A 144,179-nucleotide genomic window follows, 5' to 3' on the forward strand; every position below is an offset into this window, starting at 1 on the left:
CTGACCCCCCTGTACAAAGGGAAGAGAGAAAAAAAGCAGAAAAAGTTAATACCAGACAAAACAATGCAGCCAAGGTCAAGCAGAAGCAAGTTAGTATCTCCCAGGCCGAAGCAAGAAGAGAAGAGGAAAAATTGTTTGGGGAACCAAATCTTACGGGAGATATCCGTTATGGGAGATATCCCTCTAATGGAATTGTTTAGAATAATCATTATTTTCCTTTTACACCTAATAGTGATTTATTTATATTTTTACTATTTTCTGCTCGAAATATGTGAAAAATTTTAAAGGCATAGTCTAAAGCTACCACACCACTGAAAGTACTTTGGGAGTATAGAAGCAGAATCCGAAGCAGAATTCCCACTATCCTGAGTCAATTAGAAGCTTTAGCTAAAACATCTGTAGACCTAACTGCCATAAGCTGGAACCATCCTAGGGGAGTCAAACAGCTGATAAAGACTACACAAATATAATCCATATATACAGTAGGGTTAATAACAATGACCTTATTGCAAAGATTAATTAATGCTTATAAAATTTTTAATCTCTAAAGTGCTATTATATTAGCCAGGCCATAGCATCTCTGTGACCAAAAGTATGTGCAACTGTGACACCTAGGTAGTGCTTTACTGAAAAAAAACTGCCTCAGGAAACATCCTTAGTGACATTGGGACCAGCTGTATAATGACCCTGAAGTCCATATCCACTGACCATCTGCCCTGAAAGCCTCTTAGCTTCTCCCTTGGTAACAAGTCTCTCTAGGACTGGAAGTGCTTCTTCAGCTCCAGATCTCACTTAGGGCTGGCCTCTCCCACTTTTCATATTTGTGTGTGAAGAACTCACCTAGGTGTGGCACAGCTCACAACAACACTGTCAGCCAGTGCCAGTCCCAGGACCCCCTGCTCTAGAGTTTTGTTCTTTGGTACTCAGTTTCTTCTCTGTATTTCCTAAGAGCAAAAAGGCCATGGGGAGAAGCGCGTGGCTTAGATGACCTCCTCCTGGTATGTAAGCAACAGACAGAAGTAAAATTTTACCTAGAGTTTTACTATCTCTTTTCTGAAATTTAATTTTTCAAATAATTCTAAGCTCTTAAGGTGTTGTGTAAAAGATTCTTGAACTGCAAGTAGCACTTCAAAATTCAGATCTCCTTAGTAATGTTTATAAAATTGTTCACGTATTGTGGCACTGTTTTAATAGAATACATTAGATTGACATCAGATTACACATAACATGCATTTGACTGACATGGGTATTTATTATACATTGATGTGACATATGCCAAGTATAACAACAGCTCTGAGTGACAACACAGCAAAAAAGGACTTGTGTTATCCATGTTCAATTCAGAACATTTCCATCCTTCCCTATTTACTGGTAATAATTGTGCTGTTCGTATGAGAAGATATTTTTGGAGTAATACAGCACTGCGAATTGGCCCAAGTGGCACTTAAGTCCACAGCAGAAAGATCAAGAGGTCTTTTTAGTCTCTAAGCATTTATAAAAGATAACATAACTAGGGCTCCAATGAATCGGTGTTGTCAAAATTCACACCTAAGAGGAAGGGGGTGTTGGGCCTGTTGCCAGGAAACAGCATCTGGTATCACATTTCTAATATGCACTAATATGCATATGCATATGAATGCCAAGTGGGAGCTGCAACATGATAAATCCACCACAGAAACTGCACCTCCTCAGCTCTGCATTGTGGCACCCAACCACGCAAACTTCCTTGCCCTCATTCTTTAACAATACTGCACTCAGCAGCCAAAGACCTATAGGCAATTATGTGCATGACTAGTTACAGGTTTATCTTCATAGTATGGCCAGTGTGACCATGTCCAGGGCCAGAAAGTAAGCTCGAACACTATTCATACCATTATCTGCCTGTGCAGTACTTGCTTCCTGGCTCATTTTTGAGGCCACGCATGGAAATGGTTTGAGGCACATGGAAGGAGCCACTCCCACAAGGCTGTGTACAGGACTGCACTAAGTTTTCCTCCTGGTGTTCTCCAGTCCTCTAGCACTCTAAGCAGCCTTTTAACCTCTCATATTTTCTGTGCCCTGATGCCATGCTCCATGGTACCGCAAATGACTCTGACATTGTTTCAGGTACTGTGACCAAAGATGTGCATGCACAAGGATAATTCTGTTGTATAGGCATGAGGATCTCACACAGATCTCAGAGGTGACCCAGGGTCAAGTGGTGTGCTGTGGTCATGGCCAGCTAATCCCCTTTCCCCTTAGGGGTAGAAGTCATATCTGTCCCTGCTTTATTCTGGGGGAATAGATACAGACCTAGATGATGGAAGAGAATAGAAGGGAATAGCGTTGGAAGTATTACCCATGATCTACAGCATTGAAATAGGTTGGCACTGGAGATTAGAAATATTCACTCTAAGTTTTCTAAGATTGCTGAGTTTCTTTGAAGGATAGAAATCTTGAGAACATATTCTGGTAGAGATAGGCAAAATCTTTACTGGAAATTCCAGTTCTGGAGCAGGCTTTCCACTCCTAAGGATGGTGTGAGCAGGCAACCAAGGACTGTGGGAACATTTGGTGTCTTGACAAAGTTCCCAGGACTGTTTTATGATGCAATGCTATAATTATAATAATTAATATTGAATGGACAGTATATTACTGAGTTTTTGAGACACAACAGTAACTTGCCAAACTCATAAAATTATGAAACGCCCATATTCAAGAAGCAAAACCTAAATAAGTAACGGGATATTATTCTAGACATCCATTGTACCAGTTACGTCAACATAGTTTTCACAGATTCTCTACACATCCAGTGCAGGTCCAACTTCAGAGCTTTTTTTAAATGAAGATGTTGGTGGTGTTACTTTTTTTCTTTCTTTTTTTTTTTTTCAATAATTCCAGCAATATCTGTATTTGTTCTAAAGTTTAGGTGCTTTTCCCAGTCAGATTATACTTCTTAGGTATGTAAATTTGTAAAAATTAAACTACCTGACATCATTTAAATGTAGGTGGAAAAGGAGATTTGGGAACTGACAATGTAAAGGCTCTTTCCTGAAGAAGGAAAGAATTATTATTTTTTTAAAACATGGTGTCTCCCCCGCTTCCCCACTTAAGAGAATAGCTGTTGTATGGAAAAGGAGTTTTAATTGCCCAGGTAGGTGTGGTTGAGGGAGATACACAATAAGTTAATGTTCCCACAAATTATTTCTTGCCTTGTATTCAAAAGTTCTTTTATTTCAGATGGCCTTTGGCACTGTAACTGCTCTATGGATAAGTAGCTAATTCATTTTATAGAATGTCATTCCTGTGTCTCAACATGACTGTTATGTTCATTTTTAAGTAAGGCCTTGCATACCATTTTAGCTTATTTATGGCTGTATTCCTAATTTTAATTACATTAACCTTGCCTATTTGTAGTCTTTTAAACTGTGTTTTGTAATAAAGCACCTGGGTACTTTTGGGCAGCAGGTTGTGTACAGGCACATTTTCTGGAGAATCCATCATATATTGTGATTATTTACATCACACCTGAAGTTTATTAGAATATTAGACTCTTTGTGGTCTTATTTACATGAGTATTCTTCAAAATGAAAGGATCTTTGAGTGAAGAATCATTGCTTTATGTTAGACTCTATGAATTGAACAGGACAGTATTGCATTCCAGGCTGGAAGGCATTGCTTCCTCTAGGTTCATCACTGCTAATATATGTGTTTCATGATAGTAATTACCATACCAATGATGGTGTTTTCTAGTTTTATGCAAGTAAAAACAATTTACAAATAGCAGCAGTGTTGCTACTGTGACAGAACACTATGTCATAACTTGCAAAGTTCTTGAATATGGTAAAATGAATACTATTCCTGCCATTTACATGACTGTTAAAGAACAGGTAAGCAGGCAAATAATTATTTGGGGCAACAAAATCTAACTGTAAAGACTATTTCAATTTCTACAGAGGAAAGCAAAATAACATATGTCAGTATTTTTGAAAAGAGAAATTTCAGCCAATAGTAAAAAGACAGCAAATACATTTTTATGGTATGATTTTGGTTCTTCCCTGCAGTAGTCTTCTAATCTCTTGGACAAGAAAATTTCATCTAGTACAAATCTAATGCATTCAAAGAGGCTATAGACACTAATCAATTCTGGTTTAATTTTTCAGTGTTCTCAAGATAACTTTGTTATAAAGAATAGGTAATGTGCATTAAAAGAACACCTTTGGATGTGTTTCTGAGGGCTTATTCTGTTCCACTGAAGTCAGTTAATAGTTTTTTTGGGTGATTTTTGGACATAGATGTTTATACTGAATTATACAGAAGGTTGTTAAATATTTTTTTCACATTTAAACTACAGAAGCGAAGTAATTTATTTTCTTTGTACTGATGTTCAACTGTTTCAGTATTCAATCCTGTAAGGACTGACTTCTTTGAATCGTGCTTTCTGTGTTGCTCATTACTTTCTAGGATCAGCTGTCTTAGTAGAATATTCATAACACTGATTTGAGAATGCTCTTAATATCAAAATCTGAAAGGAAATTTATTGTAGAATTTACCTCTTCAGTGCAATGCATGTGTATTGCAATGATAAGAAGTGTGCAGTGTTTAGTTCACATAATGCATTTAATAAAATAGAAGTAATCAGTAACTGAGACTTTTTTTTAATATATTGCTTTCTTGCTAATTGTCAGCAGTGATCCCTATCATATTACTAAGAAGTAGGCTGACTCATTTTTACTGCATATGAATATTGTCATTTAGAACTGGGAGCGTATCAAGAAGTTTCATGTGTTTAGAGTGAGCAAATAAATTTCCTTGTAGATCTGTTCAGTGTAAAATAGTGGAGAGTAGTTTACATATCTCATTCCATGCAGGTATTTTTATAGCTTGTTCTGACGTTTTTTAAGTTGGGCTTACAATAATATAATTTGCTGAGGTACTTTTAATTACTTAGAACCATTCAAATTAATTATGAACATTTTCTAACCAGGCTTTATTTTCTCTTACACGTCTTGCTTTACACTTTCTGAGATTCAAGCTCTATATGGACAAGCCGTATTTCCAGGTCTTTGCTCTGTGTTATTTGGGCTGATTTTGTCTGACATGGTTAAAGATATCAGATGCAATATCCACTCAGTCCATTAGTTTGGTAACTGCACAGAAGACCGCCGTTTGAGCAGCAGAGACAACGTATTCCCATAGAATGAGGAGATAAGATTTATGATGGCCTTTTGCATGGCTTGGTGAAGGTAACAGAAAGCTCGTGTAGCATACCTGCACTCTGTATGCTGGTGTATACAGTGGGAGTATGGCATCCTCAAAAGAAAATACTTGTGATGGTTTTAAGACACTGTAACACTACTGGTCTTCACATAAAGCATTTCCAGCATCTAGATGTTTCAGGGAAGTGGGGTAAAAAGTGTTTCTTGGAGAAGGTTAGAAGTGTAGCTTCTAGAGGGTAGAGAAGAGCTTCAAATTCCAGAGGGAATGAGATAATAGGAAGTAGAAATATCCTAAAATGGATAAAGCAGTGTGCTAAATCCCACTATCTCCCTCAGCTCTCATACCAGCACAACTACAAGTATATGGGCATGCTATGATTTTTATATCAATATGGTGCCCATTAAAATGAGTGATTAGCAACAGTGTGACATGATGACACCCTCAAATTAGCATCATGTTTGAAGAGGTATTTTTGTGCCATGTGTAGACTACCTTTTAAGTTTAGGTCACTCTGAAAAATCAAATATGTATTTATTCAGATTAATTAATACTGAAAATTTGTGCATAAAATGACAAATTTTTTGAGTTTCTATTGCACAAGAGAAATTTAAGATCTAAACTTCGTCTCCTGCTATCCTGCAAGATGTGGCTGCCTTGATCAAGTACCAGAAAGGGGACACATATTGACAAAACACAGACTGGTACTACTTTGGCTTCTGCAGTCTGAAAGGCAGAATATTATTTAAAGTCTGCAGCAAAGTTGTGTCCATTTGTAAAGCTCATAAGATCCCATTTTGTTCTGCCTGCAAACACAAAAAAAAATGGCGTATTATGTGGAGATTCACTGTGGTTGTGATGTGTGTCCAAATGGGGACTCATTAGGCAAACAGAGTTAATCTAATGTATAACTTCAGTTAGAGCTTAGTTTTTATGTTTTATTCCTGGAAATTCTAGTTACTCTAACCTCTATGTCTTAGTCAGATACAGCCACAGACTCCATGTAGCATGCCAGAATCACTGCCCTATGCTTGGTACTGTCAAATAAATTCAGTCATTTGGAAAAGAGTGTTCAGAAAGGTGAAAAACTTTCCCAATAGCAAAGAATTATTTAGGTTAGTCAGTACTACAGAATACTGCAAAGATGTTCAATGAGACCTACTAAGCCTGCCCAATGGCAGCCACATTCAGCATTAACAAATACGAAAATACATATTGGAAGGAACAGATTGAATTGTTCATGCACATTGCTGGGTTCTAAATTAACTGTAACAACTTGGGAAAAAGACCTGGGGGTCACTGCGGGCAGCTCAATTAAGCATCTGATCAATGAGAAGTGGAGGTTAAAAAAGCAAACAAAATGTGAGAATGTAAAAAGCATGGGATGGAAAACAATGACAATATTGTAATTGTGCAATTATATACATTGCTGGCACACTTTCCTTGAATACAGTATTCATTTCTGGTCAGGCCATAACATAGGACAAATAGAAAGAGCTCAAAGTTAGGCAACAGAAGGGAACAGAGACAAGGAGAAACTTCCATATTAAGAGAGATTTTAAAGATGAGAACTGTTCAGTTAGAAGAGGAAATTAATAAATGGGGATGTGATAGAGAGATATAAAATAATTAATGGTATGGAGAAGGTCAATTGAGTGCTCCTATTTACCCTTCCTCATAATGTAAGAACAAAGTGACATCCATTAAACTGAAAAGAAACAAATTTAAAACTGATAAAAAGAAGTACTTTTTTACACAATGCATAATTAGCCTGTTGAACTCACTGCAACCAGCTATCATTATGCCCAAGAGCTTAGTAGGATTCAAAAAGGATTATACACTTATTTGGATAATGAGAGCACCCAGGGATACCTTAGATAGGATAAAAATGGTTGGGGTGGAGATGTATGAACCCTCATGCTTCGGGGCATAAACCAATCATTAGCTGTCTGGGATTAGGAAGAAACTTCCCCATATGAGCAAATTATTCAATAATTGTCCATTATGGGTTTTCTTCCACTGAACCAGCTAGTCCTGGCCACTTACTGTAGAGACAGGGCATTGGGCCGCTGATGTGATCCACTATGGTACCTCCTATTTACATTGCCCAAACTGCATATGCATTTGCCATGAGCTTAGGAAAGCTACCTCTGTACCAAAAGGGATAGTTCTGCTGTTCAGTGACCTCCTTGCTGCATGGCAATTATCAATATTGAATATTAACTTATGTATTTGTGATATAGGCAGGACAGGATGAAGTTTCATCTTTCATAAGGGACAGATTTTTCATTTTAAATGCACACATGGCTTGCACAGCACTGTCTAATGCTAACATGATAGCATTTTATCGTTCAACATTTTGGAAAGCCTTTTGTGAGATTCACTGATAGTCAAAAAAAGCAGTTGATTTTACTGAAGTATTAAATCTATTTTGTTTTTTATTTTGTTTGTTTTGATAGTTCATTTGACAGATACTTCTCTTTTCCCACTTTCTCCACAAGTGGGAAATACATCCTGATGCAAAGTCTTAAGGAAATGGTATTCCACTCTTCCATTGTAGTAGTCCAATAGCAATCTAGCTTAGATTCTTCAATAAAAGCATATCAACTTATCTGTCCTAGAAAATTAGTGAGATATTCAAAGTTACTTTCTGTGGGTGTTTTGGCCATACCAAAGTCAAGCAAAGCCTGCCAATTTTTCCTGCTGTGTAATATATTAAACATAGGTGCCATCAAGATGCTTTTGGATCTAATTTCATTTTATGGTTTGTTCTCTGACATCCCTTTACCCTGTTTTTAATGCATTGACTGCATCTCATGATCAAATTTTACTATTCCTATTACTATTACCATCTAGTTTTTTTTACTATCACTTTTTTGTCTACTACTACTATTTACTACTTGAATACTACTATATGGTATTACTATTACTATCAAATTTTACTATACTATTTTACTACATGAAATTCTGCAACAAAGATTGGGTCAGATGAAAATATAATTTCTACTTTAAACCAGTCAAAACAGCATGCAGATACACAATGCAGAACTGGTACAATTATTCTGGAATACACCTTTCACACACTTGTGACTTGCCACCCAAGTCACAGATGTGCCTGACTGTCTTCTACACATTTGTTTAGCTACATATAATGCTGATAAGATCCCCTAGGTTCAAATAATCACCAAATGCTACCTAAAGTGTTATTGTTTAGTATATTTAGTTGTCAGGATACATAATCTCATTATTAATTCTTAGAGTACTGTCATCTGATAATGTTGAAAGCAAAAGATTAACAATGCTTCTAAGAAAAACTATGGAGAAAGGAGTCAACGGTGCAGAAAATAAAACAAGATAGATTAATTTCAGGGAGTAAATTCTTAAGCTCAGTGAAAAAAACAACTCTAAAACATGCAATTGTTTCATTCTGCTACACAAAAATCATCTTTAAAACAGAAAATTATAATACTATTTTTCACTCAAGAACTACGTAAATGTATTTAAATCAAGCTTATGGAAAACAGATACAACAACTCCTTCTAATGTCAGAATAGCTTTTATGTTTTAATGTTTAAAAGTGCTTAGAGTTTTGAAAATTTGGAATAAGGTTTTCATACAAAAAAAAATGTCTTCCTCATATATAACTTCTTAGTTTGGACTACATGTATGTATTTTAATGATACATTTTCCTTAAATAGTAACAGCAACCAATCCCATTTCGAAAATTCTGGAGCCCTGAGGAGATATATCCAGTGTTTATCAATCTACAAGTAGCAGATACAATTACAGATGAAATATAACAGAGAAAATGAATGATGAAGTTAAATGCAAGGATCAGTGCTTCCAGAAAGCCTCATGAATAATAGCAACCAGATTGGAAGCATAGTTTTAGAATACTATATTCAGGGAGACCAGTGGACTGAGTTAAGAAGTAGTTTACAAGATTAATGCTAGAAACTTTATATGTCTTCAGTTTGAATTCAACCAAATTAAGCAGTGAACAAAAGGAGTTATTACATAACAACTCAGTGGCCTAGATGAAGTGAGTTTTCTGGTGCTGGTCCAATTCTTGCCACACAACAATGTTCACACTACAGAAATTACCATTCTAAGTGATACTAGTTAGCATCCTTGTTGGCAAGTCTCAAATAGTTATGGACTGACTGTGCACGGAGAATGAACAATGATGTCAGCCTAAAGTGGGATTCTTCTGGGTCATGCTTCTGCTTTGCAGAAGCAAACATAGCTGCTGCCTTATCAGTTTACAGATAAATGGAGTTCATCAGCCTCTAGGGATGCCAATCAGCCCCTTTTCTGTGTGTAGATTTCACATTTACAGCTATGTTTCATGGCTTCTAAAAGCCCTAAACTATTGGAGGACTTCAGGTAGTCAAATGAGCAAAATATTGCAGAGAATATGAAATAAGTGAACTTTTCCTATACATTTGTTTGAAAAAGGCTTTGTATCACTATTGAATATCCTTTGTTGAACTTGCTGAAGCATTAGTCAATATGGTCCTCAAAGAGGCTTCTGCTGTAAAAGTCATAGGTCTTTGTCTGTTACGGGGTACAAATGGTGCTGATACTGAGACTGCTTTTACAGCAAGAATGCACTAAGTGAATGTCATTCCAGTGTAGTTTCAGAACAGTGTTTTTAACACTTCCACTAGGAAATTCATCCTTCAGATGAGGCCTGCATAAGTTCAGGCCCTTCTTTAATGCACACTTGCCACAGCTACTGATTTTGTTGGCATTGGCATTGGATAAGATTTTTCTTGAAAGACAGTCTGCCCTCTGATTATCACTTATGCATCCCTGAAAGCTCTCCTGTGACAGCTGAGAATCAGGGTCATTGTCTGGTGGTGGTGGTTTTAGGTTCTTTCCCAAGAGCTTTCATATCAAACGTAAATGTACAATCAAAAGTATTAGAATAGATACTGAAAGAGAACTGTATATAAGGGACCTGAAAATGCATTGTATATGACTATATTAAAGAAGTAGTCACATAAAAACTCATTGCTACAGCATATGTTCTTCATTATTTCTGCCTGATTGTATGTGAAACTATATTAGTATAATGAAGTGATAAATAATAGAATATTGGATATTATATTTCCTGCCTAGCAGTTATTGAGAATTTAGCTCAAGGCAAGAGAAAATGCAGCCTTTCTGCCCTGAAGAATAAACAAAAACCTGTTACAGAAATAAAAGTGTCAGTAAGAAATCAGGTGGTCTCTCCACATGCATCAGCGCACTTCTTACCATAGCTTTTTAGAGAACTGCTTAGGGTTTAGTTTGGTTTGGTTTGGTTTGCTTAGAAATACTCATAAGTCTTACTCCATAATATGTATTTATGTGTATCTTTCCTCTTTATAAAAAAATGGAGACATTTGGGGTGTTGAATAGTCAAGCTGCATTTGTAAAACTCGAATGCCAAAGGACTGGTGCACTGCAAAGATCCCTGCTTCAAGATTTCATGTCCTCTAGATCCCAATTTTAAAAAATTAATGATTTCTTTTCCTTTTTTTTTTTTTTTAAATCCCACATGCTTTATTTTCCTTATCCTGTATGTAAGATTCTGATGTTTCCAAAATTGCTGGTTTGCTTTCCCTTATCTCTTCTCTACATTCTCTTTGGTATGCCATTAGTCAGTTTTTGAAGAAATAATTCTTCTTCCTTCATGCAAATAGTAAATTCTTCACAATATTTTTTGTCAGCTATTTTGCTTGCTGAAGTCAACAAAGAAAGATTATGCTTTCAGCAAGAGGAGAATCCTAAAGCTACAGATGCCAATATTTGCATTTTTCAGTAGAAAGATACAGGTTTTGCAACCTTAAACTTAAGCCCATTTTATGGTAAGTGAACTAGATGTCACTTACGGAGGTTTCTGTATTTCCTGATTATTAGTGTTCTAGTCTTACAGGGGAAAAATAGCAGTTTAGTTAAAAGGACTTTATAATTGTTAGAAAATAGACTTATTCAAGCACCTGGAGTTCTACACAGAGCTGCTGATTTATGATATAGTACACAGGCAAAGCTATATGGAGTAAATGGAACTCTTCAGAAAGAGAGTGTATGGTATAACAATATAAATATATGTACACTTCTATTATGCGTATATGGCATGAGATAGAACATCACAGACATCATAATAGCCATTCACCTATATTATAATCAAGAGGAACCAAACTGCTGAATTACTAATTGCACAATTCCAGAGAACTGCATACTAAGAAAAAGGAAAGTTACAAAATAGCAGACGAACAGTGTTGCTGGGATGAACCTGAGTGGAAAGCAGTCCTACTTTTACCAAAGACATATTGCATTCTTTTTACATAAGCTATTTTTGATTTATAGCACCAGTCTAAACTACGTACAACAGACTTATTCACTTAATAGTTCAGGTCAGAGAGTTACTGTGTTTCAGCAGCTGGTGTTCAGAGACTTTTTAATTTATGTAGCTTATTAATTTACCAGGTATATGTTGAAAGTGTCACTTTTCCCTTTATCGGACTTTAGCAATAAATCCAAAATATATTCTCAAAACAGTGGACCTTCACAGAACTTTCCACATTATTATGCAAAAAGTCCATAAAATTACAAAATATCTAAAAATGTAGTGATCCAAAAAGTGGATCTTAAAAGAAAAATCGTGCTATTTCCCTGAAAATAGTGAAAAGAGAAACATGAGTGGAAGACAGGGAGGGGGTGGGGAGTCTTGGGGGGCTGTGGGGAGAGTGGGGGAACAGAAGTTTGAAAGAACGTATGACCTAACACATTGTGTAAACTGGCAGGAAGCAACAATTAAGAGATAAGTGCAGCTGCATTGCAATATGCCTACTTGATCTTTTGGAATGAGTTGCTCCTGGTCTTATGCAAAAAAGGTATTGTAAAAGGCTGATACCGAAATAGCCCTTAAGGGAAGTATATCCTGAAGGAGGCAGGATGAGTTAATAGTTTCAGTAGGGACTCTACATCTCATGCATTGGCCTTGGAGACAAGCCTCATGCACTCCTTAAAAAGGTGTGACTCCCGTTAGCTTAGCAAGCACAATGTTTCTCATTATAAGGATCCTCACTTTCCACTTGCACCCCTCAAGACAAAGCAGCTCTGTGTTGTACCAGAGGACAGGGCTGTTTCTCTCAGGAAGGATCTAACACCTCTTCTGTAGCCTTGTAACGAAGCCTGATGCTGATCAGAACATCAATGCTCTTTGTTGTAACCTTCCTTTCAGGTGAGACCATTGTGCATTGCTTCCAAAGTCAGAAGCTGACTCAGAAGTCAGCAAGACAAGAAGACCATATCAGAGATTGTAGTTAGGTGATTTTATGCCAAAAAGAGGTTGGAAACTACAAAGAATCAGGAGTGCTTCTGTAATGTTGCTTTTCCTCTGCCATTTCTTCTACTGAAGTAATACCAAGATACTGTCGTTGAAAGACTTCCCACTTACTGCTGCTTGAGGACTTTTGTGCTAATAGAGAAAAAGAAAATTACCATGATAAAGGATAGGTTCGAGCCCTGCATGTCTAACTTCATTAATTCATATTAAAACAGTTCCATATTTTTTTTACGAACTACCATGAATTGTCATGTCACCCTGTTAGAGTTTCCTCTATATTATGGCAGAGCTAGTAGTTACTTCACTGTTGGATCTATCACATGCTATTCTTTGGTGAATTTACAAGTTACAAAATCACTTTGGTTTACCTTACAGCCCAAACAAAATCACTTTTAGCAAAATTCCCCAGTGCACATACCAGTCTACTTTATTTTAAAATTCTGTCCAAGGGAAGATACTACTTCAACAATTGTCACCAAACTATATGCTTTGCATATAGCTCAGAAAGCAAACTTAGCCTAGGGGTCAGAGGATCAGTTTTACTCGAAAAAGCAATTTAGCCTTCAGCTAAGGCTTTCTTTTCTATTTAGAGCTCTACTGTGAACCGTGTTTTCTTTCTGATAACTTTTCAAATTGTTTTCTATGACATTTCTATATTTCCTTCCTAACACAGAATTATTTAATAATTCTATCTTTGTTTCAGGGATAAGGGTAGTAATATATTCTCATGTTTGCCACACAGCAAGAACAGATTCATCTAAAATATGACAACCAGCAGGCTTTCTGATTTACAAAGAGGGTCACTGGTTGTTTTTAAGAATATGGTGCAAATGATTGTACCAGTATATTGGTAATGCTTAAATCTACATTTCTGTGTAACATTAATTTTCTCTTTTGTCTGTAGTTGCAAGTTGGAACACTTTCCTGATATGCACAATAAAATGTTAATAGCAAAATTTAGTGTGACTTTATGACTGTGGTGTCATTTTTCTCAGCTTGATCAGCTCTTTCAAATGGCATCATTATGATCAAAGTTGTTTACAGTAATAAAGCAAGAATAGTTCCAATAAAATAGTAGGTGCCTTTACAGTTAAAGTGTAACTGGCATTTAAGAGCGCAGCAGCTACTCATTCTGTGGGTGCAAAATCATATAAGACCACAATATAATAGAGTTAATGCATGTAATTATGAGTTTGCCCCCCTCAGGTTTTCAGGGCATTGAAAGAGACAACAGGAAATACATTATGAATCTGAAGGGGGGGAAAGTAGCAAAATTGCATATATGGCAAATATAAGGAGAAATAGCTATGCATTGAAGCTTCGAAGTATCCAAAGTTCTGTATTATTCTAATGCAACATCATTCTTTACCAGTAATTTGTCACTGGTTATTGACTTAGGAGAATAAAATGGTGACATTTTAAATTAAGGTACACTTATAAATATTTTACTAATGTTACATGATTAATAGAAATCACTTTAAATTGATGTAGGTGTGATTTAACATGTGTGAACACATATGGATGATGTTTCAAAAGATTTTTAATAAATATTGTTCTAACTACCAGCTGTAAACATTAATACTTGAAGACATATGAAATAATTTATAAACCATAGGTCTCTATAAAATCTTTAAAGAAACTTTAGGGCAGTAAGAAAATAATCAGTGATTTATATCTGCTTTACCCCATGTAAAGCATAAAGCTGAAGTCTAGGAAAGCAGAACTCAAGGAATGTAACAAGTGAGATTCACAGGATCGATCACTAACTGGGAATATGGTTACAGTAATACATTAGGTGAAATTCCAGGTCAACAGTTGCAGTGAGTAAGATAATGAAGAAAATAATGAAAAATTGTTCCATAGAGGGAAGAAAAAAGATCGATGATTCTTTAGTGAGGTACTGTCTAGTACTTCAGAAGACATGGGATTAATGCTTCCCTCTGCCACTTCTGACTTCTGTGACCTATACCTGATTGTAGAAAACATCTGGTACCATTCCTGTAACACATCAGTTTTAAGCACTGACTTCAAACAGATTCAAGCATAGGCTTAAAAGATGCACAAAATCAAGACCTGCAACTCCAGGATTCAGGGTTCAGCCTGTAAATTGAGATTAATGCTACTTTCTCTTCTGCTTCTTTTGTTTACCTCTTGTCAAGGTGTTGTGTATACCAACAATCTCTAGAAGCAATTTCCCCCATGTCCAAAGTCAGCTTTCATGCGGTGCAGCAGTGTAACCTTGCATCTTACTGCTAGGAAAACAGTTGTTGTGAGAAAAGGCTGCAACAAACATCACAGAGAGCCTCTGTCCCTTGGCTTGTGAAGTTCATTTAAGCTTTGACCATCTCACTTGCTCCTCCTTCAATTTGAAAGCTGCCTCAGAACAGTAATAATAAGTGGTATTTGCTTGGTTAACAGTGATAACTGGCAATGTCTGTGTCAAAGTAAGTGAAAACTCACTTCAAAGGTTTATATCCATTGGTAATAATTTATTAGGAAATGTTTTACCTGGGACAGTAACAAGTAAATCCTAGACTGATCATTGCTTTCCTACAGTGAAACCTAGTAACAGGATAGATTCCATCTGAAGGCTGTACTTCAAGGTTGCAGGTCCCTGACAGAGACAGAGGATGTGATTGATTTATGTGATACTGTTTTAACTGAGAACACCATGAAATAATTCAGAACCAGTTTGATATCTTGGAAGACAACCTTATATTAAGAACCTTCAAGACTGTAGAGCACAGGAGAAGCCCATCATATATTTTTTTCAATGAATACCAGAAGTGGTGGGCATACATACCTATAAAACTCCTGAACAATGTTCTGTAGCACACTGTATCCTTGGAAAGGCCAATCAAGTAGCACATTATATGGTACTTGTGAAATGTTGCAAGTCTTCAAATGAGGAACAGAAATTTGAAACAGGCATATAAATCCAAGTCACACTGTTACGGTTGAAGAAGTTTCCTTTATATGGATTACCCTGCTGCTTTTATTTGACGTGGAAAGGTGTTTATAACTATTAAACTGGGAATGAAAAATATAAGCCAAGATAATGCAGTGCCACATTCACACAGAAAGAAGGCTCACTGAGGAAATTAAAGTTATCTTTGACTCAGGGGATAAGAGGAGGAGACCTCTGCCTGGACAGGGGCAAGTTCCTGTGTTTTCTCAGGAAGAACAGCCTTTCAAAAATGACTGCCTCATGTTTTCTGTTGGTAAACTACATCCTTACTACATAATTTACTTTTTTTTTTAAATGTAAAATTTAAAAATGCACATTTTTTTTAAAATTTACATTATCATCAGACTTACAGAAGTCTGATGACTTTCTCTGCCTTTTAAAGCAATTTTAATCACTAGAGACTCATGTCCGCAGAGTACATGTATATATAAACAGTGTTTATATCACACAATGCCTAGACAAGCATACCATTATTTCTGCTTCATCCTTCCTATGCAAAGACAGAATTAATTCAATTCTGAACCTTTAGATGCTCATTATCAGACAGATTTGTACAACTGATGATCTGTACACATGGTTTTCAGTCCTGCTGAAATCAAGAGTGTTGCGATACAGGAAATTAAATATGTGCATAAAGCTTTGCAAGATTCAGGTCACAGTAACAAATGGGCTCAGTCTCTATGCAATCAGTGTAGTGTTTGCTCATTTGCCCTCATCTCAAAGGGACAGTGCATTCAGAGAGAGATCTATATTTTAAAAACTGTTTCTAAGTATCATTTATTATACCTTAAATTGGTAACACTACTTTTTTTTTTTTTTAATTGTAATTATTTCCTGTCTCTCTTTTGGTATTTTTTCCAATTCAACCTGTCCAAAGTATGATCATACAATAACATCCACTTTACAGTCCAGGCAGTGTGAAGAATTTTTGTGTCCCTAGGATACCCAAGGGCTTCTGAAATGGCGCTAAATGAGTATGTTTAAATATCTAGTCCCAAGGTGGCAGACAGTTATGACTATGCATTTTCTTATGGAAGAGATCTTGTTCCTGTCCAAAGGTTTACTGAAGTCAGTGAGGAAAATCTAGATTAATTTAGACTCTAGAAGAATCTAGAAAAATTAGAAGAATTTTCTGCACAGAAAAAACCCCAACCATTTCATCCAGTCTTTGCCTGCGAACATATCTATACTTCCCTCATTTAGCATTATTTAGAATTGTATTATGGTACATTATAGCTGTAGATGCATTAAATGCCTTTGCCTTTCCCTCTAAAAACCAGCAGGTAAATAATATCTCTCTACACATTGTCCTGATGCCCTTCTGCATCAGTCTGAAATGTCAGCTCTCTGTCTCATTGCTAGCATCTGGCAGCCAAATGCTTTCTGCCTTGTCACAGAACATGCAGGATGAATTGAAACATTTTCCTCTTAAGAGACACAGGAAGTGTGCAGAACTGAATGTTTCTTACAGCAGCTCTTTTCCTATTGCTGTTGTCCTGCTCCATGTCTATATTCTTTTTACCTTTGGTATGGTAGACTTCTCGGCTGGGACCTGATGTAGTTACACAGGGCAGTGAGAAACATACAAATTGAAGAGCCAGTTTTCCTTTCTCTTTGCCCTGCTGTGTTCTCTCTCTTTTTTTTTTCTTTTCTTTTTTTTCCTTTTCCTTTTCTTCCGTCTTACACATGGGTGGAGCAAAGGGGTGTATCTGATTAATTCTTTTCAGACTGGAAGGGTTTGCAGTTTTATTACAGGACAGAATTATTATTAACAGCTCAAGCTCAAAATACTCTTTGATACAGAGAAATGTATTTGAAGGTTTGCCTGCAGTGCCTGGTAAAACCAGAGCTGGAATATTTGAATAAGTGCTTTGAAGCTTGCAGTTGCCTGAGTTCATTGCTGTCCAGAGCTATAGTCCAAGATGACTGGAGCTGCTCCAGGCTTCGCAAACTTATTACAAGCATAGGTGAGTTGCTCTCATCAAACTGGAGTGTCCATTAAAACTTCAAAGGAGAAGTTTGATCTAAGTTTTCCTTATCATAATGTGTAATACTTATTACAGAGAGATTTATGAAGCTTTTATAGGTTGAATCTAGTGGAGGGTCATGGAATATATTAAAGGTTTTGACCAACAGTAAAGAGCTGAAATTCTCATATTTTGCTATTCATGACCTTGGGACTACCTAAAATGGCAGCCATGAATGCAATTGTGCCTAAGCACATCTGTACTTTAGCTCTAGTGTTGTTTCCATGATGTTTCAAGAGAAAAAAACATGAGAAGATGAATGTTAAGCAGATTTAGGAGGCATTTTAAAAGACTGGAACTATGCTATGCCAGAAATGGGGGACCCTGCCATGTAAAATAGTCTTACATTCAGGTGGTTATGCTGTAAATTGAGAAAAAAAAATACGTATTTTAGTAAATTAAGTTTGAGTGCTCTGTTCTGAACTAAGTCTGTATCACTGCTGCACATTAAAGACCCATACTGTGTGCCTGAAAAACCAGTGTTAAAACAGCGAGGCTTCAGACATACTTTACTATTGCATTCCTATCTACTGTGAGTGAAATTACCAATTGGCACAGCACAGCTAATAATATAATTTTTTTCCTAACATCATTGAGCAGAACCACAATTCAGATGAGAAAAGTGTTTATATTGCGTATGCTGGTGTAAATATATAGTAGCTTGTGGATACAAACGAAGTTTGGAAGGGCTGCGTTTTCCAGATGTTCCTTTATTTCTTTTAGCTCTGGTTTTGCAGACTTGAGGGTAGGCTTCACCTGTCTGAGAGGAGCTCTGACATCACCTAGGCTCTCTTTGCATAGTTAGCCCAGGCTTAGTTTGTTTCACCTTGAAGTAGACTGTTATTCTCTGTTGACCTGGGCCCAACTTTTGCCTGCTCTTTCTTTTATCATTGATGTATTTGAAAAAGAGAACAAGAAGAGTTTTTTCAGATATGCCAATGATAAAAGGAAGAGCAGGAAAACAGTAGGCCCACTACTGAATGATATGAGAGATATGGTAACTGATGATGCAGAGATAGCAGAGTTGCTGAATGCCTTCTTTGCCTCAGTCTTTACTCCTAAGACCAGCCCTCGGGAACCTCAGTCTCTAGAAGCAAGGGAGCAGAACTGGAGGGATGCGGGCACTCCGCTGGTCAGTCAGGACCAGGTTAGATCTCTTATACTCTAAAGACACACAAATCCATGGGCCCCAATGGGGTGCATCCATGAGTGCTGAGAGAGCTGGCTGATACTATTGCTGAACCTCTCTCCATTGTAGAGAACAGTAGAGGTGCCTGATGACTAGAAGAAAGCAAATGTCACTCCAGTCTTCAAAATAAGGCGAGAAGGAGGACCCAGGCAACTACAGACCAGTCAGCCTCACCCCCATCCCTGGAAAGATGATGGAGCAGCTCATCATGGAGATCATCTCTAACCACATGGAAGACAAGAAGATTATCAGGAGTAGTCAATAAGGATTAACCAAGGGGAGATCCTGCCTGACTAATCAGATAGCCTTCTATGAAACCATGACCAAATGGGTAGATGAGGGAAGAACAGTGGATGTCATATACCTTGACTTCAGTAAGGCTTTTGATACTGTCTCCCATAACATCCTCATAGAAAAACTCAAGAAATGCAGCACAGATGGTTGGTCAGTGAGGTGGATTGAAAACTGGCTTGACAACAGAGTTCAGAGGGTTGTCATCAGTGGCACAGAGTCAACTTGGAGGCCTGTGGCAGTGGTGTTCCCAAGGGATCAGTATTGGATCCAGTTCTGTTCAGTGTCTTTATCAATGACCTAGATGAGGGGATTGAGAGTATCCTCATTAAGTTTGCTGATGATACAAAACTGGGGGGGCTGGCTAACACCCCATCAGGTGCAGCCATCTTCAATATGAGGAGAAACTTCTTTACAGTGAGGGTAATGGAGCACTGGAACAGGCTGCACAGAGAGGTTGTGGAGTTTCCTTCTCTGGAAACTTTCAAAACCCACCTGGATGCATTCCTGTGTGGACTACCCTAAGTGATCCTGCTTTGGCAGAGGGGTTGGACTCAATGATCTTTTGAGGTCCCTTCCAACCTCCAATGTACTGTGATATTGTGACCTAAAAGAGAGCTTTGTGTGCAGTGGTGAACTCACTGAAGATCTTCATCAGGTATTTGTGAGACAAATACCTTCACTGCATTGAATTTTCAGAATTTCTAGTACTCACTTTCATAATTTTCATCCAATATTTCAGAAAAATGTTCCAAAATGAAGTGGGGAAACAGGAAAACAAACCAAAGAACAACTGGATTTCTCTCCTTGGATTCTTTATGGCACCTAACAAATCCCAATAAGAAAGTTGTTTCTGCTTAAAAAAAGCAAAGACATTTTCAATGGTTGCAGACTCAGGTTTATCAGACAACCCTTCCATTTGTCTTGGGCAACTACACTCAGAGCAATTCTTACTATACATAAGATCCTGCTTTTACCTCATATAATTTAGGATAATTATTTTATAAACTAAGCTAAATTATCTTGAAGGGTATCATTGGAGTTATTCTGCATTTACAGTAACGTAACCACAAACAGAGTCTGAGCATGAATTTGTGTCTTACTCCATTTTTATATGCAGTTCTCACAATTTTGTTTTTAGATAATTTGCTACGCTGGGAGGGTCAATGGTATTTATGTGGCAGGTGACAGGGAAGTATTCATTCCTCCTGATATTTGACAGTACGAAGAGAATGCTGTCCACAAGATTTCTATATAATCCATGTAGAAAGAAAGACTCCTCCAGAGTATCTGAGAGCAGCTGAATTGTGCTTCTGCTTGGGACCACTCTGCAGAGGTTCCCTTCACTTTCTTCATACACAGGAAGATTGCCTTCCCCCAATATACACTGGGTGCCTAAACTTACATGAAGGTGAAGAACCTCCCTAGAGATTCTATTTTATGCATGGATTTTTGTGCATAGAGTACATGACTAGTGGGAGAACGTTTTTTATTTTGGGTGGGTTAATTTGGATTGCTGTAGAACTGTATTTAAATCTGTTTGCAAAGACAACCTTTTGCCTACTGTCCTAAAGAATTTATTTGTTTTCACGAGTTTTTCTCAACATTCAAGTTATTGTAACAGTTTTGTGTATTTAATATACAGTGTGTGTTAATATCAGAGACAGTTTTATAACAGCATTATAACATACACCATTCCCTCCAGCTTTTTATGGTCATCTACGGTTCTGCATTAAAATACTGTAGCTTGTGGAATTTACAGTGGAAATCAAGAATGAAGACTAATGAAAAGCCTTTTAAATCGTGTTGTATACATCCATTGCATCCATCTTGCAAAAGGACTAAAATGAAGAGAACTCTTAAGTGATAATTTCTAGCATTGTATCTTAGCAAGAGCACAGGATTACCATTCTTCTAGACAAACCATAAAGGAAGAAAGGTTGTAGCACAGGAGGAAGGCTAACTTCATCTTTTTATTTGAAGTTTAATTGTTTATGTTTTTGAGGAAAATGAAAATAAAACAGGAACTATGCATTCTTAGTTTAACAGATGTCTCACTTTAGATTCTGCTGCACTAAAATGCAACTAATATATCCTAACCAGAAAAATAAGAGCAGAAAAGATGCAGTAGGTAGATGGATAGATAGACAGATAGAAAGATAGACAGGTAGGTAGATAGATAGATAGATAGATAGATAGATAGATAGATAGATAGATAGATAGATAGATAGATAGATGATAGATAGATAGATAGAGAAACAGACAGATAAATACTTCTCTGCCTACTTCTGCAAAAAACAGACCTAAATTATGAGGAAGCATATAATTACAAAGCAGTCTATTTACTGTACTCTGAAGATATATTCACTCTGAATTTGAGAATTTCTACATAATTTTTAAGGTAAGCTCTATGCAAGCGATGGAAGTTCTCATTATATTAACAACCAAAAAGACACAAAAAAAAAAAAAGAAAAAAAGGTAGTCTGTTTTTTACCTTAGAAGTGCTCTGAGTTTCTACTGAAAAATATAACAAATGGCACAAGTTATACTTCACATTATAGTATATACTACCATAACCTCACCATGAGGCAACACAGGTTGTCATATCTATTTACTACTTTCTTAGGAAATAAATGACTTTTGGTTATCATGGGCTGATGTGACATGACAGTGTAAAATCATATTTCAGTCTGTGATGAGCTAGATGATAACATATGTCATCACTTCACTAAACCTGTGAAAATCCCTTGGAATTTCTATTTATGTTCACCACACTGTACAGTATATGACTTCTTCACTGGTTACAGTAAAGCACTGTTTATTGTTAATTGCCATGGTGTATTCAATTTCAATGGCAATCAGCCTTAAACAAACCAGTGAAATCTTGCCTTATAGGAGTACTACAAGTATTTTTCAAAAGTACTAGTATGCTTCCAAATTACTTCAAGGACGGCTCTTCAGCAATCTGCATCACCTGCTTGCAGTCTACTAATTCATCTAAATGTACTTCACAATTAAAGAACAGCTGACCCATATTAAAAGTGCATTATCTGCATTTGGGTTCTATTTACATAATAGTTTTTATCTTCTTTATCACTCTCAAGTTTTCTCTTGTTTATCTTACTACATATGTTCTTCATGGGGAATTATCATCCTGAAGAAATACTTCATGGAAAATTAAGATCAGAAGTCTGTATATTATAGACAGAAGAAATTCCTGTAGAACTGTCTTTGCAAATCAAATCAGAAACTAAATTCTAAAATTTACCTCCAGGGTTTAAGACCTGTGTGTTCATATGAATGTCCAATTGCCCTTTGGATTTAGCCAAATTACTATCCACAGCAACAAGCTCCACATTGTGTAAGAAGCATGTCTTCTGCTTTAAATTTTACTGTGTGTTCTTATCACACATTAGAAGATCCCAACCACGTATATCAAGACATTATTTTGGTAGCTTTTTATCATATCTATCATGTAGCCCTTTTGTGAACATGGTGATGCCAATTGTTTCAGTCTTTTCTGCTTATCCTCTGTCATGCTTGCCAGATTAAGCTGAGCCGCTTCTGATTTTGAAAAGCTTCTGTTTGCAGTGGGTGACCAGGATTGTACATGGTGTTTGAAATGCATAAGTTAACTGATTTAATGACTTTAAAGATTCTTTTGTATCATCCTTCCTGTACCAAAACTTTCTACTATAGTTGCATGCCAAGTGGAGGACTCTGCTGAAGTCTTGACAATATTACCTAAGTCCTTTTCCTTTGATACAATTTATTTAGAACTCATTAGGGTGTAAAAATAGATTTTAAAAAATCCTTGTAAAGTGCATTAATTTGCATATATCAACATTGAATTTAACCTGCCATCAGGTTGATCTTTCACCTAACTTGTTTATTTTCTTCTGAAGTTTCTTATTACCCTCTCTGGTAATAAGAAGGGACTTGATTAACCTGAATAATTTTGTGTCACCTGCAAATTTCATCACTTCAGTGCTCATCGCTTTTTCCAGTTCATTAAAAAATATATTAAACTATGCCACTCCTGGTGCAGAATACCATGCACTTGGACGTCAAATTCAAATATAGTGAAAACTGAGAGTTTGTTTCTGTCTTCTTTTTATATCACTAGTTGGATTGATCGACAAAAAAACAAGTGAAATCTGTAAGTGAAAGCTAGAGGAGCCTTGTTGCACACAGATTTTCTATCTTTGTCTCCAGTTTTGTGACTACTTCATTTCTTTAAACTTCCTGAGGGTTTAAAGGCTAGACTTAAATGATGAAGCAGTTTATCCACATTTTTGTGCCATATTCAATGAGTTCTAAAGGATAAATTGGCATGTGAGTGTCCTGTTGCATGCAGAAAATTAGAAAAGGTTTTGCTTACCAGATCAGGTTTATTTAAAAGTAGTATTCATGTTACACTAATGCTAGGGTGTATTTTTCTGAACATATTGGACATTTAAACATGTCCTTAATAATAATATTTGTCTGAAGAAATTAATTGAATTCCTTCAGAATGTGCCACTCCCCACATTTGTCATTTATGTTTGAGAGGACGCTTAGCACACTTGGAGCCTCTGTTAGCCCTACAAGGTTTCATTTTCAGAAGCAAACAAGCAATGTGTTTTCCCACCTGACATGTAATTACTTCCTAGGATAATCTACCAAGGAAAATCATTGCCAGTACTGAGAGGCTAAGTTTCTTTTTCCTGTGAAGAAGCATTTGCAGTTGTTAGTTCAAACACAAATGTTCTCTGTATTTCTAATTGGCATATTTCCTCAGTCCCTTGAAAGCAAGTCATCAGTTCAATGAAGGCCAAAGAATGGGCCATACTGCTACTTTGAAAGTAACCAGACTAGGCAAGTATGTCAGAGCTACCTCTCTTCCCTGTGAAAGATGAGCACCTGCTCTGCTGCCATCCTCTGCCTGATGATGAAAGGGAAATTAGCAACATTGGAGCCTCCCACTGTCTGAAACGAGGATTTTTCTGAAGACCAGTGATACTTTGGAAGCTGGAAAATGGAATGAACAACAGAGGATGGAGGGGAATTTTTTAATCCACTTGCTGACCTCCCTAATGTATTTTGGAAAAGTTTATTGAGTTTGCTAAAGATTTAGGAGAGGGAGATGAGTAGAAGCTATAGAAGTTTCACTAATGTTTCCTTAAAATTGGAAAATAATCCTCTAAATTATATTAATATTTAACTTCACACCTTGGTCCTCTGTAATTCCTGTAAGGGAATCTATACTATTATTTTTTCCAGAAACATGAGTTACAATATATTGTACACAGGATTTATGTATTTCTCTGGCAAATATGTAACTTGCTTGTAACCCATGTTACACAATTCCTTTTGATGCATCAGATTTTTGGAGTATTTTGAACACCTGAGAGATCAATCTGCAGAACAGAAACAGTTTTACGCAAAGGAGTCCTAGTACACTAAGGAGTCCCTACCTCTTTGCTGCATTATCTGTTGTATACAAAATAACTGCTAGGAAAATTTCTAGTGAAAGGGGGGAACACGTCATTTTTTTTCCTAAATTCCTCAGAAGTTTATATCGCATTGCGCAATCCGTGTCCATGTATAAGATGATTTTTTTTTTTATTTTAATGTAAACTCATGATTTAAGATCATCTCTTCATATAAGGAGAGGCTCAGAGACCTGGGACTGCAGCCTGGAAAAGGCTGATGGTGCATCTTGTCAACATGAACAAATACCTGATCAGAGGGAATAAAGAACAAGGAGATGGACTCTTCTCTGTACTGCCCACTGACAGGACAAAAGATGACAGACACGGAAAGTGGAAAATTCAGTTGGAACACAAGAAAACTTTGTTACTGTGAGGATGGTCAATCATCAGAAAAGGCTGCCCAGAGATGTTGTGGAGTCCAGTTGTGGAGCTACTCAAAGCTCAACTGAACACAGTCCTGGGCAACCAGCTCCAGCTGACTCTGCTTGAGACAAGAGGTTGGATTACATGATCCAAGAGGCTCCTTCCAATCTAAACAATTCTGTGTAAATGTATACAGAATATGAATGATTAGTATTTATAATTATTTAATGTTGGATATCTATTAATAGACAGTTTGGACACAGGAACCAATTAATAAGTCAAACAGAATCTAAAATGAAGTGAGTCATTCAAAACTTCTGAGATGCTTCGATACATTTATAAAATTTATGTCTAATTCCTTTTCTTTGTATATAGATTTAGTGCAATTATAAAGGTCTAGCAATGAATACAAACTGCCAGAAGTTCAAAACATAATAAAGTCTGCACACCTATCTCATGAAGAAGTGAAAAATCCACCCTTTACTGATTCAGCCACTAACAATCTATTTCCTTGTGTCAGTGTAGCTAAATCACCCAGACATGATTTTATAGGTGAGAATGTGAGAATGTTTTAATAAAAAATAATGCTTCAATATTTTTCCCCTAAATCCATAAAATAGAATTCTAATTAAATTACTAAACTGTTACACTTTTGTAAAGACTACCTTTTTCCATAATACAAATTATTAAAACGTTTCAACAATGGTACTTGAAATATTTCAGAAGGAATATTTATCTTACTATTGCACATAAGACATGTTTTATGATATGTTGGTCTGTAGAGTAAGATGACTTCTCACTTCTTCCAAAGCAACATAATGGACATCTTGAAAACAGGACACAAGAGACAGGAAATATTTATGAGTTAGAGGAGCATGTGCTACCAGAGCCAACTTAAATAAGAGGTATCAAATGTTTCTGGTGATGAAAATCTTTGTGTAACGTGAAATGGGATATGTTCTGTTCTTTTATTCCAAAGATGAGATGGATTTGAAAAACCTACCTGGCTCCTTGATGCAAGGACTCGCCACATGAGATAATCTCCAGCACATTAATATTGGAAAGCAGATCTTTCACCCTTTTTTCTCCATGCCTTACAGAAAATATTAAATCAGTTTGGTGTCCACAAAAACTTTTGATCCTAGGAATAGCCTAGGGTACTATCATTATCTTCAGGAGAACCATTTGTAGATCTTCAGTAGGTAGCACTAATTTAATTTCTTTGCTAGAGAAAAAGTGGCTGATTTTCTAGATCAATATTTGATTGAATATGTTTGAAATTTCAGCAGATAAAGGCCCCTTTTTCTGGCCCAAAGAGTTTTTGAACCACAGAGGTATACTGTTCTAGCTCCCCTGGGATCTGACTGCAAGGAGGTCTCAAAGATCTGTTAGAAACTTTCCTGCTGTTCCTTGTGTTCTTCCAGCAAGACTTTCTAAAGGTTGAGATAAGAAGAAAGAAGATCAAGAACCAAAATGTCTTTATATCCATTTTTTAATCTTTCCTGGTGCTTCTCTTAACTAAAAATAATCGTTTATAACACCAGTTTACAAAAAAAAAAAAAAAAAAACTCCTAATAGGATCATGTGAAAGAATGAGAAAAAAAAAATTAAAAAGTGAAGACCAGTTCTTCAGATTTGCTTTAAGAAGATGCTCCAAAAACTTTTGCAAGCCATTGACATTTGAAGGGCTTTTTCTCTTTCATTACACTAATTAAAGCAGAATATCAATGTATCATCATCTTGAAAGTGATCTGTTAAAGAGATATGCCCAAGGCTTAGAAACCAGGGCAATGGACATATGTTTTAGAACATCAGAAGAAAAGTTGCCCAGTTATGTTAGATGACTACAGAAAAGCATAAAAGTGAAAAGATATTCTTAAACAATAAGAGGTGCTGTTGAAAAAAATTGCATGATGTGAGACCCTGCATATTCCATATAAATTCATGCCAAACACAGGCATGCACAAACGTCCCCCTCCCTCAGCTCCATACAGAACACTGCTCATCCTTGTGCTGTTCAAATGGAGAGGTTTCTTTAAATCTTTAGGACCTGGACATACATTACTTAAAATGAGACAATGAAATACTATGGATGGAAACTTGTAAAATTGAGATAAGAAATGCATCTGAAGAGTAAAACACATTGCCTATCTTGACTACATGTATAGTTTGATGTTACATGATTTAGACTAAATACTCTTCTACATAGTAAGATCCATTCATCTTAATGTTAAGATGTAATTTAAATATGAGAAAATTTATGGTGATTTGCTTTATATTATACATAGAACTTTGATTTTATTTTTAAAACTAAGTATGTTGAACTTGATGATGATGTATGTGCACGCTTTTTCATTACACAAATTAGAAAGAAAACTGTGTCAAAGATAATGAAAGCATGTGGTACCCAATCAGTTCAGATAGGGCTTATTACTCGTCTACTGCAGGGTCTAATGTCAGTTTTCTGCCACCTTTATAAATACTGTAGTATTTGCAGGGATCCAAACTCCTCTGCTTTAAAAATGCCTTTCCAATTAGCCAGTATTTGAACAACATAGTATCCTGCTTTAATTTATTTCTTTGTGAAGTAAAAAATATCTCTATAAGCCAAAACTATGAAACATACAGCAGTAGCTGGTTTAGTATGCCATTTCAGTGATCCTGGGAAACACTTTCACTCTTTTTGTTTCTTTTACAAGCAGAAAAAATGTGCCAACATTTCTGTTAATCTCTTGGGGAATACAGAAAAAAAAAATCACTACCACTCTTGTATCTACCAAGTAATTTAGAAAGGTATGCTAGTAACTCCAGTGCCTTTTATGTAAATAGAAAGTTGGTTGCTCATTACTTCCTTTAAAAAAAAAAAATAGCAGCTTTGCCACCCACTATTTCTGCATCATACCTAAATGACTAGTTTATATCAAAAACACCTCATCCAGTTGCTGTACCAGGTTCTGCTAACCGAAACCATAAGCCTCCAGCAGTGAAGTCAGATACTCAGTAGTCTCTGCATGGATCAAAGTAAGCCAAACAAAATCTGTTTTGTACCTGCTCCCAATACATTTGGGAAGCACTGTTAATGAAAAATGAGGTTGATGTACCTATTGCACACTTTTGGATTATTGTTCACCACCATCAATCTGAAACCTAATGAAACAGAGACCACCTACAGTGGAGGGATATTGTGTCCACCTGACAAACTGCATCCAATTTACTAACTGATGGGATGGCATAAGCTGCCACTGGTCATATGATTTTCAGCTTTTGATTGGTCGTACATTAAGCATTAGTAATGGGGCAATGCCATTTCCACTGTCATTCTCTGGCAAGAGTGAAAGTATCACATAGTACACTATAATTCTCTGATAACGATAGCATGTGCTGTGTAGTTTTCTCCCCACTGCAGGCACAGAAAAAAATTGTAGGAGACTTGGCTTCTCCAGACTGTCTTTATAGAATTAACAAAGAAATATGCTTGCCATGACATATATTGAACCTTTTCAGTTAATTTCTGGGTAACTTTATGGGCGCATGTGTTGTGTATGTAACAACCAAACTCTGCAGGAAGAGATAAAATAGTGCACACATCACACAATGGGTATAAACAATGGGCAACCTAGGTTCCAACCTGCACAGTATACAATGAGTTCTTCACAAAGAAAAATGCTGACTTTCTAAATGGAAGATGCTTTTGTTTCTGCACCTGTTCTGTTCAGTATCTTGTTAGGCTGCTTCTGCTATATGTCATACTAATAGGGAGAAGCAAAACAGGGAGAAATTATGATGGATATTAGTTTATCCCCTTGTTATTGCTAGATGTGATTATTGCGTTTTCCTGCTTGGGCTCCCTCGGTGTACTCCTAACAGAGTGCAGCTTATTAAAAAGCACTGCTGTTTAAGTTTTACTAGCATAATAACAAGTTCTCTCTTTATGGTTGTTCTGAAGTCGATTCACTGCCCACCTGTCAGTTTGTGAAATAAATGTTAGGCTTTCCTAATAACTATTAAGGTTTTTTAATGGATTTTTCTCCCATCGCATCTCTCTGAACTTGTCCAGTACCTGTGTTCATGCTTGTGATTTATGCTTAGCAGGTGTTTGTTTGCTATGGGTTTCTAAATGCTGGCTTCCTACTGTAAGAAAGGAATGGGAAGGTGGGAATGGGTTTATTGTATTCTCTATACGGTTCCACAACTACGAAATGGATTTCCAGCTGACATTCTATGTGCTGTTATGTATTAAGCCACAAAACCCAGCAATATACCAACTAATGCAAGGGAATTCACAGTTAAGACTGAAACTCCATTATTACTCGCTATGTTGTGCCTAGGTATTGCTGTACATATTGTTTTGATATATACCAAGAACACTGCAATAGGTAAACAAAGGCAAGTAAGCCCACAACACAACTTCAGTGTTCTCTATGAGATTCTGTGCCTGGCTGTTTTGACCAGACCTTTTATATTCTTTTTATTTTATCTTTTGCTTTTTAATGTTTTTTAAAACTTTAGAATGTTGGTTAAGGCCATGTGATCCAGTGAAAAATACCATCAGAGATCTCTTGTGTAAATATATAAAATGTTTCACTAATTTAAGAGACATTATGCAGATAACGGTTTGGATCTACAAAGCCAAAACGCACTGCAATTAGCTAGATTAGATCAACCTAATTTTACATTAATTATTGCTCACCTGATAAAACTCAGTCATTACAGTGTTTGTTATAAATACTTTTTGCCCCTAATTCTCACAAACATTATTCACTTCAGAAAGGACAAATGCTGCTGTGAAGTTGTTGATTTCTAAGCATTTTCTAACAGCACTGAGATTGTTTTCAGTGCTGAACATATGAGTGATCTGCAGGATCATTATCCAAAGCCTCCCAAGTCAGCAGAAAAAGAATAAAACATTGCCTTCAGTGAGCTTTGGATTAGTCTACATTTTAATATACCTTTCAAAGATGGGATATATACATGCAGAGCTCCTCTTTTTCTCCCAAAATAGATCCTACTTAGCCTACAAGTCATGATTTATTTATGTCCTTGAGGGGCTCTATTGCATTTTGTTCACCTTTTTCCTCAAGTTAGGCCTTTTTTTTTCCAATGCTGCTGACTGAGATTGATTTGGGGCTTCCTTGTATTACTACATTCTCATCTTCTCACTCATGTTACCCAGGTAGTCACCGGCATGATCTGTAATTTACTCTTACAGTTCTATACAGTTCTGACTTTTTTCCTGACGACTTATCATGGCACTGGTATGCACTAAAGGGGAAAGAAGATATAGCTCAGCTTTCTGGAAAAGATATGAACCAACTCAATACAAGATAGTGCAAAAACTTGCAACTTGGTTATACTTGGTACTGTGTTCTGGCTTTGACTCACTTTAAAAATCATAATTACAGAGGTTTAAATCAGCATTTCACTTGAGATTAGAGCCTACTGTAAAGAATTAAATCCTTGAGAACAAACTCACTACAATTCATGGTGTTTGTAGGATTCTACCAAAATTTATATTTAAACTAAAACAACCTTGAATGTGTGCTTTGTAGGAATTTAGTTACTGGGTTTTACTCTTCAGCCATTTTGTGTGTTTGGGAAGTTGCAATGCATACAATTTTATTTATCTATAACTTTCCTTCATATCATTGAGATATACACTAGAGCTAAGACTGGCTGTCATTTGCCAACAAAAGGTTGCTGTTTTTGTTGTTAAGTGTCTGCGTGCTATTTGACAACAACTCTTCTGTTTCTTGTCATGTCTGCTTAAATTTCATAGCAGATATAGATAATTTATAAGGTCTTCTGAACACTGCTACTTATCAATATCTGTTAGCTCCATCTTGCAACTCTCATTTGAGGAAGGTGTCCTTTGATTTATTTCTTTGGGATTTTTTTACTACTTTATAACAAGAGTAACCAGTCAGCGCTCTAGGCCCTACTGAAAAGCTTTTTAAAAGATCCACATAAATAAATAGAATTTTCAGTTGTCACAAGGTCCAGAGAGTCCAGCAGCAAAGTAGAAATAATAAAAACAATTCATCCCTACAAAGTGAATGATAATTCCAGTGACTGGAACCGAAGCTGTGTATCATTACCATAGTACCATAATGACATCACCAAACCTATCTACCTGTATTCTTATGGGATAGGGAGAAAGAACAGGCCAAATATGAAAAAAACATATGATTTTATAAAATGAGGGAAGGCACCTTTGTAACAGTTCTAAGAGGTATGTTTCTAATATCCATAAGACAACTCAACAGAAAGGAATCTGGATGTAAGTGATCCTGATTATAATAATTTAATCATTAGTCTTAATCTGGTGTGTGAATTTCTGTGGATTTTCCCATCATTTTATTGATTTACAAGGAGCACAGCCTAGTTTGTAATAGGCCTAGTTAGCATTATAAGGATACTGAAACTAAGTACATGCCAAGCAAGATCACCTATACATGTGTGCTTTTGTAAAATCTGAATTCCAGTATGGTACCGCAGTGGAATCCTATTTTTCTCACAAAGTTTGTAACAGTGATGCATTACTCTTGAGAGAAAAACTATTTTATATAGTGATTGAATCACCTTTTTTAAAAACACTAAAAAGTATTAAATTAGTGTTGTCCCTCAAAGTGCATGAGAATAATTGTCAGTAATTGAACACAGTTTGAGGGCTAATTATATAAAATTTTACATTAAAAGAATACTACAGGATTGGTTGAGTTTTGCAGTTAATTTTTAGTTTTCAAATCACTACAGTTGAAAGGCTGTGGTAAGAAACAATAAAAATCCATTCAAAGCTGCTAAAGCGAATCAAGGTTTACTGGTCCTTTGAAAGACAAATGATCCAAGTGAGGTAACGTAGGGAGGATACTAAAAATGTTCTTGCCATTTACCATACATTTTCAGCAAGATTTGGACAGACTGGAAAGACAGTCAAAGAGTAACCAAATGAGGTTCAACAAGGATAAGTGCAGAGTGCTGCATCTGGGAAGGAATAATAAACTGCACCAGTACAGGTTAGGAGGCAATTTGCTAGAGAGCAGCCCGTGGAGAAAGACCTGGGAGTCCTGGTGGATAACAAGTTATCCATGGGACAGCAATGTGCCCTTGTGGCCAAGAAAGCCAATGGGATCCTGCGGTGCATTAAGAGGAGTATGTCCAGCAGATCGAGGGAGGTTCTTTCCCCTCTACTCTGCCCCGGTGAGACCTCCCCTGGAATATTGTGTCCAGTTTTGGGCTCCCCAGTTCAAGAGGGACAAGGATCTACTCAAGAGAGTCCAACGGAGGGCTATGAGGGTGATTAAGGGACTGGAGCACATGCCCTGTGAGGAGAGGCTGAGAGCCCTGGGGCTTTTTAGTCTGGAGAAGAGAAGACTGAGAGGGGATTTAAATAAATGTTTATAAATATCTTGAGGGCTGGGTGTCAAGGGGGAAGGGACAGGCTCTTCTCCATTGCACCCTGTGATAGGACTAGGGGCAATGGATGTAAACTACAGCACAGGAGGTTCCACCTCAGCATGAGGAGGAACTTCTCCACTGTGAGGGTCACAGAGTGCTGGAACAGGCTGCCCAGAGAGGTTGTGGAGTCTCCTTCTCTGGAGGCTTTCAAGACCCATCTGGATGCATTCCTGTGTGACCTGTGCTAGATTGTATGGTCCTACTGTGGCACAGGGTTTGGATTAGATGATCTTCAAAGGTCCCTTCCATCCCCTGTGATCCTGTGATTTAGAATATCAGGTGTTTTAGGATGCTGTATGTTGAACACATTTCATTTTTGCACTGAATTTCTGTTTAAATGGTTAGGATTTCTGTTTTGGTTTGTCTTTAAAAAGACAACGTGGTGGCAGAAATGTCTTCTTCAGATGTATCAACTCCAGAATTTTATTTGGGATCCATTAGAGAGATATAAAAGGAGCATAGCTTGTCATGACCTTGATCTACGCTTTTGAATGAGAGCAGGAAATGAGTTTTGGGGGAGAATTTCTAACCACCACTTGTTCTAATTATATAGTGTCAGAAATAAATGGGATCTTGACAAAAGTAGAGCAAATGAACTTAACACTGTTCTTCATGCTGGAAGGAATTTTGCAACCCTAAAGCACTCAAAGCATGCCAAATGTATCTCGAAGAAGAACTGTAGAAAAGAAAGAAGAAAGATAGAACAGAGTAATATCATGTAGACAGTTGCATGTCATAGGCCTAGAGGGTTTCAATACATATTCTATATTTCTTTGCAACCATAATTAGCTGGAAATGGCTGAACAATTAAGGGGGAAAATAAAAGTAAAATAAACTCTGAAATGTTATTTTCCTATAAAAATGTCCTTCCCTCTTTATCAAAATATCTAGAGAAGGTTTCTAAGAATGGGCACTGATATTTTTCTCTTAGTGAAAAATTGTAACTCTAGAAAGAAAAGTATCACAATAAAATTTAAAATAAATACAGTGTCACTAAGTATAGATACATATTCCTGAGAAATATTTTTTTAAATGTTATAAATTTCAGTTTCCATGCAATTGGGTTGGGGGGTGAAAAACCTGCTATATGTAGTTATCATTTTACAGGATTGTTTCAAGTAATTTGGATGTTATAAAAACAGTGACTATTTACATCAATAAAAAATATTTCTAAATGAGACAGCAAATTTTGAAAAAATAACTGACATGTATGTGAATAAAAAAAAATCCGTTTCACTCAATAAAGACAAAGTTCAAGGCTAAACTTTAAAAATAATAATCCAAAGATAAGAAAAGTAATCACAGCAGAATGAAGAGATATGAGGAAAGACTGCATAATACTTGCAATCTCTAAATGATCATAAATAAAGGAATCAGCCTCTGATGAATCGTAAGATTATCATTAATGTTCTTGCTTTAAGGAAAAAAGATTTTTCTTCTATTTTACTGCTGATATAGAGAGCACAGAGTTTGTGCTTCCAAGCCTTCAGTAATAGTTTGTGACACTAGAAATAAAGGCAACATGCAATAGTTTTGTAATAGTGGTAATCATATGCAGAAAAACTAACAGACACCCAATGTTCAAATTCTGAATTACTAAATATGATTCAGTACTGAGCAATTAAACTGTTAGGAGATGAAGCCAAACTGTTCTTTCTGCAGAGATGTCACTGGCTGCAGTTAGAATCAGTGGAAGAGGCAACATGCTTAGATATAACAGCCAGCTGTAAATATGATCAAACAGATTTGTCTACTGAAAAGATGTACAAATTACAGACAATGAATCTGATTTCAGTTTTTGATGGATTGGAATGCATTCAATCTGTAATATATAGGCCACAATGTACTTTTTGGAGTAGATGTATTACATAAAACCTGATTAGCTCTCAGAGACAAACACAAGCTGAACTTCATTAGATGGCTCAATCAGTTGGAGTTAATCGGACACCACTGACTGGATTAATAGTAAGGTCAATAAAAGTTATGAAAACTTTAGAGGTAAGAAAGACCTGAATAAAGCAATCAACCTAAATTATTTCCCCAGCAGAGTGCATTTAGACTTCAAAATGCAAAAGAACTTTAAGTTTGGCATGTCAGCCAAGGATCCTGGCAAGTCTAACTCTATAAAGCATTTGTTCCTTCAACTCTTCAGAACTGGTTTGCAAGGATGAATATGTTTCACAATTCCATCAGCACCTGAATTTTAGGACTATCCTGTTGTGGATTATGAAGGGTATGGACTGCTTTGAATCAAGTAATGACTACTGACCTGCTGGGAAGTGAAAAAGATCAGCTGACAAATCAGAATGTTTAATTTCTATGAAGGAGAAAGAGCATTAGTCTGAACAGAAAGATACTTCTTGCTCAGCCTGGAAGAATTCGGGTTTGTAGAACAAAATACTGACAAAGAACCAGACTTCACCCTGGAAAAATTGATTTAAATGTATGAATGGAATATCCTAGAACAAGGGTGTCTGGCCTATATTCATGGGATTGTTCCCATACTCAAACACGTTCACTGATAACTTTTTATGGTCAAATACTTTTTTCAAACAACACACACTGACAGTAGGTTGACTGATGCTATTCTGCAAGTATTGGAGTGTTCTGAGATTAAACAATACCTGCAATCTCAATTGTGTTATAGACTATTATAATTTTTATCAACATGTGCTTCCAACCCTATAAAACAAAACAGAATGCTTATACTTCCATTAGTTCAGAAATTGTCTCTTGGATAACAGCTATAGAAATAAGGTTTCTTTTAAAATAAAATCATCCCATATGCAAATGAGTGTTTTCATAAATCCTGCTGTCCTTGCTGAAGCCTTATTTCATACAAATATCCTTGTTTTGAAAAATTGGTGAATTATTTTACTACTTCTATCACTGCCATCTTAAAATGTGCTGAGATTTGAATGTGACATAATTAGCAGGAATCTGCTGTAAATGTTATGTAAACGTACCTTCTCTTTAGCTGCCTTAGAAGTATGAGAACAAGATCAATCTAAAAACAGATTTTTCTTAAGAATAATCCTTCTTTACAAATAGTTTACGTATATTCCTGAGTAGAACATAACCGTAACATTGCCTAGTTTCACCAGAAAAAATCTTTCACATTTTCAATGGTTTCAAGGCCATGCAGTTTGAAGAAGGAAACTTCAATGATCAGTCTCAAGTCCTAGTCCTTTTATGTGACAGTACTCCTTACAAAGCCCCTCCCTATTTTCTTTGTCATCTTTCCTGAGTCAGTTAGAAACATCTTTAAAATGCCTTTTTTTTTTACTATAGTATTATAACATCTGCATTTTCAGCAGTATGCTATTTAATCACATTGGGTGATTATTCTTAGTGAATTGGGTGATTATTCTTAGTGAAATTCTTAGTACTTGGTGTAATATCTTGTATAACCCATGCATTTGGTCTTTTAGTATCCCTGACTCATCATCTTGTACTCTTTCATCAACATTTTAATAGCCAGTCTTAAAATGTAATTTGATGGATAGTTCTCTAAACATGTTTCAGTTGGGTTTTTGGTTTTTATTTTTGTTTTGCTTGTTTTAAAGTTTTGTCTTTGCAAATGTTTTATTTCTGTGATTACTGCACCTGAAACTAATTCCAAGCACTCATACCCACAGGCCAGGGTATGTGTAAAAGCCAGGGCCAGCACAAATTCAGAAACTGATGCTATTGTATGTTATGTAAGGTTCTGATTCCCAGGAAAGAAAATTTTGTCTGTGTAAATAATTTCTCCTTTAGGTTTAATTGAAAAATGTTTGGTTATTTATTATATATTTAGTGGAAGGTATGCACTGTAGTTTGAGTTTACACACCTAGATTTTGTTTTATCCCCGTATTCAGTCCCCAGGTGCTTTATTTGATCTAGCACTTGCTGTCTGCAGTTACTTATATGTTCCAATGTGATTTAGTCAGTGACTCTGAAAATCAATTTATCTGCAGCTATTTTGCAGCATACTAACCAGGTAGAGCATTTATTCACTTATTTCATAGAATCACAGAATCAGTCAGGGTTGGAAGGGACCACAAGGATCATCTAGTTCCAACCACCCTGCCATGGGCAGGGACACCTCACACTAGATCAGGCTGGCCAGAGCCTCATCCAGCCTGGCCATAAACACCTCCAGGGATGGGGCCTCAACCACCTCCCTGGACAACCCATTCCAGGCTCTCACTACTCTTACAGTGAAGAAATTCTTCCTCGTGTCCAGCCTGAATATCCCCACTTCCAGCTTCATTCCATTTCCCCTAGTCCTATCACTACCTGATAGCCTAAAAAATCCCTCCCCAGCTTTCTTTCAGGCTCCCTTCAGATACTGGAAGGCCACAATAAGGTCACCTCGGAGCCTTCTCTTCTCCAGACTGAATAGCCTCCAACTCTCTGTCTGTCCTTATAGGAGAGGTGCTCCAGCCCTCTGATCATCCTGGTGGCCCTTCTCTGGACACGTTCCAGCATGTCCATATCCCTCTTGTAATAGGGGCTCTAGAACTGGATGCAGTACTCCAGGTGGGGTCTCACCAGAGCTGAGTAGAGGGGGAGAGTCACCTCCCTTGACCTGCTGGCCACACTTCTCTTGACGTAGCCCAGGATCTGGTTGGCTTTCTGGGCTGCAAGTGCACATTGACAGCTCACGTTGAGCTTCTCGTCCACTAGTACCCCCAAGTTCCTCTCCTCAGGGCTGCTTTCCAGCCAGTCACTGCCCAGCCTGTATTTGTGCTTGGACTTTTCTTGTTAGTATGACAAAACCAAAACTTCATACAGTAAAGTGAGATACCAAAGAATTTCAGGGAATTTTGGATGAAAGCTTCCCTGAGGATAGCACCTACTTAAAACCATATTTGATCTGGACAGCTCTGAAATAGATATTTATGTTAAATATTCACTTAATTGTTTTTCTGAATGACCTCTTTCTTGAATATGGAGAGTGAATAATTGTGCCTATTTCAACTGAACTATTTAACATAGGCAAGTTACTTATGAAAGTTATCTGTTCCTGTCTTCTCTGGCAATTCACAAATAGCAAAACAAAACCCCAAAATAAACAAAAATCTTTAAGATATCTGCCACTGTTAAGAAAATGCCAGAAAGTTAAATAACTTGAAAAACAGAGGTGGGAAAAAAAATGTAGAAACTAAATATCTGATGGGAAGTCTTCATCTAGAACCTGAGAAACATACTTTAAGTTGTGGTTTCAAAACTTACTCTGCAGAACTGATGCTCACTTTTTCAAGAGTTGTGTGTTCTATAGAATTCTGTGTGACTTGTTGGGTTTTTAAACCACATCCTGAAGTGTGCAAAAAAATGAGACTGTATTTTCTTCTTATGTGTTTTAAAAATACATCGACCAACTTGTATACAAGTTTCTACTACATATTCAATTACACACCCAGAAAAGTTATGTTTTTATAGGAATATGGGAATATACGAAGAAAAATAACCTAAATTTTGTCTACAGAGATATGCCTCTCTAAACTGCATTAGTTATTACAGACAGCAAGACATCTCTGTGCAGTAATACGGAGCAAAAGCCTGGTTTTAACTGAGCACTGAACTCTAGAGTGATATCTCTATTTCCAATCTGGATATTGAAAATAATCAGTGTGCAGAAACATGGCCTTTACAAGTTCTGCATAGTGTGAGAGAATTGGAGAATTCCACCAAACCTTGTAAATGGAAGCCCATAAAAATTCTTAATACTTCTACAGCTTGCACACATAAAGAAAATTAACCTCTTTAGTCACTTCGGATAAACAAAATCTCTTTTGTGTTTACATATGTATGTGTTACACCAGGTGACCAGTCCTTATTTCCAGGCAGTGTTGATGAAGTCCCTGTTTCCTTATGCCCACTTCTCACTTTCTAAAGTAAAATCTCTAAAGCACTTTGGTCCTCGAAGCATCATTGCTTCTGACCCACAAGTGATAATTATGAAGCCTTGTTTCAGAGGTGGAAGGACTCTGTATTGTAACTTACATTGCTAGTTAATTCTTAAAGTAGTCTGAAATCAATTTCATTACACATGAGCAAATCTGGAACAAAGCTACTCCAATCAAGTTAAAGTCAATGAACTATATCACATTTATATTGGCTCAACTAAGATCAGAAATTGGTCCTGTAATTGGACTTTTAGTTTTAAACATAACATTTGCAATTGGTTGATCTGTTCAAGGAAGAGAGTACTGTATCTTGACAGAGTTCTAAGCCTTTTGGAATTCATTTGGAGAGGGTGACTACACGATGAACATCTAATTCCATAAAACCAAGATAAGGAAAACTAGAAATAAAGAGGTGCCAAATTTGAAGTAGATTATCCTTAAATTTGCATCTGCATTAGGAGGTGTGTTTAAAAAATCAAAATAGGTGGTGATGAGGATGTGATATCCATGTCACACTCTTTTTAATTTAAAAAAAGCTGTAGCTGGGATCAATTGACTAAATGCCCATTTACAGCTGGAGTGCATTAAATGCATCCCATCATTTTCCACTCCAGCTTAATCCAAAAGGAATTCAGTTCAGGTACTTCAATACCACATCATGACGTGAATCAAAGCACAGAACATTGAGACAGAGATTCACTTCAAAAGAGCATTGCTCTTTTGAACTAAAATGACGCTAAGAAGGACTCATAGACACAGAAAGCTATTTATAGGCTTTGCTGAAAATTGTTTATACACATAGTGGAAATTGTCTTATAAAAAATCCCTGAGCAAATCCTTTCTATGTTCTTTGCTGAAGTAGGAAGACAGGGCAACAAGGCCTGTGAATGAATTGTTTCTTAAATAATGACATTAAATGATCTTGTCAAGATCAAAATATGCTTGCTGGATTTTAGGCAGCTAAAACTAATAATGTAATAGAAGAATAGTATGTAAGACGTCTCTTAGGACTGAATTGTTCCTAAAAGAAGCTACTTGGAAAGGAACAAGGACTTATTAAGATAATGCTGATTCTTCTGCTGACCTTTAAGAGGAAACATCAATTGCAGTGTAGATCCTTTTTAGCCCAAACCAGCTAACCTGACTCACTTAACGGCTAAAATACAGGCTTGTTGCCTTATATGTAACATCTTCATTTTTTAGTGCAGTTGAAAGCCTTAATGCGTTGATTAAGTCCCTTTATATTCTTTCCACATCTCAATCTCATGGGCCAACAAGGTGTCTTGCAAGTCAGCTTGCAGAAGAATTCTATGTTACTTGACAATAGTTGTGTTCAGGGAAAAGCAGAAGCCGTGTGGAATCCTTCAGACAAATAAAGCTTGATAGTGAGGATACTCAGAGGGTGACTAGATTGTCTTGCTTATGCATCTACAGCAGCAGTCTTGGCTCTGGATTTCTGCTTCCCAAGCTTTTCAGGAAAAGGCAACATAATCTGCTTCAACTGTCTTCATCAAATATTTAAATCAACCTGTATGGATTTGCTAGAAGCAGGAGGATCTATTGTGTTCCTTCACTAGTACTGATTGGCTGAAGAAGCACTTTTTGGCACAGAAGGAAGACTCACATCATTAGTGTCTTCAGCATCTTCAAGAGGCACAGCTATTGATGAAAGGACTGTCTGTCCATGCCCTGACACTGGGGTACAAATCAGCAAGTTAACTGCACACTGGCAGACATGCCTAAATGTAGTTAGTTCTTTTGTTTAAGAATAAACCGACTCTAACCACATATTGGGCATCTGGATCCTTCAAGACAAAAGGCAAATAACTCAATTATATTTAGAAAAGTGGCCTTAATGAACAAGAAAACGTCATTTAATCTTCTGGTGCATCCTGCATTTTATGAGTAAATTCCACGAGAAACTGTGTAAATGGAACATAATTATTTTTAAAATAGAATCCTTTGTTATTAGCTCCATAACTGTCATGTGCACATAAAGCACCCTGCTGCACTGACAAAAGACTGGAAAAGTTTCCTGGAGAGTTTCTGCTGTTGAAAGAATAAAAATTGATGCAGTAGGGTGAACTTTTGGTTCACAGACTCAAATACTGGATGTTAAACCTGGCTGAGAGAAAATCACTTTATTATGATAACCGGATTACTTAGAACAAAAATAGAGAAAATTAAGAACTGAAGAGCAGAAAATTAAGGTGGAATGCAATTTAAAGAATAAGTAGATGATGTAGGTTTTCATTTTCATCCCCTGCAGTGTCCAGCTAATTAAAATTACAATCAAAACGAAAGTCTAAACTTGTAAATATCTTTAGCTAATGACTTTGTCTTTTTAATCATCTTCACATTCAAAGACTTTATTTTATTCATTTAGAGCATTACAATAAAATGAAATTGTTTTTCCTCTAGTAAAATCCTTTTAATTTTTGTTATCTGTTTCTTTTAACATCATACATCACATATTTTTCTTTATTCTTTCTAATTTCTCTACTTTTATAGCCTGTGTTCCTCTTACACATTTATTTAAAACTATTACAAAGTTAAAAGTAATAAAGTGCTACAATATAAAAACTTTTTGCTTAACATAAAGTCACTGGAATTGCATCTACTGCCTTAAACTAATCTAGATAAACACTGGCTTTCTTGCTAAGGTGCATGTGCATATTTAATGCATTTTTAAGACACTGATCACATACAGCTTTAAATTTAGACAGAAAAATAAGTATTCATCTTTGTTTCTAAGACAAAGAATGGGTTTGCCCCAGTCTATTGACTGCTGCCCATGCATAATGGCTGTTTTTCCTGTCAGTTTTGAGGCTACTTAAATGGTTTGAATTAGTTCAAGAACTAAAAGTAATTAAAGACATTTTTATTGTACTGGGCAGCACTGACACATCTTCCTGAGCTTAGTGTTCTAAAAACTGGTGTTTGCTGTGATTGCACTTCCCAACAGTCTGGCAATAGGGAGCAATTTAGTCATTTAAAAATGCACGCAAACTTGGATCTTTTGTTTTACATGCTACGCCACTGTTAGATTTATTAAACATTTAGTTTAGCTTCAGAATTTGTTAAGTTTTCTAAACTGCTGTGAAGAAACCTTGAGAATGCAGAAAAAAATATGCTAGGTGATACAGTCCTGTCTTAATGACTTCCCTCATTTTGGCCAATACAGGCAGTTGATTTTATTTTGCTAGATATTATTGACTTACAGTGAGCACTAGAATGGAACTTATCCAGTCAAAACAAATATATTTTAACACCACATAAATATAACATTTAAAAACCTAGTTCAATTCAACCTCAGGGTTACTTGCATGATCCAGCTACACTGTGAAATACGAGAATTCTGAACTGGATTACTGGAGTCAGACTGGATTCTGAATTATACTTAAGAGATGGTTTTATATTTCTAGAGTATTTGGGAAATACCACAAAAAGGCAGTGCTAACACCCAAGTGAAGTAAGATAGGTTCAAAATACTTGGATTTGTTGGCTGTCTGATGGACAAAAATTCAGTATGAACACATCTAAAGGTACTAAGCCATTTACAGAAAGACGCTTCTCACATTTCACAGCTGTATTGGCCACTGGGGATGCCACAGCTGTGTACAAGAGCTCCTACTCACATGGAAACACAGAGCTTGGGTGCATTTTCAAATTCCATCAGTTTTCAACTTACCAGGGAAGAGTTACACTGCCAGTCGTCACTGGTATCTGTATTATGTCCAGGTAAAACCTATTAGCAGCACAAAACCCCCTCAAAGCTATTATGAAGTGTCTGACAAATGTTTTGGGGGCATAAGACTTCTAGTTGGAGCATGACAATATTTCCAGTTGTTTCTCTTCACTTTTATTTTCTTGGGAATCAACAGGAAAGAAGCTGTTAGCATTATACTCTATCTTGCAAGATAATGATCTCCAATGAAATAGTCTTATTTAACATTGGTAAAAGCAAGGCCAGATTTTGGCCCAGCATCTTTTGGAATCTCTAGCGACACACATTCCCTAATTCTGAAAGGCAACTTTCATCTGGCTGCTTGGAAGATCTCCAAGAGTTGGTGCTTTGCAAGGTTTGAAAGGAATTAACTGCATACTCCTTTGCCTTTAGAATCAATATAATGTATGGATTGGCCTCATCTTCTTGACTGCAAAGGGAGTATTTGTCCAATTCAGGAAGATGTAATTGGCGCTAAAGCCTCTGTTTTTTATGTACAGCAGTTAATTTATGTGAATGCATTAATGTTCATACATCAGTCATTTCACTGGGTCATCTGCCAAATGGAGTGCCAAGATTTGGCCTATATGTACAAAGATGAACATGAGCTACGAGATCTCTCTAGACCTAAGACATTTTAAAATATCCAATGCTTACTTAATCATTTTATACTGTTAATAGATCAGTCAGTGTTCTTGGTTTGACACTAGCATGTGTTTTCCTTCTTAAATACATAAGAACAAATGACTTCACAATCATCAGAACAAAAGCATTTCCTGCTTGAGACATTTTTAGCAACTGCACTGCTTTGTACTGAGGTAGTATAACAGAAATGTCCAGTCTCCATCTAAGTGTTTGAACCATTAATGATGCAAAACAGTTTTAAAAAAGACACAAATAAAAGTACTGTATAAAACAACTCTGCAAATCACTAGAAGGATTTTGTAGCAAAAATGTCTCAGGTAAAACAAAGGAAGGCATATAGGTGAAAACTGTACCACTAACAGAGTAGCCTAGGAGGACTGTGGTAGAAGGGCAAACCTGGTGGTGCTCACCTGCATGTTCTTCCAGCAGCTGAACTAACATCTTGGCTTCTGCATGTGCCCTCCTGATGCCTTCTTCTTGTGTCACAGCCTCAGTGAGCTAGGCCAGCCTAAAATTAATTTACAAAAAAAAGCAATTAGGCTTTGGTGAACAAAGTGTCCCAGCATACAAGGGATCAGTCAGGAACCAGAGTTGGCATATTTGAGAAGAAAGGGATGCATGGCCAGGAATGGGGCAAAGGGAAGAGCATGACTGTCTCGCAGCGAGTTCCTTCAGTGGAAGAAGTAGTACAATAAAACCTCTTTCAGATGACAGCCTTGGCCTGCTGCTTTAGTCACAGAAAACTCTATCTAGAACCAATGGCTGTTAAGTGTGTCTGAGAAGTACTTTCAAACAGGGAAAGATTGAAGTTCTAAATACAGAAACTACTTAATTAGCTGAGGACAATGTTTAAGTGTTAGTTTTTGCCTAGGACTTCAGTAAATTTTACTGGTTTTCATCTTTGGTGTAGCTTTTAGGCATAAGTATGCAATCTAGTGGAGAACAACTGCATACGTTCAAAGTATTGTTTTGCTATATTTCATAATGAGTCCTTTCATAAGCTTTTATCTTTAAGAATTCATTAGGTCTCCAATTCTTAAATTGTGGGTCTATGGTGAATTTTGTAGAGGTCTGTGAAGTAGTTCTCTTGGTTCTGGTCTGCTTAAGACAACTAAAATATACTAAATGTTCTTTTCTAGTGTGGCTTTTCTTTACAAACAACTACCGCTTTTAACACATTTTTGTGATTGCTGGGTAGATGGGGAATCACCTCAGAAGGGAGGTGCTCTCTGAAATAAAGACATTTTGTATTAAAACATAACCTAAACCATGAAAGTTTAAGATGACTTGATGAATGGTTTTGCACTCTTGGTAACATTGACCTTCAATGGTTTGAAATACTATTGTAATTTTTCAATTTGCTATTATAAAATCCAGGTTTCATAAACATATTATTATCTTTCCATTATGATTACTTATTCCTTCGAAGGTCTACAGTGCTTTTCTGTAACATCTAAATGGAAATGGGATTAGGATGAGATTCTGTCACTCAAGGGATCTGCGGAAAAAGGTGGGGATATGCACAGGAAAGGTCATTTCTTCAGGGCAAGATGAATAAAATGACACTGAGTTATGAAGAAGGACAGCAACAACAGTATTATCCATTTTATATGACTAAGTTTGATTGGTTTATGTTGGAGAACAATGCACTAGTATTTTCTTGCCTTTCATAATATCCTTGAATAAATAAAACCAAGCTCTTAAGAAAATCTATATAAAACGATTATTATTTCATTAGGTTATTGAGTGCAAATTCTGTTGTCTGTGAACATACTTGCTGTCTGACAGCTACTGGGATAATTTTACTAAAAAAATATAGCCTAGAAATAGTCACTTTAAAGTGTTTGGTTTGCATACTATTTTTGTCACTTGAATTTTTGATTACTTAACTGGCTGAATGTGATACGAATGGACAAATAATTAATAACAAACTCAATTATGATTCTGCTTGCAAACAATTATTGCAATTAAATTAGTGAAGGTGGCCTGTCACTGAAAGATCAGATCAGGGCTCCTTTGCCTTATGAAGTGCACTTGTCAAGCCTGTTTCTTGCTTTTATTTTGTTATTTTCTTGATTTAAAAATGCTGAAGTCTGTGCCAGATCAAAATAACATGATGCCCCAAGTAACTGCATTTTTTTTAAGTTCAAAAGTTTGCAGTATATACAGTGTAAGATAATGAATAATGTTGTCTGGGCTCCAGTATTTAAATGTTTTATGGTTATCATATTACAGTATTTTTATTTAGATACATGACTGTATAACTGAAAGGGACTTGGCATTTCTTTTAAAGTCAGAAACTAAGATAAACATGGCCAAAAGAAGAAGAAAAACTACCTTCATTTTTGCATTTGATGCAATTAAGAAATAATGTAATGGAAGTCTGGAAATCACCAGTGACACTTGTAAGGTGTTCAAAACCACATTAACCATCACTGAGTATATATTTTTATTAGCACATATTCCTGAAAAATCTTATTTTGGCTGAATTTAAATGGAAAATCTTGGCACTATTTCAACTCTTCAGACTCTTAGTGTGTGGCATAGAGCATGGACTCCAGTCGGTGTCTCCAGGAGGAGAGAGAGAAACTTGACACCGTGTATACCAGATGCTTGGGCAAACCTTTGGCAGAATTTGGATACAGGATGGAGGAACTTTGGCAGCATACAAAAATAACATGAGATATTTTAACATCTAGCTTAAAGGAGCAAACAAGGCTTCATGTTCATGCTGTCACATAGGAGCTGTATTTCTTATAGCCACTACAACAACAGAAAACCGCAAAGGTTTTGACTCCTTTTTACTCCTGTTTACATACAATCCCCAAGCTAAGGAAACAAGATTCAGCTGCAGATCTAAGCATATTTATTGTTTTCTTTGCTTCTCTTTCAGTCCTGTCTCACAGGTATGGAGCTGTCCCCAGCAGAGGCAATGTTTCTCTGACTGCCCTAAAAACTTGCAGAAAGAACTTGTAGCCATTTTCAGGTTCCCTAGCCTGGAACACTTGAGCTTCTGCTAATATTGCCTTTTCTACATTTTACTGAGCCACCTTTAGTCATTTCCATAGTGAGAAACACAGGTTTAAAGATATGAATAACTCAACATGTGTTGGGAGAAATAACCTCCTCTATCACTGGAGATTAATAACTGGAAAAGCTGACAAGATGTTTTGGTTATGCATACCATATTCAACAGTGGAGGCCTTATCAGCTGGTCTGTAAATATATGACCTTCTACAAAGTTTAATAATATTTTGCATACTAATCAAATTAATATTTGCATTTGTTCACAATGATTGCTACTTCACAGATTCTCAAGGTTCAGTTGGTAGTTCTGCAAACACACTTCTTAGGTAAGTTACTTACCCCTTTGTAAAACTCTCTTCTCTTTCTCAAACATGTCTATTTAGGCAGAAACTGCTCATGTTTTGTGTGTTGCCCAGCTTTAGTGATATGCAAAGACTTAAGGCCTCCTCAAACAATAAGCCTGAAAGTTCTCTTTCCTCAAGCCTTCCAAAACACAGTAACAGTCAGGTCCTAGTGGCAGCCCCCTCAGAAAAATGAGGTTTCAAGCAAGCATCAGAGTGCAGAAATTATCACCCTAAACTGCGTTGCAGCTAGAAACAACAAATAACTCTGAGAAGACTATCAAGCCAAGCACAACCTTTTACCTTGCTTGCATGGTGTAGCTGGCTACATATTAAGAGCCTTACTCGAAGATTCACCTGGCTATAGGACATTTACCCCCTCAAGGCAACTAAAGCGGGAGAAAACCCTGGGTCTGGACCGCAGCTCATCCTGCCTCAGAAACGGAGTTTCTCAAGAGTTCTAGAAAGCGCACCGCGAGAGTCCACACAGGACCATCACCCCCCTCAGGCAACAACTCGTACAATTCCCCCCACCCAGACAACAGCCAGCGCGCGCCCTCTTTAACGGCCGCGCCGCGCGCCCTTCCCGCCCCCTCAGGCGCGTGCGACGCCCGGGGCGGGGCCTCACGCAGCAGCGCGTCGGATTTGAACGGCTGTGCCGCAGCGAAGAGGAATGGCGCTTTCGGGAGCTCTGCTCCGCCAGTGCCCGCTGCTGCTGCCTCAGAATCGGGAGGGGACGGCCTACGAGGGCTTCATCGCCGCGCAGGTACCCGGTCGGCGGCCGTTACTCCGTGACAAGCTCTTCTGTCTCTGAGGCCTGCACTGGCAGGCAGCCTTGGGACCTGGTCTGTGTGAGGGGGGGCGCTTCCCGCTTCTCTGGTGCTGGCAGCTTCCTGGTCGACCGCGGAGACACCAGGCTTGTGAAGCAGGAAATACTGGTGAGGGCGGAGGGCTCGTGGTGCCCTCCTAAAGCTGCATCCTGGCCGTGTGCTGTGAGGGTGCTCTGGAGAGGTGCTCGCGTCACGGTCCCGTGAGTTAGCACTGTTTGTTTATCGGTGGCGTGGCCTCGCTAATGGTTTGTGGGTGGGATTTTTGTGCTGGCAAATGTGGTTTTGCAACAGGTGAAACGTGCCCACGCTCAGGGCCTAGGGTAAAGGTTGACGCAAATGACTAAGCATAGGTATTAGTGTTTGTTACAGCTTAGGTAGCTGTATGGTCCCTCCGAGCATCTGTATTTTTCAGTGCGGGGAGAACAGCACCTAAGACAGGTTGAGAGTGGATGCTCTTAAGCCAGCTTTGACATCGGAGGCCTTATGCATTGATGCTACAGCTCTGGCTCATTAAAATATCACACAATGCTTGTGCACACAGACCACAGGGACAGTTCTTAATAGTGTGTTTTCAGTTAGAAAAAACATAGGATTTTCTTTCTGTAAAAGTAAAAAAATATCATGGAATCATAAAATTGCTTAGGTTGAAAGGGATCTTAGATCTACGAAGGGAGATCTACTCCAAACTCTCCCCTAGGGGTAGGGACACCTCTCAACTAGACTCAGCTACTTAAGGCCTCATCCAGCCTGGCCTTGAACGCCCCCAGGGAGGAGGTGTTCACAATCTCCCTGGGCAGTCTATTTCACGGTCCCACCGCCCTCGTAATGAAGAACTTCCTAAGATCCAGTCAAAATCTACTATACCCTCAGTTTAAAACTGTTCCCTCTTGTCCTATCACTAGACACCCTTATGAAAAGTCCTTCTCCAGTCTTCCTGTAGATTATAGTCTGGGTCATGCTTGTGTTTTCAAAAGTGTAGTTCTGCAGTCAAAATTCAGGAGTCCAGTATTCAACTTTGACATGACACTTGCAAGTGTGTGTTTTTATTTGTATTACTGTAATAGATGCAATTCTTCAAATGGTCCATGTGTTAGAATGCACCCTGGATTTATCAAGGAGATTAAGATGTGGGTATGAGCACCTTTTTTCAACTGTGATTTTTTTTTTTTCTTTTTAATTAGGGCTAAGGCTGTAATGTCCAAAGTTTGAGGTTATGTGTTTAATTTCAGCAGTTAGTAAGCATCAACTTTAGAGCAGATAGAAGCAACTGATGTGCCAGTAGTCTTTATTCATCTGTGAAACAGGTATTGTTTTTTTGCTTGTGGGCATCACAGAAACACTGAGATTAAAAGGAACCTCTGGAGGAGGTCGTCTAGCAGGATCAGCTGGAGCAGGTTGCTCAAGACCATGCCCAGTCATGTCTTCAATATCTCTAAGCATGGAGACTGTTCTATCAGGCAGTCTATTCTAGTGCTTGACCAACCTCACTGCTACTGAGGGTTTTTTTGTTGCATGTAGGTGAAATTTCCTGCATTTTAACTTGTAGCCATTGTTTCTCATCCTGTTAGCGTGTCAGTTGGAGTCTGGTCACACCGTTCTTTAGTGTTCTTCCATCAGCTATTTGAAAGGAAAAATTTAAAAGACAGTTTCAAACCATCACAGTACACTGGCAAGATCCTTCTTGAGCCTTCTTTTCTCAAGGCTAACCATTTCGATCTCTTTCAGTTTCTCCTCCTGAGACATGCTTCAAGCTCTTAATCATCTTCTTAGCTCTTCACTGGCCTAAATTCAGTATGTCAATGCCTTTCTTGTACTGAGGACCCAGCAATCCAGGTGTACTTCATAAACACCAACCTGGGGGAAGGATCACCCCTTCGACCTTTTGGAAATGTGCAGACCCATGCAGTACAGAAAGCTTTGTATGCTTCAAGGGTTCATTGCTAGCTCAGGGTCAACTGCATGTCCATGAGTACCACCAGGTCCTTTACTACAAAGTTGCCCTCTAGCTGGTCAGCCACCAGCATGTGCTGGTACATGGGGTGAATCCTTTCCCAGTGCAGGACTTCACACTTTCCTAGGTTCCTGGGGTTCCTATCAGACCATTTTCTCAGCCTGCCGAAGTTGCACTGAGTGGTAGCAAAATCATACTGTCAATCAGTCATTCCTTCCAGTTTTGTATATTATGCCAATTTGCTAAGTGAGGTGCATCCTGTCCCATCATCTGGGTCATTAATGAAGGTCACTGTCAGCCCCAGGACTGGAGCCTAGTGTGTGCCTGTAGTTGGGGGGCCTCTGCTGGACTTCTTGCTGATCACAGCCCCTTGAGCCCTTTGTAATTCACCTCACTGTCAGTTTATCTAGTTCATCCTCCAGTTTGTCTATTGGGATGTTATGGCAACAGTATTGAAAGACTTTCTGAAATTGAGATTGTGGTAGTTCCAGGCTGTGCCTGGAAAATTTTCAACCCACCACAGAGATAAAATATCTACTCGATTAGGTATCTAATCCCAGGAGGAAATCTGGTTTTGTTCATGGACATAATTCAGGGTGGAATAGAGATGGAATAGAATCTAGATAAAAGTTTTTAGATGAATTAACTGTCCTCTTTCCTTTAGAGAGGAGTTAAACCTACTCACAAGCCTTTATGTCAGCTTTATTTTGTTCCTCACATACAAAGTAGGAGGATCACAAATAGGGACAATTACTGAAGATGTGAGTAGGTGGCATTTAGGAACTGTCCCACGTGGATTCACTATCGGGGCATTTCTTGGAACTCTGCCTACAATTTCCAAAACCTTGCTGATGTGCCTTGTGGATCAGTGCCAAAGTTCCATTTTAGTATAGTACTTTTATGAGAAGAGTCTGGTTTGACTTTATTTGAGTTGAAGGCAGTCTTTCATGTACTTCAGCATAACTTGGATTAAATTGTAGTTTTTAGGTTTGTTCAGATTTGGATAATCTTTTTTTTTTTTTATCTTAACTGTGTTAGTTTTGCTTTATGAAATGTGATGCACTGATGAGTTTTTACTGAATACTGTGATCAAGAGTATTTCAACTTCAGAATTAAAATCAGCATTATTTCTATCTGTCACTCATGCTGCTTTTTTCCTAAATAAAGAAGTTCTGAATAATAGTCCTGAAAGATAAGACAGACTTTCTTTCTTAGTAGCTTATCTTCTGGGCAATACTTCCTACAACAGTCTCAATATTTTAATTTGTTGATTTTCACATTAACTACATGTTTGTTTTCAAGGGTAGAGAATTCCATATCAGGATACTGCTACCTCTGGATTTTCAGCTGAAAAATGCAAGGTAATATAGTTTTATGAAAGCAATTTGTAAGTATGTAAAAAAAGGTTTATTTTTATAAAAGCAATGATGGATGTGCATATTAATAATTCTTATTTTTTCCAATATCAGTGTTGGTAATTAATTCTTACTAGTTTCAGCTTAACCTTGCAATAAAATTGTACGGCATTAGTGTTAATAAGTGCTGACAATAAACATTGCCTATATGAAAATATTTCGTTGTTAATTAACTTTGAAATCTGTGGTAATTAATTGGTTGTATTTATATATAAATCAGTATCCCTGGGAAAAAAAAATGTTCATTTAAATTGGGTTATTTGTATGTCATTATTTGAGAAACAGAAAATTCGGTGCAAAGTTGTAAACTTAAGCAATCATGTGCATAGCTAACAATTTGTTCTTTCTGTATTAATTTTAATTACCCAACTTTTCTTTAAGAGCTCTGTTCTTATTACTGTGAATGTTTGTCATGGTAATCTGTAGGGGGCTGTGTGTATGCAACATACATGGGTTAGTTACATTCCTCTGCCTAGGCCAGCCTGCCCTGAGCTGTGAACTTCATTTTAGGTCAGATACTTAAAACCACATTACAGGTAACTTTGACATTTTCAGGATATAACTTTTAAATATTGGTATATTTTGTGAAGTTATACTAGCTTGCAAGAATGATGCTGTTGTTTTCAGCAAGGAACAGGCTTTTGTTGAATTTTTAATGGACTTTGGGATAGTGACATTTGAAATTTTTAAATAACGTATATGGAACTCAAAGACATTTTTGAAGCATTGCTTACTTTGGGTTTTTGTTTTTTGAGAAAAATATTTTGTGCTGTTGTGTAGCAGACTTTCTGCTCTGTCTTAAAAGTCATGTACTGTGAATTTAAAATTCATACCAAATCCTGTTTGTCTAGGATAGAGTGTAGCTGGCACCTAAAGAAGATACTGCATGGATATCGGCATATCTTAAAACAGGTATACAGCTTTTAAAACCGTTTCTGTTAAATGTATAACAATTCTGAGGAGCTTATATTCACATACCTATTCTGAAAGTGGTAAAGAACTCTTCTGTCATTATATAGCCAAACTTATTTTGAAATGCTTGAGGATTTGCAGGTCAGTCTAGAGACAGATAAAATTTAGTAAATATTTTTATTCAAGCTTTATTTTTTTGAAGAAAGGACAGTTTTTAATAAAATGACTACTAAAATTTTACTGAAGTTTTTATTTACTCTCTTTGGAAACAGTGTTTGTTTTTCCTTTTATACATATTTAATTTAGTTTTTAAAAAACAGTTCCTCATGGAAAGAATTCATATTAATTATTGCTAGATCTAGCTCATTCTGTATTGTAAACAGTTAAACCTCTATCCAGAGGAAACTTTGGTGCAGTGATACCACAGCCTTGCGGTCATGGAAGTATATTTTGTTTCTGAGGAGGTACCCTTGCCACACTGCTAGTTGAAAGAGTGTCCCATGGACTTCCTGCATTGTTGTGAATTGTGAGTAACCAAATGTCAGAGCTGAGGAAATGAAGTGTAAATACGTACTGCATCAGAAGATAGAGATCCTTAATCATGTACATCATCTAAAAGCAGATCAGTCTGGAGAGTTCTTACGGAGAAATTAACCAACTAAGAAACATTTTTGAGTGATTCTAAAGTTTCTGTTCTCATTGGTGAAGACTAAAGTCTTCATAAAAACATAAACTGTGAAGTCTCCATAAATAAGTAATGTGACATGTTGTGATGCAGGTGATAGTTAATTTTCAGTACAGTTTCCTGTACTCTGGGAGATTTGTTCTGAAATTGAAATATTTAAACATGATAAATGGTTGGGATTTTAAAACTGGCTAGTTTGACAATACTAGAAAAATAACCAGTTAGGCTGAAGTTATTTCCCACTGAAAGTTGTGAGCTGGAGAAAATGAACTGATACTGTGTTCCCTCCAGAGGTTGCACAGATGTCCAGATCTTGTCAGTTTTATGGTGGAGCTGCAAACTGTTTTGGTAAGTTACAATAAATACATGTGAGATGGGGTGTTCTTATAGCTTTGGCTTTTACTTGCAGTGTTATGGTTTACTGCTTAGCAGATGGATTTATGTATTTAAGAAGTGGCTTTGTATGTGTGCTGTTCATGTAATATTTGTATAAATATCCTTTAGTATTTTAACTGACTGTACTTTTTTGAAATTGGAATGTTATAGAAAAACTAAAATCCTAGCAAGGATTATACTAGCAAACTGGATTACAGTAAACCAGGCAAGGGTGCTTGAAAGAGGGCTGAATAAAACTCTCTATATGTGGCTGTTCTGGAATATTTCACAGTAGTTACTCTGAACTATTTGCCTGAATTCAGAAGCATTCAGAAAATGAGAACACAGTAAAATTTATTAAAAATTGTAAAATAGAGACCCTCAGTGCAGATAGTAAGAACAACAGAAGACACTATGGGAGAACTCGCAGGAATTATTGTTGTGTTGCTTTTATTAATCTAGTATTTATTTTCTTTAAAATTGTTAATAATTTATTTGTCTCATAAGCATAATTCTAACTTAAGTAAACTTTTAAAAGACAAGCAGCAATACACAAATGTGAAACATGATTTGGGTTTTGATTTTGTTTTTTTCTTAACATGGCATTGCCTTTTGATAAAAATTTCTCTTTCAGGCATATCAATATACTTTATGAGTGTCTGTACCAAAACTTAACTCTCTAGTATCCTATGATTCTTAAAATTCAGAAACAGGTTTTTTTTTGTGTTGAGGGGGGTAGGGGGTGGGCTGTTCTTTCAATATTTTTTTAATTGCTATATAAAGTCTTATCTAGGTACTGAAAAAATAATATGGAGGGGTTCATACATGTGTGGTCTTTTGTAGCTTTCGAGCCCAGGAGACAGCTGTGGGCTTAATAGAGCATTTCAAAAGAAAGTTCTTTTAGTCAAGATGCTTGACTTCAGATTTATTAGCTGAAAAAGAAGCATGTTTGATATTTGCATCTAAAGACTATGTTGTCAACATCTGTAGGTTTTTTTAAGTTGCAGATGTTTTCATTACTGCTATCCGAAGTAATTTACCAAACAGCTTCTTTGTCTGCTTTAGCTGGAGGCTATAACAAAACAAATGCAGCATACAGTTAATTTCACATAAGCTTAATGTTTTTGAATGAATTGTGAAAATCGCATGACTAAATAGATACAAAAATACTGAAATCTCTTAATTATGTTTTTCCATGTTCTTTTAAATAGGAAATTGCTCTAAAAAATACAGAAGACCTGCATATACCATGGCCACCAGAATACTACTCCTGCCTTGTCAGAGAGATAGAAATATTGGGTTGGAATAAGTATGTTTATTTTTTAACAGTTGTTATATTTAGAATGTCTGATCTGCTTTTCTATTTTTGATTTGAACATATCAAATGTACTTGTTCTGTTATTTTATCTTGTTCAGAAACTCGTTTTTCTTTAAAAACTCTTCTGCTTTGTTTCTAATTTAAAAAAGGCAGCACAACAAACTTGTATCAACTGCAGGTATATTTTTGAGTCTCAACTGAGCTGAAAGGTGAGATGCTACGACTAAGAAATCGATTTTTCTCTGACTTGTGAACTGTTGGCATAGTAAACTTAATGCTGCTTTCATAGTTCTTTTCCTTCTTTTTCCCTACTTTGTACAGCTTTTTATGACTATTTCCATATGCTGTGGTTCATTATTATGTACCTTTATGCTTTTATGAAACAACAATCTACCATTTTCTGGAACTAGAATACTTATTTTTAAACAACAATTCTATCTTGCTCTATACCACATGGATCTCCTTAGACAAAGGAATAACATAGTTAATCTACAGAAAGGAAATAAATGTGATTAGAGGGGGAAAGCTGTAAATCCAAAACTTCAAAGCAGCCAGCTATTTGTGACACCCACAAGAAATTCAGATATTTTGGGAGTTTTTGCTATCCATGTGGATTCCAATAGAGATGGGGCATTCCTTACTCTCTAAAAACTATGCCAGCACACCATGTTTGGGGAATCAGAGGAATGTTTCCAGTTAACTATTGCAAAGTATGAACTATGTCACCTGGGGCTGGGGCTCAGTGCATCCAAAACCATAATTCTGTGTATATACTGTACATATAGTATCAATACAGATACTGAGTCTCTGGAAAAAGAAGTTACAGTTCAGATCTTCTCAGGGAAATGCACAGATAGCTGCCCTCTGAGTGCCTTCTCGTTAGGGTCATGAATTAATGCAAACATTGCATTATGCACAGTCCCATAAACTCTCAGATGAGCTCCCAGAATAAATTTAATTTCATTGTCCTACAGAGTAAAACAAGATTGTTCTCATTGTACTTCCTATCTGAAGCAACACACGTGATGGAACACTCAAGGTCTGTGTGGAAACTTCAGAAACCAGTAAAACTTGTTTTGCAGACTTTTACTTGAAAGGCTTTAACTGCCATCATTTTTGCCACCACTGGCAATTGCCATGCAGTGCCATCATTGAGTCGTCTACTTCTCCAGCAGAGAGCTTGGAATGTGGTGATTTCTGTCCTTTATTCTAGAACCTCCAGGAGACCTCTCTGGGGTTGAAAGAGAGAGTGTTTCTATGTAGGAAGGCATTAAGGGAATACATTTTAAGGCTGTCTTTAATAATATGCAATTAATCTTACAGGGCCTTCTTTCAAGGAGTTAAGGCAAAAGATTGTGTAGGATGTTGGAGGAGTTTTGCATGACAGGCTGCCCTGTTTCAAACATGAAAGTTAAGAAAGTATTTGCAATTTTCAGCAAACCAAATCTACCTTAGTCTTGGATGACAGGTTAACTTTAAAAAGTGTTTGGGGTTTTTTTTTTGGTAGTGTTTTTTTTTTTTTTTTATAAATAAAGAAGCCTTGAGTTGAAAAAGGTTTTTTGTTTTCTCACCTGATTTCTGTATAAATAAATAACAGGTGATTAAGTAGGAATTTGTTTTGAAGGCACATCAGCTGAAGGTTTTCTCAGTGATTTTGATTATTAAATATATAGTTGTGCCAGCTGATGACATGCTCCAATTTCTCAAACTCAGGTCTGAGAATATTAAGATTTTGCAAACACATGGGAAGTAAATTTTGAGTCTTGTCTGCTCTCCCAAGATAAAAAACAAACCAAAACAAAAAAAAAAAAAACACTTCCAAAAGCTGATGGCAGCAAAACAGTCACTGACAGATGGTAGATACGCTTTAAATATAAAAATATATAAAATGTATTATAGTATAAAGGTAAGTATGCTATAAGTACACTTTGAAAATACAATTTAATATCTTATTTCAAACCTGATATTTCTGTACGCCAAAACTTAAAGCAGTTTATTATTAAAAAGCTTTATCAGTGTTTTATTAGAGGGCATCCTCCTAGGGCAGATTTTTGACCTGATTTTGAGGCAAGATGGTCTTCATGTAGGCACACTTTATGTTGTACTTTTGACCAGTGTAGTCACATAATCTTGACTGACTTACATTACAGATAAAGTCTCTTATTTGATTGGGATTTTTTGACTGGGGAAGTCAATCATTAATCAAAGGGTTAGGCTGTGCATGGAGGATCTGATCTGGCTTACTGTGTATAATGTGGGTGATTTTAAGTACATTACACCTCTAATTGTAGTGTGCTTTTAACCTGGAGTGATTTTGAGTTGCAGGTGATGAGTATTTGCATGTTAGTTAAATACATCCTGGTATGGTCTTTAAGCAGAAAAATAAGCCTACATTCATTACCAGCAGTAAGGTCAATCACTGCCAACAACTTGAGAAACCTCCAGCTTTATCAGAATTTTTCTTAAGAAAGGACTGACTTCTTGTGGACCCTAGATGTAGTTTAACCTAATGAGTTTTGGGTCATGGTGGAAGCTGACTGTATCCATATCCAATGGAAAAAATGAAGGATATTTTGTTTGAAGGATATTCAAAGCAACAAGCTCTGGTTACTTTACCTCAGAAGTGAATTAAGAATCTCTCAGATATGGCACAAATCTAGGATGTTCTAATGGCTTTCACAGAAGGAATATGTGAAGTTTCTCTGAAACAAATTGAAGAGATTATCTGCAATGATCTTGCACTTCTTTCCTGCTTCACCACTGGAAGTACAAGCAGTAATGATTGTAAATTGATAGGCATCTGCAATTAGATATAATCATTTTCTCTGATACAGAAAACTTGATTTTTTTTGACCTAATTTAGGTCAAATACACTTTCATATTCAAATACCTTGTACACAAAAGTCACAATTCAACATGTTTATAAAATTGTACTAAATTTCCAGCACCAAGTGTGTCCAAAAAGCTGAGGATTCAAGCTCTTTCATATTAAGAACATGGAAAAATACTAGCACAAATCTAGTCAGCTGAGGTGGGAGAAGAGTACTCATGGTAATATTAAATAATAAGAAAAGCTCTTCTACTGTTGTCTCAATCTCTGTAGTTGATTCAGTGGCAGTGTCTTGGGAAGGTAAATTATTTGCTGTAAAATGTTTGTAGGATTCTTATCACCCTGATGTTTCATGCCAGTTAATTCTGGGCATTCTTCAGCCTTGTATCACTTTGTCTGGGGAGGTTTTTATTCCTTGGTGTTCCTGTTTGTGGAAAAGCTTGAAAGGGAAGAAACTTTAACCAGAAAACCTCTTAAATAAGTGGTGTGTAATCAATAATACTTGAACGGTGTTGTGTTGTGTAGCTTGAATAGTGGTCTTCTACTAGTGGCTAGTTAGTGAAGTCACAATTAAGTAGAAGTCGTAAGACTTTCCACATTGGTCTGGGTTGTAGTGGTGCTCCTTGTACCAAGGAGCCATTGGTGCCAAGCATATCCAGCATAAGGAACAGGTTGTTCTTGGGCTGCTCGGTGATGATCTGGCAATGATCAGGGCTTTTTTTTTTATTCCTTTTTATCATGTTATCTCTAAGCTCAGAGAAATCGCATTTCAAACTAGTTTTAAAATATACCTTATATATTAATTCTAAAACTATGTAAAAAAAATACCCCTGACTAATGGTGTTCTTAATACTGCTCCCAAATCCTTACTTTTAGAGTTCATTTAATTTGCACTCAGGAAAACTGAATGTGAGGGTTCCTTACAAGTACAATTGAACGCAATCATTGTCACTATATATGGTGTGCATATGTTTACATTTTAAATATATAAATAGGCGCACACACACTTATATACATTTATCTTAGAGCTGGTTAGGTTAAACTAATTGGAAAAGTATCAAACCCTTAAGGATTTCAAAAATCAATTTTTAAGATAATTGTCTATTGCTATCTAAGAAATAAAAAATAATTTTTCAATCTTGATCACTCCCACCCAATACAGAGTAAGGAACTGCAAAAAATGTTTGGTTTTAAGCTAAAATGATTTGTACATTCTGAAACCTAAAAAGGGATCTAAACAAGATGACTGTCATAATTTTAAATCCTAAATATCTTGACAGCATCCCTTTTACTTTTTTTCTCTTTTTTGATATCTAACCTCACAGTGCATTGATGCAAGCACCCATTGTGCTTTGTTTTGGACTCTGCTATGTATTTTATTGCAGTAGCCATTCTGTGCCTTAGCTGCTGATTTGGGATTTCCCTGCCCTAGGCAACAGTAAATGGAGAGGTGGGATATAGGTAGTTTCTTATCTTCATAAAACTGATTTGATTTTGAGGTAAAGTTGGAACGAAGGAGTAATGTTTTGGATTTGCTCTTTTTTTTTTCCAGTTAGAGGAAGGATGCTCTAATTTTTTTTTCTAAATAAATGAAGTGTAATTGACTACTGTTGAATTATGCTTTTATCAAGATTTGTATTTCTCTTAACTGTCATGGAGAAAAGGAATGTCAAAATTCTCCCAGGAATCTGTAGAACTATTTAATACTGCATTAAAGATAATCGACATTAAACATGAAATAATACATCTCTTTCCCCAGCCAGTACTACTTTTTCCATCTGTGTTTCAATTCCCTGATATTGAGGCTATGTCATTTATGCAGATAATTTTATTTTCCTTTTTTCACTTCCCTCCAATGAATGTGCCTACCCTTTTGGTGTATGTCTGCCTTTTCATACACAGGCTTCTACAACTGTTGACAATTTCGGTTGAAAGAGAAGCATTTTTTTCCCAGTGTGTCAGGTTACATCTAGCCCTGGAGGGGGGTGGACTGAAAAGAACCTAGCCCCCAGCTGGACAAAGAAACCTGAGAGTTTCTTTGGGGAGAGAGACTTGGTTCTCTCTCCCAGGGGAGGGGTCCCTGCATCAAAGTGTATTCCACTTCCCTGTCCACCAAGCCATTTTCCTGGCTCTGTCTCTTGGCTCCTGCTCCTCACCTGCCTGAGAGGCTGCTCCTGCTAGCATGTGGTAGGGCCTGCTCCATGCTGCATCCAAACTCCTAAGAACTGCATCTCAAGAGAATCCACGTTTGCATCAAGAGAATCCTTTGCCAGCTGTGACTAGTTTTGTATATATTTTTATTTACCTTTTTTTCTTATACCTTTGTAAAGTTCTTTTTACTCAAATGCCGTTTATATTTTTTAAACTTACGTTTTTACTTCCAAATTGATTCAAGACTCTTTCTTTTGTGATTTTTGCCTCTCTTTTCTCCTGCCTAATTTGCTTTCCCCTACTGGGAAAAAAGGGAGAGGGGAGGCAGTCTAAATCTGCTCCATTTGGGCTTTTGGGTTCTGGGAAAGCTTAAATCACAGCACCCGGCATGACCGTCATCCTCTAGGTCCAGTGATGGGGCTAGTATGTCATGGTTAAAAAAAAAAACCCAAAACAAACAACAACAAAAAAAACCTGTTAGTTAGGCCAGCAAGCACATGCTTTCTTTGAACTTTGATAGGCCTTGCCATCAGTCTAGGTGTAAGTTGTACAGTAATCTTGGACTGCTTTTTATCTTCACACAACAATGGCATAGTAAAAATGTCATAATATCTGTGTACCCAGTTCACTGGTAAATAAATGGAGAAATCTGAACCTTTTTGGCAGTTGTTGAAGCTACTCAGCAGAACGTATTTCTAGACAGCAATGTATTTTACAATTGTATTCATCTTCGTTGTGTGAAGCACAAATCAGTGACACCTTAAGGAAAGAGTCAGGGGCTCTCAGAAGTTTTAAAACTTATTTACATTTAATATATACTTGCTAGTTGGTTGAATGCATGTATACTGTGTAAAACTGTCATCAAACAAAGGCAGATCATCATAAATAACTCATTTTGTACCTGTTTGGGTAGCATTTTCTGCAGAAAATCAATTTCAGAATATGAACCAATATCCACTGAATTTTCTATAATAATAGTATTGATAATAAAAGAGAACTTCATTGAAGAGAAAAGCAAATCAAGAGCATAAAAGTCTCATACAGTAAGAAAGCACAGAAATGTATCAAAGATTTGACAGGAAGTTTAATGTGTACATAAGTAGAGGCTGACAGGAACATGCTGTGTATGTCAAAGGTTCCTGTGATGGAAAACTGAAATGGAGTGATCACTGACCACAGCATGAGCCTTGACACGTGTTGTAAATAACCCAAGGATATATGACTGCATTAAGCAGTGGGCTGGTGCATTAACAGCAGTAAATCTAGAACAGCAGAATTCGTTGGCATATAGGACTTCTGGTTAATATTTGTAACAGGCTAATCAGAGTACTGCAGACATTTCAAACTGTACTTCTTACAATGCTGTTAGAGTTTTGTTTTCTTTTTCAGAGTTACATATGTGGATACTGGTCTTACCACAATAAAGTTAAAAGCTGAAGACTCTTGTGGTCGACGGCATCTCATCACTCTGAAGTTAAATGCAAAGGTGAACTTATATGGGAGGTTTTAAGGCTTCCTTGAAATAAATGGATTTTTCTTCATAAGGATTTTAGAGAGTTGGTTTGTTGGTATGTCTGTTTTGCAAGATGGTGGTGGTTGTGTTTTGAGATTTATTCTTAATATAGAGTATTTGGATTTCAATATTGCATTAATTAATTGCATTAAGAGTCTTTTCATATGATACTGTGTATCACATAAACACTGATACTGCAATTATTTAACTGAATTATTGACAAAGCCATCTGGGATACACTCCTTTATCACTCTATCCAGAAACTATGACTATAATGAGAATTAGAGTATGTTGGGTTGTTTCTTTACCAAGTCTTAGTGTTACATCTAGAGATACAAAGGTTTATGAAAAACTGACTACGAAGTGACTTCCTTATTAAAAAAAGTCACTAAAAAGAAGTATTAAAAATATTTAAATTAAATAATTGACTGATTTTGACAGTGTTTGCAGAGCAAATCTATGATGTCTACCTGTACTTGGAACTGAACTGAATTTGCAATGTTTCTTGATAAAATTTCTCATTTCAAGCATAAATCTCATATTGTAAATTATGAATATTGAGGCTGAATGATGAAAATTGTATGGTCGATAGCTGTTGTCTTCAGAACATCAGTCTAGGGGAAAAAGTGGATCCAAAAGTGTCTAAATGTTGTTGAGACTATCCTTGGTCCGTTGTCTGAACTAATAATCTTGTAGGGGTGAGATACAGTATTGTAAGATTACATTTCACCTTCACAGTCATCCTGTATTCCTTTATATACAAGTCATTTTTTAGTTTTATAAGACAAGCTAATTTTACCTTAGAGGGCAGAATGGGAGCCTGTGGAAAAAGAGCTATTTGGGAACTGAGATTACTAAAGTGGATTTTTTAAAGAGAGTAGAACTATCCTACGTGTACAGAGTAATGAATACATAATTTGCTAGTCAGTCCGTTATTTAATACATTGGTGGAAAAAATAAACCAGGAAATATAATTATGGTCTGTTTAACGTGCAAGCAGAGTTATATTATTGTTCATAAGGAGCTGCTGTCCCATAGTTAGAATCTGACACTAGAAACTCAATGCAGCCTGTTACCCTTTCATTTTAGTTTCTTGATTTTATGATGACTGAAGTAAAGTGTTTTAACCATTTGGAAGTATAAAAGTGCAGCTGCCTTGGTCAATCTTTATTACACTTAAGCATTGTCTGGTTCTGGTAATCTTATCACTGTACCATAAGGGGATCTGAGATAACAGTTTTCTGTTCCTAAATAGCCTATTTTCTCTATATTAATAAGATACCTGAAGTTGATACTCGTAATAGCTGAAGAAAGCACTGCCTGACGATTAAGGATATAGTGTTATAAAGAAGCTAGATTATCCAATGTTTCTGTTATAACAAATAATCATCAAATTTACTTACTTATTTTATAAATTAATGCTATGATGATCATAGGATGTCAGGGGTTGGAAGGTACCTTCGAAGATCATCAAGTCCAACCCCCTTGCCAGGGCACAACCATAGAATCTAGCACAGGAACACATCCAGATAGGTCCTGAAAGTCTCCAGAGAAGGAGACTCCACAACCTCTTTGGGCAGCCTGTTCCAGTGCTCTGTGACCCTCACAGTGAAGAAGTTCCTCCTCATGCTGAGGTGGAACCTCCTGTGCTATAGTGTGTATCCATTACTCCTAGGTACACACAGGGTGCAATGGAGAAGAGCTTGTCCCCTCCCTCTTGACACCCAGCCCTCAAGATATTTATAAACATTTATTAAATCCCCTCTCAGTCTTCTCTCCTCCAGACTAAAAAAGCCCCAGGGCTGCCAGCCTCTCCTCCTCTCCTCGTAGGGCACATGCTCCGGTCCCTTAATCATCCTGATAGCTCTCTATTGGACTCTCTCCAGCAGATCCTTGTCCCTCTTGAACTGGGGAGCCCAAAACCCCATGCCAGCTTGTATTGCAGGCTCATGTCTGTGTTCTCACAAATGGATTTATTTAGCCTTGTCTTCATAGATGCCATACAACAAAATTCCTGCTGACAATGTTCACAGGAAAAAAACTTCAGTAATTAGCAAATTCTTTTTCATAAGGTTATCATGTGTATTGAGATAATCTCCTAATTATTCCTTTGCTCTCATTCTTGACAATTTATATGTGTTTCAAGGACTTGCCTTTAATGCATTGTCACAGTGTTCCAACTGTTAATCCTTGTCTTAATGTGCTGCAAGTTAGGAATTGTCTTTTCAAACCCCTTGATCTCTATAAACTGTATTTTAAAAGTGTTTAGGAAACGTAGGGTTGTCAATTTAAACATGGAAGAATTGAGAAAGGTCATGTCATAGGTATATTAGCCAAGTCATTTGAACTTTGTAAATGATTAGACTTAAAACTCAGGATGTATTTTTTAATGCTCAGATTACATCTTGTGAAATAGATTTCTGATTTATTTGACTGCAAATATGCTTTTTTTGTTTAATAGTTGCTTAAATTATTCTAAAGAATAACATGATGCTTTCTGACATGCATTTGAGTGTAAATGTAGTAACATGATGTCAGTGATAAGCTCTGGTGTAGTATTTTAAAATACTGTCTCCTGGAGAATCACTTACCTTATTTTATACAGGATTTCCCTCTGCAAGGTCTGTAATAATTCTGTACATATGTACAGAACCATCACTGCATCGTTCTTGGCAGTTATCTGGCACACAGTATAATATTGTGCTTCTAAAGAAGATTTGACTAAAAATGCAGGGGAAAAGTGCTGTAGGTATTTTGTTTTGGGTTGTTTTAATATAACTTAAAGGTAGTAGAATCTGTTTGCAAGCACTTGTTCAAAAGCACTGCATAAAAGCCTGCATAAAATGAATTTATTAACCTAGAAACTGGCTAGTGCTGCTGGGATTTAAATGAGGGAGTCCTAAAACCAATCCCACAGTAAAATTGTTCTGACTTTGTTGTAGGCATACTTTTATACATTGAAAACAAGTTCATTTCTATGCAAGCAATAAAGTAGTTCATAAAAATAATACCTACAATGTGAGAGAAGTATCACTGCAATAAAAGAAACTGTAACAGCTTTTGTGGGCTATAGATTTCTAAGCTGTAACCACCTCCTGTCCAAAGTAGATGTTCCATTTCTCTTGCTCTGTCACTGTTATTTAACTTGTCTGCTGCTGATTTGATAAAACAGTGAAGCACAAGATACTCAAGCAGTTGGAGCTGTCTTCAGAAAGTGGACACCCAGCAGAAAACGCAAATGAAAGCTAATTAGAAAGCAAGTTTAAATAAATTTCTGTGAAATCCATAAACGCACCAGATGATTATTAAAATCAGAGCAATGAAGAATGAATGCTTTAGGGAAGTCTTTTTTGGTGTTTGCCATAGAAAACAATTTGAAACTGATTACTGTAGGACTACATTTTATACAACATAAAGGAACATTGAAAAAAATTCTGGTAAATTGCCAGATGCCTGATAAATAAGGACAATATCTATGGTCTAGAGGCTTGCTTTGGATAGAGAATGGCTATGGGAAGCAGCAAAGTTCACCTTCATTTTAATTCTGTTTAACTCTGTGATGAAACTGGGATATTTTTTTTCTTCTGTTTCCCCAAATAACATTCTCTAATATTTTCATGTGTTGGCAGTTGATGCACCATTAAAACAATTTCCATAAAACTGCTGTGTTCAAAGGAGGCAACTTTTCAGGTGAATAAAATTTTGGATAGGTGCCCTTAGAAAAGGCACCTTTTATTGGTAATTTGGTGTTTCTTTTCCACTCTATTTTTCAGAAAATAGCAGGGTTTTTCCCCAGATTTCATACTGGATGCGTAACAGGAGGAGATTTACTAGTGTAATGAATAGTAATGACTATTTTTGGAGTTATTAAACCTTCTGTAGCTTCAGTTCTCTTAATCCAGCCATTTTTTTCCTTATTGAAATCTTTTCATTTAAGGTGAGAGTTGAGGAGTTGTTGTGGTTTTGGATATGTGTTCATTCGTCTCTTTCTAAATAGTTATATACCTCACATACCTTGATTGCTTTCAGTTTCAAATCAAAAATTATTGCCAAGCAGTGCAAATATTGTAGTTTAAGTGAAAATTAGTTCTTGACCCATGAGAGAGTAGGTTTGTTTTCTTAACTTTTCTGTCCAGTATAGGTAATTGAGGAGATGTTTTAAAGGAAAAATAAAAAAAGATGCTTTTGTCTCTTTTTTTAATGTGTTATTGCGACCACTGAACAAAGAAAACTGTGATTCTACTGCCTTTATTGGAAACTGATATATAAAAACATGTAGATTTACATGTAGATTTCTTAATAATTAACATGCAGACCCATTTCTGAAAGTGCTTTACATATTCTTTCCTCCAAGAGCTGAGTTCTCAAAATGCTTGAAGTATACATATTCTGTTATCAAATTTAGCAGCTCAGTACCAATCTGACTTTACATCACTTGAAAGAAAAAAATAAGAAAAGAAAAACTGATTTATTTTCTTCCCTCAGTATCCAACAGAACCACCAATTTGCCTTGTGGATTTTCCTGTTCACTTCACTGTTTCCTGGACACCACAGGTAAACTAATGTACTCAGCATTTTTTTTTTTTAAATAACTGAGATTTATATGCAATATGTAACTAGTAATGATGGATTGGACTTTGGTTTGGTTTTTGTTTTGTTAACGCCAGCTTTTTTCTCTCTGAACGTTTTCCTTTTATACATGCTTTTGTAAATGTAAGAATGCTAAACTCCATAGTCGTTGCTACACAGATATACCTTGGATATTACAGTCTTTGCAGTCAGACTGGCTCTTTTTTTGAATCTGTTCATATGGCTGAAATTTCTTTAGGAATGATACTGGGAAAAGATATGCACGAGAAACAACTGATTTAGAGAGAAGGAGCACCCTCTAAAACTGACAAAAAAACAGGCAGTCCCTGTGTTATCCTGTATAGTTTTCAGAACCTAATAAAACTTTTTCAGTTACAATCTAAAGAACAGGAAATTACTCAACAGAATTCATATTTCATAGTTAAGCTGATATTTTTAATATAAAGAACCAAGAGCCATTGTCTTTCTTTAGTCTCTCTTGCATTATTTCATGTAGCTTTTGTCCCTAATAGAGCATATGTACTTGGCTAAATGGATTTAAATGTGACCACTTAGATGTAAGTTAATTTGAATCTAGCAAATAGTTGATGCTTAGTTTTATTTAATTCAAGAGAATAGACTTTTACATAAATCATCTCATTTCTTAATTCTAACTCTCATGAAGATTTCTATCCATCAATAAAGCCTATCTTCATGGTACTGAATTTACATAGGAACTAAACTTACATAGGGAACACAGCTGAAAGGTGGCATCAGAATGATATCAAGATGGGCATGTAATTTTGACTGCAGAGCTCAAGCTCTTGTGTGTCACCTCAGATCATCTAATATGAGAACTTGAGGAAATAACTGCAAAAATGAACCATTATAAATGAAACATATAGTTTGATATGTACTTTTAGGTTTTGATTCTCTGGTGTGGTTTGGAACAATTAAAAGACATACTAATTTTCCTTTAAATTTTACAGAATTCCATATACTATAGGTAGGATTTCACCTCCTGTTTCTAACCTTGAACATTACCCATACTTCTAATAGTATTCTATTCATTTTACAGCCTTGCAATTTATTTTGCTTCAAATTAACATTTCTGATCTCCTTGATAGTTATTGCTTCTCTGTGTTTTTATTGTTAGTAATTTTAAAGCTACTAACTGGACTTGTGTTTTAATAAAATCTCCTTGGAAAACATTGTATGAAGCAACCTTCTTAGGTTAAAATGAGAGCAAGTAGATTAACATTTAATATTTATAACATTATATATTAAAATACGTATCAACACCACAACCAAATAAAAATCTAATGTTAAAAATTACACTCTAAATGCTTGAGATCTTAAAATCTTTTCCAGTTAGAATTACCTATGGACTATTTGAAAACATGAACAGTCTATGTTTGTATGTAAATGAAGACCCTGTTTTGAAATCGTAAGATGTCAATTCTAGCTGCAGGTATCCTGCTCTAATACCAAACCAAATACTAGCAACATTTGCATTCTGCTGATGGAAATGCTTTAGTTGTAAATGCTTTCTTGAGAATTGCCTGTATCTGTGTGGGTGCCATGAACTTAACACTTCCGGAAAAAAAGTGTGGGTGGTAATTGTATAAATGGTGTTTATTTTCAAAAGGCCGTAGAAATCATTGCTGTGAGCAGTCTTCACATTGTAGTAAAATAAGGGTTAAGCATAGATAATGCTGAGGCACCACTGATAGCAGAATTTAGCATATCCTCAAGTGGTTGGAAATTTTGGTTCCTAGAAGGGAAAAAGAACACGCTGTACCTATTTTCTAGTAAAATTACTTTTTATGCTGATAGATCTTATATTTTAATATTTATTGGTTGTATTTAATGTAAAAACTTCCAAGGCTTAACTAAAATTATACAATTGCAGTTAGGAGTATGTAAACTCAAATGGGAAAAAAAATAAATTAGCTGAAATCTATTTATAAATTTTTTTTCCCTACCCATAGGACTTTAAACTTGAGGGGTTGTTGGGTGGTTTGTCGTTTTGTTTTGGTTTGGTTTTTTTCCATTTTTTTTCTTCCTTTTTTACCCTCCCTTTCCCCCCCTTATAATAATAGACATGGCTTTATGGCATCCATATTAAAAATGGGTAATTTTCCTTATGGTCCCTGTCTTCCTGCTGTGTTGATAATGTTTTGATGTATTTTTCTTTTGCTGTGATGAGAGGTCTGCTGCTGCTGCTCTGACATATTCATTTGGATGAATAATTATAACTTGCACAATGTCAAGCTGAAGATGGTAGGGTTTTGTGCGTCATGACAAGCCTAGTAGCCAGTGCAGGTGTCTCACAGCATGACCAGCAACAGCCAGTGTATTCTGGCTCAGAGGAGACATTTTAGGGCAGTAAGAAATCAGCACCAAGGGCAATGCTGCTGCTGCTACTGTTGTAAGTGCCAAGTAAATGCAGAGTGCTTCTCAATGACAAGTGCAAGAACATCTACTTATTTCAGTTAAATTTTTCTAAACAACCAGACAAATATGCTGTTTCCACACTTCAGCATACACTGTGAGCATGGTTCTGCAGTTTTTGTGTATCTACATTCTGCTGCGCTCACATTAGGGTGTCCTTTCTTTACTGACCACTGCCCACCTGGCTGGCTACATGAAGGTCATGAGCATGGAAGTTAATGACTAATGAGGTCATGCAGCCAGCCGACAATGAAACAGTACTACAAAATTCAGAAGGTAGAGAGTATTATGCGGTTATGCTCATGAAAACTATAAAATGCATCATAATTGTGCTTTTTCTTAGCAAAGTAACTTCACAGACACCAGCTTTTTAGACATCTATAAATACAAAAAATGGGGATGGCTGAGAAGATGCTTTATAAAGATTTCAGAGTGTTGTGTCTCAGTTTGGTTTGTACTAGGGAGGGTGGAAATTGTTACACTACTGTTTGTGAGAAATAAGCAGTTTCCAAACAAACCTAAAGAATGCTAAATTATTTAGATGGCTGGAAAAGGGATCATCTTTACCAATGACTTCACTTTATTAAATTGTATTCTATCCATGAATTTATAAAGCACATGCAGGTAACAACACCTACAGTTCAGGCTACTATCCTTTTTCCATTACGAGGCTTTGCAGTTCTCATTTTGGATAAGCAGATTTTGTTGGGAAGAATTTTTAGCAAAAAATTTCAGAACAAAGACTATTTAAAATAATTTTTTTGCAGAGGTTGTAATAAATTGTCTTGTATTTAATTAGAACATTCATCCTATCATTTGATTAATGCTTATTTCACCCAGGATTTGGAGCAGGTGTTTGAAATTTGGCATATGGCAATTCTTTAGTTACTGAAAGGCTTCCTCTTTATTCTTCCCAGCCTTTATGGCTCTAGAAATAAGAACCAAAATTAGAGTTAGTTCTTATTCCTTTAATTGAAGGAAACAGTGTATGGGCAATAGCGGTGAACGTGGTAAAGTGTTTGAATTAGAATAAAGAAACAAACTAAGGGAAGAATTGGTGTAAGAATCTACAAGTGATGACATGGAGATGAGAATGCAATCTAGAAATGGAAACAATGTTGTGAAACTACAGGAAACTCTTTCCTAGTAGAAAAGAAAGCTTGCTCCCCTCAGAAGTACCTGACATTTGCTGACCACAGTAAGTGGGTTTTTTTGCCCCGATGTTGGAATCAGTGGAGGAAATACAGTCTGAGTGCACAAAGTTTTCTAACACTGCTGGGCTATCAACAAAGTTGGTATGTTTACATGTCTGTTTTCTTGTAAAATAATCAATTTAAGCCAGTCTCTACAATCAGCTCATTTCAGATGTTAAGATTGGTCTAAACAGCAATGTTAGTTTGGAGGGCCAAGATTCTGCAAAGGACTGTATTGGTATAGCTTGATCAGGATGAATCAGATTTTTGCCTCGGAGCTCTGCATAACTAGGACTTTGAGGCTGAATATATGGTTTGTTGAGAGAGAAAATGGTCTGTGCTGAAAGTCACTTACAGTGACTTTTTGCAAGTCATCTCTAATTGCATTCTTTGTTTTCCGTGTTCAGAACTTGAAAGCTGAAAAATCTGGGTAAGTGTTAAGTGTTTAAAGCTACAGCTATGGTCTCTAAACATCACCATCTTAAAGCCAGATGAAGGGATCTCAAGATGAGTGTTCCAAACTAATATTTTCTCAAATCTTATTTTTATTTTTCTCACTGAAGCCATCTAATCTGAAAATAGGTTTTGATGATGAGCTTGATAATGTCTTTGGTCTGCTCTGTTGCTGTTTCGGTCATTGCAGAGAGCTGAAGGGAATGGGATCATAAATCATTTGGTCTGTCTCTGTCAAAAACTTACCATGTGCCCTTTGGAAATTAAGGTGTCCTGGGACTGTAAGTCCTGAGAAAGCCTTCAGTGCTGTAATGGAGGGGAAGCTAGCTGCTGGTTTTGTATGAATTCATGTTTGTTGGGTCCTTCAACCAGCCTTAGTGGCAGTTAATTATCACATCTGCTCTTAATGCTGTTTTACTATTCCAAACCAGTAAAACGTTTTGACCTTCTCTAGTGGTGGGCTCTCTGTTCCTCATCTTGGAAACCTTTTTGCCTCAGCTATGGTTGGGGCTTTACTTGAGGTGTGGTCAGAATTAGGTGCAGTGTTCCAACTTGGACCACACCCTTTCGAGTGCCTTCTGCACCCATTTTAGTAATTCCTTGTCAGCCTAGGGATCCAGGAGCACTGCTGCAGACAGATCACTTGCAGACAGATCACTTTCTAGCTACTGTGTTGAAGGTCAGTGATCCCGTAGAGGGGAGAAAAACCCTGAAGTACTGTGTGATCGAGTTAGAACAGACTGTGCTATCTACTTGTGCACAAAAACCTGCATTAAGGTGTTGTGACTATTCCAGTATGAGTATTTCTTCACCTCTGCTAGCTAGTCACTGCTGCTTGTATGGCAGTTAGACATAAAATGCAAGGCTTATACTCTGCATTAGGAATATCTTCATTTTGATTTGAATTGCTCTGAAAGATTAAACTTCTTTGTTTTTATAGTGGATATTTTGCCTGATAAGCTGGGAAATGTACAGGTACGGAGGAAGGAGTAGCTGGTTTGGCTTTGTTAGTGCTATTTAGGCAGCCAGTGATGATTATTTTGAATTCTGATGTCAAATATTCTTTGGAAAATAAGACCTATTTCATACAAATTCTAATGCATTTGTTCACAGGTGACCAAGAAACAGAGTTAGTGCTGTTTGCTGTTACTAACAGCTGTCTTGGTGTAGTGTAGACAAAGAAAGCCTGATAGCAGTCTTTTCTAAAGTGTTGGCAGTGACCAAAAACTAGTTGGTTAATCAAATCAAAAGAAATGTTACAGTTTTCATGGTTTGCATGACAAGTACATGATGTATTTAAATAGCTATGGATGCATTTCTGTATATAGCAGGAGACAGCTGGCAATATCAATGAAGCATACAAATAAGATAAATGAACAGTGCATTAACAAAAAAAAAAAAACTACCTTTCTAAGGAACATCATTGGAAAATTACAATTAGTATTAAAATTAATTGGATTTGAACATTTATCTGTGGATTATAATCCCTTGATGTTTCTTTTTTTTTTTTTTTAGTGAAACCCTTTGAATTCCCGGAAGATAAAGATAAAAATGATTATTAGAGGATTTATCTGTATGTGATATAGGAAAATGTAAAAAATCAAAATGGAAAGCAACTGTTGCAAGTACCAGAAAATTATGCTATTAATTTAAGTGTCATCAGAGCACAAAAGATTGCATTTCAGGACTGTGTGAAAATTATTAAAATACTGGAAATAATAGTACTTAAGATGAAGATATTATACTCTAAGATGTGGTTAAGTGACTGACACTATTATATCACTTCAGGTATTATAAAAGTAACAAAATGCTTTTAAAGATAATAAGCGTTACATTTTGAGATTGGCAGTATTCACACTTCTCTGCTTAAGTGCTTTCCTACTTTAATATAATTTAATAACAGCAGTAAAAAATGGAGCATTTTATTTCCAAGTTATACAGTTTCTTTCTAAAATATGTATGTGCAAAATATAAAAGGTTATTATGTGTAAAAATCGTATTTCTTCATCTGAGAATGTTCATAGAAGTCACACATTTTTGTCCAGGTGAAAAAGGAAGAATGAAATTACTAAAGAAAACTGTTCCATGTATATTTTGTCTTATTTATAGAAAAATAGCTCTTTAAGAACTTAACATTTCATTTCCTTTTTCTTTCTGACCCCAGGCCAAAAGATAGCTGGAAATATGGCCCTCATGACATCTTTCTCTGGTTTTCAAAATGGACATGACTATCTTTTTATCCAAACCAAAGCAGTGTTCTTGGTTTTCTTCTACCCTTCCTGCTTTTTATTCATGCATTTAATTGTTCACTTGTGTTCCATGTAAACCATTTCAGGACACCCTATGGTGCTCCAAAGAGATTCCTCTTTCAACTTTGAGTTTCCTGCTACCAACAAATTTGAGAGAACAACTTATCCCTAAAGAGTTTGTCTTCAAAACATTAGCCCTCACCCTTTATCTCCCTTCACTGCTGCCTTTGTCTAGTTTCTTGACACCATCACTTTTTTCTTTTTTCCCCTGTCATAGCTTCATCTTTCCCCATGAATAAGCCACATTCTGATGGCTCATTGTTCTCCTACTGCTCTGTTCATTACACTTTGCAGTTCCTACACAAACTCAAAACTTGTACAGGCCATCACTCCAGATGCAACTCGTCTTTCTTCTGCACCTTCACCCCTTTTCATTTCCCTAAATTCATGTTTTATACTGTCTGTGCAGCTGCACTTGGAAAGATGTTAACTTGACTTGTAGAAATAGTTACTTCTTTTGTGCTCAGTGATGATTTTTACAAAGACTTCTTTTTGCATTGCTGATCTGTATATCGTCCTGTATAATGAAAGATTTTTCTGATTCCATCTAATCCACTCTCAAATATTGAAATCCTGTGAGTGTAATCCTCTGATTATTAGATGGTTTCTCCTTCTCTTACTCTATTCACATGCTTGAAGTCTAATGTTAAGCACCTATTTTTATACTGATTAATTTGGAGTTTAATTGTGCCATTCTTAGATTACATTTTTTGAGTCTTTAAAAATAAATAAGATGGTTTAGGTCTGTGGGTGTTTCTTTGTGTTTGTATCTGGCACCATTGCTGTGTTGCTCAGCTGAAGCAGACAAAGCATCTAGAAGTTTAGTAGTAGGTAATGATTTTTGTTTTCTTTTACTGTATTTTTACAGCAGTTTGCTACAAGTTAGAATGCAAATTAATAGTTACTAAGAATTTACAGAAAAGGTTTCTGAAAAGGAGTATAAAACATTATCAAATCCAGGTGTGATATGTGTATCAACAGTTTGGAAGGATTGGAGAATTTACAGGTATGCAGGATGCAGCTATTTTTACATGTCTTGTTTTAATTCCAGTCTGTTTAAATTTCTTCCTGTCTCAGAGCTCCTTACTAGACATATATAACCAATTCCTGGCAGCATTAGAATCACTGAAGGAATTCTGGGATGCCATGGATGAGATAGATGAAAAGACCTGGGTGCTTGAGCCTGAAAACCCCACACGGAGTGCCACAACAAGGAGAATTGCAATAGGTATGGCAAGATTTGAAGGAATACAGTGGATGTAGGACAGAAAATAAAGGGGTCCTGTTCTGATTTGCTTAGGTAATCAGACGGTGCTTGTTGGAGTTAGGGAGATGAAAGGCACCACTTAAATCCTCCAAGACACAACTATTATTTTGTGTATTAAACAAAACAACCTTCCACAGAATGCTGAACCTGTTCAGGAAATTACAACTGTATCATGCTACATAAACAGCAAGTTTCTGCAGGAAAGTAGTGTGTATTGATAAAAAAACAAACACAACTGTCAGAAACCAGTAACTCCAGAAAAATGAGCTCAGATGAAGCCCTTACTGCATTTACAAATTCCAGATTTTTCAACAATTACCTGTGATCAGTCCTGTTCTGGAATAGTGGAGTGGAGTCAAAGCTGAGAGAGACATTTAAAGGTGCATGTGAAAAGGATAAAGAAATAAAAGAAAATTAGAGGTTTGCAATGTTAACCATCTGGAAAAGTGTCTTAATTCATATGCTTATGTCTGGCATTTTAAGTTCTTAATTATTATATAGGATGAGTTGTCTGCCAGTTGTGAAGGAGACATTAGCCAGTGCCAGAGGTTAGAAATACTGGGTTGGGGCAGGAAGAATGTTATCTTTGAGAGAAGAGTACCAATTTTTAGCTTAAATCCAAAATATCAATAACACATTGTGGAAATCTAAGAATGTACAATGGACCAAAGCAGACCTAGGTTGTCCCCAGAACCTGTGGAAAGGCTGATTGCCTGCAGAGTGAAGAAGAAATGGACCTAGTGGGGTGCTGTTGCTGCTCCTTCTTTAGGGGTGGAGGGAGGGACAGAAGTAGTTCAGCAACTGGCTAAAATGACATGGGTCGGACAATACTTGTGTGTGTGTGCAGTCAGAGTGGCCTTATCTTGGTTCAGCTGTACTTTGACACAGACCAATGAAAAGGAAAGAAAAGCCTCAAAAAGCACCTCGTGTCAGATCAGCGGAGGGCACTACAAGTCTTTGAGCTCTTTGTTGTCAGTCACAGACAATCTTCAGTTAGGACTAAACTTTGATTTCATTCATTCCAGTTTCCTCAAGGACGGTGAGCCTAACTATAATTCTATCAGTCGTGTTCTTCTCATAGGCTGTGTGTTATGGTGTTTCCAGATGAAGACAAGTCGAGAAGACTATTGTGAAAGGCAAAAGCATTTATTGCCTAAGCAACTAAGCAAAACACTAAGCACAAGCAAAAGCATTAGCAAAGCAAGAGCTTAAGCATCAGCCTACTACTCTGTTACATAGTCAGCTTACATACTTTTCTAATACAGAGCTGCCACATCCCAATTGGCTATCCTTTCACTGACATGGGTCCAAGCAAAGCATACAATAGGTTAACACTGACAAACAAATTTCTCAACATATGCAGTCACCTTCTGCCTAGTCCTTCTCTTCAGTTACAAGGTGTTTACATTCTTTCCAACTCAAAGACAAAACACAGCCTTCTCAAAAGTTGTTAAAGGTTTGCTATCTTCCTACACCTAACATACCTCTTAATTACAAAAAATGCTGCGTTTCACGTAGTTTTATTTAGAAGAGAATTTGCTGTGAGGTTTTTAATGTGGATCCAGAAAGTTTTTGAGCAGTTTACCCCTTACAATAGGATGATGGGGTGTCTTGTAAAGAAAAATATTTGCTGTTTCAGTCCAGGAAAATGCTGTGGAGGGGACTGGCTTCTACTGCTTAATATTGTCTTTTTCCTTCCATTTTTGACCATAAAAGGTAATGAATTAATAATTGCCTCTCTGTTTTTCACTTCAAATGGATTGTGTTGTCTAGCTAGAGTTTGATTATTCATACGCATGTCTTAGTGTTAAGGTTAGGGCTAGTCTAAAAGATGCAAGATTGGCAGGTTTTCTTAATCAGTTGTTATTTGTAATTACGATTCATTAAAATTTAAATATTTGTTGATACGTTACACAATTACTTTGGATACCTACCAACTTTTTTATTATTTATCACCATAAAAACCAGCCTTAACCAAGTTAAAACATTTTTAAAAAAGGAGAACATTACTATTTTCAAATACTTGACTGCTAAGAAAAGCTTCCTTTAAGATGGATTTTCTTTTTCCCTGTAGGGAACAATGTCTCAGTGAATATAGAGGTAGATCCTCAGCATCCAAGCATGCTCCCTGAGTGTTACTTTCTTGGAGCAGATCATGGTAAGGCAGCAGACATACACCATTTATTTTCCTTGTAGCCTCTGATCTCTGGTGAGCAGGTACCAGTGTGAACAGTGTCACACTCCTGGGGTAAACTTTTAATTAGGCAGAGCCAGGAATTAAGCTGAATACGTGTGCAGGAGAGTTTTACACAGCAGACATTGGGGGTTTAACAGCCTAAATTCACAGCATGCTGTTTTGCTGTGTGAATGATACTTTCTTCCAGTGCTTTTCTCTCACAGTTTAGAGGGAATCCTGTGTCCTACACAGCTGCTTCTCAGCTGTATATTTTAATGTAATTTTTTTTACAAAAAGTTAATTTACTTACATTTGAAAATATCTAAATCTTTTACTCTTTGTCCCACACCTTTTTCCAACTTTTTAAGTTAACCACAATCATATCTTCAACAGTAAGATATTTTAGTGTAATGAATTCCCTACACTGAAAACAAAGTCATTGTCTGAATTAAAAACCCGAACCAGTGCCTTCTGCCTCAGTGCTGAGATGTGAGGTGTTAAATTGGGTGAGGAAGCAAAGAAGATCCTAAAGGTGATGTAATTATTTATGTGCATTTTTTGCAGCAGCTAACCCCTTGAGAACTAAGCTGAACAACAACATGCACTTATGGTAAGCATCTTTAGAGACATAGGTTTGAAACAGAAATGGTATTTGCCATTTCTATTGTTGACTTTTCTCCTCCCTCTCTCCCACCTCCAGGGATCCAGAAATCAGTTTGTTACAAAACTTGAAAGACCTCTTAGATGTTGATTTTCCATCACGTGCTGTGTTAGAAAAAAGTGTAAGTTTTTCTTTATTATCAGTTTTTACTTCTGAGTAAGTAAAGTTTCAATGGTCAGTTTCTAACTATCAGCAAAAATAAGAGACTTAGAAGAGAGGTAATTGGATTAATGTATTGTCATAAGGACTTCTGAACTTCAAGCAACAATTGTCAGAGCTTGTTAACCTTTGATTAGAGGTGCACACTTCCCTGTGGCCTTCGTTGCAGTAAGGCGATTAATACCAGGCTTCGCTATTAAAAAGCAAAGAGGAAGTTCCAGAGTAGCTAATAAGATGTGAAAAATCCAAACATTCTGTTATGGATGTTGATGACTCAGGTTCTAATTAGGTAGAGCTGCTTAGAGGGAACAAGAGGCCATCCAAATACTGGTGCATTTCAAACTAACTGGGAATTAATTTTTGATACTGCTCTAAGAGTGGATTACTAGCTTTGCTTCTGCTTGTGAAATTCTTAACATCTGACTGAAGTCTTGTGCCTGCTGTCCCCATGTAATGACAAATCATTGTGTTTAATAAAAAAGAAACAGTGGGGCCCAGGAATATGAAAGTGCTTATCAAACTAGGCATAATTCAGTGAGAGAATAAAATATTACCTAGTAAAGTCTTTTGTAGCTGGCAACTAACATCATTTTTATGCCATAGGGGTGAAGGCAAAAATTACTTAGTAATTCTAAGTAAAAAAAAATGCAAAAGCAGAAGTGAACCTGTTTCCTGTGTTAGCTTCCTTTCATTCACACTGAAGCTAAACCATGTTGTGTTTTCAAGGATTTTGCTAAGGATTGTGGAATCTGCTATGCCTATCGACTCAGTGGTGCTACTCCAGATCAAGTGTGTGATGAGCCCCGATGTGGACAACCTTTTCACTGGGCTTGCCTGTATGAGGTAGAGTACATAATGGGACAAACTTTGCTTATTAACGCACATGTTCGAGAAAACAAGTATTGCCTGCTTCAGTTTCAGATGAAGCAAAGCCCTTTAAAAGAGTGCTTCAACAGTCACTGTGTCCTCTCTTTTTCTGATCCACAATTCCCTGTGGAAGGGAACCTGCCTCACTCTGTCCTTATACAAGCAAACTGCACACCAGCTGTTGATTAAATAAACTGTTTGGAAAAAACTCTGGTAATAAATTGTTCTTAAATTTTATATGAAACAAATATGAATTTTAATCCCTTTCCTTGTCTTGCAGTGGCTACAAGGTCTTCCTTCTAGCAGACATAGTTTTAATGTCATCTTTGGTGAATGTCCCTATTGTAACAAGGTAAGGAAAGCCAAGGAAAGTAAGTGATTGAATTAAATAGCATGTGGTAGCTGGGAAAAGGCAAACACCATAACAAAGTGAGCTGGAAAACAGAATGTGGCTACTGTCTTTTACACATTGACATAGAGACAGGGAAACACTAAGTTTCCCTGCATTCAGTGTTCAACAGCAGCTTGTCTGAAACAGTGTAGATGAGCACACACCCATCATCAGCATACTGGTGTTAGAGGAATTAATTGTCACACCGCGTTGTCTTGCATTATACCTTTTTTAATGTTGCTGTAGCAGAGGTCCAGTTTCAAAAATAATGAATCCATTTGTAAAACAAACCAGCCTTGTACAAACAGGAGTTATTGAGTACAGATTGGGAAAGTAACAGATACCTATTGACAAATATTATTTAAAAATTCTTTTTCAAGCCACTAACACTGAAATCTTCAGTGAAGAAACTCTGAAGAATGGCCTGTGCGTTGGGAACACTGAGGACAGTGAAACAATGCATCAAAGAAAATACAAGGAAAGTACTATTAGTAACAGAAGGACAAGCATAGCTATACTGTAGTGGTATGTTTCATCAGTAAATGCAAGCCTAAACATAACAGATAGAGAAGGACTAGTGCTGTCAGAAACTGTTTCTTGCAGTGATACTGAATGATCTGTAGTTAAAAGTTGGTCATGTTTCTTTTTGGGTCCAGAGAATATTGCTTGGGGGCCAAATGGTAATTGTCTTGCAGTGTCTTTCTGCAGGGGAAAAAGACAAAAGTGAGTGTGAACTGGTAAAACAGAGGCCAGATGACATCAAAGTATTTGTTATCCTAGAGAAAGCAGTACAGTTCTTATACTGCAAACTCCAAAGTTAAGACTATTGTATATTAAGAGTGTAATGTTAGGTATGATTACAGACCTTCTAGAGAGACATGCTCTGTGTTTAGTACTGAAGTAAAGACAGCTGAAATTGTTCTCATTTCCAAAAAATGCTAATACACGTGAAGTCTTTACAGTACTCCTGATAATAAAGCTTTAGCCTGACAACCCTAGATGTTGCTCTGGAGTTTGAGTTGCTGTCTTAATTTGTGTTCAGTTTTTACATTGCATAGTGAAGCTGAAGTTATCCTGATTTATCGTGGAAAATGTAAATATGCTTGTCATGTGACTTTTGTTCTAGTTGGGCTGTTTTTAAGTCTCCAGAAGCTATGTCATCCTGAGCTTACCTTTTGCTCTCCATCTCTGGAAGGACTTCCCATACATTACAATTATTTCTCTCACATTCAAGACTTGGACTGTCCCTTAGAAAAATTAGCCACTTTCAGTTTCTTTTGCACAATACCATTCACAAGATATTATTTTTTTAGCAATACAACACACTTAATTTCAGTTCTAGCAATACTGTTTTCTTGGTGAAAATTCATCATCTAAATTGTATTTATCTAATAGAGTTTTCTTGTCTTCCTGTTTTATACTTCCTGATTTATTCCTCTTTCAAATTGAACAGACATGTCTTGTTTCTTTTAATTCAGTATGATACTGTCATGTCCAACATAGAAGCTGCTCCTCATATTTTTTTTTCATTCTTTTTTTTTTGTATTATTTTCTAGATGTTACTTCTGGTTTCCTCATTCTCTTTCCCAGTTTATCAGTTCTCACAGTTGTCTTAGCCTTTTTGATTAACAGGGCAGCCATCCTATCAGTGTCTGACTCAAGAGTGAGGTGCCTGTAGCTAACTACTCCAGGCAGTTGCTGAATCAAAGTGTTTTGAACTACTCTGAGAGTCCTTGACAGCCTCTCACCACTCTAGTTCCTCCATGAACCACTTTCTTGTCCCCTACTGTCCCTGAAGAATCCTCCTCAATTTTCATAACCTCAATACTCTAAAAGTGCCTATATAGCTTCCTGTTACTAATCTTCTAAATCATTTGAAAAGAACTGAGAGGAAGTCTGCAAAATGAAACCAAGACACTCCTGCCTTTTATTTTCCTCCTCCAGTTTCTCATTTGAATATCTCAAATGTTATCTGACATCCATTTTAACTCTTCCCACTTGTGTATAATTGGTGAGTACCAGGAACCATTCTACATAGGTGCAGCACTATGATTCATATTGGAATAGCAACTTTTCCTTTAAAAAGACTGAAAACACAAATACAATCTAAATTCTAGACCAATGATTAGTCCCTTTCTGTAAAAATGTACTTTTCCTCCCACTAAAGAGGGAAACATAAATCCCTGTTACTCAAGATCTACAGTCCATACTGTGTGCTTGCTGTTAAAGGAATCAGAGGAAGATACCCTGGATCTTTTTCTACCTCTGTCATGTTGGAAACCTAGATGTAGCTCCATTTCCAGATCTACTTTCTTAGGTCTACATTAGCCTTTATGCAAAATAAAAGGAGGGAGGAGATTTGTGGGAGAGATTTGCTACCTCTTTTTTCTAGTATCTTTTAAGTTTTACATTTGAGGACTAGGATGTAGCACTGGACTATATTCATATTGCAAAGTTGCATTAGTTAATTTGAGTCACTACTGCATCAGGACTCCAAAGACTTTTCAGACTCTCTCTACCTTGCAATCAGCCCAAATATCTCTAAAAGTTGTTCTGCTCACCACTTTCCTGCCTGCTGCTTTCGAGAAGAGCTGTGCTTTTTCTGCTTCACTCTCCCCCTAGTTTGTACCAGAGACTCCCGGCAGTGATCAGCAGACTGCTTGAAGCAAAGAACTGGGCATTAATAATAAAGCTATCTTTAAAGTTGCATTTTTGTGCTTAGTAGCAGTTGTCATCATTTAACAAGTGATTTTTACATATGAAAGCGAAACAGGCTAGAATCTGTTAAAATATAAACCCCATAGAAAAGGAGCACAGTGTGATTACCAAAATGTACTTTATTCTGCATTATTTTTATTAAAACCTTGATTAATTTTTTTATCTTTTCATGTACAGTTAAAAAGTAGGACTGAATACATTCAATTCAATCCCCTTACACAGTAAATTACCAATAATATTTGAGGTGAGTCAGTTAACTACTGAAACCCTCTGATTAAAAAGAACTTAAGAATATAGCATTAAAGAATGCTGTGAAGTTTTCCACTACAGAGAAAAGGGAACTGCTGAAGTAAATTAGCTTGTTTTGTTTTTTTTTTTTTTTTTAACCTCTTATTTTTAGACCAGCTGGTATTTCTTTCACAGGGTGCCATGACTGTTCTAAGGTAACACCAAAACCTCACCTTCTGTGGGTGATCAGTCTCCTGCATCGGAGTGTAAAATTGAATTGGCTTCTCTTCAGACTGGAACTGCTGGCATATTATATGAGCACGGGACCTGGTTAGGCAGTTCAGTTCTTCCTCTTTCACCTTAATTTGCTTCTGTTGCACTGTCTTTGGTGAAGGCTTTGGTAAGTAAACCTGTTGACACAGAGGCAGTAATTCTGTATGCTGCAAAGAATTCAGTAGCATTTAAAGTTACTACAGGCATCATTCCAATACTTGGACCTGTCACATTTGAGCCAAGCGATTACAAGAATCTCTTGAGGTTTATGTTTGGAACAATAGAAAGGCAGTAAGCAAATACCAATTTCTGGAGTTTGAGACATAGCTCCTGGCTTTTTTCAAGTGCTTTCTTCCTTGTCCATTCCACAAGGTAGCCTAACAGACCAGGAGATTCCATGCATTACTTTGCGGCCTAAATCCTTACCTGCTGAGGCTCTTTTTGGTGAGGCATCCTGGTAAATTTGCTTGGCTTTTCTTCATCTTGCAGTAGTTTGCCTGTTTTCCCTATACAGGCTTTGCTGTGACAGATGTTTTCTTCACCTTCCTTCTTTTGCTTCTGCACAGGCTTTGGTAAGTGAACTTGCTGCTGCACAGACAAAAATTTTGTGGAGTGAAATATGAAAAAAAGTTTAATTCATACAGACAAGAGTGAATGAGACTATGCTTTTATCTCTCTCAAAATAATTATTTTCAACATTTGAATTATCATCTTCAAACAGCACAAAGTTAAACCTATGTTCTGTTTGGGAAATACACTGTAAAGTAAACTTGAGCTGTATATTTCAAAACATTCACTAATAACCTTTACTGGGAATGATGCCAAATAACTCACCATTTGTTTAGTTAACAAGTGGAGCTGAATGTGTTTCATATCACTGGACTGAGTCAAATACAAAACTCTCCAAAGTAAGGGAATCACTAATTCTTTTGATCTAATTTAATTGTTCAGGCTGATGTTCTTTTACTCTTTCAAAATATAAATGGAGAATTCATGGTGAATAGTTGTGTGACTTAATGCAAGCTTTTTCCTGTGCTGCTATAAGCACCAAATGATGTCTGTTATTGGCTTTTCTAACTTGGAAGACAAATGTAGCCAAAAGTGGCAGGCTTGGCTGCATGCCACATACCTTTGGTACTTCTGGCACACCAATAACTCTAACTGTAATGTTTGCATATGGTCCTCTGTGCAGCAGCTGTATCTGACCATAGTGGCTACAAAAAAATAATGGGCTGCTTTTTTATACTGCAATTTAAATACATACAGGAGATAGAACTGCTCAGCCAAAATACAAGGAGCTGCACCTTAAATTTATGTTCTTCAGCAATTCCTCCTCACATCACTGTCAAGGAGTTAGTGCTACCCCTTATTGGTACTCATGGATGTTTACTGGGTTTCAGAAAAGAACTGACCTTTTTCATGTTTACCAAACTGGTACAGGTGCAATCAGACAGGTCATCTGGAGTCAGATTCTGCTTGTAAGCAAGAAGTGAGGAGACAGTGGATTGTTTGTAGTGACTCCCACTGTTCTTAGGTTGCCTCTTTAATGGGAGAAACCATTGGGTGAATAAAAGGAGAGGTGGAAAGAGAATGCAGAGATTAAAAGAGCCAGACCTAGGATAACTACAGACAGTGCCCTGAAGAGATGCAGTGGGAATCGAGTATTTTGTCAGGGCTGTAGCAGCGAAGTGTACTAGGCCTTGTATAGCTTCCACGGCCAGTAACTTCAAATGAAAAAAAAATTCTAAAAACAACAATAAATTTAGAGAAAGTTCAGTTATCTGCTCTCTCTACTTGTATTTAGGTGCTCCTTAAGTCTTTTGAATAATCCTAGAGATTCTCTTCTTGCATCTGTTTTGCAGTGAATGTTACAGGAACCTTGCACATGTAAGTGGCAGAACAGGCTAAAGCCACATACTCTGGTCAAAAATAGGCAATTAGTGGGGCAGTGCTGGTGTTCTTACTGTCCTAAGCATCAAGACACTCATCATTACATCCTCTCTGAAAAAGTGATGACAGATGCCAAGATCTGGTAATATGCAGACATCTGTGTGATTTTTGTTCTTGGCCATCAAAAGCAATCTCTGCATAGTCCTACAGCACAAGGATGGTTAACTAACTGACACTCCGCATTCATGGATTGCTAACAGCAAATGCTACAGTAGCTTTTACAGCCAGGAAGGTCTGGATCATCTGTTACACCAGCATACAGTCAAGTCTTAGGCCAGGCAACAAGAAGAAAATAGATTTACTAGTTAGTATCTGACTCAATGAAACTGAAGACTCTTGTAGAGATCCAACTGGATCAGCTGGAGATAGTTTACAGCTCCCTGATGATATCAGTTCAGTTTGGAAAACTTTCACAAGCTAGTGAAGACAAAGTGGTTGTCATCAGAGCAAGACAAATACTGTCACTGAAGTCACTTTTGGTATTATTAGAAGTAGTGAGGAAAACAGGAAAATCAATGAAATTGCTAAAATAAGTATCTGTAATTACCAAGATCAAAACCCAGTGCCTTTTTATTAAACATGAACTTTTGTTCTGCCTTCCATAATACGTAAATAGTGCTGACAATTGATTTGTGAGGCACTTGCTACAATAAAATGTAATTGTATCATGAGAGAAAGGTGACAATCAGGAGATCATGAAAAAATTACATATTCTCACTGGTGGTTAATTAGCCATGCAAAACCCCCTCAAACAGACATACTCTTCTATTAGGAATGATTACTGTGCAGGCCTACAGATGTCAATACCAGAGTCATTCAAATACTTCTTTCCCTACTAATTGAAGGTTGTAAAGCTCTGGTGCCAAGGTTTTGCTTCCAAAGAGCTAATTTATGACTAGAAGGATATTTTATGTCTTCAGTTGTAGCAGCTACAAAACTCAGCAAATCAGAACCATCTGTGCACTGATACTTGAATCACCATTCATCTAGCAGCGTATCAGTCACATTAGTTTGCATCCTGCATTCTTGGCTCATGTACACTTGTGATGGTCCAAAGTTCACCAGAAATATTAAAAACAAGCGATACCCTGACCCTGCCTTATTGAACACACTGCAGAGGCAGAAACAGGGCTTCTGAATACAGGGACTGTTGAGGCAAAGGTAGGATGGGACGGACATTTCATAGCAATGTGCAGTACGACTGCTAATTACCTCTACCTCCACTTAATAAACCTATGTTTTGATAAGTGTATAGCACCAGACTTAAAGTACCAAAGGAAAACATAACACACAAGCTGTCAGTTTCAAAACTCTGTGTGAGTGCATCACACAGCACTGCATACCAATACCAGAGTAAAATCCCAAAATACTGTCTTCTCTGCCTTAGTGGCTGCAGGAGTATAAAGGTAAATGACAAAAAACAGTTTGAAAGACAGAAAATTAATTAAATGCTTTCACTGATAAAGGTAACTTTGCTTTTAATCTGGAATCAAGGAAAAAGTTGGTATTCAGACTTATCTTCAAAATGTCTGAGAAGCAAGTCCTTGACTTCTCCATCATCCTGGAAGTAAATCATACTCCACAAGCCTATCACTTCAAAGTGAGAGGCTGTAGGTCAAAAGGACTCATGACAATTCTTCCTCAAGGGTTGACATCCCACGTTTTAGCAAAGCCAGGGAAACAGAAATAAACAAACATGGTGTATTTAAGGTAAAAACTGCTGTTGTCAGTCTCATTTTGAGATCTTAAACTACTTCCTCTTCTACAAAAGAAAACACAACAACCAAGCAGATGTCAGAAATAATCCCAGAACTTACTTTTGAGGCTTTAGCAGTGCAATGATTTTGCATGCCGGCTGCAGCATGAAAGTCCAGAGGGCCATCATAACAAGTTCCACTTGACTCCAGTCCATTCATCAGGATTTTCTTGAGCACTTGATACTTTGGCTTCTCATCATAAGCCAAGCCATGAACACATGCCAAAAATTTGGATATTTCACCTGTAGAGTATATCATTGCACATTTCACTTGGTGTAGACCTTTAGGAAGGAATTAATTCCAAAATATCGCCAAAAAAGAAAAAACACTTTCAGCTGAAGACACAGTCAAAATACAGAACCGATAACATCTTTTTTGGAATGAGAAAAGGAAAAGAAAGACTTGGATAAACAAGTGAACCCTCAAGTGGTATGTTTGGTTATGAAAATGCACTAATTCATATAGTACCAAAAGACATCCAGGTATTAACCAAAAAACTTTATTGACAAATAGTTCCATGTACAATAAAAGTATTTATATTTCATAGTTCAAAATACCCCTTTAAGAATTATAAAAAAAAAAGTAACTATTTTAATCTGCATAGGTACTATATTTTGAAAAAAAAAACAAACTTGTTTTATTTCTAACACTTGGACAAAGAGCAGCATTATTTTGCTGTCATCAAGTGGTTCTGGAATCAGGAAAACCACTAAATGAGCAGAAATAATGCTACTAGGAAAATAGATCAAAGTTTGCTCTCAGTTGAAAGTGACCCAAGAACATCCTAAAATTGGAGTACTACACCAGATATTAGCATCTCCTGAAACACCTGCAGTAAAGGTTTATTAAACATGTATACACATCATGAATATATGTTATGTAATGAACAGTGCATTCCAATAATTCAATACAGAAGCATGATGAAAGTAAGTGAATAAATAAAAACTAGATCCTGACCTCTGAAGAAAGTTTGGTGTCTTCCCTGAGTACATTTGTATTCAGTTCTGGGCCCCTCAGTTTAGGAAAGATGTTGAATTGCTGGAGCATGTCCAGAGAAGGGCAACGAGGCTGGTGAGAGGCCTTGAGCACAAGCCCTATGAGGAGAGGCTGAGGGAGCTGGGACTGTTTAGCCTGGAGAAGAGAAGGCTCAGGGGAGACCTCATTGCTGTCTACAACTACCTGAAGGGAGGTTGTAGCCAGGAGGGGGTTGGTCTCTTCTCCCAGGCAACCAGCACCAGAACAAGAGGACACAGTCTCAAGCTGCACCAGGGGAGGTTTAGGCTGGAGGTGAGGAGAAAGTTCTTCATAGAGAGAGAGTGGTTGGCCATTGGAATGTGCTGCCCAGGGAGGTGGTGGAGTCACCATCCCTGGAGGTGTTCAAGAGGAGATTGGACATGGCACTTGGTGCCATGGTCTAGATAGGCATGAGGTGTAGGGTGACAGGTTGGACTCGATGATCTTTGAGGTCTCTTCCAACCTTCTTGATTCTTGATTCTTGATTCAGTGAAGGAAGGAACATGACAAACCAATCATTCATTTGAGGGTGAAGATTTACCCATCAAGGATTGTGTCATCGCCATAACACTTGCTTACGGGATAATGCAGGAAAGAAAAAAAAGAGTTCCTGCAATAAAAGCAATAAATATCCCAAGTATCCCATATCGCAAAGCATCAAGTATCATTTACTGCAGTGACCAGGATTCCAACAGCATCCAGAAAGCCACCTTTTCCCCCTGCAGCAAAGCCTTTGTGCTAAAAATGTTTAAAGCATGAACTTGTAGATGAATGGCCTGATCCAGTTCCAATGAAGCCAGAATATTAGTTCAGTTGAATTGCACCCCAGATTAATGAGCGTGATACACAGACTAACTAACTAAACGAGTGTTACATAACTGGTGTGTTACCAGCTAAATACACAGATCCTGCAGGCTGAATTCTTCTGTTGGACTGCTGTAAGATTGGCTCATGCATGCTTCATGGCAAGGATTGATCCAAGAATGCCTTGTGCTTTATAGTCTGCCCTAAGAACAGAGCTCAGGAATACTGCACAGGCTTGGGCATGGGGAAGCATTTGCCTTAAGGTGCAAAATTTAGTAGTTGCATTTAAGATTATAAATTGAAGACTTACATTTGCATTACTTTCACTTATCTTGTGTTTCCACCAGAGTAAGACACTTCAGGATTATTAACAGGCTAATTGAGTACATTGTGCACACTTACTAGAGCTGCTTCCAGAAGAATCCCATTCCATCACTGAATCTGGGAGCTCATCCATAAGTCTGAAACGATGTGAGAGCGCAACAATTTAATGTCATTTTAGATCAGGTGATTCTTCATTTGGGATTTAGGAAGACTACAAGTCTCAATTCCAAAGGGAGCAGACCTCCAGGATAGCAAATGACTCACAGTACTGCTCCTAAAAGCTTTTGCCAGCTACGTTAACTCTTTAGAGACTGCTGATTTTACCAAGACCATACTTAAAACCAAGACTGCACTTTAAGTTTTTCTTTGCATATGTTTTAAGCTTTGTAGAAAGAAAAAGAAAAATCCTTTGAAACTAAATAGTTTGTTCTGATTTCAACTTAATATTTGTATTTCAATATTTAAGGAGCAGTTCTGGTCTGCCTCCTAGTCATTCAGCATCAGGTTCTTTCTGCCACATATCTTATGGGCATCTGGGTGATGGCATGGCATGGACAAAAGGGGAGAGGGAACTTAAGGTTATTTAAGTCCCACGCACTTCATAAACTGAAGGGCAGGGCCACAGTAGTAGTTTATCTATCCAGAAACTGCAAAGAACACTGGAGCTCACAATCCACCATTTTTTTAAACATCCATCCATTTTTAACATCCAGCTTTGGCTTAGCTGCCACCATGATACTGGGAGGAAAGACTAGGAACTTGTAGTGAAGAGATGAGAGAATGAGATAACTGGTGAACAGTGCTGCTGAAAGTTCTGTTCTGGCTCCTGCCTTTCCACTGTATACCACCTTCCAGCCAACCTCTGTCTTCCTCACCATCACACAGCCTCTGCAGCAAAGCTCTGGCATGCACAGAAGTGGTTTAGTTGTGATGTTCAATCTACTTACTAACTTATAAGCAACAAAATGTGCACATATATCCAGATGTCTATTTCTGGCATTTGAAAACAGCATAGGCACTGAAAATTCAGATAAAAGGGAATGACCTGGGCAAGTTACTCAACACCAAAACCAATTCATTAGACTAAAAGGGTATTTCTGACAAATGGGACCTGTATCATTTCCTGCTCATTTCCTCAAAGCACGTTTGCTTGACATGCTGCAAACACTAAGCAATCTAAGGGTTAACCACACGGGAAGAATTAGTGAAGCAGCTTGATTGATTAAATTGATTTCCCATTGAATAGTATACGTGTTACCTTGCAGGGGGTCGTGTAATGATCGGAACTTTTAAAGGAGAAATATTAAACGTAACACACGATGTCAACATTTACAGATGCAATCTGTATTATCCACAGGCTGCAGGTTAACCTTTTTCTCAGCTGAGAGCCGATGCCACACTGAATTTGCAGATTGATTTCTGTGGATCAGCTATCCCTATTGTGTGCCTCTGTGGTGACTTGCCCTACTTAAAAGTTTGTTGTCTTCTCCAATTGTGATGTTACGTTTATGGGTAACTACTCTTCTCTATAGCCTTCTGCAGGCTATGTGGTACCACATGCAATTAACTCTCTCAAGTCCCAACTGTAAAAGCAGAGAAAGAAAACACTAACACACTCTATTGCTGTAGTAAGCTCGAAATGAGTCATGCTGGGAAAGAGGAAAGATTTTAATCAAGTTCCTTAGTATTTTAGTATTTAATTGTTTGTAATGGCAATAGGCTTAGAGAATATTAAATCCTACATAAAAACATCTGAAAAATTGTATCATACAGCAAGTGAAATAAATTGAATGCACATGGTGGAAAAACTTCCAAGAAATGTTTGTACTACAGTCTTGACTAAGCACCTGTGAATTTTACTGGAAACACACAACAACCTTCTGTATGAGCAGTAAGGACTGCACGAATTCACAAATGTTTTCTTTAAATAATACTATTTTAAAAATACACAGATGAATTGACTGGGCACTGTGCAATTAATTTATCAACTCCATACAGTGGTACACACACAACACACAGAGGAAGGTGCACAAGCACACAGAGTACACATTTTTAACTGCTTCTAACATCTCTCTTAATTATAGAAAATTGTTTTAGCTTTCTTGGAAGATGCTATTCCACAGCATGCAAAGCTGCCTTTTTCAGACCTGTTACATGATGAAAATGTTGCAGGGTACTAGGGTGATAGGCATGTGCACATGTGTACATGTGTGTGATGTTTTATTTTTACTTTGTTTTCGCAGTCTGGACGGATACAGGGTCCTTCAGGTTCTGTTCCCAGGGGAGCTTCCCACACAACCATTGCAGCATACAGTAGCCAAGAATTTCAAGGTCACTTCGTCTGGATGGAGCTAAAACATGGGGAGGGTGGAAGAGGAGAGAAAGAAGAGCCGGGGTGAGGGGCGGGAGGGGGGGGGGAAACAAACCAAAAACTCTTCTTAGAAAATAGAAAAGACTTTGACTGAACTAGTGTTGATGAAATATGAAAAAGCCAAATGAGCAAAGTGTTTTGTTTATTCAGCTGTGTTAGACCTAAAACACCCCAACATTTGGCCACAGTCCACAGACAGGCAGTGACTTGTTACTGCTGAAGTAAAGGTCAGTTTCCTCACCTCTTCCAACTTCATCCTTCCTCAGTTTGGCCTGTCACATGGACTTGATCCCCATAGCCTCTGACATGATCCAGACAGCCCATAACAGAGTACCAACACTTTCTCAAAGAGCCAAGCAGTAAAACAAAGAAATAAATGTCTGCTGCTAAATTGCTAACACATGTTCCAGGAAGTCCATGGGGTCCACACTGGTCATGCAGGGACCTTGTGAGTGCAGACTAAACACTGATGGCCTTTCCTGTTCTCCTGCAGAGCTATTTGGGCTTACAAGGTATGACAAAACTGCCATCTAGTGTGCATTTACACACCAAAGTCATCTGCTCACAAGTACCAGGAGCTGTTTGTTTAGAGCTGTAGCACAAGCTAAAATAGACTTGCTCTTCATCAACTTCTGTGTAACTTTACCACTACTATTTCCAAAAAGGAAGGTATCTGAGGAATAACTTACTCTTCCTCTGCATACCCAAACAGATTAATTAACTACAGCACACAAATACAGTAGGTAATTCAATAAAAAATTAATCCCATCACCAAACATCATCGAGGCAGAAAAACAGGTTAACCAAAGTTAATCTATAGATGACTTTACAAAGAGAAGGTGGGGGGGAATTTGCACTACTAGTACAGTTGCTACTGCTGCTATTTGGAAGGAACCAAACTTGAAAAAACTGAACAAGCAGGATTGCTGCAGTATTTCTTTGTACACATTTGACTTGCAGCCTATAGTTTGCAAGTCAATGCCACATGGAATCTGCAAACCCAGAAACTGTTGTGATTAAAGGAAGACAAATTAGAAGTTAAATTTATGCTTTTCCAAAACGAATTTGGACTTTGGAGGAAGGAAAGACGATTTCAGAGCTGTTTGGTACTTTCTGTCTAGCATAAAGAATAGTAGTTGAGCAGAGTGCTGTTAATCCAGCTGTAAACAGATATCATATTTTATGGGACTTCATTAAATAAATTCCAAAAAGTCACTCAGCAAACTTTTCCTTTAATTTAAAAAGTTATCTGCTAAAAGCTATGGTACCAACACATCATAACTAGTTCTTTTTACCAAACACATATTATTGTAAAAGTAGATTAGTTCTTATGTGTTCTCTATTTTAACTGCTATTAGACTATGGGAATATTAGAGGCCCTTCAAACTAACAGAATGTTATGCTATCCCTTGGGTGTTGTTTATATTCTGCACTGGATTCAGAAACATCCTAATGCAAGGCTTGGCTCTTATTAAAACAAAAACACCACCTCTACCATTTGCTGCTCTGTAGCAATTTCTTCAGCCATAAATCTCCAGCTGACTGTGGAGCAATTCCATTCATACATGTGTTCACAATTTCTTTTGCCACTATGGCAATTCCATATTAGAACCAGATAAACCAACAGTTTTGATTGCAGATCCTCTAATTTTCACACAGTGCTATTCTGGCATATGCTTGTGTACAATGGGCTGCAGAAAGCAACCTTTTGAGAAAAAAATCCAACAGACCACTTTTTTCCACTGAGGGGCTCATTGATACGATTCTGTATATAATGTTAAGTCAATTAGATTTCAGAAGCTCACCTAAGATAATTCATTTTCTGATGAAACAGCCCCCAGAGAGTGAAGTTCACAGTTACCAGTTTGGCCATGACTAAATTACCTTCTCACTCAGTGCAGATCTTCCAGCCATTTCCTGACTAACACTAGGGCAAAGCCATCACAAATAGGGGGATGTGTGCAAGACAGACTTTACTGATACCTCCCTAAAGCCACAGTAGTCAGCTAGGAAAAAGAAAAGGTAGATGTAAGTCCACCAAAACATAAAAGGGGAAATGTTTCACAGAGAGATGGTAAACTCCCCTATCAATTTATCACTCAGGTCACTGAAGTGTAACTACATAAAGACCTTGACATGTGTTTTTCATAGAACCACATGAAAATGTCAACATTTGATTATTTGACTACACTAGCTTACCGTTTTTCTCTGCTACTTTGTCAGCTCATAATTAGAGATGGTAACTTCAAAAACTTTAAAAATAATTTAGATCCTTTTATAATAAATTTTTTAAAAGGCATTCAAATAAACTTTAATGAATTAATATTGTTTAAGAACAATGGAATTATTAGATTTTCACCCCAAATAAAGCACTAACACATAAATTTCAACTCCATGTTTACTTGCAAAAATAACTCTGGAATACAATTGGAGATTACAAGAATTCTTGATAAATACCAAATGAGAGAAGTCAGTCTGGCTTCACTTTAAATGTGACAGCCATACAAAAATAAAACAATTATGCTTGGTAACTTGTAGCTGCTACAAGAGCATATATTTAAAATAGTATTTAAATTATCTTACTTCTCTGTAGACTAAAAACTTGTTGGGTTTTTCTCTTTCTTTTTGAATAGATACTTGATTTCTACTTTTCTGTTAACTAGAATTTATTATTATTATTTTAGTCTCTTATGAAATACTATTTAATTGAGGAATAAAATAATTGCTAACATGTTCCCGTATTTTTTGTAGTTTAATTGTTTAACTGAAAATGTAAAGCCTGATTCTGTCTTTAAACCTGCCAAAATAAATTGAGAACTCACATTGAAGCTAAGGAATTAGCAGCCATGTCAGTGAAATCAGATTCAGGCCATAACAAGTTTTATATACAAACATATACTCAACAAACAGATGCAGTGGTCACTGGTAACTAAAAGTAACAAAACCAAAGCAATTTACCCTGGGAAAGTCACATCTTATGTATTTCTGTGTACTGGATGTGGCAGCTACCTGAGCCCTAATTTGTATTTAAATTACTATTTCAAAATAGATCATAAATGATATCACACTGGCTGCATGATGCTCTCAAAACTACACTGCTCCCAAGAACTCATCTGAAAAAAATCATATAAAAATGGGAGCTTTCCTCTACAGCCCTTAGTAAATTAACTTTCTCCAGCATGTTGTAAAGATCTAGGAGGCTAATGACTGACAGATTAAATGTTCTTCTATAATTTTTCATTAGCACTATTACCTTATAATTTCACCATTAGTGTTTCTTTAGCTTGGAAGCTTTTTGTAAAAAGGATTGTGTTAGTTGTTCATATTGCATCTACATGCAGTAGTACCTCCAGTTCTCCCTGGCATTAGAGCATATGAATTCATGTTAATTCACAAGGAGAATTAAGAGCAGAGGCATTAATCCTAAAGCACATAAAGAAAAGGAGTGTTAACATGACCATGGAGGCACAGAATTATGTTAAAAACGTATCATCACAATGTTTTAATAAATGGGCTAAAAGTGATACCGTTTCTTAACTCAAGGTTGAGATGATAAAAGCAAGACAAATACAAGACTTGTGAAAAATCAGTGTTTGTATTAGGGACAGGAAAAAGGAAAAGACCAAATGTTACAGTGTGGTAGGTCGAAATCCCTCTCCCACACTGACAATAACCAGGCTAATAACGAAGCATCACTTTCCCAAGGTACTAGTCAGCCTGAGAAGTTCACTGCAGCAGGGTAGTAACTGAATTAGCTGGAAAAGGGTAGATAAACAGTTAACTTCAGGATACATTCTAATGCTTGCCACCCTGTACAGAGTTACCAAGTCTCAGGCAGGGCCAGCAGGAGCCAGGAACAATCTCTCCTCCCTTCACATAGAGTTCTGCACTGTTAGCTTGGCACATTGCTGAAGTACTCATTGACAATAATGGCCACTATGGAATGTTGGAAGGAAAAATCCAGTGTCACCACACTGGTCAGCTGTGTCATCACAACTGAACTGCAACTCCTCCAAAGAACTCAGTCTGGGACATGGCAATGAGCGACTTCTGTGTCAGCTGGTAAACTCTGATTCTACAGCTACACACTCAACTGGTGACATGGCTGATTGGCACAAAACATGCTGCAGAGGTGGCAGGAGTTCCCGCAGGAAGGATACAACTGTGAGTCCCCAGTGCTGACCTTGCCTTGGAAGGTGCCGTACTAACACCACTGGCCTCATGACCTTGCAAAAGAAAGCAGCACGAAACCTGGGAACCATCTCACACATCAAGCACCGTCCCATCAGTCATGGGATGCAGGCCCAGTACCGTAATTCAGTAACTTCACCTTAAGAACCACAAAAGAGCAACAATACTGCTGCTGCTGTCCTGCTATGGCCACACTCATGAGCACACTGAGCTAGCAAGTCCTGCAGGCCAGAAGGTTCACAAACTGTGGTCCTCAAACCTCTTCAAAATAGCAGAGCTGCCCTGGACAATCATAACAGTCTGATGTGCAGATAATTGCACAGCAATCTCCAAATAAGCAGTTACACCTATACACTGACCAGCAGGATCTAACTGCAGAACCTCCTCATTTTCACATTTGCTGTATCAACAACAGAACTCTGCAGCCAGCAGGATTCTCCTCTGAACACAGAGTGAATGATCATTGGGGCTGGTAGAATCAGACGTGCTGAAAGGAAGGGGGATGGAGTCCTGATTTGATGGGGAGAAGTTTTTGTAGTGGGAAGGCTGGAATACGAAAGGGAACTTCACCATGAGATCTAGGTCAGAGGTAAAATGGTGGTGACAAGAAGTGCAGGTACCTGGTTGGCAGCATAAGGTTTCAAGCTTGCAGTAAGAAGAACGTGTGACAGGAGAGTGGAGACAGGAAATTTTACTCTTCTGTCACATCTGTGCGGCAGAAAACAATCATGAAGGTTAAGGGCCTGACAAGCAGCTCCGAAATTCACAAACTTTTTTAATTCCTGGGGTAGAGAATGGGAACAAAAATTAAATAGCCAGTTCCCAGTCACTCATTAGTTGCGCTAGAAAGTTGTAATGTTCATTTTATTTCTGTTGTTTCTGGACATTCTGGCAGAACAGAACAAGCCTATAGAGGTGGTTATAGGAACCTATTCAACTATTTCCTTGCTAAACTGAACTCTTCTTTAACTTACAGCAACCTCCTTCTCCCTCTTCTGCCAGGCACACATTCCTAATCCAACGCTCAGAAACTAAAACATCTTTTTATTTATTTCACACTGCAATGGTTCCACCCATTTTTTGCCAGACCAGTTGTATTTTCCTTCTTATCATTAGGATTTACAGCTTTTCCTGCACACAGTCTTTGGGAAACACATATCAAACTGCAGCAAATCAGTACTTCATTTGACTGACAAAAAAGGATCCAGCAGGCTCCCTCTGAATCCTAACTACACATGGACAGATGCCAAATAAACCTCTTGATCCAGAGCCATCTAGAGCGCTGTTCTCTGGAAGCCATGACAGATCAGAAAAGAGTTGTTTCCAAGCATAGGTGTTTATATTCTTGCACATCCTTCCTCACAGAACAAACCCTGTGTATATTCTAGTCAACTCCTTCATGTAAAAGAAAAGGAAAAATAGACCAGAACTGAGCTGTGGTTTTAATATCAAGCAGCAACAGTTCTGTCAGACCGGTGGGGAAAAGAAGAATAAGAATTGCAGAGCTTTCCCTACAGTCAGCCCACTGCCTGCATTAGCCTGTACTAACACAGCATACAAGCCTCAATAGTGCATGTTGCAACAACCCATGTGAGTGGCACAAAGAACTGACTAAAATATGGCATCAAGCAGCTGCAACTGCCTTGCCCAACACAGGAGATTAAAATAAACACTTCTGCTCGATGAAACCATCTCAGACCAGCTACAAAAGTGGGATGAATTGAGGCAAACATCACTAGACATTCTACCTGTCTTTAAATTCTGCAGGATTTCAGTAGCTCCTCTACCCAGTGCAAGATGGCAAAACATCAAAAGGAAGAGGGGAGTCATCTTTAAATCTATGGCAAACACAAATATATGCTGGAGGGAATTCAGCATAGACAGTTCATACTCTTATGTTCATCGATGATAGCAAATTTAAACTAGTCTTACGCACTCAGTGCACAGGACTAGAGTATTTAAAAAAACCTCAATATGTTAAGCACAGTATATCTCCAGAGAAATTAGATATTGACTGCATGCCTCGGTGAGTAGAAAAATCTACAAAAATCCATAGGAGGCATTGATCCAAATATTACTTTTTAACTCTATGTAACAAATTTTAAAATGAACAATCAGTGCAGATATAATTCTCTTTAATTATCAATCAACAAACAAAAATGTAATACTGTTTATACAGTATGGTCTTTAAAAATGAATACCATGAATACACTCAAATACTATGCTAACCTATGCAGTTGTGCCACATGGTATTTGCATCAAAATGTTTTAAATTAAAAAAAAAAACCCACACAGTGGTTATGGAGATGCAGACATCAAGTACAAGAATGCTTATGATGTGGGCCAGATCCAACTTGGGCCCTGCCTTGGTTCACAGTGAACTCTAGGTCTGAGGTTGTGATGTATATTTGCTAACAGTCAACAAGTCCAGAAGCCCCCAAACAGCACTGTGGCACAGAAGAGAGAGCCTGCGGGGTCACACACACTGGGCAGAGCAGAGGCGTGCCTTGCAAAACTGAGGACAAAAATAGCATGAAAAGACATGAGGCAGGACAGCTGCCCCCAGCCTTGCTCAGCACGGGGGAAATTCCTTTTCAGTTCCAGCACAAAGTCAAAGCCCCATCAGCACCATCAGTTTACAAGAGCATGCACTAAAGCAACGTATTTGATGGCCACAATTCACCATCAGCCACAACAGGAACAGCACATCTGACTCAGCATTTACCAGAGGCTGTCAGAATAATAAGGACTAATACTACAATCCAAAAGCATTACCATGCAGGCAGAAAACTTTCTTGATCTCAGTGTACAGCATAACCTCTACAGCTGATGAACTCCATGGAGAGCTTGGGGAATAAACAGGGATGCAGATGGGTTAAACTCTTGATTCAACTAGGCAACCACTAGTGATGATTTAAGTGGTAAGTGGTTATATTTGATTGACTTCAAGCATTGCCAACAGGCACTTTTGGAAGCAATAAATTCATAATTTTGTTTTAAGTTTCAGCAGGTACCTCAAATGTCTGGTAGCTACTTTCTGAGCAAATCAAAACATTCTCATTTGTTTAGCACAATACAGAGAGTGTTACCATTCAGGGGTTTCAAGTTTTGAGATATTTATATTGCTACATACATTCAAGAAATGCCCTCTGGAATGGATCTCATTTATAGAAAATAACATTTAAAAATTAGAACTGTATTACAAGAGCATTGAAATAAAAAAGTACTCCACTCTGAAAAACAGCGTAACATCAAAACAAAGGCTGTCTATGCAGCTTCAGTTTGGCAACAGTGAAGCAGTCCTGAAATGCTTTTCAGAGCATCCCACCTCCCCTGGTACGTGAGATTGCTTTGAGTCTTAATCACAACTTGGCATTGTGCCATAGAGCCCTTTGCTCTAGGTGTTGAAAATCTTTCAGTATACCGTAACATCTCCACAACTCTAAACCTCACAACAAGAAATAAGGGAAAACAGTCGTTGCATTCGCCACCTGGGCCTGTGCAATCTCCAACAGAAGTCATTGCAGATGCACATTTTCCCTGACACTATGAGAGACGTGCTGCAAATGGAAACCGGTAATTCGACCTTAATGGAGTCAGGCTGCTACACGGGCAGAGCTGAGGCATTCAACATGAATAGTTTTGATTCTCTGCAACATACCAGATACCACATCATGTTCTGCAGGATTTTCCAACAGAAGCATCAGATATATCTTCAGATTTTCTATCTGCAGCTATTAAAGATGGGATAAGCTTGCTCAGGCTCCCTTTCTGAATATTTGGGTTTCTAGAGTCCTGCTTTTCACCACTTCCACCATGGCTTGAGAAGGGTATTCTAACCCACAGACTGTGCTAGAAAACAACTTAACTTAATGTATATGCATATGCACACCTTTTGCCACCCAAGTCTGTAACATTTCTCTTTCAAACAAAAGGCATTATCTGTCCTGCAATCAAATATCCATTAACAGACACCTCTCCACTAGGCAAGCTAACTGCTACAGCTACCCAACTGCCAAATCCCAAAGACCTGTTCCTCAGTGTCCACATCAAATACTAGTACACGGCCACACTGTTCACGCTACCAGGAAAAAAAAAGCCAGCCAGAGCTCCAGAAAACTCACTGTATGCTTGGGAAGGTTGGAAGAGTCTGAAACAGATGCCCTCTCCATCACAAAGTATTTTTCAGAAGGTGAAATTGTGCAATTGTCTTAACAGCGAATACTTGACAGTCTTATTTCGTTTTTCCTAATGACCAGAGTTAAACGATTGCAGGTTTTAACAGCATCGGCAAATTATCAAGACCCTCTACATTACATGGTCAATGGTCCTTTTAATAGAAAAAGCAATAATACACAGTTGTTTGTGCCAACTAAAACTCATTAGAAAGTATTAGTTTAAGGTAACAGTTCAGCAGCTATTAACAAGCACAAATCTCTACTGTTATCACTTGTGAGACTATGATCCTAGCAAAGCTGGCAGTAGGACAACCATTCCTTTTGTTTTAAGAGATCTTGGGGGTGAGGGAGGAGGGGAAGAGGGGAAAGAAAAGTTAACAAAAAACTGTTTTGCAGCAAGAGTCAAAGTTTTTCAATAATGACCATTTTTTCACTAGCATAACATTAGAATTGACTTTTTGTCTTGCTGACATAGCAACTAAGAAAGTTGCGTTGCATTGACCATATTGATTGTGAACAATACAGCCATCAGTGGGACTTCGCACCATATATTTTCAATATTGACCTCCCATTCTCTTTTCCATGGCTCTGTGGGTCTACTATTGGATTTGGACTGCAGTGTAATAAACAGCTAAGGTTTAATTAATGGTAAATGAATACAAGACATAGGTTATGACTTTAACTAATTAGGGAATTGTTGAATTAAGTCTGCCTTGGAATGCAAGGCAGTACAATCAATATCCAATAAAAGGCCTATGTATGTAATTTACCTGCAAATGCGTTTCCAATACCATCAAAGTGAGTTTAAATAAGTAAGATATATGAAAGGCTACTGGAAAAAGATTTCAGAAAGTTAACACATTCTGACTTTGAAACAGGTTTTCCTCCTTGCACAAGGAATGTCATCTTGTAATAGCCTCTCATAACATAGATGGTGACACTCAGACACAGCTCTCTCTAAAGGACATTGCATACTCCAAGCATTTTTTCTTGACAAGGCAACATTAGCAAATACTGCCTTGCCTCCACAGAACGCAAACCAGTGCTCCCAACATGAACCAATTCAGTTTACTGGCAAGCTCTTCCTAGAGTGTCTTGGTTCACCTTCCAGTAGCAGCCTTTCAGTTTTAAGCAGGCTGTCCCCCCTCCCCCACTCCAGCCCTGGAGAAGCACTCTCAGATACAAGAAAAGGTCACCACACAAGGGTCTGAGCAACCCTGAGCAATCCCCAAGACTACTTCTATTGTATACATCAGCTCACACAGCCTGATTACTCATTCTGCAATCACTCGACTGAAATAAAAAAAAAGAAACCTACCTACTCCCTTGTGGGCATCTATACTGGTAAACTCTATTGTCCCATTATGGGCCTTCCTAGGATTTTCCTGATAGTGTTTGTGGTTCCCATTGGGACAATATCTGTAGGAAAGTCCATAATCTGCAAGATAAACCTGGAAGACATGAACAGACAATGAATAATGCTTTTGTCCTTTGAAAGTATAACCTTTATAATTAAGTCTTAAGAAACTGATAGGTTAAGGACAGCCTTAGATCTACATTTTATTAAACCAAATGGTGCCTTAGGATAAAATATGTACAACTGGGGGCTATAACAGCTGCCCTCTCCATTTAAATCCTTCCATTACACTTATTTCAGAGTCTAGCAGAATTTCAGTCTTTTAATTTTGTTCCTAAGCTCTCTCCTCTGCAGGTGGGCATCTGGACAGACTAAACTACAATACACCTTTTTATGTATGCTCATGCGCTTGTAGGATCCCTTCCCCTCCTTAAACAGGCACATACACACCCCAGAACAGTACAATTTCATAACAGCAATGCAACTTCAAAGCCAGAGAAGCGAGGCATGAGCTCCACCCAGCCAGACTGAACATAGGGCTCCAGTGAGGGACCGTGACCACAGGGCTGCTGGGCATTAGCCCAGCTGCAGTCTCATCCTCATCTTTTTGACATCACTGTTGGTCACTTTATAATGGTGACAATTATTTAAACAGAAAGCGTTAAGATAAAACAAAGCAAAAGAAACTAGCCCTCTCCTCAACCCAGAATGAAATCTTAGTAAAAAACTCCTGAATTTCTGGTAAATTTTAAAAAGGCTCAGAGCCAGACCTCACTCTAATTCACTTCAGAGCAAATCCATGGAGCTAGAACAGTGTAAGAGAAAAAAAAATCTGGGCCTTCACTGTATATTGAAGCAACTTCACACATTATGCCACATTTACCTTTCCATCCTAGCACAGGTGGGGTTTTTCGTGTGTTTTGGGTTTGTTGCGTTTTGGTGGGTTTTTGGGGTTTTGTTTGTGTTTTTTGGTTGGGTTTTTTTTTTTTTGGGGGGGTGGTTCTTTGTGGTTTGGGGTTTTTTTTTTGATGCTTCGCTATTAGCTACCCTAAATAACCAGAGGGGGGAAAGCTCCATGGTTCTGAACGACCTCTCTGGGAGATGCACTTGTGGATTCTTGGACTTAATTGTGAAAGCATTAACTGACTTTAAAGTCAGTCTTGCTCACTTTTACAATATCTGAAGCTGAAAACAGAACAGCTGAGGAAAGATGAATTTTACTTTCTGTTCTTCTGCTGCCTGTCAAGACAAACCCTAACACACCATCTGTCTCCTATGCCTCTATTTCTCTATAGGCATTGCACAGGCAGTACTGCAACTATGTCAATTCTGCCACTCACCTAATTTAGATTAAGGGCACCAGCCCATTCTATGAAGTCCAGATTAACATGTTCTGCCTTCCAATAAGGGTGGACTTAATACATGCATATGGTCAATCACTGCTGCACAGCTGACAAGCAGTAACTTGTTGAAAGCAGCTGGAATTTAATCACAGTCTGTCCACCTCACCATATCCCATAGGTTATTTTCCCACTTTCATTTTTGCACACCTTTGCCCCTTACATTGACCAGTTCTCACATTAGGTAATTGGGTTTTTTATAAATATCCAAGTATAGTACTTTCACTTAGAAAGAAAAAAAGCTACAGATTACCATTATATAACCAATGGAACTGATCTCTGGGGCAAAAACTAAATCATCTGAAGATATATAATGTCTACTAATTATATTATTATTATAAAAGAAAAGCTTTTTCTTATTCAAGCCTTAGTTTTGTTTCCTCTTTAGCTACAAAATAGTTTAGCCTATAAAAGTCTAAAATAAACTCTTCCGGTACTCACTTGTAATTTAATTATGTCACTCCCGGTAGAGGAAAAACAAACACAAAAAACTCTCAAGAAAACTTTAACACATTATTTTGTGGCATGTTCTGTAGAACCACTGATACTTGTTTGTGCTCCGGGCAGCTTCAAATACTGGGATGATGGCTGCTCTCTTGGTTTTACTGTTTCTGCTGCCGGACGTGTGCTCATTTGAAGCGTGTAAGGGGGGAAGCAGCACTCACTTCCTGCAGGGAGATGGTTTTTAAGTTTACCCAAGATGTTTTACACCTGACAGACCATACAAACTGTGATACAAGATTCTCGCCTGCATATGTTCTCCAGCATATTCCTAATTCTCTGGTACCTGTCCTAATTGAGCCCACAGTCAGTGTGAGAGAACTAATGTAGATTACCACAACATGAGCTTTTGCGAATCTTCTGTATCCTTCACGGGCTGGGAAGGTGAGAGTAGGCTAAGTGGGGTATTCTTTCCAGGCTAAGGTGTACATTTTAGATTTTGCTTCATTATAGGTTTCTAGCATGCACAGTTGACCAGATGCAATACGATGAAATACAGAGCAGATTTCAGTCTTTAAATATTCAGGCTATACCATATATTAAATCAAGATTTTCTTAGAGAAAATAATACAAGATGAGCATCTCTGCCAGTTCTCTGGTTCAGAATGGGCTGGGAGTGCTTGCTTATGTGACAGACACTCCCATACAGCAGCCCAGACTTGGTGGTCTTTCAAATCATTGTAAGAACAGGGCATCTAGAAAGTAGCCACAAGTATTTGCTTGTCAAGCTTGAACTCTGTAAAGAAGTTACCAGCAATTACGTACTTTTAATCCATTTTTAAGAAACAGATTCTGTTTAATTTACTCTTAGTAGTAGGGTTAGCAAAGTAGTTTTAAATTTGTAATTAAAAACTCCTCTGAAAGTGAGCATTAGCTTTAGGTTATCTTGCCTTCACTGTTGGTAGCAAGATCTGGAAGCCAAAAAGTCATTTATCACTTTCACGACTCTCACATCAGAATTTTTCCACAAACAAGCAACTGATAGTAGCCTCTTGAGTCAAAGCCTCTTGGCCACCACCAAAAATCGATACCCTTCAAGTTATACAAAAATACCAATGCACTGTTACAACCCTGCCACAGCCATTATCAGAATAGCCATGTTACTTTAAATTACCAATAATAACATTTCATCAATTCTCATTAAAACCCTTTTATCATTAATAGATATATAGTTCTTTATAGGTAATTATCACTTTTAGATAATGTAACACAGCATGCCCTTCCAAATTTGCTAAGAACATGAGGGGTGAGGTAACAAATTTATAGACTGTTAGAGGTTTTTTTTTAAAGGGTATAGGGAAAGCAAAAAGATGGTGAATATTAAAGAATATTAAGAAAAATACGTCTCTTAGTATGTTTTTCACTACAATATTTTTCACCTGCATGCGTTTTTTGTTTTCCTTCTGAGTCTGCATTAGACTCAGCAGTGCTTAGCATGGTCTGTTATTAATATATTTTGTTATAGAATAGAAGCCAGTTTTCTAAAGTCTTTGCACTTAATTTCATGTGAATGTGAATATGCCCACCTTACTCAAGCCAATAGCTACATAGGCACAAATATTTATCTACATGCACAAGCAACAAGCCATGGATTTGGCAGCCCACTTGTCCTATTTGTGCATGACTCCTTCATAGTGCTTTACAGCTGAAGTGTATTAACATACAAAATTCTTACACCTTGCACACATCATCATATATAACTGCACTGAGCCAGGAAGTCATAAGCCTTCCTAAGTGTTGGACTCTGTCTTTAAGTACATATAGCAGGAGATTTATCACCCAACCAGTAACAATACAGTGACTTTCTTAGTGGATTTTCTTTTTCAGTGGTTCCATTACTAGGCTTAGGTAATGCATTGTAAATAATTAACTACATACATACTAATAAGAGGCAGATTGGTTGTTAATGGCCCTAGTACTGTCAACTTCAGTTGGATGCTATACTACAAAAAGGCTAAAGGTAGACTGAGATCCACTGGGGACAGGAAGTCTTAGGTACAGAAATAGCATCTTTCACAAAACAGAAGCAAAAGAAGGAAGAAAGCAGGCTAAGCAACAGAGAAAGGCAAATAAATCTCCTATGACTTGTCAAGCAGCAAGTTGTGATGCTGGAATCATCTGAACACCAAGACACTTGTGCCATTACTACACCAAAAGGAAGCCACTAACAAAAAAAATCAGACAAAACAAAAAGTGTAAACAGTTTTATTCAAATGTAGGACTGACAAAAGAGAATTAAGGCCACCTGATTTGTAAAGCTACATCTCAGATCAAGGGTTTAGCCAACTTCCATGAGTTAAAGCTCAACTGTTTCTATATGGAATTTTTGCATACTGTATCATTCCTAAAAGGAGCAGCAACATTTTCATTTTTCTCAATTCATATGCTCTTTAACACATCTGTCATACTGGGCACAAAAGAAGACAATGAAAAAATGGCTTACATCTGGAGTTGTTCTCATGGGATCAATGCATGAGCTCTGTATCTTCTATGCTGGTCCAGTGAATGCTGGTCTTAAAATTTTGATTTGTATTCTTCTTTTTTCCTTTTTTGGTTAGGTCTATGTATGATAAGTCTGAGAGTTCTATTCTCTAACTACCTTGTCTAAGAAATGCTCAAAATCAAAATCAGAACTGAGGTGCAAATACAATTAAAATTTACAGTTCAAAAATCCAAATAGGTAACTTCTGGTGCAGACTTGAATCTGCAACACTGCAGCATGTCTGCCCATATATTCCAAGGGCAGTGGTGGGCAAGGAAGAGAACACAAGGTAATTGTAGGAGGCATTCTTCCAAAACTTATTTATCAAGAACTCCAATTTTAAGATCTTTCCCAGTGATCACTTGTCCCTTTTAATAGTATTACAATTTAAATGAGTTTATTGGATTTGAGTTTCTCTTTTAGAGTCTTTATCAATAATGCTTAGTCTGCTTCATCATGCAAACAGCTACTGCTATACACCAAATTACGTTTAACTCACCAAAACACTGAGACAGTGCTTCACTTGTGTGATTTATAGGTCTGATCACTTCAGGTTTTCTTTCAGGCCTCTCTAAGACTCATGGGCTCTGTACTTGCTCCAGTACATCACTCCTGTCAGTCACTGAGCTGCATCCATGTTCAGAAACATATTGATTGGAGAATTGATCACTTGACCTGTAACTCACTGAATGACCTGACTCCCTTCCATTGAATAGACCTGCAGCAAGCTGTTCAGAATCAGTTGATTCTGAACATCTAACAATTTCTAAACATCATTTGGAGGTCAGAGGGACAGGACCTTTACTTTATTTGTTTCTCTGCCTTGCCACAGAAGACAGGGGACAGCAGTATGGATTTCAGACAGTCTTTCAAAAAGGGGACTATGATATTTATTTGCTGTGGTATAAATTTACCAGGTTAAATGAGAGAGCAGAGCGAGTAGCATCAGAAATTCTAACATAGAAAAACAATATTTTTTTGGAACTGCAGCAAGTCAGGGACAAACTCACACACAAGAGTACACATGAACAGCCACTAAATGACAAAAAACTTTTGAAGTTCAATATAAGAGTACTTGTGCTTTTTTGTAAAGGGATTTATGTCTCTCCCCCAGAACAGAATATGGAAATACATTTTGAATATATAATTTTAAGATACTAGTTATGGTTTTCTTTTAAAAATGAATTTCTAGAATTAAAGAACACTTTCATTTTATTATCTTTTAGAACCCTGGACCCTAAAGAGCAAGAACTCACTGACAAAATTCTGAACAAAAACTCACCACAGAAATTGTTAGCTTTATTACACCACCTCCCACTGGAGCTACAGGTCTCTCAGCTTGTATTCCTGAGTGCCACTGGCTAGATGCTCTCACTCCTATGAGATTAGGTTGCTCACTTTACCACCCAATTCCCCTGCTTTTAATAAAATAAGATCAAAGCTCTCTAGCTATCAAATATTCTAGCAGTGAAAGTTGGACAGGTAGCAATAACAGTATCTGAGGTTTTATCTGTAGTGTTTAAGATTTAAACACAATTGCCAAATTAAAATACAGTTTTCTCCAACAACAATTTAGAGGATGCAAGATAGAATAGTCCATATTTTTGTCATATTTAGTCAGTGGTGATGTTCCACAAAGCTTCCCAGCAGGTTAATAAAGACAGCTTCATTTGTAGAAAAAAAGGTGTCACAGTTATCACAAAGTCTTACACTGAACTGGACATGTCTGGAGTATTAAGAAGCAACTTTCATGGTAAAGTTACCTGCAAATTAACAGCATATGCAAATAGCCAGGACGTGACAAACAAGATCACCTGTGCAAGTACACATGTAGAGATCCGAGTACCTAAATCAGTGTGAGAATATTATCTAGTATTGCTTCTAACCCAGGTAAAGAACAAGTATGGAGGCAGCAAGCACAGAATCAAAAAACTCCAGAGGAAAGATACTCAATTAGTGGCATATGTAGTGTGAGATTATTTCTTTTCATGCCCCACTAGCCACAGAGCATACATGTTTCAAGATACTGCATAAACTGTGTCTGGAAAATAATTCACTTGACCAGAACGAGCCCCGTTAAGCCACCTGCCCTGCTGTGTAAGCTTAATATACCACAGATTACCTTAGAATACATTTAGAAACAATCATCATGGTCTACATGGCTGTAGATTGGTTATGGTATAGCTATCATGGCTTCGGTGAAATTAGCAGACCTGTGGCCACTTACAGAATTTCTGGAGCCCATGACTTAAAAGTTTATCTGAATAATATCTGAATTGCTCTAAGTTTTCTCAAGCTGACAGAAATGAAAGTTTATTTCATACCTCATAAATGCAAACAAACCTTAGAAATTCTCTCCTAGTTTAACTTTCTGAATTAGAATATGATTTTTTTAATGTTTTATAGAATAGTATCAGTAGAAATGAAATTTTACTGACCAATATTCTACACAAAACCTTTCAGCATTAACATGCACTTCACACGTATTAAGCAAAGAGTTACTTAAACTGGAATACCTATTGATTTCTTATTTAATAAATATAACTTAAGTTATATTTCCACCTAACACCTGACCAGTAATTCAACAGTACCTCATTTTAATCTGCCAATAAATTTACTACTCAAATACTAGCATAGTATGATCTTCATGCGTACAACATAAATCAGAAAAATCACCCAACAATACTGCTAATTCAAAAGCAGCTGATCAAAGTCAGCTACACATCTTAAAATTTTATGATTACTGTAAATGGACACTTCCAAAGTTATTCCAATGTGAAAAAACAGCAGCATACCTCGCTGTCACAAAAACAGACAATAGCCAAGACAAAAGAAGTCATTTGAGTTATGTTAATGAGTTTGGGTAGCAGATCATTTTGCCTCTAAATAGCCTACTTCTCTGCATTCAGAAGGCTGGTAAACACTTTAAGATGAGATTATGTACTACCTGCTACCACTGCTTAAAAACATGGTTGTTTTAAGCATCCATGCTAGTTTTCAAACTATGCGTGTTTTAGAAAGCTGAAAGGTTAAGTTTGACTTAACTATTTATCATGAAACTTGTAAAAACAGCAAATATAACTCAGTGGTTCAACCTCCTGTGGCAGTGAGCTGTTTTGTAAAGCCTGTTTCTTTGTCACTGCAGCAGAAAACCAAAAAAAAGATTGTTTCTTATAGCTAATTATACTGAAGTAATTTTTCATAAATGATATTTTATTCCAAGAAAGAAAAGAAGCATGCTCAGATTTTACTAACTGAAGGGGCAAAAAAGACAATTGGAATAGCATGTGCAGCACAAGATCGAAAATTTGTTTCAAAACGTTTAATCAAAACACTTCCATTCCAAAGCTAGCTTGAGGCTTTAGTGTTAGAGAGCAGCAACCTCAGCCCTCCATACCAGTTATATTCCTTACAATGGGTAAGATAAGAATTACCATAAGAACTAGCAATATGACATAAGAATTAGCAATATGGAAACACAACTCATGACAACATTAGAAAGGCAGAACTTCAAGAATGAAAAACCAATAGGCTACATCTTTCTACTAATACACTGCAACTGGCATAACCTAGAAGAGCAATTAGGTCCTGGAACTTGCCCTCCTGATTAGCTTACCCATCCATAACAGTACCACAGTCAGCAGAACACAAAGGGAACAAAGCAGTTTTGTTCTGCTTCTTTTTCAAACTTTTAGCCCTACAGGGCCACTCTCGGAGCTGTCGGGAGAGGATATGAGTGTTCACGCATGAACGTCTTCTAAAACAGGAATTGTTACTGCAGAATATATGTAAAACTATTAAACTGTTATCAACACATTAAAGTAACTGTAGAAAAATAAGCGTGATTACCTCATGTGGATTGGTGTAGCCCAGAAGTAGATTTGCTGCTTTAATGTCACCATGAACATACTCATTTTCATGTATATATTCCAAAGTATCCAACTAGATAGGATTTAGAACAGATAATATCATCATCATCCCCACTGAGCCCCAAACCCTAACACCAAATATTTCTCACTTATACAGTGAAATCAAGGGCTATACAGACTGAGCTGAGAAATTTGTTTTGAGTTAAACCACAAGGACTACCACTCCATCCAGAGGGTCTGTTCCCATTGGGCACATGGCTGATGACAAATCATAAACAAGACACACTTTTCCATGAGGTATCCCTGTGTAACTACCTACGAGTACCAACTTCTAAGGTTGCAAATCAAGAATGAAACTAGTACTTTATACACAACGGAGGAAACGTCAAAGACCATCAAGTTCTTAAAAAGCACATATTTAATCAGCCCTGAAGGTTTATAATATATTTCATCCTGGCAGTTATATTATATGACCTGCATTTCACAGCACCAATCCCCTGCATCATCAGCATCTCGCTTCAGCTCCTTACTGAGATACAATCGCTCTAGCTGTTATTAACAAACCCATATTTGCATGTGGCAACTCATACAAAGGACATTCTAACCCTGGCTTTTGGAGAGTAACAAGAGTGCTACAAGTCTGTCAGTTACAAGAGTACAAAAGCCCTTCACTTTTTAATTATTATTTACGTTAAAATGAAACTTCAGAGTTGTCCAGTCTAGACCTTCTACTTCAAGTTGCACTAATGTAAATCAGATCAGGTTGTAAACGAGAACAGACAAGGTTTAAATGTCCACAAGGATGGGCATTTTGCAGGTTGAAAGGAATCTCTTGGGATTATTTAATCCAACCCTCTTGCTAAAAGCAGCGTCACCCAGAGCAGGTTGCACAGGAACACATCCAAGAAGATTTTGAAGGTCTCTAGAGAAGACTCCACAACCTCTCTAGGCAGCCTGTTCCAATGCTCTAACACCTCCCCAAAAAAGAAGTTGTTCCATATATTTAGGTGGAACCTTCTGTGTTCCCACTTTGTGCCCACTGCCCCTTGTCCCTGTTGCCCCTGGACACCACTGAAGAGAGTCTGACCCCATCTTCTGGACATCCACCCATTAGATATTGATAAAGATTGGTGTGGAGGGCTGAAAATTCTCCCCCAGCATAAAACTACAACAATTGGTAAGATCCCCTCTCAGTTTTCTCTTCTTTGGGCTAAAGAGCCCCAGGTCTCTCACCCATTCCTCTTAAGAGAGATACTCCAGTCCCCTCATCATCTTTGTAACACTGTTGGACTCCAGTAGTTCCTTGTTTCTCTTGAACTGAGGAGCCCAGAACGATACTACAAATGTGGCCTCAGTACAGCTGACCCTCCCTAAACCTGCTGGCCACACTCTTTTTAATGCACTCCAGCAATACCATTGGCCTTCTTTGCCACAGGAGCACAGTGCTATCTCACAGCTCGTTGTCCATCAGGACTCCCAGATCCTTCCCTACATAGCTACTTTGTAGCAGGTCAAACCCTAATCTGTGCTGGGACATGGGGTTATTCCTCCCCAGGTGCAATACTCTGTAGTTGCCCTTTTTGAATTTTGTTAGGTTCCTCTCTGGCCAACTTTCAGCCTGTCCAGGTCTCATGGAATGGCAGCACAGCCTGACAGTGTGTCAGCCGCTCCTCCAAGTGTTTTATCATCAGCAAACATGCTGAGAGTACACTTTGTCATATCATTTGTGGTGTGACAAAGAAGAAACTATATAATCATCTGTTAGTATGTGCCAGCCTGCACACATTTGAAAACAAAAGTGATATTTGCTTACTGGCCTAATGCTGGCCTCTATAATCAGTGTGTTCAGCCTCAAAAATTTTGCATTCCAGAATGCAATTGTGAACTTTGACAAATATCTATGTCTAATACCCTTCAGACACAGGGAAAGAAATTAAAATCAATACATGTTAAAGCATATGAGAATAAGCTTACACATCTCAGCCTAAATATGCATTTTGAAGTGGATGGCCTATGTTTTAATATATTAGAAAAAAAAGAATTAGTTTGAGGCCACCAACTTCCAGGTCTGCAAGGGATCTTGATTCTCTACTTAATACTCATTTTATCTAAAAAAGATTTAAATGTAAGAAAACACATAACATTTACACATTTAATTCTAAACTCAAGAGCTACCTAAAGGAACTACATAAGAAAGAATATTCTGGTTGAACTCAGCAAGTTCAAGACATAGCAATTTTCCCCCTTTCTACATACCATTCGTGCTCCAAGTTGCAGAACAGTCTCCTTCTTAAATCTGCTTCCACAATCCTCAAAGATTCTTTGAAGGTCTTCCCCTAGTCTCTCCATGACCATGAACCTATAGCTAGCAGGAAATACATAAAATGGGAGAAATCCCTTCAGGCAAGAGCGCAAGTTTGTGTCAGATTGAAAGGATTTCTCTCCATTTTATTGAAAATGGATCTTCAGTCAATTTGATGCTTAAATACAATTAATGTTATTACCTTTTTCCCTTGTATTCTGCCAAGCCTGATCCCCAAAACACTGGAATCCCTAGACATTTTAATTTTTTGAGATTCATCCATTTTCTTACTGTAACAATAATAAAAAAGATAACATTGGGTTAAAGGTAGCTAGAGAATTTCCAGTTTGTGGGGGATTTTTGTTGATTTTGCTTTAGCTATCAAGTCAAGACTTTGAACAGAACAACACCACAAGACTTATTTAGCAGCTTGTGTAGCAAACAGTTCAGACCATACTTTACTCTGAAGTTCTCCATATTGTTCAAAAGAAGAAGTATTTTTGTCTAGCAATGTGATACTTCGTTTCCTTTGACAGCAGATGAGGAATTATCCATAGCTGAGGAAATAATCTTTCAGAAGTTCTGTCAATACAGAATGCTTCAAGCTATCTAAAGTGCTTACGTCTACCAGCAATCTAAGTCATCTGAAGTCTTCAGGACAGTTCCCATGAATAAATCACATCCATGCTTAAGTGTCTGCAGAACCAAGTGCCTTGATTACTACTAAATCCTGTGATGATTACACACACTCTTATCTCTGCACATGGGAATAGTTACTAGCATAAATACAGCCACCAATTAGCCCATGTAGTACCTGTGTTCCAAGGCTGGAGCGTGCACATAATAAATTTGGCACACTTCTGTTCTCCCTTCTGATCAGAAAGGGCAAGAATAACATTCAAGTAAAGAAACCTGTAGAAATCTAAAACTATTACAGCAACAACTAGAATTAGTTTAGTGTCTATGAAATGAGTTTGCTATCAAACTCTAAAGCAGCAGTACTTATTAAAAGCAGTTAAACCCAAACTTGTACTTAAAGCTACTTGAACCAGAATTAAGACATTACTTACTATGCTCTTGTTTTGCAGCCCTCTGGTAAAATTTCAGTTCAGAAAATAATGGGCCATTTTCAAGATATTCCTATTAAGTAAACAAACTTAGTATCAGAAAATGCATTCAAAAGACAACAGTTTCTCAAGAGAAGTGTATAAGAAACTCCGAGAGGATTAAGCCCCCCCTTTTTGACCCCTCACCTCCCACACAGCATGTTATCTGAAATGTAGTTTTAATAAGTAGCTAAAAACAAAAGTTGTTTAGAATCGTAGAATCAGTCAGGGTTGGAAGGGACCACAAGGATCATCCAGTTCCAACCACCCTGCCATGGGCAGGGACACCTCACACTAGATCAGGCTGGCCAGAGCCTCATCCAGCCTGGCCTTCAACACCTCCAGGGATGGGGCCTCAACCACCTCCCTGGACAACCCATTCCAGGCTCTCACCACTCTCATGGTGAAGAACTTCTTCCTCACATCCAGTCTGAATCTCCCCACTTCCAGCTTTATTCCATTCCCCGTAGTCCTATGACTACCTGATATCCTAATACACTAGCAATACATTTTCATCAATAGAGATTCTTTCAGGAATTATACACTACAATATTCTTGAAAATAGTGTCATAAGCGTGTCTAAGTTCATAGCCTGACTTTCCTTAGTAAATTGTTGAGGGCAGTAATCAAGGAAAGGATCAAGTCAAGAAAATACTCTGTGTCATGGAAACGCCAAATATAGAGCCTCCCCCCCCCCCAAAAAAAAGGAAAGGCAAAAGCCACAAGCATCCAATACAGATCTGATACTGAAAATAACGATAATGAAAAGAAAGAAATGCAAGCTAGTTAACAGTTTAGAAATGAGATCTACACATTACCACTTTAATTACATGAACTGCATCATCATCCACAGGAACATGGATTTGAGGGGAAGCTGCAAAATGAGACAGAGATGGAAATCAAGCTGTATACAACAAAACATAATTGCAAACAAGGACCAAGCTAACATTGCATAAAGTCATCAGAAAAAAATACATGGAAAAGATACTCAACATTTGACCTAAAATTCCTGCTTTTAAAGGTCAAAGTTGTGCAAAGGTCAAAGAAAAACAAAAGAAAAACGACAAACAAAGGTTTAATCAACAGGTACAAAAGCAATTTTAGCCCACATTTTAAGAAGTCTGTCCCTCGATGTTAATTCAGGAGCAAGCAGGATGTCCCCATTGAAGGTCTGTACCAGAATGAGGTATTCCATTACAACAGACTGTGTTTAAGTCATTCCAGCCAATTGGATCACCTCCCTGTTTGGTTACTATCAATCCACTGTTGTGGAAAAGACAGTTAAAAGTTATGACCTACATTATGCCTCTAGACAGGACTGTCTGCATTCCTCTGTTACAAATTAATTTGGCCCTAGAACTTTGATTTTTATTCTGACATTATTTAGGCATTGGCCTAAGTTAGGGACAGCACAGCCACCACCTTCCTAACGGGGAGAAGAGGGATTGTGCTTCTTAGTGCAAGCAGAGATTTCAAAACAGTAATTGACCACATGTGCCAATTACAGCCCAAGAGACAGAACCTCTCTGCACAGACAATGCAATTCTATTTTCTTCTGACCCTGACAGAACTATCAGTTCTCTTCGATACTACTGAAGCTAAATGGAGCTACACTGGGATTAAAATTTAATGAGACTAAATCATCTGTTAGAGTCATCACTGAAAAACACTAAAAAGAATACAGTCCCTAGGAAATAAGTGTCCCTTTCAAACTTCTTACAATGATCAAATACCAGCAACAGTCCAGGTGTGAAACACTTCAACTATCAGCACACACAAAAATATACTGGTTTTATCCACATAATAAAAATCAAATAAACTTAGATCCAATCAAACCATCCAAGTTACATTTTTTTGATGTTCAGGACACAATAACATTTTTGCAATGAACAGACTCCTTCAGCTGCCATTTCCCTTCAATTCTGTACAGTATCTGGGTTAAATCTGACAGCATACACACCTCAGACACCCACAGGGTCCTCATTGCCTTCTGCTTGACACTTCCCCATGTGAGTACTTCTGTGTAAACAATGCATTAAGATAAAACTAACATATCCTAAAACAGTAGCTCTGGAGAGCGTGAAGTGTCCACAGACCCAAACTTGCAGCAGTCACATTCAGAAAACAATTTTAAAATATCATACAATCAGGAAAGCAATTTTGGCAAATTTTGTTCTTATCATCCTATGGTACTGAACAGGGAATTAAGGCACAGATATTGAAGTTTTTTATCTTTCTCCACTGCATGTTAATAGCTGAAGACATCTGTGGTGGGTTGAAATTACCCCCCAAAATAAAATGCCAGACCAGCTCAGATGGAAGCAAATGAAGCTATATTTACAAGCAAAACCACAATCTAGAAATATGAAATGCAATGAATATGTACAAAATATACAATATTTACATGTATTTAAAATTTATAAACAACACAAGAACCCCCCCGGACAAAACCAGGGGTCATCAAGAGCTTCCCCTTCTCCATTCCCTCCCCCTCTGCACAAGGGAAAAAAGAATGAGGAGAAAAGCAGAGAGTAGCTTGTTAGTACTTAGCCACAACAAGAATGCAGCCAAGGTCAGCAACAGCCAAGCAAAAGCACCAGCCAGTATCTGCTAGAGCAAGTAAGTCAAAAAGAGAGTTAGTTTATACAACTAACTTTATGCTAGTTATCAGACCAATGGGATTATTTAGACCTTATCTTTATTTTTCCTGGTAATTTATTTACATTCTACCACTTTTCTACTCAAGATCCATGGAAAATTTCCTAGGCATCAGCCTAAAAGTACTGCAGTAGTTTAAAGGAACACATTCCATGTGTTTTCATTGTATTCAACAACATCACATAACTCAAACAGAATTAGATGTGCTCCATTTCTGAGATAGATCAGAAAAGAACCTCTATAACAATAATAGCAAGATACTTAACAGAGAGTTGATAGGTATAGAGAAGTAACAAATTTAGATGCACTTGAAAGAATCTGATCTAACTTCCCTGTAGATATCTTGACATTTTACAAAGAGAGGCCTCATTCATGGTAATCTGAAACAGACACTAACAACTGTCAGAATAATGAAGAGCAACTAACAGAAGGTAGCCCAGGAAAAGGGCCTAACCTCTATGATTCTTACACCATGCTGGTGTGGACGGTTTTCAGTCACACACTAGCAAAACTAACCAGCAGTCATTAGGATGAGAAAAGGGGAAAGAAAGAAAAAGAAAAAAAGAAAACTCAAAGCTCTACAAGATACAGAAACAGATGCTCCACAAAATTAGTAACATAACATTCAAATCTGCAAAGGGGGAAATGGTATTACTGTTTTTACCCCACATACATGAAACATGACATAACATTCCCCATGGGCAACATTCGACTTCTTACACAGGTAGTGGTTAGACAATCTGATACAAAGAGAGATGTAGAAGCTGCATGCATGCATTTTGTCACATCATTTTAACTTACAGTTCATGTATCAGGCATCAGTACTTCAGCTGCAGCTCAGAAATAAGACAGACTATTTTTTGCCCATAAATGAACATAATTTTTTTTTTTAATTGTCTTATTACTATGTATAGTTACTTAACAGACTGGAAAGGCTCCCAAGGTTTAACAGTCTGATTACATACCTCATAGACCACCACCACATACTCTCCTGCGAGTTTAGCTCATATTTAATTACTGTATACTTGTAATTAGCCATGTGCTAGCATCGTTCTGTGTGCTAGCACATGGCTATTTATAATGTTACAATCAGCTAAACACTAGACTGCAGGACAGTAAGCAGAGACCCTGCAGGAGAGTAATGTTGATAGGCAGGAGGTCTCTGATGGCATATAAATACACACACATATACTGAGACTATGGTTGCAAAGGATATCTTAAAATAGCATAACAAGTGTGAGAGTTCCCCATTTACAATGTATGTTGCTTTTATCAAACGAGATGCACAATCTCCTTAGATGGCAGGGTGGTCCCACGGCGCAACTGCGGCAGCCAGGGACTGGCAGGGCCGATACAGGAAGTGGTCCTGCACGGCGGGGCCAGGTCCTTCAGGGTCAGCCTGCACAGTGGGGCAGGGCGACGGTTCCTGGTAGGCGAGGTCAGACATCCTGATACAGGCTTTGGGGAAGGGGTGCAGCTACGCGGAGCAGTGGTTCTCCTTGGCTCAGCGCAGACTAGCTGACGATGCCGATTCTTGGCGACTGCTTCCCTTTTAAGGTTACAATGGAGTCCTTGGCTTAACTCAAAAGAGAGAACAGAACTCTCTCTCGGGAAGACCCAACTGTGAGTTACCCTGACAGCACAGGGCTGCGGAACAGCAAAGCGGGTAGCTCCGTTTGTCTCCCACAAACAGCGGAGTCACACCGGGCATGTCTGAATGCTGTCCTGCTTTCTGAACCAGTACACACAAAGTCGTGGCTGTTCAGTCTGCTACTTATAGCTGTAGCAGATGTTTGACTGCCAGGCTTGGGCTAGTCCCTCCCTCTCTGGGCTAAAGCTTACCCTGGGGAGTCCAGTTCTCATTAAGACATGGCAGAGTCTTCTTCCAATCTGCTGGGATTCGGCTTTTGACACTAGCTTTCGTAGCTTCAGCAAAGGGATCTCCTTTGCTGGTTTCTCGGGCAAACTGAGGCACAGTGGCCTTCTAAGGGAGCTGGCTTCTTCTCCGTGTTCCAGAGGCCACTAGTATGCATGCATGTGGGAGTGAGAAGACTTACAGACAATGGCTTAAGTGCTGTGAACTTACAAAAGCTCGAGCAAAGCTCTAAATAACAAAAGGAGAGAGCAACTTCTAAACAAGTGGGATAATACTTATAAATTTCTCGAGGCTGGACCTGGCCAGTGGACACACTTATCAACAACCTGCTTTAGCCTATAGAAAGCATGAAGCTAGAATTATGTCCTTAAATGGAAGGAGCATGAGCATGCCCTGTGATGGGTGCATGTACCTGTTTACCCCTTAGGAGACAAGTTGCCACCTGGGCCTTCGTCCCCCACTCCAGGAAGGAGGATGGAAGAGGGGAACTTGCCAAAACATGTTGGGAAAAGTTTTCCGGTATTTGGGGCATAATTCCAGCATATGGTGCCTCTACCACAATGACCAAAACTCATTGCTCTCTCCCTGCACCACCCCCCAGCCTTTGCAATATCCAATATTTCTCAAGAACTAAAACATTCAGTGCTTGAAGGCTGTTTATAGTCCATTTTTAATGTAGCCTAGGGAAGACCTGCTTCCCTGCACATTGTTCCTTTAATGATGCATCATCATTTCCTGGACACACTCTTTTGAGCAGTGTTTATAAATCTGGTTTTTCTATATTCTTCTAGATATTTTATGAATGTAAAATTTTATAATACAAATGACATATACATAGCCCTCTGTACCCTGCTCTGAAACCATCTTCCACGAGACCTAACTAAACTGGTTTTAGTAGAAAAATTGTGCTCAGCTGCTAAACTGTTCTGCAGATAACTGCAAATGCCTTCAAGTTAAGAACATTCAATTCTGGTAGGAAATTTCACTACATTTCTTACACATACTTCTATGAAATCTTAATCTTGATTCCTTACTGCCAAAATTTTGTATTCCCCAGCAATGGAAACCACTGTTTGACTTTCAAAGTTAATTACTTTAAGCTGGAACAGGTATTACACATCCTTTAACCCCAAGCAGAAAAGACATGCATGGTCTGCTCTTACAGCACTCTCAGGTGGGAGTCCAAGCCTCTAATATCTAAAACCTGATGCACAAACTGTTTTCTGGCAAGACTCTATTCCAGCCCATCTGCTAGGCTAACACACTGCCCACTCAAAAGATACTATGCCAGTTTCAGTGGGGTACGGGTGCCAAAGACAGCTGAAGAGAGTGCCCTCTATGAAGCAACAGGTGCCCTATCATTCATCCAAAGTGATTCCTGCTATCATGTAACACTGTTTAGAAATACACCCCCCACCAAGAAAAAAAAAAAAATAAATTCGGACCTGTTCTCCTGACTTACTAGTTTTACTTGGCATGCCATGGTCTCAGTCCCTACCTAGAACTCTCATGAGGTGGATTAATGAAGAGCACAACAATGTCTCTCAAGTCACAAATCCAAACATATGAAAAAAAAAAACCTAAACAATACATCATGTGACACTGAAGTGTAATAGTAATGATCTCTGCAGGGGCGGGGACCAGATTTTGAGCAGTGTACAATTATCACTGGTTACAATTTTCCCAGTATGTACAATCCTGAGTGTCTTATATTGTAACAACACAAGCACAAATAGAAGTCAGACAGCAACACCTGCTGCAAAGCCAGATACGAAAAATGGTTTCAGAACTCTTAGTTTTCACCTATTACTTACAAAGTTCCATCACAATATACATACATAACACTACAATTAAAACACATTTACAAATGTAAGAGACTGTTTAACAAACATGTACATAAGTATAAAAAAGTATTTTGCAGAACTGTCAGTTTCCATGAGAAACAAGCCTGCAGGTAGATAGTGCTCTGTACAGCAGATTTCACTGTTACAGTGTAATCTTAATGAAATATTAGGTGACCTTTCTGCATTTAAATTTTCAGTTCAAACTGTACATTAATAGAGTCCTTGCAGCAAGACTAGAGAATGGTTTATATAAAGACTGGTGTTAATTACTGACTGAAATCAGGAAAATAAATGAGAAAATTTAAAGCTCTCAGTAGCACTCTCCTCAACTCTTGCTTAATTTTCCAATGCATTGCCACCGCTCTCCACAGGGCTACAAACTAGCCATAACACCAATAGTATGTGCTGTTCTCCCCTGGTTCCCCTCCTTTCTGCTCCCTCTTATCAAAGGGATAACAGTTCTGAGGTACAAAACACCACCACTAACAAAAATCAAATAAAAACTTTCAACACACAACACTTACAATGCAATTGTTCTTGCTACAACAGCAACGCTTGAGAAAACATCTCTAGATGGCATCTATTGCTTGGGACAGCAGAGAAAGCCTCTCTCTTCAGGAGCATTGGGAGGAACTAGTATTTGTAAGCTGCTGGATTTGCTCTGGTCAAGATAAAAATGAAAAGGGAATTCAAGGGAAGGAACAAGTCTACAAAGAAATAGACAAGATGGCAAAAACAGGAAGGAGAATAATCAGAAAACCAAGGCAAACATTATAGATAGTGGTAGCTTTGATGTATGAAATTAGAAGTTTAGAAGCCCTGAACCTGAAGTGATTATTTGCATCCCAGGGCTCAGGGTCAGCAAATGCCTGCTTTCAGCAGCTTTGATTTAGTGAATATCTTCCACTGAACGCATCCCTTGTAAATCCAATTTGCAGAAATACCAAAAAATTTCTCAAGAACGTTGTTACAGATTGATGGAGTATGGAGTATCCTTAATGGGAAATTAAGCTATAACAATGCACATCAAAATCTTTATACCACTACTGTCAAAAGACTTATTAAAAGCCAGCAAAGTTAACCTTTATTTTTATAAAAGGGCTGTGCTCTTCATATCTGGCAAGCAGCCAAATCTGCCTCCACTGTCCAGTCTTGCTCACCTCTCCACAGCTCTGTGTTAGCTTCTGAGAGCTTAGTGGCCCTTACATACTGCTGCATATGCACTAACACCAGTCTGAACAGCAGAGAATGAAAGGTGCCTCTCAGCACCAAGCATCCACACCTTATTCTCAAAGGCTTGTCATGTACTTCACTACTCTTGACTCTCAGGTGAAATCTTTTGTCAGATTAGATTAAAAAACAAAACAACTACTCAACAGTATACTTTACATAATATTAACACATATCAGCGATAAAGAGGTAGACTCAGCAAACAAGCTTCTGTTAGTGTCAATACTTAAGGATAATTCTTGACCATTTCCTCTTTTAATTGTGAGATGAGCTACAAGGAGAGCTAAGCTTTCACTTCATTGCTACACATAACATTCACCACCCCTTCTGAGAGATTAAATGAACAAGAATACCATCATGAAAGTGGCAGATGTGTTTTTTCAGACATGCTGCCACTTATGAAGACACATAGAATAGCAATACTAAGGGTCCCTAACTATATTCTCATTATCAACTAATCCATTGACTGCTTTCCACCTCAGTTCAGTGGGAACCAAACTGCAATAAACACCACAATATATGAAATCACCTCAGTGTTCTGTGTGATCAGGAAGAAAGCTAATGAAATCTGCATGACATTGACTGAATCACACATGCTGTACCAAAGCAAAGTCCAGTGTGATTTTACTGCAATAGTAAATGACAAAGCTCTGTTCCGAGCGATCCAAGAGCACGTTTGTCTTACACGTGGAAAAATATCATCCACTAAAACCTTGCTTTCTGTACTGCATCTCCAGTTCCCTTAGTCCCTCTTCTCCATGGGAGCCTTCTGCCAAGTTTTCCTGTCTTCCTTTTGTTTATCCTTTAATAGCAATATCAAAAGACACTTCAACTTCACTTCTTAGCTATTGCCAAGGTCTGTTTTCTTATGGTAACATCTCATACAATATGCACTGCATCCCTTAAATACAACCAACCAAAGAAGGTCATAATAAACTACTAGGTAAAAAAGAAAATGAATATAAGCATTCTGTATATGTGCTAGCCTTTGACTGCTCTGTAACTTGTTAGCTGCAAACCCCCCATCATCCCTACTGGTTCAATCCGCAGAGCAATTAGGTATGTGTGAACCACATGAACTCCAAAGGAAGTCAAAGAAACTCCACTACAGGAACCTATCAGATGCTCTCCAACTACTAACAGCAACACAGGGATTCAAAACAGTTCCTTCAGACAGCCTCAAACCACAAACTTGGTGAGGAAACTCAGTGCAGCAGAGCAAACCAAACGTAGTCCAAAGTAAAAAAACAAACACACACAACAAAACAAGCAAACACAAAAACTCCAAAACAAAACAAGCAAACACAAAAACTCCAAAACAAAACAAGCAAACACAAAAACTCCAAAACAAAACAAGCAAACACAAAAACTCCAAAACAAAACAAGCAAACACAAAAACTCCAAAACAAAACAAGCAAACACAAAAACTCCAAAACAAAACAAGCAAACACAAAAACTCCAAAACAAAACAAGCAAACACAAAAACTCCAAAACAAAACAAGCAAACACAAAAACTCCAAAACAAAACCCAAATCACACAAAGGGTAGACATAGGGCTTTCTCCAGGTTTTTCAGTGTCTTTGTTTATTTTATGGAAAAGCATGGGCAGTGGCATTTATGTTGGGACTGGAATCTTTTTGTTTCATTTGCACAAGCACGCCTTTTTCCCCTCCCTTAGAAACTCTCTCCACTGAAACTTGAAGTCCAGATGCAACCTAAGTCCAAATGCACAAGTAAAAGTGTCCATCCTCCTGTCGTTTATAGCCATACACTAATAGCTGGAAGAACAGGACAACTGAGCAGCCACTTTAGAGAAGCAACATCTGACCACATATGGGACTACTACGCCATGAAATAATATATGAGTCTTCAGTTGTCATTCAGTTCTTTGTGATTAACCATAACAGACATAAGAAAAAAAAAAAGAAGAGGGAGAGGAAGAACACTTCGGTGCAATATAAAACAATTCCAAACAGCTGAAAGCAGACAAGCACCAGGAGACAAGCAGACAGATGTAACAAAGATCACAGTAAATAGGTCACCAAGAGACCAGTGGTGCAGAAGTGCTACATTTACCTCTGCAAATACAAAACGAGCAAACCCTAACTCTTCTGTAGAAAACACACACTTTTCCTCTGTACAGCAGGTGCCTGATGCTGCAATTTGACACATGGGTAACTCCTTCACCTCCATAAAACCACATGCAGTCTAGTACAGCTCTGCATATTTGAAAGGAGTTGCTAAAAACAGAAGAACTGAGAAGGGGCATGATATAAGAAGCCTGTTCTAATGAAAACTTGTGTCATCACAAAAATCTGAAAATCACACTGAGTGGAAAGCTTATACTACATAACCATGTGTTAACGTTTTTTCCTGGTAAACCACCCAGTATGAAGAAGACGTCATTAAGAGATCCACTGAAAAAAAAAGCAGTAACAACAACAAAAAAGTAACAACACTCATGGAAAATAAACTATTTTCCATGGCAGAAATACACAAAACCAAAAAGCTTAACAACAACAACAAAAAAAAAAAAGTATAGCTGATTTATTCACAAAAGGAAGTAAATTTCTGTTGAGTGACTTGGTTATCAAGTTTTAAGCATTAAGACTCCAGATAAGGAGGTATCATAGCTCTAACTTAAAAAACATCATTGCTCCAGGAAGAATGTACTAAACTGCTTCTAGATAATTCTTTACTGTGTCTTAGTACAAGGCCATTTTAGTCCCTAACAGTCACTGTGGACTAGCTTGCCTGTATATGTTTGCCACAGAAAAAAAAAAAAAAATACAAAAAACCCCCAACCAAACTCATAATACTGCCTTGAAAAACAGATTTGCTCTTTCAGACAGACCAGCAATAGTAACATACGTTGTATTCTCTCCAGTGACCCAGAATATTTCACAAACTGCCTTTCAGAACCATTCTTTACAGGTTGAGTGACATGCAACAGCTTCTTCTGAAGAAAATACAGGAACATATCTAGGCTTGAGCAAATGAAAGACAGCATGTCCACCTCTCAGAGGCAACACCCAGTTAAATATTATCATCCTAACGTTTTTTTGGATGAAAATCAATTTAGTCTTGGACAGAAGATATTTCCAATAACCAGAAACCCAAAGAGAGCTCCAGAGTGGCATATGTCCAAAGCAGCAGATAACAAAAGTATTGCCACTACTTTGAAGCGCATCACATAGCCAGTACTCTACAGTAGCCTCTGACAACAGCACTACCTTGCCTACTGTACCCAAGCTCCATGAAAGTGCACTAGGAGCCTGCGAACCAGGCCAGATAACCAATGGAGGTCATGCAGCACCATCAGCAACACTGAACAAGAACACCCAGCAATGTGCTGTAAAGGTCAGAAAACCACATTTCAACACGGACAAGCACCAGCACATAAACAGTAACTTCTTAAGCACCTTCATTCTTATACACATCAGAGAGTTACAAACAAATTCACAAGTCTGAATCACCACCAGTATTTCACCTAAATAGATCAAGCCAAAGCCTCCCTGGCCGATCTGACTGCCCAGTCTCCAGCTTTTTCCTTCGGTGTCTTTCAGGATCATGTCTCTTGGAAGAGGAATTGGCAGCTTGCCTCTGCCGCGATCCTTAGGTGGCATCGCACCTTGAAGGGGGAAAAAGAATTAAAGAAAAAGTTGATCTTTGTCAGAAAAAAATAACCCTTCTTGTCCTTTGCCCAACAGGCAACCCGAGCAGGGCCCCAGCTCTGCTCGGCCTCACCCGACGATCTCCTTTAGGGCGGTGGCCGGGCTCCGGGAGGCTATCCCCGGCTCCAGGACCTTTCCGTTGAGTGGCAGGCCGGGGCAGTTCACTCACGGTGGCCTCCTCTTCAACGACTGACGGGCGGGAATAATAAGCGGCCCGCCCTCGGCTGCACCAGGGCCTCCGCGGCCTCCCTCCAGCGCTAGCTACAAACTTCCCCGCCGAAACTTCTCGCAGGCCAGGCCCAGGCGGCGAGCGCTTACTCAGTACAAGAGGCGGAGGCGGGCTGCCGTTTTAGCTCGGAAAACCCCGGGGCGGGGAACGGGGAAAGGCCAGCCCCAGCGCCGCCAGAAGGCGAGATCCGCTCGTCGGCGCCCCGCCCCGGGCCTTCCTCAGCCGACCCGCGCCCTTCAACGAGGCGGGGCGATGCGCGCGGGGTGTGCTGCGCGCCTTCAGCCTTCTGGGCGGTCGCTCTGCTCCCCTGTCAGGGGGAAGCGGAGGGCTCAGACGGCCCTGCCTGAACCCCAGTTGCTCCCTCTTTTTAAACTGCACTTCTCAAAGGGGGAACTTGCTTTTACTTTGTTTCTTAAAATGCGTTGTTACATAGAAAAGTAATTAGTCAGACTGTTACCTCCCTGAGATAAAACCAAAAGCGGTCATAGCTCATCGGGGTTTCGAGGTGCAGCAAGGACTACAGAAGCTGTAAAGTCAGAGCTGTCATAGCATCACTCCTCAGTCAGGCTGCTTCATTTTTACCTCGGGATCTTCCTGGCATACATCGAGGATCGCTTCTATACACAGTAAGACAGATTCTTACTCCAAAACAGCATGCAACACCTGCGTTCTCCCCGTGTGAGGGCAGAGGCTCACACTGCCTGGAGTGTTGGGAGCAGCCTCACAGCACCGTGGGGAAAGGTAATGGCCATCCCACAGCAGTCAGCCATTGCTCCAGGCACGTAGAGAAGGTAGATGCAGTGATTCCATCACCATCAAGCCTGTGGGTTGGCAATAAAGGACACAATGAGTTGGGTTTTTAACTCCTCAGATTCATAGGGCATGCCTCTGATCACAAGCCATTTTGAGTGTGCTTTGCTTTAATAGAGACCACCCATCCACCACACTACATCTAGGTAGAGTTGACTGGAGTGCAGTACAGCTTCCAAGCAATAACTACAAGTATTTAACCAATTAAAAAAAAATCAGTAATAAAAATCAAAAACATCTTCAGCAACCACATAATTTGCAAGTGAACTGAGAAGCAGTACTACAGATTGACTGCAAAGTCTATATTTGCATCAGTAGAGCAGGTCTTAACCCATTCTACTTCACCAACCTTGCGTGCTTTGTGGTTTTACTGTTGCTGAAAAAATCTGCTTCAAGAATTGTGGTTAGCAAGCTCAGCGGTAAGGCTTTTCAAAGGGCCTGTTCCCTCTTTGCCAGCTGTCAAAACAGACTGTAGGAGGTGGGTAGTGTAGTTGTGTTGTTTATTTATTTTTTTAAAGAACCAAAACAACCACAGATGTTCAGTGCTGCATCAAAGAAACCCTTACCACCGGCTGGAGATAGTTAGCACCTTTATTCACAGAGACCATTTGGGCAATGCTCTCGGGATACTTGTTCCTTGGGATGAAAGGCACTGTTCTACCCTAAGTGAAGGATCTCTTCAGAGAAAAATTGTCTTCAAATAGTTGCTTGGAAAGCAGAGAACCAGTCTCAGTTTAAGGAGAAAGCTCTTTTTGCTCAACTGTTGCCAAGGTATTCACACGTTTAAACTGTAATGAAAGCAGGTATTAGGAGGAGGTACTGCTTCTGAGTGATCTTTCCCTGCCCACAAAATGTGATGTCAGGGTAAGGAAGTGAAACAAATCAGATGAGATTTGCATCTGTCCTCTAGACATTTTTGCAAACACCTACATCATTATATAGTTTAATGCTTTGGGTTTTGTAGAATCATGAGAAAATCCCATAAACTAAAAGACTTAAAAATTGTAGAAGGTGTTTGGAAAAAGTACAGATTAAGTATGAATGAATAAAAGGATACATAATGCTAAAGAAGAAAAAGATAGACAGGTGTTTCTAGTCAGTTTAAGTAATCTGTTTTTAAGGAGTTAATTTCCCTTTTGTTCTCACAAAATCATTGAGAACACCTTAACATCAGGAAGTTAGTGGAATAATTTAATTTAATGAAAGACTGGGATTCAATACAAAAGTTCACAATTCTTAAATGTAAGTTATTTTGAGCTTATTTAGTACTTTGCTTCATGAGCAAGGATAAGGTTGGGAAAAAAAGGTCATGCAGTTCTGAGAAATGATGAAGTCATCAGAAAACACTACTATAAAAATATTCATTTTGCTATGAGCTCATAATGACAAGTAGAAATAGATGCAGAAGTTTTTATTTCATCATTAATGAATACAGTAGCATATGCAAGCTGTTAACTCATGTTGAAAAATTTTAGTTAGAATACACAATATTCATTTGACTCATACAACACAGACACCTGCATAGGTAGCTGAGATTTAAAGTCTTCAGTTTTCAAATTAAAATTTCCTTGTTCTACTAAAAGAAGATAAATTGCAAGTTTACAGCTTCAATTTCATCCAGATATGAGTATTTGAAGCCTCAGCCATCTTTAATATCATGAAGCTCTTTCACAACTTGCACAGTTTTATGATACACACCCTATGGGTCACAGAAAATAATGAGCTTGTTTAGGTTTTTGGTGTTTGGTAGGTTGCCTTTTTTTTTTTTTTTTCCTCAGAGAAAAAATAGACATAAGATTAAAGATTTAAAAGCTTTTATCATTCATTACAAGCATTTAAAAACCTTCACAGGAATATGATAGACTAATAATATCACTCAGGAAAAAAAAAAAGAGAAGGAAAAAAACCACAAAATTAAACAAAACCCCCATAAAACCAAACAAATCTTAAAGGATGATTGTATTTGTCACTTAAATCCAGATCCTTATTAATAAACAACCACAATTACCAGCATTACAAAAATTGTATGCAAATATCACAAATATTTTTTTTAATCTAATTTTGTTCTAGAAAATGCAAAAAAAAAACAAACAACAACCTAACAAAGATAAAAAACTTTACCTCAGAGAAGCTCTGATCAAATTAGAACTTGATAACAGGCCCTTTTCCCCTGTAAACAGCACATTTCTGTTTGTGGGTAGGACTGAGGAAACTTTAGCTGTTGGGCTGAACTAGAGACAGGGTTGTTTTGCCCCCTGCTTATCAGCAGCCAATTGGCAACCCGCCCAAGAAACAGGAGCTTCATTTATTCAGGTTAAAGCCTTCATTGCTTCTTCACAGTTGCTTCAGATTTGCGGCCTGGGGATGTGATCTAAGCAGGATGAACGGCCAAAATAATTATAGATACAAGTGGGGAGGTTTTGTTTGTTGTTTGGTTGGGCTTTTTTTCAGGAAAGTCTAATTATGATGGAAGCAAATTTTCTTTGATGTAATATAGCCAACGTTACTGCCAAATTCAAGAATCCTTATAGAAGAAAAGTACTTCAATAACTAAAGTACACTAATAAAAGTAAAAATATACAAATCCTACCAGCATGCAACTAAAAATGCTACCAAATTACCAAATGTCTACTACCAATTAATGCCTCACTGGTGCAAACAGCTGAAGGCCACAGACCGCTTTCATGAGAAATCTCTCTCTCTCATGCAGTCCAGGTGGACATTTTCTCCTTAGTTATATATTGTAAGTGGTGGAAGAAATTCTGTGTGGATGTTTGGTGCAGTGCTTGTCATACCCTCAGGGGTTTGTTCATTTGTTTTGCTTGCTATACACTTATTCATAGAGAATGCATGAGGAAGTGTAAGCTTTTTGTAAGCTTGGTACAGGTATGGGTAGTTGTATTACTGAAACAGAAACTTGCAGTGTTCTATATTTTTATTTTGTTCTGTGGTTACTAATAATTTGGGTTCAGGGTGAAAATATGGATGTAAATCACTTTATGTAATGAATTGAAGATACCCATGTAACTTTTGAACATGTGGTTCTTCTAGCTAGCTGTTCAAGGTGTCTAATGTTATATAATATCTGGCCTTTTAGATTTGTAGGTGCCCAAGATGTACTTTAAAAGTTGGAAGTAAGCCCAGAAGGTGCACGCTTTGGATGTTTTATTGTAACGTGTGTCTCAGAAGCGGCACCCTACCCCTAATCATCCTAAATTCGTGTGTTATCCTGGGTTGCATTTAAAAGTGTGGAGAGGTTCTTAGGGAGTGAGCGTGTTAAGTATTTAATAACACAACAAACTATTTTTATCTCTGTCCTGAGGCTATGTTTGTTTCTGGCTTTGTTTCAAAACACTACACATTAAACCTTGGGTCAATTTTACCTTTATTGCAATCATTTTTTCTTTCTCCTTGCTCAAACCTAGTCTTGTGTGTAAAAGATTTTAGTCAATTATATTAAATCTTGCAGTACACAAACCCCTTTAAATTCACTAAAGTACTTGTAGTTTCTCAGTGTTGCATTGTGACACTTTTGTGGTATTTAGCACCGATATTTCAGCACTTCCCGGATTTAATCTCCCCCCCACCCTTCCACTCCATATCTCTATTGCTTAAAATACCATGGCTAAATTTGCACTAGAGATGTAATATCTCTGTATTAAGACTATGGACAGGAAGACATCAAGTTTCAACCAGCTTCCCATCTGAGAAGCATATTCGTGTTGGTGCGTCTATGCAGAATCCCATGCAGTTGTCGTGCTTATTCAGTTGTCACTGTGCTCGCTGCCGGTTTCTTAGAACTTTTAAAGCAATTACTTTTTGCAGTATCAAGGGATCTCCAACATCCAGGGGGCATGTTGCTCAACTCAGTCATTGTCTAGGTACATTGACACTCATTTTAAAGACTCTTGACTCTATTTCGTGTGACTGGCCCCATGATTGAGATCACATAATTACAATAATTAGGCAGCTCACCTCAGGATATCATCAGAGTAACCCACCCAAACCTAAGTCCATATGGTTTGAAGTAGCTAATGAGTCAGTTAATGTGCTATGTCCAGGAGTAATCGACACTCAATATAGATGTCATGAAAACAATTTGCCAGCTTCCTAAATGATTAAGGTTTTCTACATAGACAGTTCCTGTATTTTGCATCTCAGAATAAATTCAAAGTATTAAGGCATTTTTATGTGCTAAACAGAGCAGAATAAAACAGGTGAGGCTTATTTAAAGGCAGGCAATAAGCTAGTCTTTTAAAGAAAATAGTCTCTTTAAAGAAAATACAAGAATAAAAAGGAGATGTCCAAGCTTTCATCTTGAATGTGATACTGCAAATTAATTATTTGAAAAGTTCTATTTAAGTATGGGAAGACAACAATGGCAATAGGTGACATTTGCTTTAGTGCCAAGTAGCCTGAATGAATTACTCCCACACTTGAGAGAGGCTGCTTTAGCTTCTGTAACTTGTCTACCCAGTCTCCTTTTAATGCTTGCCTTACAGATACCATAGAAATGTGTAACTGATTTTACATCCTGAACTAACCAGAAAAGGGGGTTAATACGAAGAGGTCAAACCCTCTGGCACCAGAAGCACCAAGAGCCCTGAAATAGGGAAGAATGAGCTATAGAATCTGTCTGTCTAGTCAGGGTCAGGATTCCTCTCACCAAATCTGTTCAGACATCATTGTAACAGCTGTTATGATGAGATGTTACTCCCAGTTCCTATCACTGCAACTGAAAAGACAGTCAGAGCCTGGCTGTATTCCTTATCTCTTCTGTCAGAGGTTTTATTGCTCATACCTTTAGAAAGCAATTATTTACGAGCACTGAGGAAAAAGAGTTTTCTTATTCATGTTTATTTACTTTCAGAAATGTACAAAGAGATAATCTAAGTTTATTGTTGTTGTGGGAATGGACTGTATTGTTGAGGAAAGCAGAATGCCTACTAGTTAGGGCAGAGAAGGGGACAGAGAATGATTTTCTTTATGGGAGTAATTCGAGGAATCCTAAACCTGGCTCTGCCAGTGACTGACTTTCTACAAATAATTTCATATCTATTTAATTTATCCATCAGAACCAGTCCAAGTGGTTTATTTTAGGCCACTGAGATTCTCAGGTGAGGCTTACTGCTTACGTATTATTGCCATGGCCATTACCCGGTGGTACATTAGCTGTACTTTATCATGGGATATATGATATATTAGAACTGGTTTCCCATATAGGCTGCTCAAATGTATGCTCTTCTTTCATTTTTTCAAGTTGCTCTTAATTCGGTCTTCTCTCCTGCAAAATCAAACATATGTGAAACACACAGAATTTGCATGAAGTTTGAATTATTTGATCCTTCCAATGAAAATAAGTAATTTGTCTCCGCTGATGTTCTTACTCACTTTATCCTAGGCATAAAAGTAAAAATATTCTTGTCCAAAAAAGCAGGAGGAAGGTTTCTAAGATTCTGTGGTGGTTATTACTTACACACTAGGTCTTTTCAAAGGATATCTGAGAATGGAAATTAAGAAATTGCAAGAATATTATCAGTAGCACACCAGTGTTCTTGGTCTACAGGAAAGAGTGGCTTGTTTTTTTCCTGTACAGCAATGTATGTGAAAGGGTGCACATAATCATTTAAGTCTTTTCACTTCTGAGATTATACGTAAAGTTGTTTGAGAAGGGAACTCATCTGCCACAGCATTCATCATTCAGATATTAATGGTACTTTTTATGTATAAACTCAATTATGATGGTAAGAAATATTAAATATGACTCATTTTATGGCAAGATTGATTTTTTTCCCCTCTGACTTCAGTATAAATATTGATTTCATGGTCTTTAAATGTAGTGCAAAGGTTGTTGTATTAATAGTATATTAATAGAAAGTAGCCCTGACCATACTACATATATATATATATTTGCATTGTTACTTCTCAAATCCCATCCAGAAGGAAAGATGCAAGGTGCTGATGACTCTTTCCCAGGAGACATCAGGAAGACATTGTTTTTAATGACTTCTTGTGCTTTGGGTGTTTTGGGGTTTTTTTGGCTTTAGGATGGTTTTGTTTTGGTTGATGGGGTTATTTTGTCATGGGGTTTTTGGATGTTTTTGTTTGTTTGTTTTTTTGTTGTTTTTTTTTTAATTAAAAACAGCAGTGAAGTGGCAAATAGATTGTGTAAAGCATCTAATGGGATAGTGATGTGTATCATGCTGGTAATTTTCTTCACAGCTGATTTTTCAAAGTAGTTCATTTATTCAAGTGGAGCTTTGCCCTGCTTGTGTTACTTTATTCCCCCCATTTTTTTTTTTTTTGTGTTTATAGAGCCTCTTGAAAATCCAGGCTTAGTACTGCTGTTCTAATGGTTGGCTGAACCAAGGCATATCTTTTGTTTTTAAAATGTTCCTCGTCAAGTAATTGTTTATGACTTTTCTATAAAGTCTGTTCTGTAAAGGGCAGGGATAAGAGATGGTGCATTGAAATAGCCTTTGAATAATACTGTGCAGTTCCTAGAGGTCCTGAGAACAGGGTGCCCACTTAGAGGAGGAATACTGACATGCCTTCTATAAATGCTGCTTTATGAGGAGTCTTTTTTTAATATGGTTTGAGTGACATAAGTCAAGAGGGAAGATGGCACCTTCTATTCCCTAGTTTACAGACTCCAAGGAAAATAAATGTGGCTAGTATGACATATTGGCATACATTAAATACTTGCAATTAATAATGGCAAGAGATTTGAGCAACTAAAAGTTTGGTAGCAAGACCCCAACAATTTGCAGCTTTAAACTGATTTTGAGAGAAAGAATAATAACAGCCCATAAAGATAAATAGGAAACGAAATGAAATGCTTTGCATCCTGCCAAGCTAACTTTGCTAAGAGAACTGATTTGCTAGACAAGAGAAGTGTGATGGAACCAGTTCATTTGGACTTCAAGGCACTTGATGCAGAATCACACTGAAAATCATTAAGGCTGGAGAATGTGTGAGTAAGTTTTAAAAATGTAAAACAGATGTAGAAACAGGTAAGGAGTAATATAACTAAAAGGGAAAATAGTGAAAGGGAAAACAGTGAATAACTGTTTACTATTTTCCTAAGGATATACTGCAAGACCTGTTTCGTTCAGTATCACAAATTTCACAAGCAACAAAACCAAAATAGAAATGTCCTTATACAATTTGCTAATTAATATGAAGTTGTGAGGCCGTGGAGTATTGTTGTAAGAGAAACAGAACAGATTTTTTAAATACAAAATTTGAGGCTATACTTCTTGGGACTGCTGCTTTGAACGAAAAAGGGGAGCTTCACAGAATGACCCTGGGCTTTTAACGTCACTCCAGAAGTCTGACAAAAAGTCAGGCCTGATTCTAGGTTATATCAAAAGAAAGACTTTTATTTTAAAAGTCAGAATATATGTTTGGCAGTATTTCATTGAGAATTCATCTTTACTATCCTTTCTATTCCTTAAGTGTCATGAATGTTATTTCCAACGATGGATGCAGAGGGCAGTGATCATGTTCATTTCTGCTGAGGTAAGCAGAGCTAGGTTATTATTGAACTGAGTTGGAAGAGGACTTCTTCCGCTGGAAAGTGGTTCATTAAGAAGTAGGTTTTAAAAGAAGTTGGGGAAAAATTTCTTTCCAGAGGCAGAATAAGCAAATTGTATAGTTTTACAGATCTTAGATATGTTGAAGGGTAGAAACTCAGAAACCTGTTTACATGAACAGTAAGTGGTAGGGAACTAATTATTGAATTAGGAGCTGGGCAAAGGACAGAAAGGGGATATTTGTTTCATACCTTGAGAAATAACATCAGAAATACCATGAAAGGTATTGAGACTGAGGGCAATAGAATGTGAATTATTTTGATATGGAGGGCTAGATTTTGGAATCAAATGATTCTTTATCTGTTGGCGATGTGAAGTATACTTGCGTATACTTTTATCCCTTGTGCAGGAGAAAAGGCAAGAGTTGATGACCTTTGAGATAATTTTGATTTTTCCCATAGGATATTCCAGAAGGAGAGATTTCAGCCCATTTAAGCACCATTACTATTTTGTGCTTCCAAAGTATAGCAATATAATAGTGGTTATTCACTGCTTGAGTAAATTAAGTTTCATTTCAGCAACATCTTGGGCTCAGTTTGCAATGTAAGTTTATGAAGCAAATTAGACCTGTTATCTTGTTGACTTAATATTTTGATAAAAATATAACTTTCTGCATTTTTCTGTGATTTTTCAAAATTAGTAACTACATTTATATATTGGGAGTATCAAGAGACAATTCACATGTATTCCTGCTTGCACATGGTACTGTTGATTTGAAACGAATCTAATATGAATCTAATGAACAGTAATGAGCAACTGTTTTGTCATTATCGAGGCAACCACTGTGATGCTAATAAACTCTCATTTCTGCTCTTTAGGAAAAAAGCACTGACCAGGATTTATAACATGGCCTTAATGTCCCAAAAGCCTGAGGCAAAATAGAAAAGTGGAACCCCTAAACTGGGCATAATTTAGTAATTTTCTGTGTGGCAGGCTTCTTATCTTCTCTTATTGAACTAAACCTGGTTTAAGTCTTTCAAGCTTTCTTACATTTGAAAGGAAAAAGATGAAGAATGAGCGCCTATTAAAGGAACATAAAGTTAAGAAGTTGGGCATTCTGCCTTAATTTCCTTTAATGTAAGTACACGAATTCTATACTTATACACTTGATAGTATTTTTGTGATAGTAAAGACAACTATATGCAGCTGTTTAAAAAGTAACCAATTTAAAAGTCACAGTCCATTAAATCAATATAAAACTATAATATATTAGGGGGAAATATCACAACTCTCTTGATTTAAACTGTTTTTTCTTTTCAAATTGAATTTTGTAGGTCATAAGACTGCTGAGTAAACAAAAATACTGTTGACACAATAGCATCAATAACTTAACTACATAACTGATATGTAAATGAGTTCTGACTCCTGTGTGGCTGTGCCTTTTCCAAGTATGAATAATACATAGAATGATACATAAAGCTGTGTAAAAGGGACAGCTGGGTAGACGGTACTTACAAACAGAGCACAGGAAAGCTGGTCAGCACTGCTTTCCTAAAAGCTAAGTACTATACTTCCATCAAAAAATAATGCTTCTGTGTATATAGTCTTCATGGACTCATCTCTCTGTGCAATAAAGCTAGATGCACTGCAGAGATTCATTTCAGTATTTCATTTGGAGGCCTGAACTATTCTGTGTATGGTACAGCTGTTTGTTTTACTACAGTACACTCTATGCTTGTTTTAACTGCTGAATAGAGACTATATTGCCAATATTTAAGGTATTATATAGACAGAGCAGTAAAACTGTGAATTCACGAACAATCCAGGGGATGGGCACTAGGACAAATCACAGTAGTCATTGCTCAAAGTTGCAAATAGGGCGTCAAAGGTTGTGTGAAAGCCATAAACTGTTCCTTCCACACGGGAGCATTAAAAGGAGTTTTGGCCCACTGAGCAGTGGCTTACGGTAGTTCTCACTTGCTGACATTTCAGTTTCATCTTGAGGCCTAAGAAGGACACTGCTGGCTTTCTATTGGTTGCTCTGCCAATGCTTTCATTAACTGAGCAGGTCATTACATTCAGTTTCTCTTCCCAATATCAGTAATACATGGATCATATTTACTCACCCTTCAGGTATATCGCAGCATTAGTTTTTAGTAATGCTTGATGGGCAAAGTTGAAAAGGGCAACTGAGATTAACAGCATCAGTATCCTAGAACTCACAGAAGTATCTTTCTAGGTATATTTAGATTTATTCCAAAATTTACCTTGCTTCATTCACTCCAAAAGAAGTCAGTTATCATACTCCGCAGCTATTCTCTGAAACAAACCAAGGCATGACAAGGGGAAACACGACCTTTGCTTCTAAAGTATAACCCTAATCTGAATTTAAATGATGATGGAGGTACATCCATAGTTTAGAAGAAAAGGTGAAGCAAGAACAGATTCAGGTCTCAAGCATTACTATTAACCACCATCTTTAGTCAGGAGTGTCTGCAAGTTGCAAAAGAGAATAAAAGGACTTGGTTATAGAAAGCTTTTATGTGAAATATCCAATTTCTTGGTGCATTATGTTATAATGCACTGTATTAATTTCTTTATTGGAGATTTGGTTCCTTTGAAAATACGTAAATTCTTGTGATGCACCACATCTAACAAAGGCTGAAAAAACCCAAAAACCCCACTACCCCAAACCCAGAAACAGCAGCAACCAGAATAGGAAGCCTCTTGGGTTACAATCTGAACTTCAAATCCCATGATGCTTTACTCAGCCAGCACTTTCATTTTGAAGCTGGCATGATAGCAGCATGGTATTGAGTATATACATCAGCAGATTCCACTCAAGTCATGACACTTATCCGCAGCAAACATGGTGGAGATGGTGAGATGGAAGCGACTGTTCTTCAAAACATAGCTTATGATCACAAGGTTAAAATGTTTTGTGGTGATAGAAGCTATTCTTCTCTTGCTTTGTTTCTACAGCAACTTGTGGGTATGTCTGGACTCCTGACTTGGGTTCATTTGTGTGTGCTGTGTGAACAGTAAGAGCTCATGGGATAAACTTTCCTGTTCAACATTCTATCCGACTAAAGCAAACAGGCTTTTACTGCCCACCTTCAAGAAAAATATGTGTGCGTACTCATTAAAGTTGATACATGGTAACATAGCAGTGGATATATTTTTATGCATCTCTTATACATCACTTTGAAGTATTTAATGATTTAATTAATGCAGGTATCATTTGCATTTCAGTAGTGGTCCATTGGCCTTTATACCTATAGCGTCTAAAAATACCATTTAACCTATTTCTACAATGTTGGCATTTCATCATCAGCAGGGAAGACACTGAAAGTTATAAATTTGTTGAAGAAACAATGACCTGCAAGTAGCTAATGAATGGATTACAGAAATTTGTGCCAGAGATAGTAAGTGTTGAGAGCCTGTTCATCTGATAGTCTGGTTTTTTGATGCATATAAATTTTGCATACATAGAAAGGCAAGATAGTTATGAACTGAAACCACTTTGACATGGAATTGCTGAGTAGTAGAAAGTTGGTCTGGATGTTTCCTCAGACACTGACATGTTTGCAGGGTCAGATTAATTTTGTAGTAAGGAGTCAGACAATGGCCATTCTCTTGCTTTCTAGCCACAGTTCTACAAACTCTGCATGATTCTTTGAGGTCTCCCATACTTTGTGGAATGCCAAAACAGAGCAAAGTTGTGAGGCTACTGAGATCTAAGTGGACTTGAGCAATTGAGTACTTAGATGATTGGAAGAGACACTTCTGAGAAGATTAGATGAGAATGGAGAAAAAGTTGGCAAAAAGGGAGAAATTTACAGCCCATATTGTAAAGTGACCTGTTGTGTTGGGTGGCTTGGGTTGCTACAGGACTTTGGGGCAGATAGCTTTGGGAAGAAGTTGTCTAGACCATCTTTGAATTCTTTGCTTACACAGGGAACTTTCCAGCAGCACCAACAATGGTACGCAGAGCTTGTTGAGTACAGTGTTTGCAAACAGTGTCAAGGACCACTTGCAAAATTACACCAAGAGGATAAAAGGAACTCCAAAACAAAATACTGTAGCTGAAATAACTAGAAATTCATCTGAGTTTGCTACATGTTTTTCTGCTTGTGTAAGACCAAACTGCCTTACTGCCGTGCGTAAACATGTCTGTCCCTGACATTGTCATTTTATCACTATGATGGCCTAGTGTAGTTAAGTGGTTCATCAGCTGAAGCTTTATGGAAAGCAGATTGCCATGGGAAGGCATTTGATAAAATCTCTTAAAGATATAAACATTACTTCCAGAAATTCAGAGGTATGTCTTTAGGAAAAGAAAAAAAATTTCCTTCCAGGAATCCCAGTCTTCATACGCTGCTGCTTTTTACATAAATAATGAAGCAGCTGTTTAGCATAACCATTGAAGGCATGTGCTAACTTCACTTACATGTATGTGAAACTCTAGACAATCTTCTGAGAGAGCCTCTGCTTATGGCTCTCTTGCCTGTTCTACTGCCTCCTCAGACTGAATGTCAACAACAAATTATCAAGGGGTCATTAAATTCCAATAATCTATCCCAGTCCATCCCTCTGTTCCCACAGAATAGAATCATTTAGGTTGGTCCCTTAAGATCAAATCCAACCATTAACCCAGCACTGCCAAGTCTGCCACTAAACCATGTCCCTAAGCACCACATCTACATGTCTTTTTAATAGCATCAGAGATAGTGACTCCCTCAGCAGCCTCTTCCAGGGCTTGAAAACCTTTTCAGTGAAGAAACTTTTCATAATATCCAACTTAAACATGCCCTGGAGTAACTTGAGATTGCTTCATCCTGCCCTGTTGCTTATTACCTGGAAAAAGAGACCCATGTACACATGGTTCTCTTCCTGTCTCTGTGGGGAGGGAGGAGTCAAAACCCCCACACTTTCCATTTCCCACTATTACACCACTGCCTGTGTACACACAGTAGTGATTAAGTATTTGAAAGATGCATGGATGTGGTGCTCAGGGACATTGCTTAGTGGTAGTGTCTTAACAATAGTGGTGGCATTGCAAGCTCTAGGGTAGCAGCTGAACTTGGTGATCCCAAAGGTCTCTTCCAACCTCAAGAGTTCTATGATTCTATAAATATTCCCCAGTGAATCCTTCCAGTGTGGCTCAGTTCAGCACCTCTCTCCATCATCTTTGAAAAGTCATGGAGAACAGGAGAGGTGCCTGACAACTGGAAGAAAGCAAATGTCACTCCAGTCTTCAAAAAAGTCAAGAACGAGGACCCAGGCAACCACAGACCAGTCAGCCTCACCTCCATCCCTGGAGAGATGATGGAGCAGCTCATCCTGGAGGCCATCTCTAACCACATGGAAGACAAGAAGGTTATCAGGAATAGCCAACATGGATTTACTAAGGGGAGATCCTGTCTAACTAATCTGATAGCCTTCTATGAAGTTATGGCCTAGTGGGTAGATGAGGGAAGAGCAGTGGATGTCATATATCTTGACTTCAGTAAAGCTTTTTATACTGTCTCCCATAACACACTCATAGAAAAGCTCAGGAGATGTGGCATAGATGGCTAGTCAGTGAGGTGGATTGAAAACTGGCTCCACAACGGAGTTCAGAGGGTTTTCATCAGTGGCACAGAGTCAACTTGGAGGCCTGTGGCCAGTGGTGTTCCCTAGGGATCAGTACTGGGTCCAGTTTTGTTCAATATCTTTATCAATGACCTGGATGAGGGGATTGAGAGTACCCTCAGCAAGTTCACTGATGATACAAAACTGGGGGACCTGGACAGGCTGGAGAGCTGGGTACAGGCAAACCTCATGAAGTTTAGTAAGGACAAGTGCAAGGCCCTGCAGCTGGGGAGAAGTAACAACAGGCACCAGTACAGGTTAGGGGCTGCCCTGCTGGAAAGCTGCTCCACAGAGAAAGACCTTGGAGTGCTGGTGGACAGCAAGTTCTGCATGGAACAACAATGTGCTCTTGTGGCCAAGAGAGCCAATGGGATCCTGGGATGCATCAAGGAAGGTGTGTCCAGCAGGTCCAGGGAAGTTCTTCTACCTCTCTACTCTGCCCTGGTGAGACCACACCTGGAATGCTGTGTCCAGTTTTGGGCTCCCCAGTTCAAGAGAGACAGAGACCTGCTGGAGAGAATCCAACAGAGAGCCACAAGGATGATTAGGGGACTTGAGCATGTCCTCTATGAAGAGAGACTGAGAGCCCTGGGGCTGTTTAGTCTGGAGAAGAGAAGACTGAGAGGGGATCTGATCAATGTCTATAAATATCTGAGGGGTGGGTGTCAAGTGGAGGGGGCCAGGCTCTTTTCGGTGGTTCACAGTGATAAGACAAGGAACAATGGGTTCAAACTTGAACATAGAAGATTTCACCTCAACATGAAGAGAAACTTCTTTACAGTGAGGGTAATGGAGCACTCGAACAGGCTCCCCAGGGGGGTTGTGGAGTCTCCTTCTCTGGAGACTTTTAAAACCCACCTGGATGCATTCCTGTGCAGACTACCCTAAGTGATCCTGCTCTGGCAGGGGGGGGTTGGAGTCAATGACCTCTTGAGGTCCCTCCAACCTCTGATACACTGTGATACCTGATAGTTAATGCTTGAGGAAAAGGTGCTAGAAATTAGCTCTCATCCTAGGAATTTTGGTGAAAGATTTTTGTAGGCATGTGGATATGTTTCTGGAAGAGGTAGGCATGCAACAATGTAATGAGAAGGTAGTATCTTTACCTATGCAACAGTTATATGTGACATCACTTTATAAAGTTATATTACATTGTATTTGCATTCTTATGAAACTATTATAAACACTACAAGAGCCATGTGTAAACCAGCAGTAGTATCACCATATAGGTAGTACCCCCTTCAGAGTTAAAAATTCAGTCTTACACTTTTTCTCTAAGAGCTGATCCTGCTGTTAAGGAGTGCAGGGTACCTGAATCCAAATGAGGGAGATAATATGCATAAAGAAAATGGAGTTACATTCCCTATTCTAATAGATGGCAGAAAATCTATAAAGAAGTTCTTTGTAAATTTGTTCACAAGGCATGTGAAAGGCAATAATGCTGCCAAGATAAATGTTACTGTCACATAACGGGTAAGATCTCGATGTCTGTCTGTCTCAGAGTCCAGGACTCTTACTGGAATTATTTGGCAAAATTCATGTTTTCCTCTCTATTTCCAGTGCTCCAATAGGGACTGGCACTGGCACAGCTTCAGAAAGTTAAAACAGTCAAATGGTTCACTTGTTCAAAGTGACAGATACAACAGGTTTGGGATTGCTGGTGATAAACACACTGACTGTAAGATGATCTCAGGTTAATAAATCCTGGGTAACATGTGAAATGTTCAGAGATGCAAACCTTTGCAATAGCTCTAGTGTAAAATAGAAAAACCAGCAAAAGTTAAGCTGTTTATTGAAGGCACAATTGTCACCAAGAAAGGTACACCTATCTTGGCAGGAGGAAGAGTAGCACAGCCTGTTGACTGTCCTAATTTCTCTTTTGTCCCTTCTTGCAGCTGCTGCTGTAGCTGGTGGTGGTGTTGGCCATGCTGTGGCCCTCTTGCTGGCCCTGGTACTAGTGCCAGTGGCATATATGAGAGAGATGTCCCTCTTGTGGCTTTTATACCCTAGTCTAGGTTGTCCCTGCCTTCTAGGTGACATTTAGCATGATTTGGGAGGAAAGTTGAGTACACAGTCCTATGTTTAGCATGTACTTAATTTTCCTCATTAAGATATGTCAACTTTAATATTAAAACTGCAGTTAGTCAAGCAAAGGTCTTTGCTCGGATACCCTGTACCTCAAAATTGGCTTTGAAGTTGGGTGTTTATGTTGTTTGAGTCCAAATTCATCACCTTTGGCCAAAACAGGGCTATCTTATCTTCGTAAGACTCCTTTCTTCAGACCTTTGGCAGGCCAGCTTTGCAGATCTTTGTTTAATACAAACACCTGCTGATTGTAAGTGACCTTGGTCCTGAAGCACACTAAATAAACTTGTCACAGGATCACAGGATGTTAGGGGTTGGAAGGGACCTCCGAAGATCATCGAGTCTAACCGCCCTGCCAGAGCAGGACCATAGAATCTAGCACAGGTCACACAGGAATGCATCCAGACGGCTCTTGAAAGTCTCCAGAGAAGAAGACTCCACAAACTAACCAGGGAGCCCATTCCAGCACTCTGTGACCCTCACAGTGAAGAAGTTCCTCCTCATGTTGAGGTGGAACCTCCTGTGCTATAGTTTGTATCCATTACCCCTAGTCCTATCACAGGGTGCAACTGAGAAGAGCCTGTCCCCTGCAACTTGACACCCAGCCCTCAAGATATTTGTAAACGTTTATTAAATCCTCTCTCAGTCTTCTCTTCTCCAGACTAAACAGCCCCAGGTTTCTCAGCCTCTCCTCAAAAGGCACATGCTCCAGTCCCTTAATCATCCTGGTAGCTCTCTGTTGGACTCTCTCAAGTAGATCCCTGTCCCTCCTAAACTGGGGAGCCCAAAACTGTTCCAGGTTAGGTCTTACCAGGGCAGAGTAGAGGGGGAGGAGAACCTCCCTGGTTCTGCTGGACCCACTCCTCTTAGTGCACCCCTGGATCCCATTTGCCTTCTTGCCCACAAGGGCACATTGCTGTCCCATGGATAACTTGTTATCCACCAGGACTCCCAGGTCCTTCTCCACATGGCTGCTCTCCAGCAGATGATCTCCCAACCTGTACTGGTGCAGTTTATTATTCCTCCCCAGATGCAGGACTCTGCACTTATCCACTTTGAACCTCATTTGGTTCCTCTTTGCCCAGCTCTCCAGTCTGTCCGAGTCTCAATGAATGGCTGCACAGCCTTCAGCTGTATCAGCCAAGCCTCCCAGTTTGGTGTCATCAGCAAACTTGCTGAGCAGACACTCTGTCCCCTCATCAATGTCATTAATGAGGATGTTGAACAGGACTGGACCCAGCACTGATCCTTGTGGGATTCCACTAGTTACAGCTCTCCAGCTGGACCTGGCACCATTGACCACCACTCTTTGAACTCTGTCTTGTAACCAGTTCCTAATCCACCTCACTGTCTGTTCTTCTATCCCACACTTCCTGAACTTACTCACAAGGAAGTTGTGGGAGACAGTGATCCAAATATTACTTTTTAACTCTATGTAACAAATTTTAAAATGAACAATCAGTGCAGATATAATTCTCTTTAATTATCAATCAACAAACAAAAATGTAATACTGTTTATACAGTATGGTCTTTAAAAATGAATACCATGAATACACTCAAATACTATGCTAACCTATGCAGTTGTGCCACATGGTATTTGCATCAAAATGTTTTAAATTAAAAAAAAAAACCCACACAGTGGTTATGGAGATGCAGACATCAAGTACAAGAATGCTTATGATGTGGGCCAGATCCAACTTGGGCCCTACCTTGGTTCACAGTGAACTCTAGGTCTGAGGTTGTGATGTATATTTGCTAACAGTCAACAAGTCCAGAAGCCCCCAAACAGCACTGTGGCACAGAAGAGAGAGCCTGCGGGGTCACACACACTGGGCAGAGCAGAGGCGTGCCTTGCAAAACTGAGGACAAAAATAGCATGAAAAGACATGAGGCAGGACAGCTGCCCCCAGCCTTGCTCAGCACGGGGGAAATTCCTTTTCAGTTCCAGCACAAAGTCAAAGCCCCATCAGCACCATCAGTTTACAAGAGCATGTGTCCTCCTGTCCCATGGCAAGATAGATGGTTTTCCCAGAGTTACCCATGTAGAAAATGAGCCTAACACATACTAACATCACAGAAGGGCTATACATACTGTGCACTACAGTACAAACAAGTGTGTAAAGAGCACCACAACCAAAAGGTGATGGCCTTCAGGGAATCATTGCTATCAGCTTTAATCTAACACTGATCAGGCCTCAAGCTCTGCAATGCTGCTAAGCTTTCTCCACAAGCTCTGGAACTGCAGATCTTAAAGCATGCTGTGCAGGGAACAGCACCCTCAGGCCCTCCTTCCTCATCCAAGATGCAAAGATAGCCAGTCACCAAGTACAGATGTTCAGACATACGGCTGCACACAATGCAGATTGACAGATTACTTCTCTCCATGGAAAATGGTTTATTTTAAAGAGGCTTGATGACACAAACCCAAAAGCTCTCAGCCAAAACACTTGTGAGATTAAGTCAATGGTCAAGTCACAGAATTGGGAGAAAGGAAGAAAATCCATACTTCAGCTTTCCAAAACTGAGGTTACTTTAAAACGTCTAGAAACTATTTTGCTTTGCTTTGCATACTGATTACAACACAGGAAATGTAGAAGTGAGGAAAGAATTGCAGGTGTCTTGTAGGATGAATTTCTTGTTGACAGGCTTTAAAAGTAATCTTTCTTACAGAGTAAATGTCTATCAACTCTTCTATTCTACCAAGTTATAAGAAGCCACAGATTTGGCCCTATTGACTAAACTGGGTGTGGAAACCACAGGTTGAAGTTTTATAGCTTGGAACAGATGATCACAGCAGCTGTCATAGCCTTTACATCTCTGAAATTTCAGAACCTGTTGGGTCTGTAAGCACTGTTGAGCAAAGGTAGATATTTGAAGCCCTGTTTCATTAAAAGGAAGCTCTTTTCTCTACCTCTGTATAGTTGCTCCTAACTTGAAAATAGATGCTATCATCAAGTGACCTGAACATTTTAGCCAGAGCATATTGTTAATCATACATATGCATCATTTCTGGTTTTGTGGCAGTTATGCTCAATATTTTAACAGAGTTTTGTTATCCCGATAGAAATGAGTTCAGTTTGGTTTACTGCCCTGCAGAAGGTACTTGCTTCCTACAATTAGATGAATTGGAATCCCTTATTCTTCACATTAATTTTATTCTGTTTGTAAGTTCTCAAGGTTTCCCTCAAGCTATCAGGGATTTTCTCATTCTCTAGCTCGTCTGTTTTGTTCCTTGACTCTGTAATGGAATTTCACTGTGATTTTTAGATCTCTCTTTTAATAGCTAAATGCACAAGGGAGTGATGTTAATTTCAATTTCTTGGGAGATATTTCTTGTCTCCAGTTCTTCTGTGCTATTACAGACTTATTTTTTTGGCAAAAGGAAGATTCAGATAATTCCAAGCACACTCTTTGGGCACTACTAGTTATTTTTTGACACCTCAATACTGTGATGCTTTTGAATCTGTCTAGTTCAAGGCTTTAATTTCATCAGTGTTCTTATGTAGGCATACCAATTAAATAAGAGTGTATGCTTGGTATGTGCCCACATCACCTATGATTGCTTTTGAGAATGACCTCTCTAGAGGGTCTTAGTAATACTGAACAAAACCTTGGTGTCAGTTCCTGGCAGAAAAGTTACCTTGCCCTATGAAAACCCTCCTGCTCCCATGTTTTCACTCATCTCCTTTAGTGCGCAGTTGCTGTCATGAGCAACCGGCTGCTTAGTGCAAAGAACCTTAATGGAGCTGTTCTTGTGATTCCTGATGAGCTTCATGAGGGACTATGCAGCCCTCAGAGGAATTCTCTGCTTCAGTTGAGCTCTATCCTTCTCAGCCACTCTGCCCTAGATGACACTGTGTTGCTGATGCTGAATGTTGCTATAGTGCAACTGTGTGAGACAGGCTGATGAAAAAGTCATTTAGTTTTCAATTAGAAAAGGAAGCACTTAAGCAAGTGCCTAAGTATTAAAAGATTTATGTTCTTTTCATCAGCTAGAAGGATTTTTTTTTTACAAGGTTGTTTGGTAAAGTTCAAGGGTAACTTGATTTTAAAAATTGTGTTATAGCAAGGAGAGTTGCTTGGTTTTGTTGGTTTGTTGGTTTGTGTTTTTCCTTCCTGGTGGAAAAAAATGCTGCCATAATACTGCTTTTCATTAAAAAATATTTAAGTGAAGGAGGAGGAGGTTTATGGATTAGAGGTCACTTCAAAGCAGAGAAAGCATAAAAAACATCTCCCTGTTGAACTCTGAGTTGGGAATAAAACAGTTTTATGAGACTATTGCAAGTAATAATCACTCTGATAAAGACACAGGCTCAGCCTCTGTGGAGTGTTTCTAGTGATAGTCATTCAGCTTCTACTTCATACAGTGAAATCCTGGAATCAGAAGGCAAAGTATATCTAAGTATAGTAAGTGGTAAAAGAGTAACAGATATTTTACATTCCAGGTTTAAAGAGATTGTAAAAAGAGAAGTGAAAGAGACTAAGGAAAGAAGATAGCTTTTTATTCTTTCTGGAAGGAATGTTGGAGACTTCTGTAACTTCAAGGAACTTTATATTCAATGTTTAGAATGATTTTTTTCATTGACTTTTTCTGAAGGTTCCCCTATTTGTAGTTTTAAGGTGCAGTGGATAAACCAAACATTTGTGGTTTCTCTTTGCAGCTTTCTAGTGAAACCATTGTAGAAAATGCAGCACCTAAGCAAAACATCTGTCAGAACCTGACATTATTTCCTCTTTATAGCTCGGAGTGGTTTTGATTAATTGGTTGTAAAAGGAAAATAGCAAAAAGCTTGTTCAAAGTGCACAGTAAAAACCCATAAATGCTCAGAGAGCTGTTTTTATAAGTATGATGTTCATGTAGACTCTTGAGTGAGTCAAAAAAACAAAAGCATGAAGCAGAAATGTAGAAAAGTGAGTCCAAGAGTTTAGCTTGTTATTCTTCTGTTTTACTAGTTGCTATTAAGGCACACAACATGTTTTCAAGGCTTTTGGGGGAAAAAGCTCCTATCTTATAATGTGCTATGAAATCCTATGTGATGGAGTGTACCAAAAGTGACAACTGATGCTCACATATGAGGTCACTTGAGGATTTTGCAGTTTTGCAAAGAAAGCAAAAGCTTTGTACTTTGTGCTTCAAACTACTAACTTACAAGCATGAGTCTTTTGTCTGCTCCAAGCTTGAACCTATGGACTATCATAAAAAGGAGGGGGAAAAATACCTGTTAAAGAACTTCTAATGCTTTGAAAGGCAAAACAATTGAAAGTAGAATACAAGCACATGCCTTTACTGGTGTGATCACAGTACTGAAGATGCTCCTGGGGTTAAAATGCAATCCAAACAAATTTCAGATCTCTGCTTCAGTGAGGTACAACAGACAATTAGTCTGATGACAGACATTTTGTAGAAGCATGAGTTACTAAATGGAACCAAGCACATTCACCTTTATTAATATTTAGATTTTCATGAAATCTGCATCTGTTTTGCAGATGCCTGTCCAAAGTGTATAATGAGCATTCATACGATTTTTTTGTTTTGTTTTCCTCCACCAAATGTTTGTTTCTGTTTGAGGTTTGTTGTGGTTTGTGTGGTTTCTTAATTAAACCATCGACCTCCAAGGAAAGCAGCAAACTAGCAATCCTCTACTGAAGTGCATTTTCTTGGTGTTTCTGAAGTAGACTACAGCTCTGTCTGTAGCCCAGAAAGGTAGTGATTTACCAGATGATTTTCAGATTATCAAAAACATGTTTAAAACATATTTGCATGTTAGGTTTTGTATTTTAATTCATAGAGGTGTATCCTTTGTGATAGATACATAATATTCCAATCCACTACAAAAATAGTTTTTCATAGTTAGAGACAGTTTAATTTAAATTATTTTTATTTTTTTTAAATGAAGTGAAAATTCATTCAAGCATTTTCCTTTCTCCTCTGTTTTTTATCCCTTGTTAAAAATGTCATTTAAGGAACATCGTTATCATCGATTTGTCATTTTCCTGTAATTCTGAATAAGTCCTCTGAATAAATTACAATATAAAGAACAGAATATGTAGGATAATTTAAATTTAATCAAGGTTTCTATAGCATCCAAAGTCCTGTTTGGTCTAGTGGCATGAAAACTTGGTTCATTAAATGAAGGGAAGATAACTGTCTTTTGCACAGCTTCTACTTGCAGAAGATTTTCGAAGATCTGAAAATTCTTATATCTTCTAGCTAAATTACTTAATTCAATTTCTTTTAATCTTTGTACATTGTGTAACCACAAGTTATATTACAAGCCTAAGTGTTGTTTTATTTTCATTTCCTTTTCCCCACGTGAAGTCCCAGCTCATTGAAGTCAAGGGGAAACTCCTCATTATGTACTGTAGGAACAAGGCTTAGAACTGAATTCTTGGGTCTTCCTCCTTTCACTTCTTCTTTCTTGCTTTCTTTCCTGTTATGTCTTTCTCTTGTACAAAAATGAAAATCAGATTCCAAGATGATGTTTTTAAATAGGTCAGCCAGATTTCAGTGTCGCAATATTTGAAGGTCAGCACAGTAAGAAATGATGAAATTAGTTATCTGGTGACTCATAATAGAGTGAATAGGATACTTTTTCCCAAAAATACCATTTCTACCATGCTGACATTTGGACCCAAGTCTTTTCAAATCTATTTAGTCAAAGTGACAAAAAGCCAGTCACAGTGTTTCATAACTTTTTCTTTTTTTTTCTGCACATATTTAAAATTCTTCAGATATAAAGGTGAATGTTTTGAAAAGTTTTTTAAGTTTTATGCAAATTCCATAATACTTAGAACTTCAGAAGGCTTCTTGGAACCCGTGTTGCATAAAGTATGTTTGGCAGTCTTTAGCATTATAGCACATTATGGGAAACACTTCATCCTTATGCTGTGTCATATTTTCCTAATAGATTACATTGCCAGACTCTGCATACTGCTTTGTACTTACCAGTCTCTGCTCTAATCTCCAGTCATCTCCTATAAATATGGCCCCTCAGATTACTTTTTGCTGATTTGACATTTATCCCAGTCTTTTATGAGATTCTTCCAAGTAGTTCTGTCAACAAGACCTTTATCATTCTAATAAAACATCGAAAAACATGATTTACATCTCATCTCCTTACAGCGTTTGGCTCTTCAGATGAGTTCAGAAGGAACCTCATCTGAATCTTTCAACAAAATTGTCTTCTCTGGGATAGGAATATTTTCAATCTCAGCTCTCCAAGATTGCAGAATTTTGATTCTTGGAAACTGCTGTGCTGACGGAAGATCTGTTGTGTCTAATGGCAGGTAAAGGTATCTTTTATATGGCAGTTTCTTGCTGTGTTCAAGTACCAGAGAATATTTTCTAGCCTAAATAAGATAT

At 37.8% G+C, this 144,179-nt stretch overlaps 2 protein-coding genes across 3 annotated transcripts; one reads left to right on the forward strand and one right to left on the reverse strand.

Moving 5' to 3' along the window:
* The first annotated feature begins 46,610 nt into the window (after positions 1 to 46,610).
* FANCL (FA complementation group L) lies at positions 46,611 to 76,855 on the forward strand. 2 transcript variants are annotated; one of them, XM_054383874.1, is made up of 15 exons: positions 46,611 to 46,703; positions 50,021 to 50,079; positions 50,985 to 51,045; positions 52,022 to 52,078; positions 53,317 to 53,414; positions 59,794 to 59,890; positions 64,403 to 64,471; positions 67,565 to 67,579; positions 71,973 to 72,123; positions 74,237 to 74,320; positions 74,903 to 74,948; positions 75,039 to 75,120; positions 75,885 to 76,001; positions 76,306 to 76,377; positions 76,797 to 76,855. In XM_054383874.1, exons 1-15 carry the CDS (start codon positions 46,611 to 46,613, stop codon positions 76,830 to 76,832), a joined length of 1,137 nt encoding a protein of 378 aa, XP_054239849.1. In that variant the 3' UTR covers positions 76,833 to 76,855. The 2 variants fall into 2 exon arrangements, with proteins under 2 accessions (XP_054239849.1, XP_054239848.1); XM_054383873.1 differs by lacking the exon at positions 67,565 to 67,579.
* VRK2 (VRK serine/threonine kinase 2) lies at positions 76,841 to 120,475 on the reverse strand. The gene is made up of 13 exons (XM_054383872.1): positions 120,340 to 120,475; positions 110,060 to 110,115; positions 109,206 to 109,275; positions 108,338 to 108,425; positions 108,090 to 108,198; positions 105,814 to 105,906; positions 97,543 to 97,675; positions 87,715 to 87,835; positions 85,563 to 85,621; positions 83,403 to 83,584; positions 80,062 to 80,220; positions 79,596 to 79,772; positions 76,841 to 77,118 (listed from the first exon to the last, which is right to left on the reverse strand). Exons 1-13 carry the CDS (start codon positions 120,473 to 120,475, stop codon positions 76,879 to 76,881), a joined length of 1,623 nt encoding a protein of 540 aa, XP_054239847.1. The 3' UTR covers positions 76,841 to 76,878.
* Positions 120,476 to 144,179: the final 23,704 nt, after the last annotated feature.

Source organism: Indicator indicator, chromosome 9 (assembly GCF_027791375.1).
Source record: "Indicator indicator isolate 239-I01 chromosome 9, UM_Iind_1.1, whole genome shotgun sequence".
NCBI classification, from domain to species: domain Eukaryota; kingdom Metazoa; phylum Chordata; class Aves; order Piciformes; family Indicatoridae; genus Indicator; species Indicator indicator.

What these genes read in the sequence shown, in the direction of transcription:
- FANCL (XM_054383874.1), top strand. Translation starts at nt 46,611, where the DNA reads ATGGCGCTTTCGGGAGCTCTGCTCCGCCAGTGCCCGCTGCTGCTGCCT. An exon ending in CTCTGAAGTTAAATGCAAAG is followed by an intron (nt 59,891 to 64,402) that starts GTGAACTTATAT and finishes TTCTTCCCTCAG; the next exon opens with TATCCAACAGAACCACCAAT. An exon ending in AACAAGGAGAATTGCAATAG is followed by an intron (nt 72,124 to 74,236) that starts GTATGGCAAGAT and finishes TTTTCCCTGTAG; the next exon opens with GGAACAATGTCTCAGTGAAT.
- VRK2 (XM_054383872.1), bottom strand. Translation starts at nt 120,475, where the DNA reads ATGCCACCTAAGGATCGCGGCAGAGGCAAGCTGCCAATTCCTCTTCCA. An exon ending in TGCAACTTGGAGCACGAATG is followed by an intron (nt 105,907 to 108,089) that starts GTATGTAGAAAG and finishes AATCCTATCTAG; the next exon opens with TTGGATACTTTGGAATATAT. An exon ending in AGACTGATCACCCACAGAAG is followed by an intron (nt 77,119 to 79,595) that starts GTGAGGTTTTGG and finishes TTTCCCCTGCAG; the next exon opens with AAAGACACTGCAAGACAATT.